Raw genomic sequence first — 135,069 nt, 5'->3', positions numbered from 1 at the left:
AGCCTGCCGCGACCCCCCCAGCCCGGCGCCCATGGACACTACCTGTGCCCGCCTTGTCAAGGAAGTGCAGCTCGGTGTGGAAGCCGGTCAGCTCGGGGTACTTCTCCATGATCACCCGCACGAGGTAATGCAGCAGCGTTTGCTTGCGGTCCGTCGACTTCATCTCCAGGAGCTGGGAGAGAGCAGCGTGAGCCCCGACCCGCAGCCCACCACCCCACCTCACCCCTGCTCAGGGCAGGCTCTGGTGGCCCTCCATCCTCATGGCTGGTTCCGCATCCCTCCATCCCCATGGCTGGTTCCCATCTTCCTCCGTCCCCACAGCTGGTCCTTGCATCCCTCCATCTCTCCATGGCTGGTCTCTGCATCCTCCCAACCCCACGGCTAGTTCTTGTGTATCTCCATCCCTTTAGTTCCTCCCCATGCCTCTCCAACTCTATAGATGGTCTCTTCAGTCCTCCATTCCCACAGCTGATTCCTGTGGGCCTCCATCCCCATGGCTGGTCCCTGCATCCCTACAGCTGCTCCCCATGCCTCTCCAAACCCTACAGATGGTCCCTGCATCCCTCCATCCCTGCAGCTGAATCCCACGTCCCTCCATTCCTACAGCTGGTCCTTGCATCCTTCCATCCCTACAGCAGGTTCCCATGTCCCTCCATCCCTACAGCCGGTCCCCGTGTCCCTCCATCCCCGAGGCTGGTCCCCAGGCAGTGACAGTGCCCCCGTGCACCAGCACACCGGGCAGCCCCGTGCCGACCCTACCGCGTCGAGGCTCTGCAGCCGGAAGCCGTAGGCTGCCCCGCGCTTGCTGCTGTTCATGTAGTTCCCGAAGGCCAGGACGATCTGCAGAGACACAACGGCTCAGGGACACAACCCGGCACGGATGGAACAACCTGGGGGGTTGCACAGTGCCTACACGCACCCTGGCAGCACCCTGCGTGCACCCGTCCCAGCCCGACGTCCCCCCATCAGGGCCACCGCGCCCCAAACTCCTCACCTCGAGGATGTTGCGCAGTTTGCTGGAGGACTTGAGGGACATGGAGGCGGCGATGATGGCGTTGAGTTGCTGTGGGTGGGAGGAGAAGCGTGTGAGTCTCGCTGCAGGATGCCACCCCTTCGCAGCCCCCCCACCCTCAGCCACCCCGTGCCCCCCACAACACCCACCGGCATGAGCAGCTGGGCCGTGTCATTGAAGTTGCCCAGGAAGATCATGACATTCATGCGCTCAGCCAGGCGCGGGATCTTGCTGAAGCGGATCATGAACTGGTCCTCGTCCGAGAGCTCCTCCAGCGGCTGCTGCTCCCGCTCGAACTTCCCGATGAGCGTCCGCTCGTACTCGGTGGGCAGGAAGCGCAGCAGCAGCTCCAGAAAGTCGAGGCTCAGGGCTTGCTGGTCATACCTGCGGGTGGGAAATCCCCAGCGCAGTCAGACCCTGCAGCAGGTCCCTCAGCCCCCCTGTCACCCACGGCTCGTTCCCATCTTCCTTCCATCTCCACAGCTGGTCCCCACATCCCTCCATCTCTCCGTATCTGGTCCCTGCATCCCTCCATCCCCACAGCTCCTCCAACCCCAGCACACCGCACACCATCCCGACCCCTTGGTGTCGCTGGGCTTGCACCCGACCTTCTCTCGACCTTCTCCCGTCAAGGAGGGGACACTCACGTCTCGATGGCTGTGCAGATGTCCTGGATGCTGCGGCCGCCCTTGCGGAGGGTGATGGCCAGGTTCTTGGCTCGGTTGGACTCCATGAGGGTGACCTTGCTGGGAGCCTTCTGCGTGGCCTTCACCTTGAGGGCACTGATGTCCAAGCCAGGGCCCTGTGCCTTGGTCTTGAACTGCTCCTCAAAGTCACTCATGTCCAGCTCCTGTGGGGAGACAGGGCTGAGGGCACGGCGGGGAGGTGACGCAGGACATCTGGGACGAGGATGGGGCCAGAGGACCGAGACAAGGGGGGAGAGGAGTGAGAAGATGAAGATGGAGCAAGGGGATGAGGTCGAGTTGAAGGGATGAGAATGGAGCAAGGGGACAAGGACAGGGACAGGACAAGGGGACAGGGAGGGGGTAAGGAGGGGATGAGGGGACCAGAGGATGAAGATGAGGAAGACAGGGACAGGATGTGAGGATGAGGATGGAGCAAGGGGACAAGGATGGGGTGACAGGAGAAGGATGGCAGATCCCATGTTGTCCCTTTCCATGGCACCAAGGAGCGGCGCCAGCCTCCAGCAGGCACGTGACACCACGGATGGGTGCAAGATGGGCATGGGGGCAACCTCAGCGCGGGTCTGGCATGGACTGGGGCACTGGCCCAGCCAGGCACCCTGTGCCCGGCCCCCCCCCGGACTCCCCCATGTCCTCACCTGCAGCACCTTCTCGTCGTTGAGCTCGGTGAAGACGGTGCCATCGATCTGGCTCGGCTTCAGTGCCACCCAGTTGAAGACAGGCATGCGGAACTTGGTCTGGATCGGCTTCTTCACCTTCACTGCGGGGTGACAGGGAGGGGGGACACGTCACAGGATGCGGGGGGCCCCAAACCCACCCCAGGGTGCCCCCAGCCCTCGCCTGGGGGATGTCCCCACCACCCCTGGGCCACACTCACCTGAACCACCAGCAGTGTGGGGGGCACCCGGCCCGGCTGGGAGCTCCCCACCGAGGGGTGGGGGTGGTGGAGGGGGGGGACAGGGCCCTCCGGCCCCCCCAGGGGCAGGGGGGGGGGTGGTGGGACTTGGGCGCCTGGGAGTGGAGGGGCTGGGGGGGGCCGGCGCCTGCGGGCAGTGGGGGTGCAGGGGGCAGCGGGGGACCGGGCTCAGCCCCCGGCAGCGGAGGCGGGGGTGGAGGGGGGGGGGCCAGGGGTGCGGCGGGTGCTGGTGGGGGAGATGGGGCTGGAGCCGGAGCCAGAGCATCTGCAACAGAAAGAAGACGTGGGTGAGATGGTGGCACAGCAGGGCACGGTGCCACCGCCACGTTCCCTCTGCCACCGAGTGACTTTGTGTCTCTGGGCACATCCCCACACCCCTGCCTCAGTTTCTCTGCCCAGAGACACGCTGCCACCCCTCCTCTGTGCCGGGTGTCCCCACTGGGAAGGGGACAACATGGGCTGCCACCATCCCCCCGCACCCGTGTTACCTGTGCTGGTGGCGGTGCCAGTGACGGTGGCCTCTCCGGTAACCATGGGGGCTGCCGGGGTTTCTATGACAACGGGGACGATTTCGATGGCAACGTCTCCATCGGGCCCACGCAGGATCTGCACCAACCCCTTCTCCTCCAGCTCTGCCAGCCGCCGCTCCAGCGCCAGCCGGTAGCACTCCTGGGGCTGCGGGGCCGGCGGGCTGGGCGGCCGCGGTGGGCTCAGCTGCTCCTGCAGTGGTGATAAGCCCGGCACATCACCGGTGTCCCACTGCACCCCTTAAACCCCGGTCCCCCAGGCACCCATCCCTTCCTCCAGTATCGTAGCACCCATGGGTACTCACCCGCAGCGCCTCCAGCTCCCGCCGCGCCTGGCTCAGCTGCTTCTCCAGCTCCGCTATCTTGGCCATGGAGTCGTTCTCCGCATCCTGCAGCTTCTCTGTCAACTGCAGGGGACAAGGCGACGTCGCTCAGCCCCATCCCCGTCCCTCCCTCGGGGCTTGCGTCAGCAGCTCCTGCCCACGCGCCCACGTCCCACCTGGCTGATGTGCTCCTGCAGCTCCTCCATGTGCTCCAGCACGGCCGTCTTGGTCTCCGAGTCCTCCAGCATGGCCCCCACATCAAAGACGTTGTCCAGGTAGGCTTGGATCTGCACCTGCAGCTTGTCGCTCTCGGTGAGACGGAGGCTCTGCCATGGGACAGCCGGTGGCACCGTCACAGCCGGTGGTACCCCCCCAGCACCCACCCACCTCCGGCATCAGGGCTCAGCACCGGGGCGGTGCAGGATCACCCACCTCCAGGTACTGGTCCAGCCCCAGGTGGGTGAACTCGTACTGCAGGAAGACGCGGAAGTTCATGTTCTCCACCGAGTGCACCACGATGTTGATGAACTGCATGCAGGCCACCTGTGGGACGGGCACAGGCTCAGCGTGGCCACCGGCATGGCACAGTGGCCCGGGAGTCCTTGGGGACACGGTGGCCTGGGAGTCCTTGGGGACACGGTGCCCCAGGGACTGCACAGTGGATCGGTGGCCCTCGGGGACATGGTGCCCCTGGGGAATGCACGGTGGTTTCACAGCCCTGGGGACATGGGGACCTGGGGAAGGACCAGCAGCGGCTCAGCAGCCCTTGGGGACACAGTGCCCTGGGGACAGCATGGTGGCTTAGCAGCCCTTGGGGACATGATGGCCTGGGGAGAGCACGGTGACTCAGAAGCTCTTGGGGACACAATACCCTGGGGACAGCACAACAGCTTGGCAGCCCTTGGGACATGGCACCCCCAGGACAGCATGGTGGCTCGGCCACCCTTGGGGACACAGTGCCCTGGGGACAGCACAGCACCAGCGCCGCCAGCCGCTCACCATGAAGTCGATGTTGCTGTCCTCGTTTCGGAAATACTCCATCAGCTTCTCGAAGCGGTTCTTCTCCCCGCAGACCTGGGGTGGGAGCAGGGGGCTGAGGGTCAGGAGGGCCATGGCCAGGGTGGGCACCCAGGGGGGTGGCAGGGCAGGAGGCACCCACCAGTGATGCCATCCCAACCCTGATGGGTGCTGCCTGGCACCCAGTCTGGCTGGGACGTGGCCCTGGGGACACATGCTGGCATGGGGACACCAAGCCCAACGGCTGGAGCATCCCCCAGCGAGTCACGGGACGGGCATTTTCAGGATGGAGGATGCCCTGATGATGCAGGGCTCTGCCACGCATAGGGAAACCGAGGCACGAACCCAGCCCGAGCACGGGTGTCAATGTGGGGACCGTGCGTCCCTGCTGGGGACTCACCTCCTTGAAGTTGTCGAAGGCGGCCAGGATGATGTCGTGGCCACCTCGGACCAGGCAGACGGCAGCCAGCAGCTCCAGCACCAGTGCCTTGGTCCTGCAGAGACATGGGGCGCGAGGGGGTCGGGGCCACGGGGCGGGCGAGGGGACGGGGGGATTGGGGGACAGGGGACAGGTCCTACCTGGCGTTCTTGTTGTTGAGGCTCAGGGTGATCTCATTGACGCAGGCTGGGTGGTTCATCACCAGGCTGAAGCCAGACTTAGGGGGAAAAGGAGCATTAGTGGGGTCGTGCGTCCTCCTCTCCCCACCTCAGGGATGCTCCAGGACCTTGGGACATCCCCATGCCACGTCCCCACCAGCTATGAGATTGAGTGAGGACATCTCAGAGCAAGGGGATGGAGAATGGGTCCCACCCCAAACCCTGACCCTGAAGACGGCACCGCAGGGGCTGGAGACTTTTGGGGAGCCCCAGGCGGGTCCCCGAGGACGCTGCCCTCTCCCACCTGGTAGTTCATGATGGCGCGGAGACACATGATGCAGACGTGGACGTCGTCCTTCTGGCTGACGAGACGGGAGTTCCTCAGCGCCTTCCTGCTGTGCGAGGGGTTCAGCCTGGGCGGGTGAGAGAGCGGCTGAGCGGGGGCCGGGGGGGTGGCTGGGGGGCGCAGTGCAAGCGGGGGGGGGGGGGGGGCAGCGCATGGGTGGGTGGCAGCAGGGCGGGGGATGACACCAGGGGACCCAGGCGGTTGCGTCCCCACAGGAGAGACCCCCATGTCCATCCCCGTCTACAGGCCCTTGGGGTGGTGGGGTGATGGGGGGTGGGACGGAGGTCGGGTGCCCCTCGTGCGCACAGGTGGTCTCAGAGGCTCACCGGGGTGGGCAGGAGCTGCCGGGTGACCTGGGGCTACTGTCCCCATCGCTGCCCGGGGCGCCGCAGGGGACGTTGGGGTGGACGTGGCGGAGGAGGGTGTGGATGTGCTGGTTCGAGAGGCAGCAGCTGGAGGCGCGTTAGAGCCTGCAGGACAGGAGGGAGAAACGGGGCTCCCGCATCGCCCCTGGGACACCCGGGCTTCGGGACACGGGTGGGGGACAAGGGCTGGGACCCCCTGCGGGTGCCACGTCACTCCTGACCTGTCCCTGGGGCTGGGGGGGACACCCCGGCTCCTCCGGAGCTGCTGGCAGGCGGTGAGGGACCCCTATGGTCCCCAGGGTGCCACATTAAGGCTCCCGGGGTGACCGCGGCGGGGTGTCCCCTGGGACCCCACCGCCCGCCGGGGATGCCCCGCAGGCACCGTCCCCAATGCCGGTGACCGGCAGCGGGGTCTCGCCGGGGCATCCCCGTCACGCCAGCGCCCCGGGCCCATCACCTACCGTCAGCACATCCCCCGGCAGCGTGCAAGAGAAGAGCGGGGTTAGAAGGGGGCTGAGCGGCGCTAAGCAAGAGCCACCGGCTACCGGGACCGGCTATGGGGGAGCGCAGGCCCGTTCTTCCGCCCCAGTTTTAAACCGTGGGGGTGTGATTTGCTCCCCCAAAATCTCAAGCACCTCCAATTTTTGCCTATTCATGGGTTTTACCCAGAGCATCCCACAACGGACTGATCCAGCCCAGTTCCTGGCAGGGTTTATCCCTTGTGCACACACGGGGACACGGCTTTGTCCTCCCCAAACCAGCAACGGGGACCCATCTTTAGGACCAGGCCTGCGTCTCCTTGCCGAGCCCCTTTCCGAGTACGGCGCAGCTGGGGGTGCAGCGAGGCGGAGAGCAGGGGGGGGGACACGGCACGAGGACACGGGGGGACAGTTGGGGAGAGGACCACGCGTTACCTGACGGTGAGGTGCCGCACTTTGGAGGAGCCTTGGGTGGGGGACGAGGAGTTGCTTTTGCTCAGGTCCTCCAGCGACCGCTCCAGGCCCTTGCCCTTGTCGGAGCCTGGGCTGCCGTTCTCGGCGCTCTCCATGTCATACCTGGTGGCCCGTGGGGACACAGGGACGGGTGAGACGTGGCACCCCAATACGGGCAGACACCCCTCTGGGGTCCGCAGGGCTGGGGATGTCGGGGATGCTCCGCTCAACCCCAGCCATGGAGCATCCTTAGCTCCATCACTCCGATGATGGGGAAGAAGCACCCCCAGGGACCCCTCAGCCCCCAAGTCCCAGGGGGAGGCTGATCCCGGCCTTGGGGAAGGGGGACCCAGTGGGGACGTACGTGACGGAGCACTGGGCGAAGGCAAGATACTCCAGCAGCACATCCAGCCCCTTGTTCTCTTCGTTGAGGAACTCCTGGACCCAGCTGGGGGGTGCAGGGGTTAGTGGGCTCCGCCAGCCCTCTTCATCCTCCCTTCCCTCCCCCCCAGACCCCCAGCAGAGCCACCCCCCCGGCCAGAGGTCCCCAGCGAGGGTGGGACACACTGGGGACATGAGCTGGCACCTCTCCGAGGCAGGTGGGTGCCATGGTGATCCCCGCTCCTGATGCCCAGGGGACACAGCCCGAGGGCTCCGCTGCCACCACTGCCACTGCTGGTACCACTGCCACTGCTGCCACCGCTGCCACTACTGCCACCACAACAGGACAGCTCAGCCCTGGGTGGTAGGATCATGGGCACCCATGGTTCAGCACCCACGACACCATGAGGGGCCGGGGCACCCAGGGTGGGGACCAGGATCCATCCTGGCACCCAGGAGGTACCACAGTGGCACCCACCTGGCAGAGCCAAAACGGGGTCCTACAGCACCTATGGCACAGCCAGCTGCTTCAGCACCCCCGTCCTCCCCTCAGAGCGACCCCAGAGGGGCAGGATGAGGCCACCAGCCTCCAGATCCTGCTGTCACCCCCAACAGTCAGAAGCCACCATCACACCAGTCCCTGCCACAGTGATGCCGGGGACAGCAGCAGTGGCCAGGTGACAATGAGGACACCCCCAGGTCCCCCTTCCTTACCCGATGTAGTTGGTCCTCAAGGAAATCTCCAGCTCCCGGAGCACCTGCGTCGACTCCTGCACTCGCCTCTTGAACTGGGGGACGGGGAGAGCCGTTGGCACCATCCCCATGCCCAACCCAGGATGGGGACAAGGGGTGCAAGGGGGAGCCCTCACCTTCCTGCTTACGCCACCTGTGTCCAAGTAGCTCTTCAGCTTCTGGATGTAGGCTGATGGTGGGTTTTTCACCTGGAAACGCTCCTACAAGCCCCAGAGAGAGGCTGAAACCGGGCCACCTGCCTGCGGCACGGGGACATGCCACCGTCCCCGTGGCAGCCACCATGTCCCCGTCCCCACCCTGTGCTGCAGATGGTCGTGCATCAATGTTTAATCAGGTTAATAAGGTGCTGTCTCGCTAGGGGAGATGGATGTTGGCGCTCGGCACATGCCGGGTTGATGCCCGCATTGCGAGCGGTGCTTGGGAACAGGGACGGCACCGGGGACGCCGCGACGCCCGGACCTCACCTGGTCGCAGATGAGCTCCCACTTCTTCTCGTTGTCGTACTGGTTGAGCAGCTTCATCTTGTCTGGGGGCAGGTTCATGGAGTTCTGCGGGGTAATGAGTGTTGGGGTTGGGGGTCACCCCCAAAAACACCCCCTGGGGCTGTAGCACCCCCAGCTTGCCCAGTGCTGGGTGTCCTTGCTCAGTGGTGGGATGATGGGGACATCAGTGGGAGGATGGCGACACCACCATTCCCAGGATGTTAGCATCCCACCAGCCATGGACCCATCAGCAACGTCCCCACCCGGGGGTCCCCGAGGTGGAGGGCAGGGGGAGTTAGCAGGGGACAGGAGGAAAAACTGGACCCATCCATCCACGTCACGAGTGTGCGATGCTCCCGGCCTCAGCCAGCCCAGTCCCCGCAGAGCCTCTAGGGGTGAGGGACGGGGACACAGGCTGGTGACACAGCTGAGGAACCCAGGAGTCTGGGCCCTGCTCGAGGGTGACGGTCACTTCCGAGCCCCCCCCGCCGCCGGCGTGACAAGCCCAGCTGGTGAAATCAGTGTTTCTTTACAGACATGATGTCAGGGCAGGGTCTAGTGTGTCACCACGTCCCTCCGTGCCACCGTTGCACAACCCTGGCCCCCGCCGTGCCCCTGGGGCCGCCCCGGCAGGACGTGACGTGGTTTCCGCTCTCTGAACGGCACGAGGCGGCTGCCGAAACCACTCCGCGCCATCACCGGGGGCTCTGGGAGGCCCCGGGTGCAACTCCTGCCTCTGCGGTGCTCAGGGACACAGCAGGTCCCTGAGGGACACCATGGGGCGACCGGCAGAGCCTTTAATGGGGCACCCACCATGGCCTGGGCCATGCCGGGAGCTCAGCTCGGGTCACGGGTGATTTGTTTTCCCAAAAGACCCATTTCTTGGTGATCCAGCCCCCAGGGAAAAGCAGGAACTGAGGCTGCTGCTGGCCCGGAGAGCCCGGGCAAGCTGGCACGATGGCATGTGGAGGCGTTGCACAGCCCCAAGTCACCCTTAACCTCCAGTTTTGGGGTCCCCTGATGCTGAGGATGGGGATGTGAGGTGCATGCACCCCGGGACACTCACGTCCTTGGGGAAAAGGCATCTCACAGGGCTTTGGTTGCCCACAGACGAGCAGGTCCAAGAGGAGAGGTGCCACGGTGGCGGGCAGGAGCGGAAACCTCACCGCCCACCTCCACCAAGGACCTGTCGAGCTGCTTTCGCAAGAAGCCAAAACCAGGAGATGTGGGTGGAGAGGAGCCGGCGCTCGGCTGGATTTAGCCAGGGGACAGCTTGCACAGAGAGCTGGGCAGGGAGGGTAAAATTAGGCTGCGGGGTCAGAAATAGCCTCGTTGCGAAGCCACGGGGCTGCACCAGAGCTGCTGGGTGGGTCCCGGGACGGGCAAGGTGGCAGCAGCACCTGGATGTCCCCTTTGCTGGGGAGCCCCATCCTTGTGGTCCCCAAGCTGCCATCCTTGGGATGGATGAGACCCTCCAGGAGGGTCAGACCAAGGGACGGGGCTGTGCCAAGAGGGACCACGCACCCAAACACCCCACCCAGGGCTCCAGCAGCACCCGTGGCACCCTCTGTGGGACAATCTGTTGGGTGCCCTCAGCAGAGAGGGGATGGTGGCACCCACCGCGTGGGCCACCTCTTCCAGGGACCATACGTGGGACCTGGAAAAACCAGGACCAAGCGTCACCGGTGGGACAGGACCTCCCGTGGGCTCCCTGCCACGAGGATGCACGCGGGGCACGGGGATGCTGGGGATGTCCCTATGGAGGTGGCTCTGCCACCAAGCCCCGTGGTCCCTTTCTCGCAAGCAGGGCTGGGCTGGGTGGCAGGATGTGGCAGGGCCGGGGTACAAACTGGGTGGTGGCTGCGTCCCGCCGCGGCCCTGGGTGGGCACGTGGTGCCGGGGGTGAGGAAGTGGCTCCGCTGTGGTCCCCGGCATCAGCCGGCAGAACGAAGAAACTGGTTCTCATTTCCTGCCGGGGAGGGCGGGAGCGGTGCTGCGGGAGGTGTGGGGCAGGGCGGGTGATGTGGGTCCGGGTGGGAGATGTGGGGCAGGGCAGCAGTCAAGCACCCTGGAGGTGGCAGAGGAAGGACTTAGTCCTCCTCCTCTTCCTCCTTGGGAGACAAGGATGGAGGGGCCACACGGACTTGCCCCCAGCAGCCACATCCCACCTCCCATCATCCAGCACCCAGCACCCTCCAGCTGGCACTCAGCACCCTCATCCCACCCCGACGTGGGGCTTCCCCATCCTCCCCCCCCCCCGAGCCTGCCAGCAGCATCACAGACCACCGCGTTACTGAACGGATGCCACCAAATGTCCCCCACCAACCCTCCTGGGACACAAGGTGCCACGGAGCCCACGGTGCCATCCCACCCATGCCCAGCGCCAGGATGTGGCCGGCTGGGACTCCCCATCTCAGGGGGGGTTTGCTGCTGGGTTGAGCTGGGCTTAACCCAACACCTAAAACTAAGACTGGGGGGAGGCAAAGCAGCACCTACATCATCTTCCGGTACGAAAAGACCTTTTCATATCGCAGCACCCGCAGCCGCCGGGTCTGCCGCTGGCGGAGGGGGGGGGGACGGGGGACAGAGTTATTTTAGGTGTCAGACACCTTCTTTTTGTTCCGCACGCGAGTGAGCAGAGCCGAGCAGAGCCGGGCTCTGCACCAAACCCCAGTGCAAAAAATTCAAAGCATCCTTTACGGAAGTGTTTGCTCTGCAAAACACCAATGGGCTCGAGTGAAAACCAGGCTGAACCCAGGGAGCATCGTTTCTGGGGCACATGGGGGATGCGCATCCCTGGAGCGGGGATGGAAATCCTCAATGGCATGTGGCACGGGAGAGCATCCCGGTCCGGACATTGGATACCAACCCTGCCCACCACAGGGAAGAGGCCGGAGCAGCCCCGAGATGGTGGTTTAGGGGCTTCCACTGACCAGTGGTCCACGGGAAGGACTAACGTCACCAGGTGCCCCGGCTGGCAGCCGACGGACCACGGCACTCCCGGGATGCTCCATCCCTCCTGGCCACGGAGCGCGATGCTCCCACCCAAGGGGGTTTGGGGCATGCCCAGCCCCGCAGCCCCTGTCCTCCTGTGGTGCCCCCTCCAGTGACCCCAACAGCCACCGGACCCATCCTCCTGTGTCTTCCCGAAGCTCAGCGTCGGGCACCTAGCAGGATCAGGCCCACCCAGGGCTCTCCCAACCCCCAGTGTGCAGCAAGCCAAGCTGGGTGACGCTCCCAGGACTGGCTCATCCCGCCAGGGAGTCCCTGGATCCAGCCGGGTCCCAAACCCACCACGTGCCAGGCAGGGACAAGCCGACGGAGGAGCAGATGGGTCCCTGCCAATGGCCAGATTCTGCTGTGAGGGTGGCGAGGAGCAGCTAAGGGATGGGCGGCCGCTACTGCCTGCTGCTCCCGGCTCTATTTTAAGAACAAGCAGAAGCTGCTCTCGGCACAGGCTGGGGAGATGAGCCTGATCCAGCCACCGCACCCGCGTCCCCGCCGGGTGCCTGCCTGCCCACCCTGCGCCCACGCACGGGGAGATCCCTGTGCCGGGATGCCCCCCTAAGTCAGCCAGGGCCGGATCCAGCCACGTACGGCAGCTCTCAGCTCACAGGCCACTTCCCTTCCTATCCAGGGCACACGTACCCCGTGGGGACACCCCACCGCAGCTCCCGTGGCACCCAGCCGGACCTGGCCACCACGCTGGGGCCAGGCTGGGGACGGATCCAGCAGAAAGCCGAGCATCAGTTTTCTTTCCCAGTTGAGTTGAGGCCGACACCGCAGCCGGGGCTCGCTGGTGACCGGTCCCACCGCTGGGGCCAACAGCACATCTGCAAACATCTGCAAACATCTGCAGTGGTGACGTTTGCCGCTCTCTCCTCTAGGTCCTGGGAGAAGCGGCAGCAAAGCCCCTGCCAGCAAAACCTCCCGGCCGGAGCAGCTCCTGTCACCATCAGCCACCATCCCCAAGGTTCCAGCCAAACCCTCCAAGCTATTTTTGGCTTCACCTCCACCACACCCTCGACTCACAAGTTCATTTATGTATTCCCGATTGCCACCTCTTGATGTGCAAAGGGGAAAAAAATCCCAGCTGCTCCAAGCGGGAGCATTCAAGCATCCCCATCCCAGCAGCAAAGATGCTCCCCTTCCTCCACTCCATCCCAAAAAGCCACCTCGGCACATCCCAAACCACTTGGCGTTCAGACAACTCTCTCGTCGCTCTGCCAAAGCGGCACCTGCCACAGTGCCCTAGCTGGGAAGAAGCCAAATTTTGGGGAAAAAAACTAAATTCCCCATTTCTTGGCACGCGATGGGTTTATCCATCCCTTTCCCAGTGGCAGCTTGGATCCCCTGGGCTCTACCATTGGCTTTTCTGCCAGGCTTTGCCCCACCAGCTCTCCCAGTTTGGGATGTCCAGCCCACATCTGGTCTGCGCCAACACGCTCTCACAGCATCGCCGTCGCCATGGCAACGTGCCGGATCCAGATCATGCCCCACCAAGAGATTCCCAACCCATCACCTCCCGCTCCATCACTGATCTCACGAACTCAGGAGGTGGAAAAATGGAATCCTGAGTCAAGGAACGTGGTTGGTGTGGGCGAGGGCGGAGGGACCCCCCCGTCCCCGTCCCCCCGGGGGTCCCGCTGCCCCCCCTGGCCATGAGAAGGGGGAAGGGAACCTGCGAAAGGAGGAAGCAAGATTGGGACAGCCGATTTCACAAGACGCCCGGTTCCCGTCTGGCCCAAACCCAGCCCCCTGGGTCCCCCCAGCTCCCGGGAAAGGGCTTTCCCTCGGGATGGAGGCGGTGCAGGTGGCGGTGAGGGTCTGGAGCATCGTTTTCCGCTTTTCCGATCGTTTTTTGGCTTAGGATTTCCAACCTGCCGCCACCCAGCCAGGCAGAAAGCACCGTTTCCTGAGGCCTCACAGCAGCAGCGGAAGCACCCCGAGGTCCCCGGCTGCCCGTCCCCTCCTGCCACCGCCGCTGCAGCACCCAGGAGCCATCACAGGCGCTGCCACCCAGCTCAGCCACCCGCCACCCCCCGCACCCATGGCGATGGGCGTCCCACGGCAAAGCCCCCTCCTTGGGGATTTCGGGGGTCCCATGCGGATCCCCGCCTTGCAAAGCCCTTCGCCATCATCCCCCCGCGGCCATGCTGAGCCGGAACTGATGCTGCCGGCTGCAATGCCCATCCCCAAGTCATCCGCCTATAAACCCCATGAGATAAAAAAGCTTCCAAATAATTTGTGCTCGGGGCTGGGATGGTGGATCCCACCGAGCAGATCCCAGTGTGCCGGCAGCCACAGGAGCTTTTGCCCGTGGCCGTTCCCGGCACGGCGTCGGCAAACAGGCTCCATCTCCCACCGGGGGATCAAGGGATTAGGGCAGCGATTTTTTTCACCACTCCCAGCCTGACCCTCCACCACGGAGCATTTTTGGGGAGGGTATGGATACGGGATGGAGCACGCCCCGGCTCCCGTGGTGGGACCGCAGCCGGCCCGGCGCGAAGGTCACGGCCGGCCGGCCCTGCTCAAGGACAGAGGGGAGCGGGTGGGAGCTGATCTCCTGCAGCTCCAAGTGTTTCAAGGAGCTGCCATCCCATCGGAACACGGCTTCAGCATCACCCGCTGCTCACCCCACAGCCGGAGCCAGGGAGGCCGGGAGCAATGCCAGTGGTTTTCCCCAGGGAGAACGGCATCGGGGAGGAGGAGGAGGAGGTGAGCCCGAGCGCTTTGACATCCGCAGCACCGGCTGCCTGCAGCATGCTGCCAGCTCCGGGCCCTGCCGCTGCCGGCTCCCCGCCATGGCGGAGCGTCCCCGCGAGCCGGAGAGCCGGGGTCACCCCAAGAGTTTAGGGCCGGATCCCCCCCCCCACGGGAGCACTGGAGAGGCTGCACCGGCTGTGGGGCATCCCCTGGGCAGGGTCGAGCATCCCCGTGAGTAACGGGGTGGGAGAGGAAAAATTATTAATAATAATCAAAATTAATAATTGAATAATAATCAAGTAAAAGACTAAATATAATAATAATGCGATATTATAATAATAAAAAACAGTAAAAATATAGCAATGATAATGATAACAGTGCTAATAAGAAGCCCGGGCAGGATTTCGGGGCCACCCCCCCGAAGCAGGGGTGCCCCCGCAGCACCCCCCTCCCCAGGGCCCCCCCCCCGACTCACCAGGACGCGGCCGAAGCGCTCCTCCAGCTCGGCGGCGGCGGGCATGGGCTGCCGGGCGGGCGGCGGGGCGGCGGCGGCGCTCGGCGGGGGGACCGGGAGCCGGGTGTCGCGGTTCTCCCGCCCCGCAGCCCCCCCCTCCATGCCCCCGGCCGCGTTGCCCATGGCGGGGGTGCGGGATGGAGCGGCTGGGTCGGGGTCGCGGGCGGGCGGGGGGGTGTTTTTTCCTTCCCCCCCCCCCCCCCTTCTCCGCTGCTGCTCCTCGGCGTTTGCAACTTCTCCGGGGCGTTATTGCGCTGTAAACGCCTCCCCCCCCCCGCCCCGGCGGGCAGGGCTCCGCCGCGCCCCGGCCCCGGCAGCCGAGAGGCGGCCCCGGCACCTGCCGCCCCCCGCCCGCGGCCCCGCCGCCTGGGAGGGGCGACTCGGCTCGGGGTGGTGTGGGGTGGCTTACCTTGCTTGATTTTATTTTCTGATTTACTTTCATAGTAATAGTTTAATTTTTTATTTTATTTTATTTATTTCTTATTTTGTTTATTTTAAAATTTATTATTTCATCTTTTGTTTTAGTTTATTATTTGGTTTATTTTTTTCATTCTATTATTTATTTTATTTTTATTTCAATTTTTATTTTATCATTTTTCCCTTTTTTAGTATTTTATTTTACTTTCTTTTTATCTTATTTATTTATTTTATTTTATTTTAATTTATTTTATTTTATTTACTTTTAATTTTTTTTATTATTTTATCTTACTTTAATTTTTTATCTTATTTATTTTATTTTATTATTTATTTTATTTTATTTACTTTTCAATTTTATTATTTTATTTTATTTTATTATTTATTTTATTTTATTTTATTTTATTTTATTTTATTATTATTTTATTTTATTTTATTTTATTTTAATTTTTTTTTTTTTTTTTTTTTATGGGCAGCTGGGAGCAAGGAGGGCAGCCAGGAGATGTTGAGCTCCCTCCCCTCTTCCCCTCTCTCCCTGCTTCCACCACCACAGGAGGGAGAGCTGAGGCTGAGCAAACTCATCACAACCCTGGGGCAGCCCACCCTGGGCAGGGGACCTCTGGAGTGTGTGACACCGGCTCTGGGGGCTCCCTGGGTGGGGACACACGCCCAGTGCGAGGGCTGGCATGGTGTGGGCAGGGGATGGCCCTGCCAGGAGGGACAGATCCTGACGGCCCAGGATGCTCCTGCTTTGCCGCCGGGGCGGGATAAAGCCGGGCGAGCAGAACCACCTCGCCCAAGGGTGCCACGGGCAGGGGGCACGCAGGGACAGAGCCGGCGTTGGCGTCCATGCTCCCCGCCGACTCTCCCAGGGGAGCTGCAGCACCCATTGCCTTTGGCAGAGCATCCTGCACACACAGCCGGGGATGCGGCAGCCGGTTTCACTCCATCAACACGCAACTCCTGCCTGCTCCCTGCCTGCGCAGAGGAAGGCATCTCCCCATGGCTCCTGCATCAATAACTGTAGCTCTGAACCGCTGCCAGGACACGAAGGACATTATTCTGCTGAGATTTGGCGAGATTTGGCAAGATTCAGCGAGATTTCCTGAGATTTGGCAAGCTTTGCTGAAATTTAAGATTTGAGGAGAGATCTGCTGAGGGACGGGTGGAGAACAGATCCAGATGGGATCCTGGGACCCCCAGGATCCGCCGTGGTCCAGAACCCCTCGTGCAGCCCCAGGGCCAGACGCCAGTGTTACCACGTCCGTCCGGCTCTTGTGGCATCTCCTGTTCGGCAAGACCTGCCGAGGTGTCGGGGCAAGGCGCTCGGCACCGCAGAGACCAGGGGAACATGCCGGACCTGTTCTGCCAACCTCTCCCATCCTCTGCAAACCCCAAATCCCAGCCGGGGGACGCACGACACGAGCAGGCAGCTGCCACCAAAGCAGGCAGCTGCCACTGATTCCTGAGCTGCCCTTGGCATGATGCTGCCTCCTCCCCATCATCTCGGGGGGTTTGGGAGGTTGGAGAGGAGCCGCAGGCAGCTCAGCGGCACCGAAATTGGGGTCACCCACATTTGGGTTCGTTCTGATTTTCCAAAGCTCAATTTTGCAGTTGAAATCTCTTCGTTTCATTAAATATTTCAGCACCTCATTAAATATTTTGCATTTAATTCCCTGATCCTGGTTTTTAAGGGAAGGCAGCGCAACCCTCTGTGGGGATGGGGACGGCCACCCTGACACAGTACCAGAGGTGTGCCCAGGAAGGCAGATGTCACTAGGACCATGTGTGAGGACCAGGGCTTTCACCCAGAGCTGTCCCACACCGGGAACAGGCTCTGCTATGGGGCAGGGGGTCTGTGGGGACCCCAAGGTCTGGATCCCCCCGTGAGCATCCTGCCTGCATGCTGGGGTGAAACCTGAGTGCTGTCAGAGCACCCACATTCATGCTGGCAATACCTTCCTGACCACAGCTGGAAAAGGGTGCAAGGACCTTTCCTGATGGGAAGCACCAGGGCTGAGATCCCAGCTGGGGATGCAGGGTAGGAGTGGCGACCCGCACGCAGGAGACCCGGTGTGGACCAAGCCCGGGGGGAGATGGGTTCTAGGACAGGTCCCAGGCTGCCCAGGCAGGGCCAGGCTTTGATCTCAAAGGTCCCACCAGGTCCCTCCTGACTTGGGGTGGGATGCCCCACGTCAAGCGCAAGTGCGACCAGAGCAGCAGGCCGAGCTGGGCAGGATGGGGCCGACGTGAAGGACAGCTGTGGCTTCGATCCCCAGGAGAAGCAGGGACGAGGCCAATGGTACCATCTCCTGGCCATGGGGAGGGCTGCAACGGTGGGATGAAGGCTGTGAAAGCAGGGTGTGAAATGGGGGCTGTGCACTGGGAAGGACAGGGCTTGTGGGCCCCTTTGCATGGCGAGGTGTTTCACAAGGGGTTAGGGGTCACGCTGATCCCCGTGGGCCTGGTACCGAGCCGCAAAGAGGGAGCCCAGTCCTTTTTTTTGGGCTGCTGGAGGTCGTTGGTGCAGGTTGGACACGGTAGTCCTTGCACCAGCGACACCAGGAGGACAAGGTGGAGGAGCATCCTGCTCGCCCCTCCTCTCAACCTCAGAGACTGAGATGCCTCCAGAGATGGTAGACCAGCCAGAGTGCCTGTGCACATCCCTTGGTTGGGGGTCTTCATGGCTTTTATCTGCTCTTCTCTTGGGCCAGCCCTGCATGACCCACCCTGGGCGTTGTTGAGCTGGTTGTTGAGCTCGTTGTTGAGCTCCTGTGACCATGAAGAGCCTCCTGACCCCCCAGAACCTGGCTAGGACCTCACCATGCCCTTTCGGAAGTGAGGACACCCCGCTTCGCTTGGGGAGCTTTGCTGAGAGACAAGCGCGCCACAACTCAGGTATTACTGAAGTTCCTTCATCACTTACAGCTTCTCTTTTCATTTAACTGCCTTTTCATCCGTTGCTACCAAGTCCTCGTACTCTCGTGTCTTCTCTCCTTTCACCACTTTTCTGGTGTTTGATTTGCGATACGTGAAGGCTTTTATCTGACAATTCAAATGATGTGGTGGCTGTTCGCTCCTTGCTATAATAGTCCTTAAAAAAAAATTCTAGAAATGACGTGTTCAAATAATCGTCTTCAATATGTGCCCGGAGCTAATTTTTTTTTTTTTTTTTTACATTAAGGTTGACTTCAGACTTAGGTTTGTTTTCTTAATTAATTTCAGTTCACTGGAAAACACTCAAGCAGGACATCGTACTGTTCTGGATTTTTCCCCTGAATTTGCAGGTCCACAAAAAAATACTATTTCTTGATGTTAGAGCTACCCAGGCAATATTTCCTCATCCAAATAAGCATTCCTAGACCTGGATTGTGCAGCCCAGAATAAACCCAAGATTATCATGATAACCTGGCAGTGAAGGATTAAGCTCCAGAAGCTTGAGGGTATTTGGACAGCTGACCCCACCTCACATACCTCGAAGGAACTGGACCTAGGGGTACCTGAGATAGCGAGGGAACCATTTCTCAAGGTTCCCCAAGGGCATCGCCCTTCCTTTCTGCCTTGATGGAGGATTTCTGATGATTTGAGGACCTGCTCTGAAGTTGTGTGGCTGAAGTGAAGGTCAACCCAAGAGTCTTTCTTGATGGAAGTATCAAGATCTTAATTCCTTTGCCTCTGAGATGCTGAGATTGGATTTCTATTTTCAGTGCTGCTGAATTTCTCGGTAGCTGTAATAAGTTCCAGGTATAATGCCACTTCTTCATTTAGTCCATTGCTTTCTCAAGCTCACATTTTAACGTGTTAAGCCATGGGAAGCAGTGGAAGGAGAAGAAACTTGTGCCTTCTGTTGGTAAATCAGCTTCTTCTGTAGGTAAATCAGTTTTTACAGTATAAAATACAGGATTGTAGAGAGAAAGCTCATGTCTGGAGTCCTGGGACATGGATTTGCAGGGCTACGAGGAGTTTGGAAAACAGATGAAGATAAACATAGTTCCCGACCAGAAATATTTTGATAATGTCACATGGTAAATAGCTCATCAAGGGATTGATTATATGTAACTTGGTGTTTGCTTATCATCTGCAACTTGAAGGCATTCGGCTGGGTTCCCAAGGGATGCATGTGAGTTCAGAGTCTGTGTAATGAGGAAAACGCGGAATAGATAACGGGTAAAAATTGGGATATGATGTGTGTGAACATCAAGAGAAGACTAGTGGAGGAGAAAGGGATTCCTCAACCTCTCTCTGTTACTCTGGGAAGGGAAAACAAATGCCATGGATAGAATATGGAATATTTTTGTTTATTTGTTTCTAAGGAGTTTCTCCTCCAACTCAGAGCAGTGAATCCACTTCTCCTGCTGAAAACATGGGAGGAACAGGAAGCAGGTGAGCTCTGTCAGGAGATGTCTCACCCAGCCATTGAAGAGCCATGGTTGGACCCTGCGAGAAATCATAGAATCATTTAGGTTGAAAAAGACCTTTAAGATCATCAAGTCCAACTGTAAACCCAGCATTGCCAAGTCCACCACTAAACCATGTCCCTAAGTGCCACATCTACACGTCTTTTCAATACCTCCAGGGATGGTGACTCAACCACTTCCCTGGGCAGCCTGTTCCAGTGCTTGACAACCCTTTCGGTGAAGAAATTTTTCCTAATATCCAATCTAAACCTCCCCTGGTGCAACTTGAGGCCATTTCCTCTCATCCTATCACTTGTTACTTGGGAGAAGAGACCAACACCCACCTCAGTACAACCTCCTTTCAAGTAGTCGTAGAGAGCGGTAAATTCTCCCCTCAGCCTCCTTTTCTCCAGGCTAAACAACCCCAGTTCCCTCAGCTGCTCCTCGTAAGACTTGTTCTCCAGACCCTTCACCAGCTTTGTTGCCCTTTGGACGCGCTCCAGCACCTCCGTGTCTGTCTTGTAGTGAGGGGCCCAAAACTGAACACAGGATTCGAGGTGCAGCCTCACTGGTGCCGAGTACAGGGGGACGATCACTGCCCTAGTCCTGCTGGCCACACTATTGCTGACACAAGTCAGGAAGCTAGTGGCCTTTTTGGCCACCTGGGCACGCTGCCGGCTCATATTCAGCCGGCTGTCGACCAACACCCCCAGCTCCTTTTCTGCCGGGCAGCTTTCCAGCCGCTCTTCCCCAAGCCTGTAGTGTTGCATGGGGCTGTTGTGAGCCAAGCACAGGACCCAGCACTGAGCCTTGTTGAACCTCATACAGTTGACCTCGGCCCATCGATCCAGCCTGTCCAGATCCCTCTGCAGAGCCTTCCTACCCTCAAGCAGATCAACACTCCCACCCAACTTGGGGTTGTCTGCAAACTTACTGAGGGTGCACTCGATCCCCTCCTCCAGATCATTGATAAAGATATTAAACAGAACTGGCCCCAGTACTGAGGCCTGGGGAACACCACTTGTGACCAGCCGCCAACTGGATTTAACTCCATTCACCACAACTCTTTGGGCCTGACCATCCAGCCAGTTTTTTACCCACTGAAGAGTACGCCCATCCAAGCCACGAGCAGCCAGTTTCTCCAGGAGAATGCTGTGTGAAACAGTGTCAAAGGCTTTACTAAAGTCCAGGTAGACAACATCCATAGCCTTTCCCTCACCCACTAAGCGGGTCATCTTGTTACAGAACGACACCAGGTTAGTCAAGCAGGACCTGCCTTTCATAAACCCATGCTGACTGGGCCTGATCACCTGGTTGTCCTGTACGTGCTGTGTGATGGCACTCAAGAAGATCTGCTCCATAACCTTCCCCGGCACAGAGGTCAGGCTGACGGGCCTGTAGCTCCCCAGATCCTTCTTCCAGCCCTTCTTGTAGATGGGCGTCACATTTGCTAACCCCCAGTCAACTGGGACCTCCCCAGTTAGCCAGGACTGCTGATAAATGATTGAAAGTGGCTTGGTGAGCAATTCTACCAGCTCCTTCAGTACCCTTGGGTGGATCCCATCCAGCCCCATAGACTGGTGTGTGTCTAAGCGGTGTAGCAGGTTGCTAACCATTTCTCCTTGGATTACGTGGACTTCATTCTGCTCCCCATCCCTGTCTTCCAGCTCAGGGGGCTGGGTACCCGGAGAACAACTGGTCTTGCTATTAAAGACTGAGGCAAAGGCGGCATTAAGTACCTCAGCCTTTTCCTCATCCTTTGTCACTATGTTTCCCCCCACATCCGATAAAGGATGGCGATTCTCCTTAGCCCTCCTTTTGTTGCTAATGTATTTATAGAAACATTTTTTATTGTCTTTTCTGGCAGTAGCCAGATTAAGTTCTAGTTGGGCTTTGGCCCTTCTAACTTTCTCCCTGCATAACCTCACAACATCCTTGTAGTCCTCCTGAGTTGCCTGCCCCTTCTTCCAAAGGTCATAAACTCTCCTTTTTTCCCTGAGTTCCAGCCAAAGCTCTCTGTTCAGCCAGGCCGGTCTTCTTCCCTGCCAGTTCGTCTTTCGGCACATGGGGACGGCCTGCTCCTGTGCCTCTAAGATTTTCTTCCTGAAGAATGTCCAGCCTTCCTGGACTCCTCTGCCCTTCAGGACTGCCTCCCAAGGGACTCTGTCAACCAGGCCCCTAAACAGGCCAAAGTCTGCCCTGCAGAACTCCAAGGGAGCAGTTCTGCTAACCTACCTCCTTACTTCTCTGCGAATTGAAAATTCTGTCATTTGTGACTGCTGTGCCCAAGATGGCCTCCAACCATCACATCACCCACAAGTCCTTCTCTGTTCCCAAACAACAGGTCCAGCGGGGCACCTTCCCTAGCTGGCTCCCTCACCAACTGTGTCAGGAAGGGCTCTTCCACACACTCCAGGAACTTCCTAGACTGTTTCCTCTCTGCTGTACTGTATTTCCAGCAGACATCTGGTAAGTTGAAGTCCCCCGTGAGAACAAGGGCTAGCAATTGTGAGACTTCTCCCAGCTGCTTGTGGAATATTTCATCTGCCTCTTCATCCCGGTTGGGCTGTCTATAACAGACTCCCACCATGATATCTGCCTTGTTGCCCTTCCCGCTGATTCTTACCCATAAACACTCAACCCTACCATCACCATCATTAACCTCTACGCAATCAAAACACTCCCTAACATACAGGGCTACCCCAGTGCCTCTCCTTCCCTGCCTATCCCTTCTGAAGAGTTTATAGCCATCCATTGCAGCACTCTGGTTGTGCGAGTCATCCCACCATGTTTCCGTGATGGCAACTGTATCATAGTTTTCCTGCTGCACAATGGCTTCCACGTCCTGCTGTTTGCTGCCCATGCTGCGTGCATTGCTGTAGATGCACTTCAGTTGGGCTATTAATCCCACCACTTTTTTGGGGGGAGAAGCCCTAATTCCTATGTGACCGTTCTCAGGCACTTCTGTGGTTTCTAACACATCAGTAACCCTCGTGTCTTTGCTGCCGCATGGATCGCTGTCCCCTACCTCCACTGAGATGGCAGACCGAAGGACCTCGCTAGCACACCATCCCTCAAACATTGGCGTGCCGCCCTCAGGCTTATCTATAGCAAGCCTGGTTTTATCCCTTTCCCCCTTCAAATCTAGTTTAAAGCTCTTTCAATGAGCCCTGCTAACTCCTGTGCAAAGATCCTTTCCCCCCTTTGAGACAGGCGTACCCCGTCTGTCACCAGCAGACCTGGTGTCATGTAGACCAACCCATGATCAAAGAATCCAAAATTCTGCTGGTGACACCAGGCTCGGAGCCAGGCGTTGATCTGCTGGCTCTTCCTGTTTCTTCTCTCATCATCCCCTGCAACTGGAAGGATAGAGGAGAACACTACTTGTGCTCCTGATCCCTTACCAGTCGTCCCAAGGCCCTGAAGTCTCTCTTGATTGCCCTTGGACTTCTTGTTGCAACTTCATTGCTGCCTACTTGAAAAATCAATAACAGATAATAATCTGAGGGCCATACCAGGGTAGGAAGTTTTCTCTTCCCATCTTTAACCCAGGCCCCGGGGAGGCAGCAGACTTCCCTAAGAAGTCGGTCCAGTCTCCATCTTGGGCCTTCTATTCCCTTCAGAAGGGAGGCTCCTAGGACAACGACCCGTCTTTTTTTCTTTACGGGAGCAGTTGTGATGCAGGGTGAGGGCCGACTTAACCTCGGCTCGACTTACTTAACCTCCAAGCTAGATGAACCATCGTCCTTGTTATTGTTCGGTCCCGCTTGCAGAGCCTCATGCACGTTATGCAAGGGCAGCTGGGAAGGTGTGGCAGTCACGGAGGAGCAGAGCTGCAGCGCCGTTCCTGCGCCCACTGCCGCACAACGCCCTGGTCGCCAGCGCTCCCCAGGGCCTTCTTTTATAGGTGGGGGGAGGCTTGGCCGCCATTGCTCCTGGCCCCACCCAGGTCCCGTCAGCCGCTGTGGTGCGAGCTGCAGGCTCCCGGCGGGTCTCTCGGCTCCCCCGGTTCAGGAAACCCCCCTATGCACCGTGCCAGAGCACTCCACGGCCGATCGTGCCGGCACCGGAGCTGCTCGCCTCAGTGACTGACCTACAGCGTGCCGAGCAATTAAAACATCAAGGTGGCCTCACCATCGTTGGGGGGTCCCCAAAAGGGCTCCCCATTCTCCGGCTGGAGGTCTGCGCTGGTTGCTTCCACATTAAGTTTCTTCTTAGGTCGCATCTACTGTTTCCAACAAGGGAAGAGACCACCAAGTCCTGGGCAGAGCATGTTACAACCCTGCCACACCACAGCGGTCTCCTGCTTCCCATGGTCAGATGTACCCAGAAGCAGCCATCAGCCATGGACGTTATTAACAGGAACAGGCTTTTGCCACAAAAATTCAAGTCAGGCCTGGGTGCTGATAAAGCCTTGTCAGCTGGAGAGTCGATGCCACAATAACGGGACAGGAAGGTGACAGCATCCCTCCCCGCTAGCCCAAGACAACAGCAGATAAGAGCCATGAAGTCCCCTAACCAAGGGACCACAGGCACTCTGGTTGGTCTACCATCTCTGGAGAGAGCAGGATGCCAAATCCTGATATGGAAACCTCCTGCTGTGGTGGCCGTCATCTTCCTAAAGGGTTCAGCAAACTATCCAAAAGTAGGTTTGTCATCACCGGTCCAGCAGCAGCTCTGATGGCTGGTGTCCCTTTCATCTGCATCCAGTGAGTGCTCCTGGCCAGAGCTCTCAGATGTGTGTCCCCACCGTGGTTGTAAGAGTGGGTGGATTTGGTTCTGTTTAATAAAACCAGCACTTTCCTCCTACTCCCTGGTGGCCTCACCCAGCAGGGGTGGAGGAAGAGGAGGAGGAGGAAGGGTCGAAGCTGTGCCTCAGCCGTGCGTTATTTGGCATAGCCACACCCTGCCAGCGGGCACAGGGCTGGACCACTCCAACCAGTGCACCTTCACAATCCCTCCGGCTCCAGCATGTGCTGGGGGAGAGCAACCCCCAGCCCAGCTTCAACAGGAGGTGGATTTTCACAGAATCACAGGATGGTTGAGGTTAGAAGGAACCTCTGGAGGTCATCTGGTCCATCCCCCTGCTCCAGCAGGGCCACCTAGAGCAGGTTGCCCAGGACCATGCCTAGACAGCTTTTTAATATCTCCAAGGATGATCACACAACGTCCCTGGGCAACCTGTGCCAGTGCTCCATCACCAGTAAAAAAGCGTTTCCCTGAGGTTCAAATGAAACCTCCTGTGTTTCAGTTGGTGCCCGTGGCCTCTGGTCCTGCCACTGGGCACCACTGAGGAGAGCCTGGCTCCATCCTCTCTGCACCCTCCCTTCAGGTATTTCTATACATTGATGAGATGCCCCCTGAGCCTTCTCTTCTCCAGGCTCAACAGTCCCAGCTCCTTCAGCCTTTCCTTACAGGTGAGGTGCTCCAGTGCCTTCATCGTCCTTCATTGAACTCTCTCCAGTGTGTCCATGTCTCTCTTGTAGTGGGGACCCCAGAACATGACACAGTCCTCCAGGTATGGCCTCACCAGTGCTGAATAAAGGGAAGGATCACTTCCCTCCACCTGCTGGCAATACATTGTCTAATACAGCCCAGGACACCATTCACCTTCTTTGCAGCAAGGGCACATTGCTGGTTCATGGTCAACCTGATGTCCACCAGGACCCCCAGGCCAAGCTGCTTCCCAGCTGGGTGTCCCACAGCACATACTGGTGCCTGGGGATGTTATTCCCCAGCAGCAGGGCTGTGCACTTCTTGTTGAAGGAGAGGGGCTCCCATACCCCGATTTCTGCCCAAGCTGCCTCCTTAGGAGGAGGCTGGAGGTCATGCAGCAGTTTCCGGGCTCCTTCCAGCCCTGCTGGTACCAGAGTTGGCCCAGAAATGGGGAGACCAGAGTCCCCAGGACTCATCCTGGCTCCTCCTGCCTGTGGGCTCAGGACACGATGCCAACCCCCCTCGACGATGAGGGAAGACTCTTCCAAACAAGGGATGCCAAGGGCTTCTGCTAGAGCTGTGCCCACTCAGTCCCTGTCCCCTGGGCCAGCATCTCTCTTGGAGAAGACAAGGGTGGTGGCCCAGGTGGAGGGAGAGCCTGGTGCCAGCTCCCAAAGGGTGGGCACAGCTTGGGCAGCTCCTTCCCACCCCTCCCAGTGATTTTGGGGGGGGAAAAGGAGCAGCACAGGGAGTGCAGAGATCCTCAGTGCTTTATTGGTGACAGCTCAAGCCCAGGCAACCATGCAGACAGGAGCACTGGTTCCTTGCTGGGGACAGCAGGCATGGCTGTCCCCACACCAGCACAGGGACACAGTGGGACCCTAGAGCTCACCCATGGGAGAGGAGCCCTGGGGTCTGGGTCTACCCCAGGCTGGCCAGGTCATCGTGTGAGCTGCTGGAGGAGGTTTCATCCCCATCACTCCCTGCACCTCTCTCACCAGCTGCTCTAGGTGGTCCAGGGCTGGGGTGGCACAGCCACACTGACGCTGCTCTCTGCCTCCTCTGTGGCTGCAGTGCTCCCACCTTCCTCCTCCTCTTGGTCCGTCAGCAGCTCCAGGAAGCTGGGACCTCGTCGGGGCAGAGACATGGAGGCTTGGTCCTCCTCTGTGCTGCAGCCCAGGTCTGCAGGTAGATGGACAGAGGGAACGGTGAGGAGCTGGCTCAGTTCAGCCTCCCTCCTCTGCTGGAGAAACATGTGTGGCACCCGTGGGCCAGGTCCCATGGGGATCAACTCTGGATCCCAGAGATCAGGATCACACACAGATCCCAGCCCTGCGGAGCAGCATGCGCCTGTTCTAAGGCTGCATCAGAGATTGCCCCTCAGGGATGAGGATGGAGAGGACTTTGGGGCACTGAAGCTGGCCCAGAGCAGAAATGCCACAGTGGGGACATGCCCAGGTGTTTGGTGGCAGCAGGGCAGGTTGGAGCAAAGGTGGGGGAAGCTGCCCAGGAGCAGCAGTTGGGGGTGAAGAAGTAGAGAGAAGTGGGTTGGTGGGGTGCGTTGGGGATGATGCTTCAGGGGCCATCACCTTCCTCATCCTGAGCCTCTGATGCTTTCCTCTCCGTGCTCTGGGACAGCAGGGTCAATCTGTTGAGGGCCAGCAGAGCTTTGCCTGTTTTCTGGAGGGAAAAGAAGGAGCACTGAGCCCCGCCATAGCCATCCCCATCCCCACATCCTCATCACCCCCCCAAGGTACCTGCCACTTCCGACGTGTCAGGAACTGTTTGATCCTCTCCTTTGAGAGCGCCTTGGTGCTGCTGGGCTGGGGCTGCTGCAGCCAGGGGTGCAGCAGAGCCCCCGCGCTGGAGAGCCGGCGGCTGGGGGCAGACAGGGCGGTCATGGGGTGGCTTCTCCACCATCAGACCCTCGACTGCTGGTGTGGCCCCATGGAGCATCCCCTCCACCAACCGCATTCAGTGCTTTCCTCTGCCCATCCCCTTGGCACCCCAAAACCCAGCCCAGCACCCCACAGCCACCCCTACATCCTACCGAGGGTCCTTCTGCAGCAGTTGGCTGATGAAGTCCTTGGCTTGCTGGGAGATCTCCGAGAAGGTCTCCTCCTCAAAGTCCCACCGGGCAGCTGTGATGTTGCTCAGTGTCTCCATGTCGTTGTCCCCCTGGAAGGGGGACTCCCCGCTCAGCCTGGAGAGGTGACACGAGGACGTCAGTGACAGCTCAGTCCCCTCCAGCCCGACCTGCTGTTCCCGGGAGGCCACTCACAGGATGTAGCAGATGACACCAACGCTCCACATGTCCGTGGAGAAGCCCACGGGTTCAAAGGCGACCACTTCTGGAGCCATGAACTCAGGGGTGCCGTGCAACACCTTCACGGGGGTGTCTGGAGCTGCAGAGAAGATGCATGGGGCAAGTGTCCAGCTGGGATCTCACCAGGGCAGCCCAGCTGCATGCCAACACATGCCGAGCAGATGAGTCCCTGCGTCCAGGTGGAGCTGCTGCCCTCCAGGACCCATCGCAGTTCTTGGTGCTCTCCTAGAGCATCTCTGGGTGCCAGGCACCCACAGGCACAGGGGTCTTGGGGGTCTCCACCTCGGAGGCAGGGCTGAGGACTTGCAGGTTTCCCCAGAGCATCTTACAGTCACCAGGCAGGGTCCTGATCTGGTGCCACAGGGCTGCCTGTCCCAGAGGTGCAGGCAGGAGGATGCCAAGCTCCCTGCTGACGTGCCTGGCCAGATCAGGTCTCTGTGACTGTGACAGTCCCTGCCCCGGTCCCCCAGGACCCCCATTCTTACTCACCCAGCTTCTGTGCCAAGCCAAAGTCGATGATCTTGAGCCAGTGGCTGCTGGGGCTGACACAGACAATGTTCTCGGGTTTGAGGTCGAGGTGGACGATGGCCTGGCCGTGCATGAACCGCAGCCCCTCCAGGATCTGCCACACGTACTGGGCGCTGCTGGGCTCCGTGTGCTCAAAGTCATCGTCCACAATGCGCTCAAAGAGCTCCCCGCCTGCCACGCTGGGGGAGGACAAGGTGCTGGGAACCCCGCTGGGGTCTACCAGCCCCGAGGAGGAGAAGCCCCACCGGGGAACTCAGACTCAGGGCTCTGGGAGCATCTCACCACCCATACCTCCAGGGTCTGCAGGTTCCCCATCCATCCATCCTACACCCCATGCCAGCACCCCACGGTGCAGGGACCCCTCCCCACCTTCAGTGCTCTCCCTGGCAGAGCCCAGCACTGTCCCCACCACCCTCAGACTTGACTCTGTCCCCCCCCCCCACTCACTACTCCATCACCATCACCAGCTCAGCAGGGCCCTGGAAGGCGGCGAGGCACTGCACGAGGCGTGGGTGATGCAGCAGGTTCATGAGCTCCACCTCGGCCCGAGCCGCCTGCTTCTCTTTAGCCGTCCGTGTCCGGAAATATTTCCCAGCCCGGATTTTGCCAGTGGCTTTTTCCTGCAGCCGGTACACCGTCCCAAATTTTCCCCTGGGACAGAGTGAGGATGAGGATGGAGGAACTATCATCATCACCCTGCATCCCACCCAGGGCCGTGCATGTACAGCCACGGACCATTACCAAGCGGTAGGGATGTGGGTCCCCCACTTACTCTCCCAGCTTCTCCAGCTGCGTGTACACATCTGAAACCTTTTCCTGGCTGTTGACGACCACATCGCAGTATTCAAAGGTCTCCTCGCCTCCTGGGAGGGATGGAGCAGGGTGGTCCATGCACGGATCCCTCATGCTTTGAGGACCAGCTGCCTGCGCTTTGCCCTCCAGTGCTTATTTCTGTGCCCCCCCCCCCCCGCCCGGCTCCATCCAGGTCTGACCACCCTCCCCACGGGGTGCAGATGGGACCTGGAGAGAACATGGGGACAGGGGCTGCTGTCACAGGAGCTCCTGGAGCAGCCCAGCACCCTGCAAAACAGGGTTTGGGGTGAAAGCTGCTTTTAAGATCAAAAATCCAAGCAAAATGGGGCCATTAAACAGGACGGGATGGAGATTGGTGCTGATCAGGGGAGGGGTGGGGAGGTCACACGAGCGCTGGTGTCCCTGTGCAAAGCCTGCGCCTCCCCCGGGACAGACCGGGAGCTCAGCCGTACCTTCTGCCTGGGACATGGTGGTGCCACCAGCTCCTCGCTGGGTGCTGGCTCAGTCAGGATGGGTGCTGGATGAGGCCCTGAGGCTCCTGGCAGCCCTGTGCTGGGGCGGGGGTGCTGAGGCAGGCGATGCCCTCGTGTCCGCTCCGGCTGCTCCCTGAAGCCCCGCACCTTCTCCCTGCCGTCCAAGACCACCAGCATCTCTCCACCTCCGCCTGCACTCCCCATCCTACCCAAGAACTGACATCTTGATGGACCCAACGAGACCCAGCAAGGGGCCAAACCCAATCTTAAAGCAAGGTCCCTTCTTGGATGGGGACAACCTCTCTCCAGTAGTGCCTTAGCCTCAAAGCCGATGTTTTTCTCATGCCCAGTCTTGCATCAGCCAGGAAATCCCCAGGAAAAGCCGCATTTCTAGGGCAAAGGACCTGTTCCCTTACGCACGTCCCATCCACACAAAGGTTGGGAGGACAGGGCGATGACACCCAAGGGTGCTAGGCAGCAGCACCCAAACCACAACCCAAGAGCCACAGCACTGACCTGTCACTGTCCGGTCCTGTCCCAGGCCACCAGCAGGTCCCTGATCCTTCCCAGTCACTGCAGAGCCACCGGGGAGCTGGAGGGGGAAGGAAGGGGCGATGCTGGGGGTCAAGGACCACTGGGATCACACATACGGGGATGTCTCGGTGCTGTCTCCGGGCACAGCCGGGAGCATCCCTCCCGCTCCAATGCTGGGAACGGCCCCCACTCTCCCCTCCCTTTCCTTCCCAGTGAAGCGTTTCCGGACTTGGGGAATAAACAACCACCAGCATCACCACTGAGCCCTCCCCCAAACCGTGCCCAGCACCACAGCCCCAAACCCCCCAGCACCCCATTTGGCACCGAGCAAGGTCACAGGTCTGCAACGCAGGGGTCTCAGCTGGAGCAATCCCAAGGGGAGTCTGCAGAGACCTGACACACCTCATTACAGAGCAGAGAGCTCAATCCTCCCAGCACGTATCCAGACCTCAGAGCCTCTCAGGCTAAATCCACCAGCAGCCCAGCCCTGGCACACCTCCGCCCTCTTCCCCACCCATGGGTGGGTTCCCACAGAGGGGCTGAGCACCCACACCTGCTCCCTTCTTCCCAGCTCCACCTGCAGCCAATATCCCGCCGGAGCCATCGCTCTCCCCGCGAACCCATCCTGGGCTTCGGGTTCAGGGAAGCTGGGATAAAGGTGAATGGGGTGTTGCAAAACTCCTCTGGGCCTCCGAGCCCGGTAGTTTGGAGGAAAAATGGGGTTTTCCAGCCTTTATTCCCCAAAAGTGGGACTGCGCAGCCGCTCTGGCACCCGGTGCGCTGTCATGCCTCAGTTTCCCCTGATTTAAAATGGGAACAACGCCGTGATTTCCTCCCGGAGCTGACTCCAGACCCAGGGACCGGGCAGGAGCACCGTGGGGGAACCCGTCCCCCCCCCCGGAGAGCCCCGTGTCACAGCATCCCCCTGAGCAGAGGGGATGTCACCCTGGTGTTACCTGCTGTCCGAAGCCAGCTCTTGTGGGCGATCTGGGGCTCTGCCAGCACTGGCAGACGCGTCACTGCTGCTGCTCCCACGCTCAGCACAAAGTCCACAGCTGCTGGCAGGGTGTTGGGGACAAGTGTCCCCAGTGCCGGGGTGGTGGCAGGGCCACCGTGGCCTCGCTGCTCGCCCGTCACCGTGACCTTGCCACCGGCAGGGCAGAGCCGTGGGATGGGGGTGCCGTGGCCGGGGGGGTCCCCACCAGCACCCCGTGGGCGAGGGATGCGGTGGACGCTCCCCGCACAGCGATGCCGTCAGCACGCTCGGCTCGACCCCGCTGGGATATCGACTGCCGTGGCCGGGCACGCCGGGGACAGGAGTAGGACACAGCGATGGCCTGGCTGGGGACAGGCAAGCGGGGTGGTGATGGAGGACGGCTGGCCTCATCCTGCCTGCCCCTGCCTGCCTGGCGAGGGGTGATGGGGACCTGGCTGGGCTGATGTCCGGCACCGCCGGCCACAGCTCCTGACCCCGCTTGGCTCCGGGCCCCTCTCCAGGGCAGGATGAGGCCGTGTGGGTGATGCTGGGCTGCTCCCAGCCCAGGGAGAGGCAGGATACGGCCCAGGCGTGCGAGGGATCCCAGCAGCCACTTGAGGTCAGTGTTGGCTTGATGCTTGTCCCGGTGACGAGCAGCAAAAATGAGCAGAAAAAGGCCAGGAGGGGAAAAAAGTTTTTGAGGTCTGGGGGACCTGTGGAGGGGTGGCAGCACCCTCCTGCGTCCCTGCGAGGGGCCGTCCCTGCGAGGACGTGCCGGGATCCAGCGCCTGGTTGGAGAGTGAATCCCTCGGGAGCCACTTCCCACCCCTCTGGATGGAGAATTGCACCCATGGGACAACGCCACACCACCAGCCCGGAGTCCCTGGGGATGCCATGGGGCTCCTGGGTGACCCTGCACAGTGACAGGCCACCGCCCTGGGCACCATCCGGACTCGACTTCTTGCCACCAACAGACATAGATATATTTTTTTCCCGGCATCCAATGAGGATAACGAGCGGCTCGGGACCAAGCACAGGTCTGGGACAACACGGCCGTTCCCAGCTCCATCCCTCCATTGCGCAGCACCAGTAGTTATCCCGCTCCCAGCCTTTAATTCCCACGGGAGCAGAGCCTGGCTCAGCCTCCCCCGAGCCCACGTAAGGACAGCGTTTAATTTTCAAGCTCTAAACCAAATTTCCCCTCGATCTCATCTACTGGAGCATCCCTGGGAGTTTAAGATCAACAGCAGGAAAAGGCGGAAGGATTTTAAGGAGCGAGGGTAAAGGAGCTGGTCCAGGGACGGACGAGCAGATCCATCCATCCTTCGGTATTTTCCAGCCTTCAAAACAAACCTCATTACCGACAGCGCTTCATTTAACGGCCACTGACCCCCGGCCCGTTCTCGCACCTTTGCTTTCGGGTTTGGGAAGGTGGCCCATCCGAAATGGCCAGCGGCGCATTACCTGCCATGGCCATCCTCTTCTCGTGCCTTATAAAATGAATTAATTAATAAAATGAATTAATTAATCATTAGCACTCACGCCCGGGCATCCATGGGTTCCAGCTTGGGTGATCAAGTTGTCCGCATCTGCCTGGAGGAGCACCCGGGCAAAGCCGGGATGGGATTTCCAGGTGACTCCCCCCATCCTGAACCCGCTCATCCTCCCCATGGGGTGCCCCCCCAGCCCCCCTGGTTCACCCCAACCCCCCGTGCAGCCCCCCCAGCCTTTGGGCTGAGTCAGGCCCCCTTTGTGCAGGGCGCTGGGCAGATTTAGCTGCCTCTGCTTTTTTGTAGGCCCTACAATAAACGGTGTTGCCGCAGGGTTCAGCCGGTGGACCTTGACGCTGGGTGACAGCGTGGCTTGGGGGGACAGGGTCACCTTGCTGGGTCCTGGATCTGGGCGTCCGTCTGTCCATGGTCCCATCGTGCCTGAGGGATGGGCTCAATGACCCCGGGGGGGGGGCATGGTCCCCACTCCCCGTCGCCCTGGGGGGGCGTGGTCCTCGCTCCCCATCGTCTGGGGACGCAGCACTCAGTGTGTGTGCTGGGGCCAGGCATGTGGGGACACGGGTGATGTGGCAATATGGAGGACACGGGGACATGGAGGACACAGAGGACTTGGGGGACACAGGGGACATAGGAGCACATGGAGGACATGGGGACATGTGGGACATGGGGGGGACATGGGGACACATGGAGGACATGGGGACATGTGGGACATGGGGGGGACATGGGGACACATGGAGGACATGGGGACATGGGGGACATGGAGGGACATGGGGACACATGGAGGACATGGGGACATGGGAGGACATGGGGACATGTGGGACATGGGGTGTACAGGGGACATGGGGACATGTGGGACATAGGGTGTCTAGGGGACATGGGGACACATGGAGGACATGGGGACATCAGGGGACACCATGGACATGGGGACACAGGCAGGTACTCAGAGGACATGGGGGGGACCAGGGGAACATGTAAGGGACACAGGAGAGGTAGGGGACACTGGGGATGGGGGGGACACGGGAGCCACAAGGGCACACAGGGGCGATGGGGGGCAGATGGAGGGACAAAGAAGACATGGGGGACACAGGGGACATGGGAGGAACATGGGGGACACGGAGGACATGGGGGCACACAGAGGGACACGAGAGACATGGGGACACCAGGGACAGGGGCACGTGGAAGCCACAGGAGACCTGGGAGGGTCTGGGGACACCGGGGGGACACAGAGGCACACACAGGGACATGGGGACACATAAAGGGACACAGGGGATGTGGGGGTCACTCAGGGGACATGGGGCGGACACAGGAGACCTGCTGGGAACCCAGGGACACGTGGGCACACCCAGAGGACATGGGGACACGCAGCGGGGCATGGGGACACGCGGGGACCTGGGGACACGGGGGCCCCAGAGGACAGGGGGACACGCGGGACACGGGGACGCGCGGGGGGGCACGGGGACCCGGCCGAGGTGCCCCGGGGGGCCGGGCCAGGCAGCGGGTGTGCTGCTTGTGGGCGGGGCCGGCTGCGCACGCGCTGTGGGCGGGGCTAAGAGTGGGGGCGGGCACTTGCGAGCGGGGCTTCGGGGTTGGGGCGGGGCCAGGCCGGCTGCACAACGCAGTGGGCGGGGACAGAACCTTGTTCGTCGCGGTGGGCGGGGCCATGCTGGACAGTGGGCGGGGCCAGGCGGTGGCACACGTGGCCGGCTCTGGCGCCCCGCTGCGGTCGGGGCGGGTGGGAGCAGCTTTATACTGGGAGCAGCTTTATACTGGGAGCGCTGGGAGCTGGGGAGAAGGGTTCTGGGGATCTGGGTGCTGGGAGCTGGGCGCTGGGAGTGCTGGGAGCAGGGTGCTGGGAGCGCTGGGTGCTGGGAGAGCTGGGTGCTGGGGGAGCTGGGTGCTGGGGAGCACTGGTACTGGGGAGATGGATGCTGGGAGTGCTGGGACATGGGTGTGGGGTGCTGGGGGAGCTGGGTGCTGGGCGAGCTGGGAGCACTTGGTGCTGGGGAGAAGGGTGCTAGGAGATGGGGAGCTGGGTGCTGGGAGTGCGGGGTGCTGGGAGCACTGGGAGCTGGGGGAGCACTGGGTGCTGGGGGAGCACTGGGTGATGGGGAGATGGGTGCTGGGAGCTGGGAGTGCTGGGATGCTGGGAACTGGGGCGCTGGGTGATGGTTGCTGGGTGCTGGATGCTGGGAGATGGGGAGCTGGGATATGGATGCTGGGAGCTAGGTGCTGAGCACTGGGAGCTGGGGTGTTGGGAGCTGGGTGCTTCAGTGCTGGAGAGCTGGGTGTTGGGTGCTGGGAGCTGGGACCTGGGGTTCTAGGACCTGGGATGCTGGGGAGCTGGGTCCTGGGTGCTGGGCACTGGGTGGCCGTGGCTGTGGGAAGTGGGCGGGAAAGCCGTGCCGGTGCCGGGGATGTTTCACATCAGCTTCGGCTTGAAGAGAGAAATAGAGCAAAGCAAACCGCACAAGGCGACAGCGGGGTTACAGGCTGGGCCTTCGGGTGCCCTGGCGACAGCACCGGGGGATGTGAGGGCACCCAAGGGCTCCCGAGGGCACCCAACAGCAGCGTGCCGGCAGGGCGTGCAGGCTGTCCCCAGGGCAGGGCTGCGTGTCCCGGCCACGCCACCAGCTCCCCGGCCACGGCGCTGCCCACGGCACACGTTTGTCTGCGCCGATGCCGGGAGGGGCAGGTCTGGGAGCTGGGTCTGGCCTTGGGGCCGGGTCTGGGGTTGCGAGGGCTGCTCGCAGACCTCGGTCGCCAGCGTTGGGCTCCCTTCGCTCCCCCCCTGCCCCAGCCGCTAAAGGCTTTGCTCAAACTCAGGCCCGTCCCAACAAGCAGCTCCCTGCCCCATTCAGCCCAGCAGCCGCCCTGCTTCATCCGGGGCAGCGCTATCCCGGGGCTACGGTGTGATAACCCCCCCTCTGACTGCAAATCCAGACCCAAAACTGCTCTGGAAGGAGACACCCCCCCCCCCCCCATGTCACCGGTTTAAATCCAGCCCACGGCACTTCTCCCCTCTGTAAAGCCTGCCCAGAGGCTGGGGGCAAACCCAGAGAGGTCTGCCATCCCGCAGGAGGCCAGTTCTGCAAGATGAGGGTTGTACAAACAACATCCGATGTCCCCAAAATATTCCTGAGAGGTGTGGAAAGGGTCGCAGCACCCAGGCTTTTGGATGCCACGAAGGGTGGGAGGACCCATGGGTGGCAGACTGGGCGATGGCTGCACCCAGACCTGGCTGGTCGTGCTCAGCCAGACACCCCAGGGTGTGGAGGAAGCTAAAACATGGCTGGAAAACACCCAAATACATGGGAAAAAAAATCAATCCGGAGCTATAAAACACAAAAATCTCCAGCACCAGCAGCTCGGGGATCAGCCTGTCCCTGTGCGGGGTTGGCTGCCAAATCCTCTGGCTCCTCCGTGCAGCCTTGAGCCCCCAGCACTGCCGGGACCTTGAACCTGTTCCTCCAGCCCGGGGAAAGTGAAGCAGCTCGGGGACAGGACTGACGGCGCTTTCGTGGTGCCCAGAGCACCCCGGGGAGCAGGACTGCCTCCAGATCCTTACAGCAACCCCACGGGCCAAAAAATAATCGCACATGGCGACCTCTGAGAGCTTCGCCGTCGCTCCTGCCGCTAAATACGCCGTGTACAGAGTGACGGAGGGGCCGGAGCTGGGCGCTGGCTGACTCGGCACACGTGTGTGCGGCTCAGCTGTGCCGGGATGGCTGTGGGCTGAAAGATAAGTTCAACACCCCGGGAGGTGTGGGTTATCAGCACGCCAGGCTGTTCCCCTGCTCCTGCAAACCCCTCTGTGCCCCCGCCTTGCGCTCTGCTTGGGGCAACAGCAGGCAAGGGAAGGGCAGGAGCAGGCAGGGGGGTCCCATGGCACGGACACTCATGACCGAGGGCTGTTGTCGGGCTCTGACCCTCTGAAGGCACAAAAACCCGTGAAATGGGACATGCAGGGAGTCAAACCCCATCTCCACTAGCTGGGGACTGTCATGTCCTTGAGCTGCCGATGTCATAGCTACTGAAACCTCGCTCCCGACACAGAAAACCCCCCAAAAAGGGGGGTCCTCCAGCTTGTAGGGATGGGCCAGCACCGGGAGCACATCCGACCACTCACCGTGAGCTCAGGGTGTGCTGAGGGGGTGCAAAGAGTAACGACTGTGTCTGAGGAGCATCCAGGGGAGCGTGGCTCTGCCTCCCTCCTGTCCCCCCGTGAAGATCCCAACACTTCCCAGACAGGGAGGGGACAGGGACAAAACTCTCTGGAGGCGGGGGGCTGCGCCAGGGCCCCTCCTGCTCCCTGGCACCATGTCAGCCATTGCCACCACTGCTGCCACAGATCGGGGCAAGCCCGGGCCTCTTGCTGGCTGCCAGCCCTGCCTGCACCTCCTGGCACGGCCTGGCGCTGCCTCCCCGGCACAGTGCCCGTTGGGGACGGGGAGAGTCCCAGAGGGGCTGGGGGCACCCGGTCCCATGCCAGGGGTGACACCAGGGAGCTCCCTCCCCAGGATGTGGCACCAACATCACCAGCCTCCTTCACAGCCCCCCACTGTCCCCCGTATCTACAGCAGGGTCGTACTGGGACAGTCAGAGGGAGAGAGGTCAATCCGTCCCCTTCCTCCCCACCCGAATCCCAGGAGTTGGCCCATTTTACACCTCCCCATCCCCTTTTCCATTCAGGAACAGCCAGGCCATTTCCAACACCAACCCTCCAGCCAGAAAACATTCAGTACAACTAACCCCCACTCATTAAAATCATACAACATGGAGTGGGGGGGGAAGTTTGTGATTTTGGGGTTTACCAGCCCAAAAAAGAACCTCTTTATCTTTTCATAACAGCAGAACTTGATTCAAAAAGCTTCAAGCGGCTGCGCAGGCCGATTCCCTCGATCGTTCTTCCCAAAATCACTCAAGGACACAGCCTGGGCCCAGCCTGCCCCACACTTCCCTCCAAGAAAAGAAAAGCCAAGACATCTGCCCTTGTATGAAGAGCCTTTTTTTTTTTGCCTTTGTGCAAAATTTATTGCTTATTTTTGCCTTTTATGTGTCCCGATCTCCAAAATACACATTATTGCCTTACACGCTCGCAGACTGAAAACCCCGTCCGTGACGTCCACAGCTCAGCCATCGAGGCCGCCTGCGAGGAGCGTTACCAGTGCCAGAGGCAAGAACAGAGGTTTTGGGAAAAATCTGAGGGAGACACCTGGAAAAGCTCATCGACCTTGCTCTTTGGGTCGCTCCTCTCCTTGAGATCCAAGATGGAGCCTAGGCTCACCCTGGGAGGAGGAGGAGGCGGCAGAGCTGGAACCGGGCAGAGAGGCAATCTGGGGTGAGAACCGCCACCTCCCGAGTACGCTCAGCTCTCACCGTGCCGGCTGAAGGGGCCACGTTCCCCACGGGGAGAGGCGTCTGCTAATTGCCATCGGTGTCTGCTAATTGCGATCCGTGCCTTGCTAATTGCCATCCGGGACCAGTTCTGAAGGAGAGAGGCATTAAAGAGTTAAGTGCCAGACGGTTGAAGAAGGCCGGGCCTAAAGCCGGGCACTCCCCTGCAAGCCGGGCACCCTCTTTGGAGCTGGGGTACCCCCCTGTGAGCCGGGCACCCCCCCTTGGAGCCGGGGTCCCCCCCTGCGAGCCGGGCCCCTTCCTGGAGCCGGGCCCCCCGGACCTGCGCAGGCCGCTTGAGCAAGGCCTCGGCCCCCTGTGCCACCGCCGGGCCGGGCAGCACCCAGGGCCGGATTTCAGTGCCTCTATCCCGGCCAAAAACCTCCTCCCCGGAGCCCGACGGGCCCTGACCGCCCCACCGAGGCGCTGCCCCCGCCGAGGGGCTCAGGGGAGCCCGGGGAGGGCCCGCAGCGCCCGGTCCCTGCCGCCCGGCAAGGCTCCCGGTCTCATCAGGGCCTGCGGCAGGCGGGAGCAGGCCCCGCCGCGGCGGAGGTCTCCGTACCGGGTCCCCCGCCCCCGCGGCGGCAGCCGGGCCGAGCCGGGGCCGGGGCGCTCGGCAGGGCGGGCCGGGGCGGGGCGCGGGACCGGCCCTCTCAGCCCCGCCCATCGCCATGGCAACGCGCCGCGCCCGGATGCGGCCCTCCCCGGTGGGGGCCCCTGGGCATCATGGGACAGCGAGTCTGCGGCCGCCCTGTGCCCGCCGCCCTGCCGCGGCGGAGGACTACAACCCCCACAAGCCCCCGCGGCGGAGACGCGCCCCCTCCCTTCCTTACGAGTCCCGTTTCCATTGGCTTCGCCAAGCCGTCAAGCAGCGCCACGGCGGCATCTGATTGGCGGAAGGGCGGCAGAGCCGAGGCGCCGGCTATGGCGGCCGAGCGGGCGGTGGGGGAGCGGCGGCCGCCATTTTGTGTGTGTGGAGGCCGGCTCCGGGCCTCGCTGCCCGCCGCGGAGGCGGGGGTGCGCGGCGCGGCGAGGCCGGTGAGCGGCCGGGGACCGGCGGGGGGGCTCCTCCGCGGCGCCGAGCCGGGAGCGCGGGGCGGCCCGGCCGGGCTTCCCTTTCCCGGGGAGCGGAGCACGGGTCTCCCCGCCGGCCCTGAGGTGGGCGGCGGCGGCGCCGCGCCCGCCACCGGCCGCTCCCCCTGTCAGGGCTCCGGGGACGGCGGGAGCCCATCCCCTGCCGGGAGCGCCTCGTCTGGAGCTGGGGGAGGCTCGGACCGGCGTCGGGGCCTCGTCCGGGGGCGCCGCGGCCTCCTCCCGGGGTCTGAGTGCGCGGTGGGGCGGGGGGAGGCCCGGCCCGGCCCGGCCTTCCCCACCTCGGGCTCCGCGGGTTTTCACGTCGTGGCTCTGCTCGCAAGCGGTGCCTCGGCTCCGGCCTCACCTGTAATGCTGGGCGGGGGGGCTGGGAGAGGGTATTTTTCTAGCAAAACCCGCGTTAAACAGTATTTGAACGTTGCTCGACAGCAGCAGCCCGAGCTCCCGGCACGGCTGGTTTCTGACTGACCCCCGGTAGGAGCAAAGTGGGGAGGAACAGCGCAGGTTTATATTGAAAGTGAAATTTGGGTTAGGAAACATGTTTTCTGGAAGGGTGAAAGCTGCTCGTTGTCTGCTGTGCCATCGCACAACACCCTTTTAATACACCGTGTCGGGGAAAAAATAATCCCTCGAATTTAATCCTTTGTTTCACACATTTCAGCCAAACCACAGCCGGATTCCCGGAGGGGGTTCTCCCTGGCCGGATCCAGTGGATCACAGTTAATATGGCCTCCCCTCGCCTGCTGCAGTCTACCGAGGCAGCAATTACCGCTGTGGTGCTTGGAGAGACTTAAAAACAAAAGCGTTTGCCTGTTGCCAGGGCCGAAGGGGTAACTTTTCAAGCTGATAATAAACTGGAGCGAACCTTGTGTTTGAGTTATAAATGCCACTCCTCTGGCTGGTGGAAACGAGGGCTGTGGAAATAACCGAGTGGGGTTTTTTCCTGTGCAAAGTCAAAGAAAGCCTGGTTGTTTGTTTTTTTTTTTTTTTTTAAAAAAAAACCCAGCTAGTTTTTTCTTTAAAAAAAGAAAAAACCAGCTCTTTTTTTAAAAAAAAAAAACAAACCAAAAACAACTCGGTGCCGGGGAGTTTTTGAGCTGACAGCAGCCTCTGCGCTTGGTTCCCTGATGAGCGGTGAGGCTTGGGGCAGCCGGTGAGTCTGGGTTGAGTTCCTGGTTGCATTACAGGCTGAGTTTCTTTAAGCGAGTGACTCGGCCACGTTTTCTTCCCTCTGTGAAAGGCAGATAATGCCGGCTCATCCCCTGGTGTTAACGGGACTTGGTTTAGCTGTAAAACAGTGAGATTTTGGAGGCTTCTGGTATAACTGCGGATTGCACTGTCAAATGTGGACTCTTCCAGTTAAAAACTGGATTATTTTATGCACTTGGTGTTCTTTTTTTGAAGAAGATGCTGTGTTGTTATGACTGCCGACAATTTTTGACTCCCACGTTGCTTTATTAGGTCCTGAACTCCGAAGCTTCATATTTTTATAAATTGCTGCATTATAAAAGCTGGGAGGTTTATCGTCGTGTGTATCTTCGCATGCGCACGACAGCCAAAGATCTAATTTCAAGTTGATTTTGCCAAACTAATCAGGGTTACGCTTCCTTCAAGCCATGTGCCTTGCACCTCCCCGGGTTGCTGGAGGGTTTTTTGTAGGGTGGGAGCGAACACGAAGGACCTGATCCTAACAGCCGGGGTTTGGTGTGTTGCAGATGGACCAAAAGCCGCCAGCGTTTCGGCGATGGCCTCATCGGTGAGCGCTATAAAACCTCTTCCATGTGCGGGGCTCACCGTGCCGCAGATTCTCCTCTTTTTTTTAACAAAATGCCGCTTGCCTTGCGACACAAGAGAATTCACCAGGATATCCCGAACGGCGGTGTAAGTACATCCTCAGAACGTAAAGCTCATGAAATTCAATGCAATTAGTGCAAGTTAAGTCGTAGGCAGGACACCAGTGTTAATTGTCAGCACCGTGGCCCTGCTTTATAAAACCTGGAACATCAAACAGCCGGGTTTAATGGACTTCAGGACCTAATTGCCGTGGCGGTGAGTACCGGCAACCTGCTCCTTCAAACTTCTTCAGACGGTGAGGGAGCCTTCCCTTCAGCCGGGCGTTAAGGGGCAGGATTCGGGTTTCACTTCACACCAACGTTGCGGCATTAACGGGCTGTTAAGATGGACTACTTCCTTTTTTTTATTTGCTTGCAGCCAGCAGTGTTTTCAGGGAACTGGTCTGTCCTTACGCCGCTTCGCCCCTGCGTCAAAGAAGAATGGCCGTAACCGCAGGTGGGATGTTTTAGTCCCCTTTTCTTTTGCGTTAGCGCAGTAATTTCTGCCTCTTGTCGGGACAGAAATGCAGTCCTTTCCTCAGCAAGTGGGAAACCCTTGCGAGGGGAGGAACTTTGAAAGCCCTTTAGCCAAGAGGGTCTCTCTACGCCCCGTGTTTCTGAAGCTGATTGCCACAAAGCCGGCGTCGGTGGTGTCCTCCCGCAGCCGGCGGAGCGGCGGCCGGCCTCTTCCTACTGCTCGGCCCCGCAGTCGGGACGGGCAGGAGCTCCGACAGGCAGATTCCTGCCGCCACGGGCTCTGTGCCGAGGCGCAGCCCGTTCGGGGAGATCGGAGGGGTGCTGCCATGCCAGCGGCGTTCCTGGGCTCACCGGAGGAGCCGGAATAAAGGCCAGTTGGCTCAAACAACCCGGGAAAGACCAAAGTGGTGGCAGCGAGAGAAGGGATGTGCTTCAAAGGTTTGGCAGGCGCGGCTGCCTTGCCCTCCAGGGAGGTACTTGCCCTCAACTAGTTAAGACAGCGCGCTGCCTTCTTGTCAGGAGGGACTAATTGCTGCCCTTTGATACCACATCACAGCCAGCGCTGCGGCACCTTTATCTCTGGCGATCTCTAAGATTTTATTTGTTCCTCTCACACAGTTGAGCTGCAGTTGAGCTCATCTCCTCCGGACCGGCTCCGAGCCTGGCTCCCGAGCTTGCGGGGAGGCTCAGGCAGGCGAGCTCTCCCGTCGGACGGGGAGGCGAAGTGCAGACAAGCTCCCCGTCCGTTACTGATCCACTCGGAGGTTTCAAAGGTCCCCAAATGCCGTCAGTCCGTGCCTGCCAGGAGGTTTGGACGTGGGAGCTGGAATGAGCCTTTGCGAGGAGACGTGCCGTTCTTAAACACCTCCTGAAGTGGGGATCGAGGGGAACCTGGTTTGTAGGAAGACTCATTTTCATTAAAACAGAGCCCGGATTAAAGTAGGAAAAGTTGGTGGAGTCAAAGCAGGTTGGAGAGTTGATCGTTACGGTACTTTTAGGGGCTTTTTTAAAGTTCTATTTGTTAAAGCATTTGCAGAGAAATCAAATGATTTATTCCTAGGAGTTAAATGTAGCAAGTTTGGGGTAAGTAGATGGAGGGCAAGCCCCGTGGGTGCGCTGAACTTGGTAACAGCCATCACCCTGTGACAACCATCGTGCTACGTTTGACTAGTAATATTTCCTTGCATTAACTTTTTCGCATTCACTAGGTGCTAAGAATGACATTTTGTGGTACTCGTGAAGCGTAGCACCCAGCGCCAGAGTCGGTGCCTGCGGTTGTCCTGCCCCAGAAGAAAACGAAAATCACGGGCAGCACGGATACAGAGAGGGAATCGCTCTGTTCGGGGAAAGAAATCGCTGGAAAGGAGCGCCCGGGATGAACGAGGAGGACTCGGGGTTCGGCGCCGCTCTTCCCAGCCAGCGAGATCCTGATTAACTCGTTACCTCTCGCTGTGCCTTGCCGCCGGTCTGGCTCGGGGCCCCGCGGCGGTGCCTCCCTCCGCAGCCGCACCGGGCGCTGGCTCTGCCGGATGATGTCATGGCAGAGGGGAAGGGAGCGCGGGCAGCTACTGGGCTCTTGAGCAAGTAGCCCTCGAATAGTTTCCTTTTTTTCCCTCCCCATCGATGCCAGCGTACGCCCCAGAGCAGATCGCTTTTTGCCAGGCTCGTGTTAAAAATCTAGCGTGATCCTTAAAGCCGAGCCCCTCGGCCGCAGCCGCTTTTAAACCCCCCAATTTCATCCAAACCTGCCCGCTCCCAGCAGAGCGGGGCTGGGGACACCTTCGTCTCCCCCTCCCCGAGATCTCAGCCCCTCCGTTTTTTCATGAACAGCTGGTTTTCCCCTGCTGCAGCCTGGGGGGGGGGGGGTTACCCCAGCTGATCCCCTGGCTCGCCAGGTACAAGTTTCATTAACGCACGCTCCCAGTTTTGAGCCCGATGGCCTTCGATTACACCACAGCACGAGCCAGAGCAGCCTCGGGCCCCTCCATTACTTTGCCCTCTGATTTACCTGTTTTCCCCCCAAAAAGCCCCCCAGACCACGCAGCTGCCTGGAGCTTCTCCTCCTTTCTTCTTCTCCTTCCCCTCTCAGGTACGGCAGCAGGGAAGGAAAAGGTTGAGCCGTCGCGTTCGCCTTCCACCGATCCCTCCTCGTCAGCCATTTCAGAGGCCAAGTGCTGACTACCAAAACTTTTCCCTGGGCTGCTCCAAAACTTTTAAGTTTTTTCCCCTCACTTGTAGCTTAAAGTACGTTTTTAGGCAGTTTTTGCCCAGATTTCAGTTAACTGACCTGGGTTCCTACAGACCTGGGAGGAAACAAGAGTTAAGTTTGAGCAAGCCTTGAGGCAAACAAATATTCTTTAGCTTATTAATAGACAAGAGAGGTGTAAGCAGTGTCCATTAGGCACATGATACTCAGAGCTGTTATCCCTCTGCCAGGTATTTTTAAAACTATTTCAGCTCATTGAGCAGGATGAGAATTGAAAGTAAGTGGGGAAAAAAGAAATACCAAAGGGGGTTAAGTGGGAAACGACAGGTAATTTTAATCAACACCATAGACCAGTTATAACATCATGAAAATAATTCAAAATGTATTCCGCTCGGGAATGCCATTCTGAATATTTTCTAGAAATCACACCAGAACAGTTACAGTTACAAGTAATTAAATTTATTAGACCTCTATAGTTTTTTTTTTTTATAGTCAGTTTTGGCCAATTTACAGCTTTCCTGGGGATCTTTTTTTTTTTTTTTGGTTTAGACACAAAAAAAAAAAAATCATAAACCCAATATCACCAATACATCGACCCCCCCCCCCACCCCATCACAGCCACCCAGAGAAGGGGGGAGGCCTCGGTAGCGCCCGGGCCCCCCGCGCCCCAGCTGCACCCCGGTCCCCTCAAAGAGGGGTCCGCGGCGCCTCCGTGCAGATGCCTGGCCCGAACGTGTGGGTCCCCCCCCCCCTTCCCCCGTCCCCCCCCCCCCCCCCCGTAAAAAGCCCCCCGCGCCCCCCAGTGTCACTCCCCCAGCTTGCAGGGGCCTTTCTCCTGCCGGGGCAGGTCCTTCTCCTTCAGCAGCTGCAGGTTCTCGGCTCGCAACCTGTCCACCTCCAGCTCCAGCTGCCGCACCCGCGCCGTCTCCGCCGTTTCCCCCCCGTGTTTTTTGCTCTCCATCCTCAGCCGGTTGTTCTCCTCCTCCATGCGGGAGAGGCACTTCTCCAGCTCCAGGTACTCCTTCACCAGCTCCTGCTTGCTCATGTTCTGCAGGCTCTCCACATGGTACCGCTCGTAGGTCTCCGAGAAGTCCCTCTGCAGAAACTCGCTGCCGTCCCCCCCCATCCCGTCGCTGCCCCCGTCCTCCTCCGCCGCCTCCTCCAGGAAATCCTCCTCGCTCGTGTCGTCCGACTTGGCGGCCGCCCGCCGCGGGTACAGCCCGGTTTTCAGGTCGGGCTCCTCCTGGTCGTGGTCCTCCATCAGGAACTGCGTGGTGTTGTAGGGAGCCACCGGCTGCCCCTTGGCGAACATCTCGGCGCGCAGCCGGGAGGCGCGGAGGCTCTGCCGCTCGTCGAACTGCTGCTTCTCCTCCCAGCTCAGCTTCGAGTAGGGCTTCCAGCGCCGCTTCTTCTTCGACGGCCGCCGGCGGTGCTTCTTCTTCACCGGCCACTCCTCGGTGCGACCCACCGACGACCGGTACCGCGGGCCCAGGCCGGGACGCGCCGCTCCGCCCGCCGCCGGCCGCCCCTCGGCGCCGCCCGCGCCCTCCGCCGCCGCCTCCTCCGCCCCGGGGGGCGGCAGCCGCCCGGCCTCCCCGTCCGCAGCCGGCGCCTCGCCGCGCTCGGGCTCCGGCTGGGGCTGGGGCTCCGGCTCCGGCCGCGGCTCGGGCTCGCAGCGGGGCTCCGGTTCGCACCGGGGCTCCGGCCCCGGTTCGGCGGGCGCCGCGTCGGCCATGGCGCTCGGCTCCGCTCCCTCGGGGACAGGCGCTACCCGCGCCGCATGGGGCCGCCCCCCGCCCCCGCTCAGGCCGCCCGGGCCATGCCGCGGGGCCGAGGCCCCGGGGGTCACCGCCGCCGGCCGCCGAGGGGTTAACGCCGCCGGGCCCGCCCCCCCGCGCGCATGGCACGCGCCGCCGCCGCCTCCCCCCGCCGCGCCCCCCCCGCGCCGCCACCCGCCGCCGCCGCCGCCTGCTCCCGACTGCCGCTCCCCGCCCGCTCCCCCGCCTTATGTACCCGCGCGCGCCCCGCCCCGCCCCGCGCAGGCGCGCTGCCCGCCCCGCCCCGCGGCACGCCGGGACCCGCAGTGCCCCGCCCCCGCCGCTGCCCCGCCGCGCGCCCGCCGCCGTCGCTACGGCTCCCCGCACGCGGGCGGTGCCGCCCCGCGGCCAATCGGCGGGCGCGGAGGGCGGGCTCGCCCGCTGGGCCCCGCCCCCTGGCCGCGGCGGGAGGGGGGCCGCGATTGGCGGCGCAGGACGTCACTTGCGCGCGGCACCGCCAATCCGGAGGGGAGGGGGCGGGGCCGGGCCGTACCACGCGCGGAGGGGCGACCCCGTGCGAGGGGCCGCGCGCGCCCCGCGACCTTCAGGGCCGCGCCGAGGGCAGCGCCCCCGCCCCCCCGCGGCGAAGCCCGTGGGGCGGCCCGAAAGGAGTCCCCGCACGGCGGAGGGGTCGCCGGGCTGTGTGCTGCGGTCCCCCGCCCCGGCCGCGGCCCGGCCCCAGGCCGGAGGGGCTGTCACGGGCCGGGCGGCCGGGAGGCCCCGGCGGGGGCGGGGGGGGCTGAAGGGGGAGGGGGCGGGCGGAGGAATCCCGGAGCTGCGCTGCGTGTGGCGGCTGCTGCAGCCGCGCGGAGGGAGATGTAAACAAACCTGAGAGGAAAGAAGTCCCTCCTTAAAGGCACCGCGTCCCTATTTTCAGGGGCGGCCCGGAGCTGCCCTCCCGGACGCCTGGGTCCGCCCGCGTCTGCGGGGGGTGGGGGGAGGGGGGGAAGGGCGACCCGGGGCCTGGTCCTGGTCCTGGTCCTGGTCCTGCCACCCCCACAGCGGCGGTGTCCCCCCGCCCCCACCACGGTCCCTGGGGCCCCACGGCCGGGGGCGGGGCTGGGCTATGGGGGAGCCATGGCGGGGGGGGGCAGCCCTGGGGGCCCCACGGCCTTGGGGGGCTATGGGGGATCCGTGGCTGGGGGGGGGGAACATGGCTGGGGGGGCCGTGGGGGACCCACAGCTGGGGAGAGCCATGGGGGGGGCCACCCTGTGGGGGACACGACCCGGGGGCCCGCAGATGGGGTGGGCCAGTCCATGGGGGATCCGTAGCCAAGGGGGTGGGGGACAGTTCACGGGGGGGCTGTGTCACCCGGTGTGGCAGCAGCTCAGGGGGGCCCGGCCCTGCCCAGCCCCCCCACATCGGCTGGACCCCCCCCCCAGCCCGATGGCAGCGGGGCCGCGGCGGGAAGCCCTGGGGGAAGCGGCTGCTGCGGCCCCCAGGGTGGCACCGCCGGGACCCTCGGGGTGGCACCGCCAGGCCCCGGGGCAAGGAGAGGTCCTGGGGGTCCCCAACAGCCGCCCCCCCCCACGGGCTGGAAGCCACCATCCGCCCGTCTGGAAGCGCAGGCAGGCGGGGCGGGCGGTGGGTCCCCTGGGTGCCCTGGTGACAGCCACCGCCACTGGGGCACCTGAAGCGGGGTGGGAGGTGGTGCTGGCAGCGGCCTGCCAGATCCTGCCTGCGCTGGGTGCCGGGAGCTGCCCACACCTGCCCTCCCCGTGGCGGCACTGCCACCCGCCTCACGTGGAGGTGGGGACCCTAAAGATGGGGACAGGAACCGGCGTGGGAGGAGTGGGTGGGATCTGGGGACAGTCCCCCAGCACTGGGGACCTGGCAGCGCCTGGCAGCCACGGCCAGGGCTGGCAGGGCAAGGGACAGGCAGCTGCCACCGTGTCCCTCTGCCCCACTGCGGGGACAGCGGGGTGGCCAGGCCGGAGTGGGGTGGCCCCGGTGACGGCTGTCCCCTCCCCGCGGCAGGGCAGCAGGCAGCCGGGGCTGGACCGAAGAGGCAGCTTTAATTCAGGCAGGTTCGGATGTTCAAGCACTCCATGGAACCGGTCTCTGGGGACGGGGACGGTGGCTGTCCCCCCCCACCCGCCCAGCGCCGGGGCCGCGGTGCCGGCGGGCGGCCGGTCCATCTGTGCGCGGTAGCGAGGGGATCCCCCGGGATCCCGTTTGGGGCGCAGGGGCGATCCCACGCCCCGCTCCCCGTGGACGGCCGGTCCCTTTGCCATCCCGGCGGTGCTGGCGAGACCCTGAGAGTGACGGTGGCAATCAGCGGTGCGCGGTGGCTCCCCCTCCCTCGGGGCTGGGGTCCCGGCCCGCAGGAGACCCCGTGGCTGGGTGAGGCGATTCCCTCGTCGATCCCGTGGCGCTTCCCCGGCTCGTGCTAAGCAGGACGGGGAAGGAGGGGTGGCGGCAGCCCGGCGGGGCTGTCCCGCGCCCCATCTCGGGGCCGGCGGTGATGTGGCGGTGATGCGGCGGTCACCTCTTCCTGCCCTGCCAGCAGCGCAGCAGCCACTGGGTGACGAAGGGCCAGGTGACGAGGAAGAGCAGGGTGTGTGGGGAGACGGTCAGGGGCCACAGGGACGTTGCCTGGCGAGGGGACAGAGAGAGGCAGCATGGGGAAAGGGACAAAGGTGTCACCGGTGTGACCAAACATTCCCCCCAGCCCTCTGCTGAAAGGCAGGCGGCAGTGGGACGCTGTCACAGCCTGGCAGTCCTTGTCACATCCGTCATCCTGTGGAGATCTTGCACCAACACCGTCGTCCCTGGTGCCTGGACACTGGGGATGCGTGCCCAGGGATGTCACCTGCTCCCCAGCTGAGGGACCCTTCCCAGACCTGGCCACCCCCCCCCCCATCTCCAGGCCCCCGTGGGACCGTCGGGCAGCTGGGCCCCTCAGGGCGGGCAGCGTGGGGCGGCAGGGCCCCCACGCAGCACCGCCTCCGCCTCCAACTCACCTGCGGAGCAAGCGGCTGACCAGGGTGGGTCCCAGCTGCGTCCCCCTGCAAGACAGAAGAGGGTTTGGGGTGCAGGCGGGGCTGGGCGTCCCCCTGCCAGCCCCCGCGTCCCCGTCAGAGGCAGGGAACGGGCAGAAGCGAGCCTGCTCAGGGCTCCTGCGAAGGATCCGGACGGCGCAGCCAGGCCGGCACCCCAGGGGCAATTGGAATGACGGGGGCAGTGGCTCCCTGCCTGCACCTCAGCTCCCTGCCTGCACCTTGGCTCCCTGCCTGCACCTCGGGGTGGATCAGAGCAGCACCAGCCTCTGCCCTGCTGGGATGCGTCACCAAACCCTGAGGTCTCTCTGCACCAGGGCCACCCCGGGCTGCCTGTTTGCAGGGCCCGGAGCCAAGCCCTGCTGGCCTGGCCTACACCGGTGCGGGCATCGCGGCCCTGCCAGCCAGCATCAGCATGCGGCAGGTCCCCGCGCAGCACAGCACGTACCTGCGCGGAGGCGAACATCTCCAGCTCGCTCAGGCGCTCCAGCACTCGCCGCATGTCATCCTGCAGGGCTCGGACGATGCCGGCCATGTGGGCATCCAGCTCTGCCGGCAGCCCCTGGGCGAGCTCGGGGGCGCTCCCCGTGTCCTGCTCTCCCCCGGCAAGCCGGAGATCTGCGGGGCACAAAGACGGGCGCTGCTCAGAGGCGGCAGGGCAGGCACGCAGCACACATGGCAGGGCTGCCCGTGGGGACCGGGCAGGGCAGGCTGAGCACTGCCTCGCACTCCCCGAGGACACCCAGGGCTGGCACGGCCCACTGTGTGCACTGGTGCCCAACGGTGAATGATGGATCTCATCAGGTGCCCACACCCCACCACGGACTGCCCGCACGCTGCCGGCTCTGCCTGCACCACAGCTGCTCCAGGCAGAGCTGGGAGCTCCCAGCCCAGCAGCCCACATCCTCCTCCACCAGCCAGCACCAGGCCCATCCCTGGGGACATGGGCCACCATGTCCCCCCAGCACAGTGGTGGTGGCAGTGGGTGACCTCCAGCCCGCCGATGCGTCGGGCACAGCGGTGCACGTGGGTCACCTCGCTTCACCCAGCAAAGGTGGGATCCTGAATGCCAGGCAGGATGCCTTGCCTGCGCGGCTGCCTCTCTGCCAGGCCCTCGGGCTCAGCAAAGGCCCCAAACCAGCGTGGCTGCAGCCTGGATAATCCGTGCTGCGAGAAGGAGACAGGCAGGGGCTCGCTGCCAGGCCCCGCACACGCCGGCACCCCAGGGGACAGCCCAGCCCGGCTTTATCGGCCTCGTTACAAGTTAACTCCCAAGGTCAAGCAGCCTGGGAGGGTTTGCAGAAACGTTAATGGGGGGAAGATAAGGGTGAGACAAGTGGGCTGTGCCCAGGTGAGGCGGCGGCACCACCCCTGCCGTCCCGCGGGTGAGGGCGGCAATGCCACCCTGGAGCAGAAAGGCCCCTGGGATGTGTCTCGGGAGAGCCGCAGAGGTTGGCAGGAGGCTCCTTGTCCCCTCTCCGCAGTGGCACAGCTCGGGGCATGGTTCTCCCCAAACACCGGCAGCAGCGGCGGGTGGCGTTAGGTGAGTGGTACCACAGGAGCAGGGCGTCCCTGGGACCCGCGCCTCCAGAGACGCAGGGCCCAGCTTCGCCCACTCCCCTCCTGGGGAGAGCTCACCGCCCCCAGCGCCCCCCACATCCAAAGGCACCAGGCAAAGATGCTGGCAGCGGGGACCACGGGCAGGAGCTGGGCGCAGGCAGCCGGGGATCCGCACGCCCCGCCCGGCTGCTGGAGAGGAGCCAGCACAGCATCCTCCAAATTCAGGCAATTTAGCACCGTTGTGAGAAACGGGCAACACAGGGGATGTATCCTAGAGCGGTAAAGACACCAAACTGCTTGGGGACCAAGGGTCGAAGAGAGGGGACGCTCGGGACTTCTTGCAGCTACTGAACGACCCACCCCTGGGTGCTGGAGCCAAACTCTGTTCCCTGTTGGTGGTCGCAGCCCTCACCTCTCCGCTCAGCCCCCACACAGCCCCCCGACGTTCGGCCCTGCTTGCCGGGAGGTGGGGAGGTAGCAGCGGGAAGGCACGCAGGAGCCAAACGCTGCACCCACCTCTCTCAGAGCCAAGGGCTGCAAGGCCAGCGCTGCTCCTCCCCTCTAGTCTTCTGCCTTCACCCTGCTCTCCCCGCCCAGCGCCGCGGGGCGTTGGGGGCTCAGGCCCGGCCTGGACGCTGTTCAGGGAGAGACCCAGCGGCTGCCCAGCCTGCGCAAGGGGAGAGAAGAAGGGCCCTGAGACCCCTGCTCCCCTCCCCGGGGGCTGCGGGGGCATGGCAGGTGACGCCAGGGCAGCGGTGGTGTCTCTCCCTCTGCCCTGTGGCGGCATTTTTGGTGGTGGAGGGCACGTGGGGCTGACCGAAGCCGAATCGCACCAGCAACACCAGTCAGTGCCCGGTTTGGGAGGCTACAGAGCTCTAGAACCCCAGAGGGAAGCGAGGTGCCCAGGCTTGAGGTGGCAAAAGAACTCCAGGGAGAAGCCAGGCAGCCACGCAGCTTCCTCCCTGCTGCCCACCCGATCCACTGAGCCTCGCCACAGCGCCTCAAGTGCTTAGCGCTGCCGGTGGCAGCTGAGTTGCCCGGTAGCAGGGAGCAGAGAGCAAGTGGCAGGCGTGCAAGCAGGGTGCCCGCACCAGCCCCGCTTGGGGCTACTGGCCTCGCTCAGCCCCGGCAGTCTATCAGTGCCCCACCGGAGCCACACCGCAGGAATGAGGGGGGCTGTGGGTGGTGTCGGGGCGCACCAAGGGCTCCTCAGCCTCCCCTCGGTGACGAGGACCAGGCTCCAAGAGGGACACAAAGCACAGAGGGGTGCAGCCCGGTGGTCCCGTAGGTTTTGGGAGTCTCACCGGGCTCCCAGGATGGCAGTGCCGTGCAGAGCTGGGGGAGCTGACAATACGGAGAGATCTGCCTGTACGGTGCAGGCAGGGCAGGGCTGGCAGCAGGCAAAGCCTCCACCGTGTTGCGGCAGAACCCCAGCGCTTCCTAGCCCTCCGTTACCTGCTCAGGCTCCATCTGCTCCAGGGTATCGCAGTACACGTCCCCCTCGGAGTCACTGGTCACCTGGCTGCCCTCAAGCACCTCAGCGGCAGGAGCCAGCCCACCTCCTGGAAGGGAAGCACACGGCTCAGCCGCGGGCAGCGCCGGCGGGGCAGAGAGGCATTTCGGCCGTGTCCGGAGGGCAGCAGAAGCTCAGTGCAGCCACAAGGCAACAGGTCCGCAAGAAGGCAGCGTCAGCGTGCACGAGGCGAGGCAGGAGGAGAAGGAGACTGAGGCACAGAGGGGGAAGGAAGCGGCTCTGTTACTACTCCCCGGATCGTGGCCGTGAGTCCAAGGACCGAATTCCCCCTTCTCTTGCCCACGGTGTCGCAGAGCCCTGCTCACAGGCAGGCATGCCCTGACACAGTGCCGTTTTAGGGTGGGTTTCTCTGCCCATGTGCAGCTCCCACCTGGGGAGAGGGCTGCCGCGGCAGCCAGCCAAAACCCCGGCACAGCGGGGAGCCCCTCCAGCGGGATCCACGGCCCCAGCTGCTCTGGCAGGGAGCAGGTACCGTTCGCACAGCGCCAACTGCCACCGGGGTGGCAGCACGCCCTGCCACGCAGGCAGGGACGCTGCCCAGCTCCCCGCATGCTGCCAGCCCAGGCGCACTCAAGGATGGGCACAGCCTGGACGCAGGCGCTCGCTCGGTGACCATATATGCTCCTTGGGGGAGGGCCGGGACGGCGGCAGGAGGAACGCCTCCACGGAGCACCCTACCCAGCCCAGCGCACAGCGAGAGACCCCTCCGGGCCGGGAAGGCCATGCATGCCCTCGAAGGAGGCACACGGTGGTGGGTGGGTGAGTGTGTGAGGGGCTGTACAAGAAAAGCCAGGACGAAGGGGTCAGCCACGGCACAGGCAGGGAGGGCCGGGGCTTGGCACCATGGCTGCCAGTGCCGTGGAAGGGGCAGACTTGGCTTGAGCTGAGGGAGAACATCCCCTCCTGGAACATGGACCTTCCAGGGTGACATTTTCCCAGCCCACGGGGAAACACCCTCGCCTTCTCACTGCGGTTTAGCAGAATCAGGCCCCTTGGCACAGGTAAGGGTAACACAGAGTCAAACCAACACACCCAGGGTTACCCCGGCATCGAGAACGGCGCCGAGAGCTGGACCCATGAAAAGCTCCAGCTCACCGTGACTCAGGCAACGCCTGAAACACCAGCAGGGTTGGACCAGAGGTGCCTGAAGCCAACAGCTCAGCGGGCGGATGGAGGCCCAGCCCCATCACCGGTGCCTCCTCCGCGGGGTCTCTGCCGGGTGCTGGCCATACCAGGGAGACCAACCTGGCATGTGCTCCCCGTTCCACTGCTCCCCAGGCAGGGTGTCTTTGGGGCGCTCCAGAGTCGGGCTGCTCGCTGGGTCGTCCTGGCTGGGGTTGGCCATCCGCTCCTGACTGCCTGCATGGAGGAGAAGGGGCAGAGGAGAATTAAAGCGTTGCGGGTGATCCTTGCAGTGCAGTCAGCGCTGCTTCCCTGCCAGCATGGCTGGGGAACATGTGGATGCGGGGCCACCCTCCTGCCAGGCAGGCCAGCAGCCTCCGGACACGCGCAGAGGCTGGTAGAGACGGAGAGGGGCCGGCTCTGTTTGCCGATGGCCCACGAATCAACACGAACTCAACCGGTCAGCAGGGTCTACCCCGTGCAGACTGTCTCGCTCAGCCGGGGGTCGCAGGGGAGTCCCTGTCCCCAGAGCCCCTGTGGCAGCAGGCAGAGGCATCAGCACTGGCCAAGAGCTGGGTAAACACCGACGGGTGACAGCCACTGTCCCCTGGCAGGGCCCAGGCTGCACCCACGGTAACAAACAGAGCCTAACGCAAGAAGTGTTGGCTGGGGAGAACCTTGTCTGGGCAGCGCACACCGCCATCGCCTGCGAGGGCTTTCAGCAGGCAGCAGCACCCCAGAAAGGGCCCGAGGCAGCTGCGACCCAGGGATCCAGCCCTCCCCACCGCCCCACGGAGCCCACGGGGTTAAGCCCAGCCACGTTTCCAGCAGTCCTCGGGACTTTGCTCCCTGCTCCTGGCCAGGCAGGTATGTAGCAACGCTGCCCTGCCTGCGCCTTGCCTGCACATCTCTGCCCATTCCCAACCTTCCTTCGCCATCACAGCAGACCCACGGCTGTGGGACCCCCCAGGGCCCAGCCCAGGTGACTGAATCCCCTGAGGGGAACAAGGGCAGCCCCGACCCCACACAGGAGTTAGCGCCAGGGCTGCTCTGCTCAGGGACCGCCACCGTTCCCAAATCGCTCCTCAGTCAGTGTGCTGTGACCCACAGGGGTGGGTGGGTGCAGGCAGGGTCCCATCACCTCACACATCACCATGCCAGGACAAGCCTGGCCCCAACACTGGCCCCCCTGTGCCCATGGGGCTGGCAGAGCAGCATCGGGCCTGTGTAATAAGGGCTTAATTGCTGGTTCCTAGTTGCTTCAGAGTCTTGGCCTATGCATACAAGGCGCTGGCGAAAGCACCACTGACTGGAAATCCGTTGGGACCCTAAACCACGCCCAATTTGGGTTCCAAGTGCCACTTTACGGTGTGTTGACTTTGTAAATAAACTAAACCAAACCTGCCCGGACTCCCCCCGCGCAGCACCTCTGCCCCAAAAAGCTCCACAGCCGCTGAGGGCCCCGCGCCTGCCACACTCGGCTCTCACCCACCAGAGCATCTAAAATCACCTTCCTCCTCTAGATTGTCAGTAACAAAAGCTGCAATCGGACAAAATCTGAAGGTGGGTTTGAGAACCTTTAACACAAATGACTCAACAGCTTAAGAAGTTCAGTGATTTAAATCACCGTTTCAGGCACCTTGGGCTCATTTGCTCCACAGACGCTACCAGGTTTAGATTTAAGTGACAGTGTCATTTATAAGTGACACTAGCACAGGATGACATTCCCAAGTGGGTAACAACCAGGAGTTTAGAACCAGCTTTTACCTTCCAGCGAAAAATTAAGCCTATTTGCCTTCTAAAGGGATCCAGCATCAAAATGGAGAACGAAAGCGCCTGGGTACCACAGGAAGGAGCAGCCATCCTGAGGCCAAGCCTTACAGACATGTTTTCAGCATCCTTGTTGGAAGCAGGAGGTGACAGTAGCTGTCAGACACAGGACAGATGCCTGGGGACAGGCAGGGAGCGAGTCTATTTGTCAGCGCTCTTCCAACATTAGCAAAAGCACTGGCAGTTTACACACCCGCTGCGAATATACCCTGAAAGCTCATCTGCTGCTGAGCTAATCTACTGGAGATGCGGCATAGCCAAACCTCCAGACGTGCAGCCGGCAGGTTCACTCTGCAGCAGCCAACACCTTTCTGAACCACCACGTCCAGCCCCTTGCTCCCTTGGATGCTTCTCACAAGTCACATACACCGAGGATTGCCCTGCTCTGGGGGTGGGACAGGTCCCCAGCCACCTCCCAGCATGAGGCAGCAGCCACAGGCATGGAAAGGGCTGGGAAGGACTCTTTTCTAGCACAAGGTGGTCTCAGTAATCCCGTTTCTCAACTCCAGCTTCTCCACATCCACTCTGCTGCAAAAACTGGCCGGCCTATCCAGATGTTTACATCAGATGATCCGGACTCCCTGTACACAGCCTGCCCTGCCCGGAGGTGGGCCAGCGCCAAGAGAAAGCACAGCCTCCATGCTGCAACACTCCATGGGAGCTGATCCCCTGCTCTACCGTGTACAGGGCTTTGGGCCAAGGGGCATTTGGAAGCCAAATCTCAAGTTCTCGCCCCAAAGTTTTGCAGAGAGAAAGCCCAGACTGAAGAGACACCTGCGTCACTTGAAGAGACACTTGTTTGGTGGTGCCCAAACAAGCACCTCAGCAGCAGCTGCACCACAGCAGGGGAGTCAGATGGGACCCCTCAGGGAGCAGCAGAAGGATGTGCCCTGGGGAAGAGCGGAGCCCAGAGGTGATGGCCGTACTGGTGCAGAAGCAAGCAGGGAACAGCAGGAGTGATGTGCCAGGAGAGAAGAGTGTGGCACAGAGATGAGGGATGCACTGGGCACAAGCGGGGTGCAGCAGCTCCCACTCACCCCCTTCCTCTTGAAGAAAGCCTCGGGGGGCCGGGGCATGTCGTGGATCACCTCATAGAGTGGCTCGAAGTACCCAAACATCTCCTCCGTCGTCTCATCCATGGGCACCGTGTCAATGACCTGGGGAGGGACGCAGCTTGTGACGGGCACCACCGAGCAGCAGACCCCAGCTGCTCTCCCCCTCCCCGTTACCTTTTGGGCCACCTTCTTCATCTCAGCCACATAAGCCGCCATCGCCTCCTCCTTGGACATCCTCCCCAGGCTGTGCCAGGCATCCCTGCGGGCGACAGCGGCCGTGAGGTGGGGAGGAGGGGGGTGAACCGGACCCGAAGTGGGCCACCCTCCCACCCGCACCCGGGAGCCTTACCACTTGTACCGGCCGATGGGGTCCCAGAAGCCGGGCCTCGGGCCTTGGCAGCGCCCCGCTGTCGCCTGCTTGTAGTAGCTGTAGAAACGCAGCATCTCCTCATAGGAGGGCCGGTACGAACCTGCGACGCGACACAGCCTCAGCGGAGCCGGGAACGGGGCCGGGGCGCTGCGGCCGCGGCGGCGGCGGCGGCGGCCGCGGCCGCGGCGGCGGCGGCGGCGGCCGCGGCCGCAGCGCCCCGGCCCCGCTCCCGGCCCCTACTCACCGCTCCGGGGCAGCCCTTGGATAACCTGAACGGCGGCGCGGAACTGCGCCCCGCAACCCGCCTCCTCCATGGCACCGGCACCGGCCCCGACACCGACGCCGACAGCAGCCCCGCTGCGCCTCTCTCTCCGTGAGGGGAGAGCGCGGCGACCAATCAGCGCCCGCCTTCCAGCGGCCCCTCCGCGCCGCGCCCAATCAGCCCTCCGCTTCCGAAACGGGCCGCACTGCCCCTTTCCCGCCCCTTCGCTCCCGGCGCGGCGCAGCCAGTGGGTGAGGCGCTGCGCGCGCGCCCCCTGCTGGAGGGATGGAGCGCGCGCCGCGGCCCGCGGGAGCGAGGGGCGGTCCCACCGCGGCGCCCCCTTGCGGGCTGCGGGCGGAGCTGCAGCGCGGCGGGGACCCGGCACGGGGCGGGCGGGGCGGCGGGGCAGGGAGCCCGGGCACCGGGACAGGGCACCGGGACAGGGCAGCGGGACAGGGCAGCGGGGCAGGGAGCCCGGGCACCGGGACAGGGCAGCGGGACGGGGCAGCGGGGCAGGGAGCCCGGGCACCGGGACAGGGCAGCGGGACGGGGCAGCGGGGCAGGGAGCCCGGGCACCGGGACAGGGCACCGGGACGGGGCAGCGGGGCAGGGAGCCCGGGCACCGGGACAGGGCACCGGGACGGGGCAGCGGGACAGTGAGCCCGTGCACCGGGACAGGGCACCGGGACAGGGAGCCCGGGCACCGGGACAGGGCAGCAGGACAGTGAGCCCGGGCACCGGGACAGGGCACCGGGACGGGGCAGCGGGACAGGGAGCCCGTGCACCGGGACAGGGCACCGGGACAGGGAGCCCGGGCACCGGGACAGGGCAGCAGGACAGTGAGCCCGGGCACCGGGACAGGGCACCGGGACGGGGCAGCGGGGCAGGGAGCCCGTGCACCGGGACAGGGCACCGGGACAGGGCACCGGGACAGGGAGCCCGGGCACCGGGACAGGGCAGCGGGACAGGGCAGCAGGGCGGTGAGCCCATGCACCGGGACAGGGCAGCGGGGCAGTGAGCCCGGGCACCGGGACAGGGCACCGGGACAGGGAGCCCAGGCACCGGGACAGGGCAGCGGGACAGGGCAGCAGGACAGGGCAGCAGGACAGTGAGCCCGGGCACCGGGACAGGGCACCAGGACAGGGCACCAGGACAGTGCACCGGGACAGTGAGCCCGTGCACTGGGATAGGGCACCAGGACAGGGCACCGGGACAGTGAGCCTGTGCACCGGGACAGGGCAGCGGGACAGGGCACTGGGACAGTGAGCCCATGCACCGGGACAGGGCACCGGACAGTGCTCCAGTGCACAGGGACAGTGCAATGGGACAGTGCATAGGGATAGTGCTCCAGTGCACTGGGATAGTGAACCTGTGCACTGGGCAGTGCTCAGGGACAGTGCACCAGTACGCAGGGACAGTGAACCGGGACAGCGCACTGGGACAGTGCTCCAGTGCACCAGGACAGTGCACCAGTGCACCAGCATAGTGAACCTGTGCACCAGAGCAGTGCACAAGGACAGTGCAATGGGACAGTGCACTGGGCAGTGCACCAGGACAGTGCTCCAGTGCAGTGAGACAGTGAACCTGTGCACCAGGATAGTGCTCCAGGGCAATGCACCTGGACAGTGCACAGGGACAGTGCCCCAGTGCACTGGGATAGTTCTTCAGTGCACCGAGCCAGTGCACCAGGATAGTGCACAGGGGAAATGCACCGGGACAGTGCACAGGGACAGCGCACAGGTATAGAGCAGAGGGACAGTGCACCAGTGCACCAGGATAGTGCACTGGGATAGTGCTCCAGTGCAGCGGGTCAGTGCAGCAAGACAGTGCACCAGTGTACCAGGACAGCGAACCTGTGCACTGGGCAGGGCTCCGGGACAGTGCAATGGGACAGTGCTCCAGTGCACGGGAACAGTGCACAGGAACAGCGCACAGGAACAATGCAACAGGACAGTGCTCTGGTGCAGTGCACCAAGACAGTGCCCCAGTGCTCTGGGACATTGCACCAGGGCACGGGGCCATACACAGGGACAGTGCACTGGGACAGCACACGGGGACGTTGCACTGGTCCACCTGGGCTGTGCAGCAGGACAATGCAGCCAGGCAGTGCCCTAGACAGTGCAGCAATACTGTGAGGTGATGCAGTGGGGCAGCAGGGTTGTGCCCTGGGGCAATGGGGCAGGGCAAAGCTCTGGGGCACTGGGATAATCATCCACGATACTGGGGCCACGCATGGGGACACTGGGGCCATACACCGTGATATCAGGACAATGCACTAGGGCAATGCACCAGGCGTGGGGACAATGCGCTGGGGCCACGTACCGAGGGCACCAGGGGAATGCACTGGGGGACTGGGACATTGCATTGGGACACTGCGCTGGGGCACGGAGACATTGCACTGGGACAGCGGGACATTGCACTGGGACAATGTCACCAGGGCACTGGGCAGGGGCATGGTCCCATTACATGGGGCAGGGGACAGCTGGGTCTAGCAGAGCAATTGATTACTGTTAATTATTATCAAACTTTATTAATTATGACAGTAAGGAAGGGGCAGAATTTGGGGTCCCTGAGCCCCCGAGGTGATGCTCCTTCACCCTCTGCTCTGAGGGCTTTCCTTGAAGGCAGGGTGCTGTGGGGACACAGGTGACGTGGGAACATGGGTGACCTGGAGGCAGAAGGTGCCCTGGGGACCTGGGATGTTATGGGGTTCCCTGGGGACCGCCGGGATCCGGCCCTCGCCCAGGGCTGGGTGCTGGGAGGGGGATGCAAAGCAGCTTTCAGCAGCCCCGTGCCATGCTTCATCATTGCCCCACGCTCTGGTTTTCCTACATTTTGGGGAATTTCCCTTAATCCCACCTCCAAGTCCCAAATCCAAGGGGGAGGACACCCCCTTCCCAACCCCCCTAATTCCCATCCCATGTCCCCTGGGGAAACATTTCCTCTATAAATTCAAGATCCAGCAAAAAAAAAGCAGCAAAGCTTTTTAAACCTCCTGCCATTTCCAAGCTCTGACTCAGGATTTCTGCTCGGGGACGGCGCGGCGGGGCCTCGCTGGCTCTGACTCACTGCAAAAACCAACCCCGAATCCCGAGCGGTGATTCACGGGGACACGTGCTGTGCTATAAGCGGCCGGGAATGTGAGTTGCTGCTTTCCATGGGGCTCCTTCCAAATCACTCGCGGGCGGTAGAAAATAGCAATGCCGCGGGAGAGGGGGAATCACAACCAGGATTTATTTTTGCTGTGGATTTTGCAGCAAGAGGTGTTTATCCCGGTCGTTTCACTGGGTCGATGCATCTGTTGCTGAATTCCTGGCAATGCAATTCCCATGGGAGGAAGAGGACTCGGAGCAGAGCCCAGTTATGGGGTTGCAAGTGCATTTTTGGGATGGCTGCGGCTGCTTTCCCTAAGGGTTTTCGGCAAAGCAAGATACATTTTGCGTAAATAAATTCAATATATTTTGCAGCTCCTGGGGTGGTAAAAGCCTCGACCCAAACAGGAGTGGGCATTGCTGGGCCGTCCCTGTGAAAAGTCCCTGTGTCCCCATGTCCCCAAAGGATACAGAGACGGCTGTACCCCCTCCAAACATAGCCGAGGGGCTGCCCAGATGTGGCCCCAGCTGTCCAGATGTTGCATGGGTTGCCCAGGTCTTGAACTGCAGCACCTAGATACCACCCCAGGCTGCTCAGATCTTGCCCAGGCTGCCCAGATGTTGCCCTGCATGTACAGATGTTGCTCCGGGATAACCAGATTGTCCCAGGGATGCCCAGATGTTGCTCTGGGCATCCAGATGTTGCCCCAGGATAGTCATATATCACCCAGGATGCCCTGATGTTGCCCTAGGATGCCCAGATGCTGCCCTGCATGTAGAGATGTTGCTCCAGGATAACCAGAGATCACCCAGGATGCCCAGATGTTGCCCCAGAGTGCCCAGCTGTTGCTCCGGTATAGTCAGATATCACCTAGGATGCCCAGATGTTGCCCTGGATGTACAGATGTTGCTCCAGGATACACAGATATCACCCAGGATGCCCAGATGTTTCCCTGCATGTACAGATGTTGCTCTATGAGAACCAGAGATCACACAGGATGACCAGATGTTGGCCTGGGTGTCCAGATGTCACCCAGGATGCTCAGATGTCACCCCAGGGTGCCCAGATTTTATCCCAGGATACTCAGATATCACTCAGGGTGTCCAGATGTTGCCATGGGTGCCTTGATGTTGCCCTGCATGTAGAGAAGTTGCTCCAGGATAACCAGAGATCACCCAGGATGCCCAGATGTTGCCCCAGGCTGCCCTGCCATCACCCCTGGGTGCCCAACTGTCCCACCCAGGCTCTGGCAGCTGTTGGCAGTGCCACTGTCACCCCAGGCCTGGGGGAAGTCACTGCCCACGGTCGTGGTTTTCTCTGCCTGTCCTGTGGCTCCTGGTCCCCACAGCCCGGCCAGGCCTGGGGTGACCTCTCCATCCCCCCGGGCACTGCAGAGTTTTGCAAGAAGCCATGTTGGGCGGTGGAAAATAACCCCCTGTTGCAAGGACACGGCTTGAAATCAAAGCCCGGCTCTGCCTCTGCTCCGTCACCCATCACCGTGGCCGGGCTGCGGGGTCGGGGACCCCAGGGTTGGGGACAGGGGGTCTTCTCTTGCGGACAGCCATCCCTCCCTGCCTCACCTGCCTGCAGCAAGCGGTGGCTGTGGGAAAGGTGGGGATGTGTAAAAATGCAGGGAATTGGGGTAAAATCATGCACATGCTTGCACGGGCACGGGCATGTGCGCAGGTCCAGCTGCACAGGTGGGTTTACGGCTGCACAGATGTGTGTGCGTGCAGCTGTACAGCCACACGTGTACATGGCTGCGCACACGCATGCCTGCACCTGTGTGTGTCTGCACACACGTACATGCATGCATACATGTGTACATGGCTGCATACACACATGCACACAGGCATGTGTGCCTGCACACGCATGCATGCATATGCATGTACGTGGCTGCACGCACATGTGCACACATGCATGTGTGCCTGCATACACACACATACATATGTGTGTACATGGTTGCACACACACGCACACAGATGTATGTGTACCTGCACACACACACGCACACATGCATGTGTGCCTGTACACACAGACATATGCGCACACATGTACACAGCTATGCGCACACATCTGCATGCACATGTGCATGTGTGCACATGGCTGCACGCACACACACACACGTGGATGTACACACACACGTGCACAGGCGCACACACATGTGTGGGGCTCTGGGACTGGGCACTAACTGGGGACATCACCCTCCTCTCTGCACGGTTCACGCTGCTGCCGGTCCCCGGGTCCTGCTGCTGTCCCACCGGTGGGGACGGTCACCTGGGGGTCCTGGCAGCTGCCTGCGGCCCCTCAGCCCTGTCCCTAGAGTGGGGACGCAGCGGGCACGACAGGACTGGGTCCCCTGGTGTGATGGCAGAGGGAGTCCCATGGGTCCTCGCTGTCCTCAGGCTGGTGGAGGGGGTCCCCTGGGTCCCCACCGGCGGTACCGAGGTGGCACCGGCAGCAGGGAGCCGTGCCCCTCGGGCAGAGCACGGTCCCCCGGCGGAGATCGGGGTGTCCCCTGGGCCGGTCCTCGGTGCAGGCAGGCGGACCCCCGGGGGGAGGTGGGGACCTCCGGGCCCTTCCGGGGCGGACCGGTCCTTCAGCTAATACCCAGTGCAGAGCGGGACCCCCCCCGTGCCGTTCCCCCGTGCAGAACAACTCCCCGGGTGCACACCGGGACCCCGGCCCGTTCCCGGTGCAGAACGACCCCCGGTGCAGTTCTCATCCCCGGTGCACACTCTTCCCGGTGCAAGTCTGACTCCCGGTGCCTTCCCACCCCGGTACAGACCGGACCCCGGTGCAGACCCATCCCGGTGCAGACCGGACCCCGGTGCAGACCGGACCCCGGTGCAGACCCATCCCGGTGCAGACCACCACCGGCAGCCACCGCTCGGCCCGGGCCGGCACAAACGGTTAACACCGCCGGGGCTGAAATGTGGCTCCTCCCGGTACCTCCCCGCGCCCGGCCCCGGTCCCGGCGGGGCCGCCCAGCCCCAGCCCAGCCCCAGCCCCGTCCTCCGCCGCCGCCCAGCCCGGCTGCACCGGCCGGGGGCACCGCCAACACCGGGAGCACCGGGGGACCGGGATCACCAGGAGTACCGGGGGTACCGGGCGCACTGGGAGCACCAGGAGTACCGGGAGCACCGGGGGTACCGGGGCACCGGCCCCGCACAATGATCTGCGGCAGGAAGGCTCGTCCCGCCGCCGAGCAGCCCCGCTCCCCGTCGGACGGCTCCGGTGGCCCCCGCCGGCCCGGCAGAGCCTTGAAGAAAATGGGTGAGTCCCGGGGCCGGTCCCGCCGGGGGGGGACGGGGGACCCGACGGGGCGGGTAGCGGGGGACCGGGCAAAAACTCCGGGGGGCTGTGCCAGCGGGGGTCCCGGGAGGGATGTCCGTGGCTGGGAGGGTCCCCGAAGTGGATGGGGACCCCCGTGGCAGGGATGGGTCCCCGTGGCTGGGAGGGGTCCCCAAGAGAGCCAGGGTCCCCATGCAGGAAACTGTCCCCATGGCTGGGTGAGGTCCTCACCGTGGGGAGGGGTCCCCATGGCCACGAGGGTCCCCATGCCAAGGAGTGTCCCCAAAGCGGATGTGGTCCCCCATAGCAGGGATGGGTCCCCATGGCCAGGAGGGTCCCCATGGCAAGGAGTGTCCCTGAGGTGGATGGGGTCCCCCACAGCAGGGAGGGGTCCCTGTGGCTGGGAGGGGTCCCCAAGGTAGCCCCAGAATAGCTATGTATTGCCCCAGATGTTGGGGGGCAGCAGGGTCAGGGTTCGGCCACATCTCAGGTGACAGGAGCCCTCCCGCTCGAGGTGTTTATTGTCCCCAAGGCTCAGCCTCAGCTTGCTGGGATCCTCACCTAATACCCTGCCTCAGTTTCCCCACACAACGCTGCTGCCCGCAGCACTGTTGGCTCAGGGCCCCGCTGACCCCATAGCAGCTCGAGGCAGAGCTGCCCGTGAGGCACAGGCAGGAGGAGCGGGTGCCCGGGAAGGTCAGGGTGCGCCTGCCGGGGCGGCCGGGCCCAATCCTGCGTGGGAGCAGTGGGCAGGGCAGGGGCTGGCCCTGTGCCGCAGAGGGAGGGCTTGGCTCCCACTCCTGCGCTGGCCCGTGCGTGGCTTTGGGCGTGCGGCCGTGTGCCCGGAGCTGCACGGCTCGGTGCGGCTGTGTATCTGCTGCAGCTCTGTGTGTCCCTGTGTCCCTGTGTCTGTGTGTCCCTGTGTCCATGCATCCATGGGTCTGTGCACCCATATGCTTGTGCATCTGTGTATCCACGTGCCCATGTGTCTGTGTGTCCTTGCATCAGCGCATCCATGCATCCATCTATCCATGCATCCATCTGTCCCTGCATCTCTGTGTCCATGCATCCATGTATCCATACATCTCTGCATGTGTACATCCATGTGTCTGTGTGTCCATGCATCGGTGCATCCGTATGTCCATGCATCCATCTGTCCTTGCATCCATGCATCTATGCATCCATACAGCCCTGTTTCCCCATGTCCATGCATCCATGTGCCTGTGTGGTGGTGCATCCATATGTCCATGCACCTATATGTGTCCAAGTGTCCATGCATCCATATGCTTGTGCATCCATGTGCCCATGTGTCCGTGTGTCCTTGCATCACTGCATCCGTGCATCCATGTATCCATACATCCCTGCATCTGTATATCCATGCATCCATGTGTCCGTGTATCAGTGCATCCCTACGCCCATGTGGTCATACACTTGTGCACCTGTGACCCCATGTGCTCGTGTGTCCGCGCATCTGCATGTCTGTCCATCTGTATGCCCATGTATCCATGCGTCCATGCATCTGTGCATCCATATACTTGTGCATCCGTGTGTCCGTGTGTCTGTGTGTCCGTACCTGCCCTCTGAAGGTGCCCTCAATCCTGCACTGTGGGCAGGATGTGACCCCGCGGGAGGTGGTGGCAGCTGGTGGCCGCATCCCCAAGGCCATGGCTGGCTCGCGATGTCCCTGCTCGGCCCCAAACCTGCTGCTTCCCAGCCCAGGAGCAGCGTCTCCGGCCGAAGCGGGGACACGGGCACTGGGACTGTTCTTAAGGAGTGGTTGCCAAAACAAAACAGGGAGGAAGTTACTGCTCCGTGGAGAATAGACGGAAAAGTCCTGGCCCTGCTGTGAGCCCAGGCGTGGGCCCGCGGGTCCCCCGAGGCCACCCCGTCATCGTTGCCGGCCTGACCTCCGCTGCCAGCACCGTCCTGGCGCTCCCCACACAGGATTTGGGCGGCTTTGCTGGGATTTAGCAGCTGGGCTCTGCTGTGTCAGCAGGGCTCTGCCACCGCGCTGCTGCGCCCTGTCCCCCCGGCCGACTGCACGGTGCCCCACAGAGGCCCGATGGCAATGGCTTGTCCTGTCTGTCCTCTCCTGTCTGCCCTGTCCCATCCCACCCCATCCTGTCTGTCCCGTCCCATCCCATCCCATCCCATCCCATCCCATCCCATCCCATCCCATCCCATCTGTCCTGCCCCATCATGTCCCATCCTGTCCCATCCCATCCCGTCCCATCTCATCCTGTCCTGTCTGTCCTGTCCCATCACGTTTGTCCCATCCCATCCCATCCCATCCCATCCCATCCCATCCCATCCCATCTGTCCTGTCCCATCCCGTCCTGTCCTGTCTGCTCTGTCCCATCCCATCCCATCCCATCCCATCCCATCCCATCCCATCCCATCCCATCCCATCCCATCTGTCCTGTCCCATCCTGTCTGTCCCATCATGTCCCATCCTGCCCTGTCTGCCCTGTCCTGTCCTGTCCTGTGATATCCCATCCCGTCCTGTCCCATCCTGTCATGTTTGTCCCGCCCACTCCGTCCCATCCCATCCTGTCTGCCCCACCCTGTCCTGTCGCATCCTACCTGTCCCATCTTGTCCTGTCATGTCCTGTCTGTACTGTCACATGGTGTCATATATGTCCCATCTCAGCCCATCCCATCACCCTCTCCTGTCCATCCCATCCCGTCCTGTCCCATCCCTCCATCCTGTTCCATGCTGTGCTGTGCCATCCTGTCCCATTGTGTCTGTCCCATCCCATCCCACCCCATCCCATCCCATCCCATCCCATCCTGTCCCATTGCATCATGTCTGTCCCGTCCCAGCTGTCCCATGCTGTCCTGTCTGTCCCATGCCATCCCACGCTGTCCCATGCCATGCCATCCCATCCCATGCCATGCCACGGGATGTGTGGAGGTGTACACACGCAGATGTGCATACAGATGTGCACTGAGCCCCCCCACTCCCACCCAGTACCCTCAGGACACCCTTAGAGCCTCCAGTACCTCCCAGTGCCCCCCAGTACCCCCCCAGTAGCTGCGCAGGGTGCCCACGGGCTGGTCTCCCGCAGGCCTGACGGAGGACGAGGACATCCAGCGGATGCTGCGGGGCTCCCTGCTCCGGAAGATCAAGTCCCGGGGGGGCCCCCGGGAGCGGCTCTTCCGTCTGCAGGAGGACGGGGCGACCGTCTGCTTCGAGGGGCGCTTCGGGCGCGCTCGCTCCCAGCAGAGCTGTGAGTGCCGGCGCTGGGGACCGTCCCCCGGGGGCTCGGGGACCCTGGACCACATCCTGCACAGCCTCAAGCTGCAGGGAGGGGTTGGGACCTGGGCAGCGCCCCAAACCTGCCCATGGGGACCTGGGCATGAGCCAGGACCCAAACCCCCACCCAGGACCTAGACCCCCACCCAGACACCCACCTGGGACCCAGACCCCACCCCAGGAACCAGATCCCAACCCAGGACCTAGCCCACAACCTGGGACCCGGAACCCTACCCAGAAACCGGACCCCAACCTGAGACCCAGACCCCCAGCCAGGACCCCTACCCAGAACCCGGACCCCACCCCAGGACCTGGACCCCCACCCAGGACCCAGACCCCAGCCCAGGACCCAGATCCTCACCTGGACCCCCACCCAGGACCCAGACCCCAATCCAGGACACAGACCCCGCCTGGACCCCCGCCTGGGACCCGGACCCCCACCCAGGACCCCCGCCTGGGACCCGGACCCCCACCCAGGACCCAGATCCCAACCCAGGACCTGGACCCTAATCTGGGACCCAGACCCAAACCCCAGCCCAGCACGCAGACCTCCACCCAGGACCCAGACCCCAATCCGGGACCTGCACCCCCAGTCTGGGAACCAGACCCTGACCCGAGATGTGCACCCCAGTCCAGAACACGGACCCCCACCCAGGATCCAGACACCAACTCACTGCACCCAGTGCCTCCCAGTGCTTCCCAGTGCACCCAGTGCCTCCCAGTGCACCCCAGGCCAAGCCCCCAGAGCCCACACCCTTCCCCATCCCCCTTGGGACCAGCACGAGGTCCCGTCTCCATGCCAGCCAGACTCTGTCCCCGCTCCCCGGCATCACCCGTCTCTTTCCACCCTCTCATCTGGGATGGGTGCCCAGAGCTGGCACCGCTGCAAGACAGCTCCATCCCCCACCGGCGTCCCCGTCCCCATCCCCGCAGGGGACAGCGGCCACGGCTCCTGTCTCGCCTGGGATTAGTGGGTTAAGCCCGGCTGCGGCATCAACAGGAGCTGAGCCCCGGTCCCCTGGGGTGCCCCTGGGGACATGTAGGGTGTCCATCAGCAGCCAGGATGTCTTGCAGGATGCTCATGGGTAGGGGAAATGCCGAGGGACCACCTCCATCCCCGGGGTGGCCCCATCGCCGCGCGTGTCCCTGCAGTCTCGGTGATGCACATCGAGGGGGTGCGTGAGGGACACCAGTCGGAAGGTCTACGCAAGTACGGTGCCGCCTTCCCCGAGCGGCACTGCTTCACCCTCGTCTTCAAGGGCAAGCGCAAGAACCTTGACCTGGCTGCCCGGGGCGAGGAGGATGCCCGCCACTGGGTGCAAGGGCTCACCAAGCTGATGGGGCGGCTGCAAGCCATGAGTCAACCAGAGAAGCTCGACCAATATCCTTTGTCAGAGCTATGGGGGCTTGGGGACAGGTTGGGGACGGCCGTGGGGGTGACGCCGGGTGGTTTCCTTACCCTGGCGTAGCTGGATCCACGGGGTCCTGCAGCGAGCAGACAGGAACAAGGACAACAAGATGTCCTTCCGGGAGGTGAAGAGCATGCTGAGGATGATCAACATCGACATGGATGATGTCTACGCCTACAAGCTCTTCAAGGTACCCGTCCTGTGCTCCATCACCCGCTGTCCCCCGCTGCTGTCACCGGGAGGGAATGCTGGCTCCTTCTCTGCCTTCCCAAGCGCAGAGAACTCTCCAACTCGTCACACTCAAAGCCACCCACCATCACCAATGTTTGGGTCCACCACCAATGGTTGGGTCCCATCATGAGCAGGCGCTCATGATGGGGTGGGGTGAGCTGTCCCCCCCCTGCCCCCAGCTCTGTGGGTCCCCAAGGTGTGACATTTTCCCCCCATGGGGTGCTGTCCCCATGGGCATCTCCCAAGGTCCCTTTCCACATGGGGAAACCGAGGCATGGCCCTCTGCTCTGCTCTGCTCCATCCCAGACTGGAGGGTCAGAGGGCTATGGCTGGGGGCACAGAGGGGACATGCCCCCACACCCCCCTAGGCACAACCCATCCCCGAGCCCTCATGGCAGTAGCTGAGCCCCCCCAAACTCATCACACACGCTGCCAACCCCCAAGGGACAGGCAGGACGAGGCAGGGGGTGGCCGTACCCCCTCCCTACGGGCAGGGGATGGTCCTCAAGGTCGGGCTGCGGTCCCATCAGGAGTGCGACCGCTCGGGCGACGAGCGGCTGGAGGGCCGGGAGCTGGAGGAGTTTTGCCGACGGCTGCTGCGGCGGCCAGAGCTGGAGGAGCTTTTCGGGCGTTACTCGGGTGAGGACCGTGTCCTGTCGGCCGAGGAGCTGCGGGATTTCCTACGGGACCAGGGCGAGGACGCCAGCCTGCGCCAGGCCCGTGCCATCATCCGCGCCTACGAGCTCAATGAGAAGGGTAGGGCTGAGGATGGCCAGCTCGGTTCATGAGTGGTGGTGGGATGGTGGGATGGGCACTGCCAGAGCCAAGGGAGGCCAAGGGAGGCGTGGGGATGGGGCTCTGCTTGGCGGTGTCACCCCCCAAGCTGGTATGGGGTCCTCTAAGGCTTGGGTGAGTGTCCCCGTGTCCCTTCCCCAGGGTGGCACCGGGTGTCAGCAGTCCAACACGTGGCCTTGCTGGTCCCTGGTGGATGTGGCACTGTGGGGACAGGGGACGTGAAGGTGGAGATGGTCAGCAGGTGGACCTCCCTGTCTCCTGGGTGATGCAATGCCAGCCCGAGCATGAATGTGACACTGCTGGGGGACCTCCATGTCCCTCGGGTCCCACCATGTCAGATCCAGGGTGAACATAGCACTAGGAGGACAGGGGACACCATGGTGGGGATGAAGGACCTCCTTGTCTCTTGGGTATCACAGTAGTACCCCTAGGGTAGATGTGGCACTAGCAGGATGGGGGACATCAGGGTGGAGGTGGGACACAAAGGGGACCTCCACATCCCCTGGGTGCCACAGTGCCAGGTCTGGGGTGAACATGGCACTATGAGGACAGAGGATGTCAGGGTGGGGACAAGGAACCTCCACATCTCATGGGTGCCACCATGCCAGGTCCAGGGTGAATGTGGCACTAGCAGGATGAGCGACAACAGGATGGAGATGGGACACTCAAGGGAACTTACATGTCCCCTGGGTGCCACAGTGCCAGGTCTGGGGTGAACATGGCACTGCTGGGAGACAGGGGACATCCAGGTGGGGACAGTCCCCGGGGTGCCACCCTGCCAGCAGCATGCCAGCCCTCTGTGACATCCCGCCGCTGTGTCCCGCAGCCAGGCAGCAGGACCTGATGATGCTGGACGGCTTCATGATGTACCTCCTCTCGGCCGCTGGTGACATCCTCAACCAGGAGCACACCAAGGTGCACCAGGACATGAGCCAGCCCCTGTGCCACTACTTCATCTCCTCCTCCCACAACACCTACCTGACCCGCAACCAGATCGGTGGCACCAGCAGCACCGAAGCCTATGTCAGGTGGGTGCCCCTGGTCAGATGCTCCATCAGATGCTCACCGATGGGTGCCAGGGTGGCACAGGGACTCATCCGGTGACGGTGCGGTGGCAGGGCACTGATGGCGGGATGCCGTTGTGTGGAGCTGGACTGCTGGGAGGGCTCCGATGGGGAACCTGTCGTCTACCATGGCCACACGCTCACCTCCAAAATCCTTTTCCGCGATGTCATTGAGAGCATCCGTGACTACGCCTTCAAGGTGAGCCAGGTGCCGACAGCCCTGAGATGGGTGCTGGGTGCTAGGTGCCGGGTGCTGAGCACTGCCCGTCCCCTTCCCCAGCAATCACCCTACCCCGTCATCCTGTCCCTGGAGAACCACTGTGGGCTGGAGCAGCAGGCCACCATGGCCCGGCACATGAAGGCCATCCTGGGGGACATGCTGCTGATGCAGCCGCTGGAGGGGCAGGACCCCCACAACCTCCCGTCCCCGGAGGTAAGGCCACCCGCCCACCCACCACGGTGTCCCCATGTCCCCTCCGAGCCCTGAGCTCGGCCCTTCCTCCCGCAGCAGCTGAAGGGGAAGGTCCTGGTGAAGGGCAAGAAGCTGCCAGAGTCATGGCACGAGCCCCAGGGTGTCACCTCCCTTCTGGACCCTGAGGAGGAGGAAGAGGAGGAGGAGGAAGAGGAAGAGGAGGAGAAGCTGCAGGAGAGAAGCAGCCGGCGGGTAAGGGGCTCTCCCAGGCCTATGGTGCCGGGGGATCACAGCATCCTGGTGGTGTTGGGGGACCATGGCGTCCTGGTGGTCCTGGAGGACCACAGCATCCCGGGGGTGTTGGGGGACGATGGCATCCTGGTCTGGAGGACCATGGCATCCCGGCAGTGCCACGGGACCACTGTGTCCCAGCAGTGCTGGGGCCCGGGGCGGGTGAGCACTGCCAGCATCCCCCGATGCAGCCCTGCTCTCTCCTCTTCCAGTCGCTGCAGTCGCTGCAGGAGATCAAACCTCTGCAGGTGGGTTGTGTGACGGAGCTGAGTGGGCTGACGGGTCGGGTGCCATGGGTGCGGCGAACGGCTGTCACTGCCCGGCAGAGGGGACTGAGCTTGGGGACTCCTCGGCTGTGCCTCCGTCTTCCCCTGTTGGGCTGGGTGCTCCATTTCTGGGGTCTCCATTGCCTTGGGAACTTCATGACCTTGGGTCTCCATCACTTTGGGGTCTCCATCACCTCCAGAGTGACCCCTCAGGGTCTCCATTGCCTTGGGGGTTGTTCTCCATTGCCTCAGTTCTCCATCACCTCAAGTTCTCCATCATCTTGGGTTGTCCATCACTTCAGGGTCTCCATCGCCTTGGGGTCTCTTACATCTTTGGTTCTCCGTCACCTTGGGTTCTCCATGACCTCAGGGTCACAGCCTGCTTGGATTCTCCATCCTCTCAGGGTCCATCAGGTTCTCCATCGCTTTGGGGTCTCCGTCACCTTGGGGTCTCCATTGCCTCAGGTTCTCCATCCCTTTGGGGGTCTCCATGGCCTTGGGGGTCTCGGTGCTCAACACTAGCAGGGTAGTGAGGTCTGTAGACCCTCAGGCAGGCAGGTGGCCACCAGAACCAGGGTGGCCCTGACACCACGGTGGCTCCCTCAGGCCAAGGACGCATCACAGGTGGCCCCGGAGCTGTCGGCCGTGGTGGTGTACTGCCAGGCTGTCCCCTTCCCCGGCCTGGCCCACGCCCTGCGCCACCCCCGGCCCTGCGAGATGTCCTCCTTCAGCGAGAGGAAGGCTCGGAAGCTCATCAAGGAGGCGGGTGAGGGTGACGGGATGGGGATGGGCATGGGGACAGAGTGGCTCCATGCTCCAGGATGGGGCTGATACAGATGGGCTCTGTCACTGGGGTAGCTCCATGGGTGATGGTCGGGGACACATTGGCCCTGGCCGGGCTGCTCTGGTCTGGTGGGTCTGGGGTCTGGTGTCAGGGTCCAGGGCCTGGGTCTGGGGCCAGAGGCCAGGGTGAGGGTCACGGGTCCAGGAGCAGGGCCTGGTGTAAGGGTCTGGTGTCAGGGTTTGGGATGTGGCATCTGGGTCCAGGGTCAGGTCTGGGGTTTGGAGCTGGGATTAAGATCTGGGTCAGGGTCCAGGGACTGAGGTCTGGGGTCAAGGTCTGGGGTTTGGGGTTTCAGTTCAGGGTCTGAGGTCCAGGGTCAGGATCTGGGGTCAGGGTCCGGGATTTGGGGTTTGGGTTCGGAGTCTGGGGTCCAGGGTCAGAGGTCAGGCTCTGGGGTCTAGGGTCAGGGTCTGGGATCCAGGGTCAAGGTCCAGGGTCAGGGGTCTAAAGTCAAGGTCTGGGATCAGGATCCAGGGTCAGGGTCCAGGGTCCAGGGTCCAGGGCTGGCATTAAGATCTGGGTGAGCATCCAGGATCCGAGGTCTGGGGTCAGGGTCTGGGGTCAGGGGTCCAAGGTCAAGGTCCAGGATCAAGCTCCAGTGTTGGGGACTGAATCCCAGGGTCCGGTTTCGGGGTCTGGGTCATGTTTCGGGCTCTGGACCTTCCCAGCCAGGCAGGGTCTGTCCATGCCCCAGGCACACGGGTGCAGGCAGGACACCGGTGCCCACTGGCAGGACCCCATGCCAGCCCCAGGGGTGTGCAGGGCACCCATGGGTGCAGCGGCCCCACTGAGCCGTCCCCCCCCCTCAGGCCCGGCGCTGGTCCGGTATAACGCCCGGCAGCTCAGCCGCGTCTACCCGCTGGGGCTGAAGATGAACTCCTCCAACTACAACCCCCAGGAGATGTGGAACGCCGGCTGCCAACTGGGTGAGACCCCACGGCTCCTGGGGGACACCCCATGACTGGCACCCCCCCTTTGGAGCCGTCACCCACCCTGACACCCCGTCCCCCTGTCCCCACAGTGGCCCTCAACTTCCAGACGCCGGGCTACGAGATGGACCTGAACGCCGGGCGCTTCCTGGGCAACGGGTGCTGTGGCTACGTGCTGAAGCCCCCCTGCCTGCGCAGCCCCCCGGAGAGGGGCGCCGCCGCCTGGCACTGCACGTCAGGGTGAGGGCATCCCGCTCCCCCCAGCCCCACGCCCGGGTGGGTGGCACCTGCGTCCCTGCTAGGTCACACCCGTGACATTCCCATGCCTGGCCAGGTGCCACCTGCATCCCTTTTCCCAGGTGCCACCAACCCCACACCCAACCAGGTGCCACCCGTGTCCCTTCCGGGTGTCGCCAACCCCACCTCCAGCCAGGTGCCACCCATGCTCCTTCTGGGTGACGCCAACCCCACCTCCAGCCAGGTGCCACCCATGCTCCTTCTGGGTGACGCCAACCCCACCTCCAGCCAGGTGCCACCCATGCCCCTTCTGGGTGACGTCAACCCCATGTCCAGCCAGGTGCCACTTGCACACCTTCTCCTGGGTGCCACCAACCCCACACCCACCTGGGTGCCACCAACCTCTCTTCTCCTGGGGACGCTGACCCTGTCCTCACATCTGTTTGGGTACCACCCATGTCCCTACTCCTGGGGGACACCGACCCCATCCCCATGCCTGGCCAAGTGCCACCCACGTCCCTTCTCCTGGGGCCCGCCACCCCGCGGTGCCCCGTGCCGCTGGCCCCCAGCACCCTCTGCCCCCAGGTGATCACGGCGCAGCAGCTGCCCAAGCTGAACAGGGAGAAGGGGAGCTCCATCGTGGACCCCTTCGTGCGGGTGGAGATCCACGGCGTCCCGGCCGACTGCAGCAAGCAGCAGACGCACCACAAGCTCAACAACGGTGAGCGCCCGCCAGGCCACCACAGCCCAGCCACCGGTCCCTCGGGACACCCCAGGGCACCTAGTCCCCAGGGTACCCCAGGACTCAGAGGCACCCCAGGGCACCCAATCCCCGGGGACACCCCAGGGCACCCTGATCCCCGAGGCACCTCAGGGCACCCGGTCCCCAGGGGCACCCCAGGGCACCTGGTCCCTGGGGACACCCCAGAGCACCCTGATCCCGGGGGCACCCCAGGGCACCCTGATCCCCGAGGCACCTCAGGGCACCCAGTCCCCAGGGGCACCCCAGGGCACCCTGATCCCCAGGGGGTGGCAGAACCCTCAGGCACCCAACACCCTGGGTACCCGCTGTCCCCTGCACCCCAGCTGCCACCCCCAGTTCAGCTGGTGCCCAGGACATCCCAGTCCCCCCAGTGCACCCCAGTCCTGCAGTGCCCCGCCCCAGCACAGCCTGATCCCCACAGTGGCAGGGCCCCAGCATGTTCCAGTCCTCCCCAGTGCTGCTCCCTCCAGCCCAAGCCCAGTATGACCCCTGTTCCCCCAGTATACCCCATCCCAGCCCCACTATGACCCCATTCCCTCAGTATAGCCCATCACGGCACCAGTATGACCCCCATTCCCCCAGTATAACCCATCATGGTCTCAGTATGACCCCCATTCCCCAGTATAGCCCAGTCTGGCCCCAGTATCATCCCCAATCCCCCAGTATACCCCAGCCCGGCCCCAGTATGACCCCCATTCCCCCAGTACAACCCAGCCTGGCCCCAATATGACCCCCTTTCCTCCAGTATACGCCATCATGGCCCCAGTATGACCCCCATTCCCCCAGTACAACCCAGCCTGGCCCCAATATGACCCCCTTTCCTCCAGTATACCCCATCATGGCCTCAGTATGACCCCCATTCCCCAGTATAGCCCAGTCTGGCCCCAGCATCATCCCCATTCCCCCGGTCTGCCCCAGTCCCCACATACCCCAGTGCAGGATGGCACCTAAGCCGGGGCAGGGGTGAGCACAGCGGAGGGTCGAGCCGGTCCCCATGCCCAGGGTGGTGGGTGGCCCCAGTGGCCCCGGTGGCCATGGTGGCAGTGCCCACCCCCCGTCCCGGTGCTGTAGGCTTCAACCCACGCTGGGAGGAGACGCTGAGCTTCCAGCTGCAGGCACCCGAGCTGGCCCTGGTACGCTTCGTGGTGGAGGACTACGACAGCACCTCCTGCAACGACTTCGTGGGGCAGTTCACCCTGCCCCTGGCCAGCATGCGGGAAGGTGGGTGGGTGCCCCCCCCCCAGCTACCCCCCGGGGACGGGGACGGTCCCCTGCCACCCGCTCAGCTCCCATCTCTGTCCCCAGGGTATCGTCACATCCATCTGCTCTCCAAGGACGGGGCGTCCCTGTCCCCCGCCACGCTCTTCGTGCACGTTCGATGCAAGAGCCTGTGAGGTCCCCGGGGGAGGGACATCGTGTCCCCGTGCGGGGGACAACATGCTCCTCCATGGGGTGGGCACCCTCCTGCGCCAGAGACGCCCTGCTCCCTGTGCAGGGACAGCCTGGGGCCACCGCTCACCTGGCCACAGTGACAGCAGGGCTGGTCGGGGGACCCGAGGGGGTAGGGGACCCCCTCCATGTCCCGTAGTGCCACCCCATCTGCTGGCCCGTGTGCCCCGCTCCTCCCCTCCCTGGCTGTGACCCCGAGGGGACAGAGACGCTGTGACAACCAGGATGGGGTGGTCGGGCCATCGGAAGCTCAGCACAGCCCCGGGGGGGGTGAGATGGGTGACAGCAACCCCTGAACGTCACCACCCCGGCCATGCTTGATCCCAGCCCCGCCTTGGGCTGCAAGGACAGTGCCACCACCATGAGGTCCCCAAGGGGACCCTGCCACCATGTGCCCCATCGCGCCCACCTGCTTGGCTGGGGGCCGCGTTCCCAACCCCTGCTCCAGCACCGGCGACGGTCACAGATTTACACCCTGGTGTCAAGCCAGTCGAATAAAGGTTTTATTTTAACAGAGCCTGTCCCGGCGTCCCTGTCACCTCCTGGGGCCCGTTGGGGGCGGGGGGGAGAGGCTGGCGGGGGGGGGGGATAAGGGCTGAGCCCACCCCCAAATGCAGCACTGCCCCGGGGAGCTGCCAAGCACCGATGGGGGCCGGGGGGGGAAGCTCGTTGGAGCAGCCCTCAAAACTGCTGCGGGGACAGGGGGAGGGTCCCGCCAGACACCCCCCCACCCGCACCCAGCCTCCCCCAGCCCAGGACACTGGGGACACAGGAGGGGACACAGAGGTACTTGCATAGGTGACACGGGACCCCGAGCACGGGGGATGTGATGGTGCTGCCGGGGGGGACATGATGGGCTCCTGGTCCCCCACCCAGGCCCTGCAGGTCCAGGCCAGGGTGGGCAAAGGCCCTCGGGGTCCGTGGTGTGCCACGGGGCACGACGGGGGCACAGAGGGACCGGGAGGCGTGGGAGTGCATAGATGGGGTCTTGGCCTTGGTGTGCAGCTTTGGAAACCTTTGGCTGGGAGGGCAGGAGCATCTCAGAGCAATTCACGGACACGGTTCATGTCACGGCAGGAAGCGTCAGGCTGCCCGGGCGCTCGTTTCCCGAGATATCTTGATGGGATAAACGTTTTCCATGAAAGAAAACATTTCCTTTACCTCGGAGGTTCCCATAGCACAAGATGACGAGCCTGGTGGAAGAGGCAACTGGGCTGGCTGGAGAGGCTGAAGGCCCGGGGCGATGCCGACGGCGTGTCGCAGGGCAGTCGCTTGCACGTGTATCCGTATTTCCACGCTTCCAGAGCAAAGCAGCTGAGCAGAGAGCCCCGAGGTGCGGCAGCGGCGATGGATCATCCCCCTGATGCCCGCAGCCCCGGCGTCACGAGGGGTGGCGGAGAGGAACGACCCTGAGGAGTCCAAGCAGAGCGGGGTGTGCCGGACGAGCTCCGGAGGCAGCGAGGAGCCGAGTCCCCCCGTATCTTCGGGCGTTGCTGCTCCTCGGTTCAGCACTTGCCCCGTTCAGCAGAGAGGGTTCGAGTCTCCGAGGCTGGGGAGGAGAAGGGACAAGGCATCGCTTGCACAAATAGCCCTTAGAAAGAAATTTCGATGTGCTCCCGAGCCCACGGGGAGGGACAGTGCCATCCTCCCGCTCCAGGCACCCGCGGGAAGGACCGAGTTTAACGGAGGAGGGAGCAAACCGGGGGAAAACAGCTGAGCAGGGGACAGAGCCCAAAACACCCTCCAGGCAGGCAGGAGGGCTCGGCAGCCTGGCCACCGCATCCTGGTGCTTCACCACGCCGGCGCTGAGCCATTTGGCACAGCAAACATCTACCTCCGTTGGCGCCGTCGAGAAAAGTCACGGTCCAGCGACCTGGAGGTGGCCTTCAGCAGATGAATGCAACTCATGTCAGTTTGGAACAGGAAAGATTTAAAATATATATAATATATACTTTTATTATTCACCCGTTAACTCCATTATATGCCAATCATGAGCTAGTTTCAGCAGTTACATTCCCTTGATCACGTCTTTACGAGGATGCAATTAAATCAAAACAAAGGAGACCGCTGACGCCAGCGGGGGAGCGGTGGCCGGCGCTGCGGGACGCGGTCAGTGAATCCAGGCGGTGGGCAGCTGCGCGGCTGGTTTGGTTCCACCTCTCCCGGCGCGGGTCCGGCTTCGGCAGAAAGGGCGAGGGCAGCACCTCCGCCGGGCTCGGCTCCTCCGCGCTCTCCTGGCAAGGGCTCGCTTACTGCAACACTAGTCCGACCTGGGGGAATCAACGGAGACAGCAGGTCAAGATGTGCCCGAGCATCAGAGCGAGCTCCGGGCAGACGCAGCTTGCAAGCCCTCACTGTGCTGGCCGGGAGGGCTCAGCACCATCTGCGTGGGTTTTCCCACTGGTTTTGGGATATTTGGGAGCAGGGAGAGCTCCGGGCATGCGGCCGAATAGGGGCACGGACCCTGCTCAGCTCCGATCTGGGGAGGTGACTGATGTTTGGGGTGTGACAAGCCCGGGCAGTCTGCAAGACAGCCTTGATTTAGGAGCCAAGGTTGTTTCTAAGCTAATAACAACAGATTTGGGAGAACCTGCTTCCCGAGAGCCTGGTACCGGGACAGGCCCCTCGGCAGGCAGCCGGCACTGCTGGGTGCTCTCCGGCCGCTGCATGACCGGACATGCTGGTGGCTGGTCCCGGGCTCCAACCCTCTGGAGTCACGGGCAGCCCCACTGCAGGGTACAGCCGGAGAGCAGCTCCCAGCACCAGGCTCTCCAACCCACCAGCTCTCCCAGTGAGGAAAGGGATTGCTGAAACCTCCCAGGAACCTCCTGGAGCTTTCTGAAAGGCTCACCGGCAGGGCAAGGCTGGTTTAAGGCGTGTGGACTTGTACCCGCAGAGACAGACCTGGCTTCACACGCTCTGTGAAGGGAGCCAAAGCCCCGTTACTGCCGTTAAGGCATTAATTAGCTGTTGTGACACAGCGCAGGCAGGCTGCAGCGCTGCGCAGCCGAGCAGCCTCTGGTTCTCAAGCACCATCCTCTCCAAGGTGGCTGTGGACCGGACAGATGCTGAACCACATCTTCAGGGTGGAGATACAGCAGTAACTGGGTGCTGCCTAAAAATGGCCCAGGGCAGGCAGTCAGGGTGTCTACAGCCGCAGCGCTTGGAGCAGGTGGGTGGGGAGCGAGCTGCTGGCCGTGGGGACAAGGTGACACCCCTGCGATCCCGTGGCTCAGCCCCTCCGCACACGCTACAAGTGACCGTGCTGGCAGAGCTCCCCATCGTCATGGGGTCCTACTCAACAGCGACCCAACGGCTCTCAAGCTCGTCTGTTCTCTCTAGAGGGGTTGTTGCTCGTCTCGCCCCATCACGACAGACTGACACACAGGCTACAGGGCTGCGCGGTGACACCCGGGTCCTGTGTGGGCTCACAGGGCACAGCAACCACCTCCCAGGTGACTGTCACAACCACCGGTGTCACATCTGTCACCCTGCAGCCCTCTGCCTGTCTCCTCTCTGTACCTGGCCTCCTTCCACAGAGGGAAGAGGTCATCCATGCAGATGTGCGTGAGGTTAAGGACTCTGAACCTGCACTAGTCCAAGAGTAAAATGAGCCTGGGGGGACAAGCGGTGAGTGCTTTTCCCCACGGACACCCTCTGTGCAAGCACAGCGGGGAGAGCACAGAGGAGCCGTCACTGGATTCACCCCTTACTGCGTGTAACACTGCACCAGACAGCGGCTGGCCTGGGAACGCCGAGCCGCGTGTGATGGCAAACTCATCTCCCTGGGGGCTGCGGGGCCAAGACCCCTTCCCGTGCACTGGCCGGGCTGGAAGACCCCGCACCGCACGGCACTGACCTTCTCTGGTGCCATGCTGGGACACTTCCAATTGTACAGGTAATACTGCAGGTTCCCGTCCCCGATCCCAAACTTCAGCTTCTCCAGGAAGGTTTTGTTTTCCATGAGATCCAGTGCATTGAAGACGTCGAATCCTTTCTGCACGGGCAAGACACGAAGCCATCAGATCCTCCTGCTTACATGCTGAGGAATTCCTCCCATCCGTGAGCTGCCTGCTCCCTCTCCTGCCCAGCTTTGCACCCCCAGAAGAAGGGGCCGAGGCCACCAGGGAAGAACTTAGCATCGGCGTACCCACCCTCAATTCAAGTGCTACGGACATATGGCAATATCGTTTGCTGTAAGAAATGAGTAGACACCCTGAGCTCAGCTCAATGCTAGCTGGAAGGTTCAGGCTCCCCCTGCGTCCCTCTCCTGGGCGGCAGATCCTTTAGGATTTGGGTTTGTACAGCCCTGGGTACAAGCCCTGCCCCATGGCCGGCCCTCCCCACAAACCCAAGGGCAGCCAGGTGAGCGGTGAGCTGCCCGGTGCCCGGTGAGCTGCCCGGTGGTGCCGCCCCGGCCCTGCCATCACTCACCGACTTGGCGAGTATGAGAGCATCACTCATGAGGTCGATGAGAGGCGTCTTGGTGTGAACGTTGTAGAAGGAGTAAGCAGCTTTCAGGCTCTTGTGAGTCGGGTGGTTCATGATGGTGGAGGGCAGCGTGTAGAAGCTCAGGAAGTCTGTCACCTCCCCTGGGGCGCTCTGGAAGGCAGAAGTGACACCGCAATACATCAGAGCCAGGATAAAGCCCGGCCGGAGCCTTAGAGGGGCTTTGCCAGTCTGAGTGATGTGTGGGCTCCCTGCGAGGAGACTCGGTGCAGCGCAGGATGGAGAGGCACCATCCACCAGCAGCTCAAACCTCCCACCCTGGCATAGCATCTCACTGCCTGGGGCAGCAACCTCCCCGATCGCTCCCACAGCTTGCTTCCAGTGGAGGCAGAAGTCCTGGAAAACCCCCCGTCTTGCTCCTGCCCCCTCACCTCTACCACAAATGTGTCGATGATGTTCTCCTGAGGTAAGAACCAGTGCTCCACCTCGTCTCGGCTCATGACGGGCGTCAGGTGGAACTGCTTCAGGTACTCGGTCAAGAGCTTGTGCACCGCGGAGATATCTCTGTGCTCCATTGGCCGCAAGCCGGGAGTCTTGGGAGTCTACAGAAAGCGGGACAAATCATTTGCGTTGCTTGCACGGTGGCTTTTATCACCCAAGGGCTCTCCGACAAGCGGCACGGAGATGCTCTCTGCTTAGATCAGCCCATTTTCAGTCCCACAACCCAGCACTCTCCCCCCCAGCCCTGCTTGCCCAGCAGAAGAATGGATGCAATCGGCCGTGACACTGATGGCAAAGACCACAGGGAAGCACAGCGGGTCCCAGAGCCCCACGTGCCAGGTCAAGTCCCGCTGGAAGTGGCCTCCTACCCACTAACGACACAAGATCTCTGCTTCCCTCCAGGTCTCTGCTCCCACTCACAGCAGGGACAGGCTGGGAGACGTGCCCCAGGCACCGCAAGGAACTGCCTGACGTTATTTCCAGTTGGACTCAATTTCTAATCTAGGGTTGGGACCGCTCAGCAAAGCCCAGGTCAAGCAGCACAGACTGCTTCTGGGTCTGGGTTTCTGCGCAAAAATCGGTAGCTACAAAACAGCAGCTGGTGCCTTTGCTGCGGCGGGAGGCAGGAGACAGGAGCCATGTGCTGCCCAGCGCTAAAACAGAGCTCTCCAACCGAAACGAGCAGCTCTGACCGACAGAAGGAAGCCAACAAGGTCGGGGAAGGTGGTGGCAATTTTAATGCTTGCTTTGTTTTTTCTCCCATATCCAGCTGGGGAACTTCTCCAGCAGGACAACTGCAGTGACAGAACCGATCAGTTTGACTGAAGAATGAGGGACTAACCCAATTCAAGGTCACTCCAAGGCTGTGTTTGGACAGATGAAGGCTGTCATATCTGCGTTCTCATTTTACCAGGAGGACAGGATATGACTCACCATGAAACAAAAGCTCACAGGGTCCTCTAGCTGCAAGAATTTGCCCTTAAAATGCAGGTACCCAGGCAAAAGTAAAGATTAAATAAAGCGCAACGGCTTGACAGAGTCATTTACTACATGAAACAAACCCCAGCTCTCCAGGCAGAGGACTCGACCTCGGCCGAGATGTTTGTGTCTCCAGTTCCCAGCCTCGCCCCTTGCTCAGCGAGGAGCAATTCATGAGCTCTGCCTCCGCGGCTCACAGCCCCGGCTGGCACCCACCTCGGGCAACCGGTAAAGCTTCATGGTACGTTGCATAGTCATGTTCCTGCTCAGGTGGGAAAATTTGACCTCAATGAGTTTCCGAGGATTCAGGGACCGGTGCCAGTACCTGCAGAAACACAGTCGCGGTGGGAGACTTGTTCTTGGGCAGCGGGACGGCCGCACGGGCACGAGGTTCTCGTAGCTGCCATGAGAGGGCAAGCGAGAACATCACGCTGGCTCGCAAAGAGGCCAGCAGCTCCCGCAGAGAAAAACAAGGGCGGCCTGGAGCGCTTCTGCTGCAGAAAGTTTCCTGTCTTGTGATACATGAGCAGCTTAAGCAAAGCTACTGGACTTAATCCTGGAAGGATGGTGTGGGGAGGAGAAACCTGGGCTGGAATTGATCTCTCCTGTCCCAGAGAATCCCGCACACGATACATGCCACAGAGGGGATCTCGGCAAGGGAAGGTCTGCAGACAGAAATCTCTTTGGAGAACCATAGACACTCACCTGCAAGTCCCCACAGGCTTTGGCAGCACCACTCCTGCAGTGTAAACAGCCTGAAAGATCCCCTCCAGATGAACCCGCCGTGTGATCTCACGGATCAGAACTGGAGCCACCCGTTTCGAGCGCAACTTTTTGTGGACGCACAGGAAGTTTATCTCTACCATCTTCTTCTCTCTTGGGAAAGAAACAATGCAGAGCATGAGACCCGACTGTCCTAACCTGGGAGGATCAGTCCAACGCCCTGGGCAATTTACCTCCAGCCCCTTCAAGAGAAAGAGGTGTCAAACCCTCAGGGAAGGCCAAGGGGCAAAGGCTGGGTTTGGAGAACTCTCCCTTAAGCTGCTACCCAAGGTTTTCCCAGGGAAAATGGTCTCCATCCAGCCCTGGAGGCTTTCTGTAAGCCAGAGCTCTAAGCTGACCTCACTTGTTGAGGAAAACAGCCTTCATGGCTGCTAACTAGATGATGTCCTGGCACAGAACTTCACTGCCCACCTTCAATATCCCCCACCTTCTCCTCCAAGGAGCAAAGCATCTCCACGGCTGAACGGCGTAGGTCTGGCTCGGTTGGTTGGGGAGGACAACGTAGCCAGACCTCCTCAGCGCTCCCAGGAAGCCCCACATGCCATCAAGGGGCACGATGAGAAATGCAGCCGAGCAGTACTCACGTGTCATAGATGTGGATAGTGGCTGGAATCGCGCTGATAAATCCAACCAGCTTCTTGCTGGAGACAACTCTGACTCCACAGTGCCACTGGGGCAACCAGCCCGGAGGACGCAGTGCCCTGGAGAAGAGACACACTTCAGAAGTCACGTCCCATCAAAGGTCCCCAGTGTACCTGCTCCTGCCTCCCCACCCTGTCCTGGGATGCCCTGTGTCCTGCTCCAGGCTGCCCAACGCAGCTGTGGGTTTGCAGGCAGGAGGATGAGAAGGTGCCAGTGATGTGACAAGGCAGGACTGCTGGGATGCAGGGCAATTCCTGCACTCTGTGGCCAAGGCAAGTTCTCACCAGCGACACAGGAGGAAATCCACGTTCCTCGATTCATGAACGCCCTGAGGAAAACAGCAGCTCCGCTGCAACAGGTCTCCATGTGTTATTGCTGGCAACATTACTTGGCAGCCACCTTCATCCTACAGCTCCAGGGCACTGAGAAGCTCCTCAGCTACCGGGATTTTTTACAAACACTCCAGGGATCAAACCAAAGAGGAAAAAAAATCCGGTTTTAGGCTCCCATATCTCAAAGAAGCCAGAGGCAGGCAGGGCTGGGCGAGAGACCCCTCTCGCAGTGTACCTGGGACACTGCACACGGTGACAGATGGGGAAGGGAGATTTCGGAAAGAAGTGAGACAGGATAAGCAAAGGCAGCTGCAGCGCTGTCACCGGGATCAGACCTGCCAGCATCCAACACCCTCTGCTCCGCGGCTGTGGTGCCACTCACCACAGCAGGAACTCTGGAGAGTAATCGAACCGGAACATGTTGTCGTCGTCCTCCACGTAGTTCTCGTTCAGAAGCGTGTACAGCTCTTTCAGCTAAAGCAGGAGAGACCAAGCAGGTCAAGAGTTATTCAGCCATCACGCGCCCCAGCTGCCCTGAGACGGGACTGGGAAGACTTTTTGTGTGGCCACAGCAATGGGTGCCACATGCAGCCATGTCCCTGCTACCGGCACCATCCCCCTGCTCCGGGCTCCTGAACCGGTGCTGCTGCAGAGCCGGGTAAGCAGCAGGACACACAGATAAGTCCCATTACCCTCGGGTCAACTCCCAGGGAGGTGGGTCACAGTCTGGAGGGTCTTCCTGAGGGAAAACTCCTGGCTTCAGACATCCTTATGCTTAACAAGCATGTGGAGAAGTCCCCGTTCATCCCCATGAAGGGCCAACACGGGATGGGTGAGAGGTAACTGCACGGGGGGGAAGTCAGACCCATCTAACTCCAAGGAGACGGTGTGGCCACTGAGCTGGAGAGTTGCCTGGTGTGGTGAAGGACATGTTCCCATCCTGAAAACCATCTTTGGCAGTCCAAGCATGGAACTGCTGATGGTGCAACGGAGACGCCCACTCAACACGTGTGTGCCGAGCTGCCTGTACTCACCACGCCTCTATCCCCAAGGTCCAGGGCATCCCAGGTGAAGCCTTGGGGCAAGGTGTATGGCTCCTGACGGATATTGTCTTTGTCTGGCTCAACAGGACCGTGGGTGTTCACCACTTCTCCTGTAAGAGAGAGCAGGGAGCCATGCAGATGCTCTCTGCTGTTTGAGGCCAAGTCTCCACGACACCTCGATCTGGGACCAACATGGCCCACTTCCCCAGACGGTCTGCGCTGGCGCGGGCAGCCAGGGATCGCCATTTCACCCACCCGGTTTGGGACATGCCACGCGTCCGACGCGACACAGGGGCACAGAACCAAACCTCCTCTTTCAGGGGCAATGGTGGAGCCCATCGGGCAGCAGAGAGGAGGCGACCAAACTGATCAGAGCTTCAGAGCTACGTCCTCCCGGTCCACGCGTGATGCCTTACCCTTCCCCATCCCCACAATCCCAACCTCGGCCAGCACTTTCCCATGAGCCGCTCCATCGGATGGTGGCTCTCTCCCTGCCAGCTCTGGCTCCTGCAATTTAGCAAGCGTCAGGGTTTCCTTCCCACTGCGCTTAAAGAAGAGCTGCAGTGAACAAGACAACTTTTGTTCAAAAAACACTGACTCCTAAAGCCCCTGATTCAGCCAAGAGATGTCGGTTCAAGCACTGGCTTTCTCGGGGATGTCAACACAGTGGCATCACTTGAGTGCTGCCAAGAGAAGCAAGCCACGCTAATTAGGAATTCCCTTAAAAAGGGATTGAAAAGGTTTCCAGGCAATGGGGAGGTGAAGAAAAGCCCAGAGCAAGAATTGCCCCCATCACACCCACCCAGGGCAGCTTCCAGAAACGCTCACCCCTGGCCGTCCTCTCTGGTTTGAGCAGGTGCTGAACCGCTCTGAAATCCGGCCCCAAAAATCCCACAGCACTTTTGTTACCCGACCCTAAATAGCCTCGTGTACGTAACGCTGTGTGCCAGAGCGTGCTCCTGAGCAAGGGCCACGAGAGACGCTGGGACCCAGCGAATGGCCGGCAGCCAGAGCACAGCCAGCAATTTGGTGTACTGAGGAGCGGGCCGGTTTGTGCCTCTCCTTCCCCAGAAGACACCTTCCACCCTTCCTCCAGGGTTTACCCAAGCAGAAATGATGTCTGCCATGTCCAAGATCCTCTGGGAAAAAGGGAAAATATAAGATCAGGCTTTGCTGTCTCACATAACCCCGTGCCATCTCACTATGATCTTCCCAGCACAAAGCTGAGACCATCGCTCCCAGCAAACAGTCTTTGAGACCAAACAAAGCCTCAGACTGGTGCTGACAACATGAAAAGGGAATCAAACACGGTGTTTGCAGCAAGAGGGGTCGGACACAACCCCATGAAGGATATTACTGAAGAGCAGCCAATCTGAAGCCATGACAAGCTTCAGGTAAATCTAGAAACTATGGGCTTGGACTCATTCTCTAGTTCTCCTGAGCTCTGTATGGATTTTGCTGGGGGATGCAGGGGACGGAGAGCCTAAGCAAAGCAATCCCAGGCACCCTGGGAGCGCTGCAGGTTTGCTCCAACTAGCTCAGGAACAAGCGCCTTCCAGCCACGCAGCTCTGCAGCAGCGCGCCCCTCTTCCTTTCACAATCTGCTCAGCTGTCAAGCGCCGCTGCCACGCTGAGAAACGCCTCTCATTACCGACAGCAGATCGCTTTTGATGCAGGCTGACAGCATCAAGAGCAAACTGGAGGAAGGGCTGGAGCAAGGACTAGAGCTGGGAAGCACAGCCGGGCTGTTTGCAGGGGGAAGAGGGGATGACAAGATAGGCGTCCCCATCTTTAGACGGGTATGGCGGCTTGGGGGTGCAGATGCTCGCAAGGTTTGTGCCTCCCCTCTCCTGGCTCTCCTAGCTCAGCCCCAGCACCCGCCCGTGCCAGAGGCTGACAGGAGCCCAGCAAATCAACGATGTGGCAGCTCAGCACACGGACCTGCTTCCTTGAGCGGCTCCCATCACTGGCTGGCCCCATCTCACCCCAAGTTACCTTCCCCACCAAGGACTCCTTGCTGGGAAGCTTCAACCCCCAGAAAGGGGAGAGCTGGTTAGCTCCAAGTCCCCTAGGACTTGGGAAGAGGAAGGCTGGCAACACCCCGCACAAAACTTGGGCACAGACAGCTGGGGAGACCCAATTCAAGGGCTAAAGACTGAGATTAAGGGACGCCTAAACACAGGAGGCATCAAATCCGATGTCTGAAACGGCTCCTCGTCCCTCTCAACGCCCCCAGCCACCTGCACAGCTCTCCGGCAGCAGGGCTGGCTGCTCCGTCCATGATGCTGAACGGTGGACAAGCGTCACTGACGCCTTTGAAGCCCAGACAGAACAGCAGTGAGGGGCCATCCAGGGACTCGCTTGCTGGCCAGAGACCAACTTCTTTGGGCTTCTCTGAGGGCTTCTTTGAGCAGCCTGGGGACCACCAGGCTTCTCCCAAGGAGCACGAAATGGCAAGGGCCTGTACATACCTAGCTTGGGCACCGGCTGCGTGTCCCAGAACTGGTAGCTCCTCTTGCTGGCTTCCTCCATGGTTTTGGCAGGGCCCTGACCTACAGAGAAGAGCTCGATGGCTTTTTGAATCTCCTGGATCCTCTCAGCGGGTAAAGAGTTCACCTGAGGGCAGAAAAGGAGGGTGGAAAGACAAAATGAGTAAGCTGAGCCACCAGGTCTGTATTTCAGCTCCTCATTAGGGGAACCTGGAGCTGACCCTGCCTCAGGACACTGCCAGGAAGGGGAGAGGGGGCAGGAGACTCCCTTCCCAACCTAGATCCTCTCGTAACCCTCTACAAGATGGATGAACCCTTTTACCAGCCACCTGCCACACCTAGACCTGGTTTCTAGGCACTCCTGGGTCAAAGGGGATGGATGAACTGCCTTGAAATGCTTTAAGCTTCAGTCAAGAGGGTGCTGCAAGCCCCAAGAGCAAACCTTCCTGCCTCACCTTGGCTAACACCCACGCAGAGACACCCTGAGTCAACCCACACCCAGCGTTTGGGCTTTCTGCAGTGCCTTTTCTCTCTCACTGCTTCAGCCTCCTCTATCGAAGCTGGATCCATATTTGCAAACTGCAGCTTCCAGAGGAGTCCCTGGGCACCACGGACCAGGACAAGGCAGAGAGGCTGAGTCACGATGAAGGACATTTTCATCCTCCTCCTCCTCCCCAGGCAGACCTTGGCAGGGTGGGCAGCTCTGCGCTGAATTCACAACCCCAGCTCCTCCCTGATTCCCGGTGAAGTTAGTTTGAAACACTCAAAGCCCCAGTTTAATGCTCTGCACAGTCAGAAGGACAAAATACTAGAAATATTTGGATGGGAACTGGGCATCGGACAGCAAACAGCCTCTGCTGATGTGCAGATCTGTGTGTGTGTCCCCCGCCACAGGACCAGAGGGGACAAGAGGGGTGACTGCCAGCGCTGGGAGGGACAAGCCTTGCATGTCCCATGCTGCTTCACGAAGCACCGGCTGCTAGTCAGGATCGGGCAAAGTCAAGAGGGGTAAGACAGACCCTGCTCTGACCTGGCTGCTGTTCTTATGTTAATCAAGCAAAAAATCAACAACATCAGATGTCGCCCAAGAATAGGAAAATGCTTTCGTTGTGCTGGCTGTGGGCAGGAGAGGAAGCTGGCAGGTGGCAGCGTGGCGGTTCCCTGCCTGCGACAAGGCAGCTGGTGTCTGGAAAGAATAACTCAGAGGCGCCAGCCTGACCCTTTCACCGCAGCACAGGAACTGGCTGGGATATCCAGCCAAGGACCGCATTTACCCTGGAGTGCTCCGCAAACACCTTCCGCAACAACGGGAATTCCCACGCATGGAGCCAGGCTGGGAAATTACTCTAAACCTTAAGTTTTTTGAGCAGCCAAGTGCCTAAAACCAGGACTGGGAGACTCTTTCCTTGCCCTAAGCTACATCAGAGAGGTTCAGGACGGGGCTGGCTGTTGTGCGGGGCCGCGACTCCGGGAAGGGGTTGCTCACCTTCACCGGCTGATCCTGAGCCGGGTCGGGCTGATCTCCTCCTTTCTCTTTCTTCCGTTTGGGTTTCTTTTTCTTCTTTTTGGCTCCGCTGTCATTTGCTGGACTCAAGCCGCTAGGGAACAAAAGAAACATCATTGGAGCCTTGGGGTTTTCTTTTGGAGAACATTTATAGGGTTTCTGAAGCGCTCTCAAGAAAATACAATCCTTGCTCTGAGTCCAAGTCTCCAGGAGGGGAAATACAAAGTGCACAGGGGGTCCAGCCACGTGTCCTCTCCCTGGCATCCCCCCCAGCGGCAAGCTCCCAAAAGGGGACCAGCGCCAACATCTCCCACCCTGCAGGTTTGCTCAGCAGTGGGGAGTGAGCCCCGCACCGCAGGTGACCGCCTTTGCCATCACATCACCCTGCTTGGTCCCACATGCCCAAATCCACCCCACGGAGCGGCGGTGATGCCCAGCTTAGGGTTTTTCCGCCTCTCTCAGCTCAAGGATGGACGTGGGAGCAGCAAACGCTGGTCCAGCCTTGCAGATAAGGCACCGCAGCAGGTCCAGGCACCACCGAGGGGCTGGTGGCCAAGGACACTGCGCCAACTGTCACCCCACCTGCAGAGGTGATGATCTAGGGAGATGGGTGGCTGTTATACTGGAAAATTATTATATTGTTATGCTGCAGCTGGAAAATAGAGACCAAGCAGCAAATCTCTTTGGGAGCACAGGGTGGGAAGCGCCTGCGCCAGGGCATCGCTCCTCCTTCCAGGGATGCGGGGCAGCCCCGGATATCCAGATGATGATCACCCCAAAGCAGCCACAGGCGTGAAGCCCTGCACCGAGCCCGGCCTCACTGACGGGCAAGTCCGGGCCAGCGACCTGACGCCAAAACACGGGAGAGGTGCCTGCTCCTGGCATGGCACATGTGATCTCACCCCTGCGTGAGATACCCCGATGCAGGACAGGCGACATTACAGCTGGGGCACCGCAAGCCAAGAGCCTCCCTCCCAACGGTCCCCAAAACGGTCTCCAAGAGGGTCATGGCTCAGGTGGAAATTCAAGCCCAGAGACGGCTGGAGCAGGACCAAGTGGAGGGACGAGAGGGGAAGAGGGGGGGACACCAGGCCAGGGTGCTTTACCAGTGGTCGACACGCACAAGGGATCTTCTGCAAAGCAAGTCGGGGGACAGCGTGCATGCCACCAGTGTCGCTCAGCTCTGCCCCGTCCCTGTCAGTGCTGCCAAGTTGGTTTTGCAGTAAAACCACAGCATCTTTCCTCTTCTGTTTTCATTGCGGACGATAACTCGCATCCGGCTCGACGGGGAGAGGACAGAGCCGTGGAGAGTCCCGGGTGGGAGCTGCTCTTTGCATCAAGCGGCACAGCCGCAGCACACAGAACCGCAAGGCCCACCACTGGCGGGCACCATCGCCTACACCAGAGCGGGTCTCGCTGGAAACCGGTACAAGCTCTGCGGGACTGGGCCTGCCCCAGGGACCCCCCGCCAGCCCAGATGCTGTGGGATGTGTCCCTGCCCTCCTGTGCCCGGGGACCTCGTCCTCTTCTTTCCCCAAATCTCAGCTCGGGGATCCAAGCCAGTATATGTTTTACTCTACAATATAGAGGCGGCTCCTTCCTTGCACCCCCAAAACGATTGCTGCTTTCACAGCAGGGACAACCGCACAGCTCTGATCTGCCCAGAGGCAGACAGTGAACCGAAGGCACCGGCCAGCCTGGAAACCCCCCCCGAGTGCTGCTTACTCCTGGACCGGCTTAATGTCTTTACCAAACACAAGATAGTGGTGAAGAGGGTGGAGCAGGGAAAGAAGAAACATGCTGGAAAATATGTTGGAGCAGCATCCAACTATTTATTTCAGCAAGGCCAGGAAAAGGAGAGAGCCAGGAGGGGAATAAGGTTTAAAAAAATCCCTGGGCTGAGCAGCAAGTGAGTTTTGAAACCAGGGAAAAGTGGATAGAGACATTTTTTTTTGAGGGATGAAGCCGGGAGCGGTGGGTGTGGAGATGCCTGCAGACGGTGAGGCCGCTGACACTCGCGGCACAGAAACCCGATGTGACGGGCAGCCGTCGTCCTGCGGAGCAGAGACATCTGGTTTGCAGGACACAGAGCAGCTGAGCTGGGGAAGGCTTTCCTCCGGACAAAACCTGAACAGCAGCAGAGACTCTGCAGATGGCATTTGCTGGGGAAAAAGATTCCCGTCTATCAGTAGAGCCCCATGTGAAATACTGGGAAACAACAAGCATTTGCTCACCGGCACAGGGAACGAGCAGTTGCACGGGGCGAGCTGCTCCACAAAAGGGGGCTGGATGAGAAGCCCTCCTCTTCTCCAGAAGTGCTTTAAGCACTCGCAGCGGAGCAGAGAGAGGAGTAGCTGTGAAGCCGCAGCTCTGTGGGGATCAGCATCCCGCTGCGCTGCTGAACCATCCCTGGGGGGCACATCTCGCCTTTCCTCCCACCGCCGGGAAAGGGCTTTGCCTCCACCCGGGGAGACGCGAGCTCTGACATGACAGCAAAAGTAATTACGGCAAAGCGGTGCTGACACCGCTATTGATTTTAGTGACAAATGTGTGATGGGTTTTTTAACTCCTTGCAGAGGAGCACGGGCGAGACCTGGCAGATCCCCGACCAGCCGAGACGGCCACACTGAGGTCCTGGGATGAGCCAAACCATCCACCGTGGAGCTGCAATAAACACATCCAACTGATTTCTTACCAATTTTAACACCACAAATTGACGGCACGAGGCAGGTTTGTGAGCACATCCAAGGGCAGATGCCGGAAGCCACCCATTCCAAAGGAGATGGATGCATTTTCCCAGGTCATCTCCATGTCAGGATGCTGCAGGTGTCAGATGCGACAAACAAAATCCTCCCAGCCCCTGCGTATTCAGTCGGCATTGCTTTGCTTCATAAATCAGAGCTGCCAACTCCCAGCTTGCTACTAATGAGTTCAGCCCAACCAATATCACTTCACCCCCACACCAGGATCGCAGGTAAAAGCGCTGAGAAAAATCCTCCCTGATTTATGAGCCAAGCCGTCGTGACCTGGAAGAAATCAGGGTGGCATAAGGTGGGCTGAAGTTTTGCATTCCCAGGTGCCGTGGTGCGGGGAAGGGCCCCGCTCCAGCCGGGAGATGAAAACCAACCCAGCAGAGGAATGGCCAACATGTAGGAAAATGCTGGAAAACCCGAAGGTCCAACTCGCTACACCTAGGGAGGCAACAATTATAGGTATTTTCTATTTTAAAGTCCATTTAGGAAAGCAAATATCTTCTTCTTTATGCTCCAGTGTAGCTGCAGCCCCTCGGACGCTCCCCAAATTAACAGCAATGTCCCACCAGTGTCCTGGGACGAGCCACCACCGTCCAAAACCTCAGCTACCGCAGCTGATGCGACCCATGAAGCTGCGAGGGCTGAAGCTGGTTTCACCCCCCAGGAAGGGTTAATTGCCAGGCCAGCTCCTGTCTGACAGCCCACGGCCTTCCCGGCTGCACTTACAGCTTTTTTCCTCCCCTATCTCCTTTCCAGCCCGAGCTGCTCTGAGAGATAAAGCGGGTGGAGAAGGGCACGTTGGCTGCGCTATGCGAAACGTCTTTCGATTACCCGCGGGATCACAACGGTCTGTTTTCTGACTAAGGAAAACACTTTTCCCTTCTCCCAGGAAGGGCATCGCGTCCCTCATGGCCATTACCTATCGCTGCAACCCCCCTTCCCCGCCACCAGACAGCTCCTCGAGTTTGAGGGAAAGGAGACGGCGCTAACCACTGCACAGAAAATAATATCCATAACCTGAGCAATCTCGAAAATAGACTTTTGGAAGCACCTAAATAAACCGGCTGGGCTTGTTCAAGGGAAGACACGCTCAGACTGACTGTCCTCTACCAGCTCAGCCTCTCTGGAGGCTGGAAAACACCGGACACATCCAGTAACAAACTGGTGCTCAGCACCCACTTATCTATCAGCTGGATCCATGCGCGCTCCCGCTGTATTCCCAGATCCAAGAGCTTTATTTTTGCAAGGTGAGGGAGGAAACCACAAGGGAGGACAACTCCAGCTGTGGCCGGCTCCCTGCGGCTCCCTCAGCTCCCGAAGCCAGTGGGAAGCTCTGGGTCAGCACGGGGGGATTTCGATGGCAGGGGCAGGGTGTTATTTCCCGTAGCGTACACACTGCGGCGATCAAAAAGCCATCTTTTGCTACACAAATCGAAACACTGCGCTCGGGCTCACAGACCATCTCACACCTAAGGCAGCAAACAGTACCAAATGCTGCTGGTTCTTCCTCAAAACCCAACTGGAAACACAGATTCGGACAAGGGCTTGTGCAGTTTGCAATTCCTCCACCTCACAGCCTTGTTTCCTAGTCTGAAAGGTGTCAGATGAGAAATAGTAGATCCCTGCTCCGTATTTAGGTGCTGGAAAATCTTTCTGCCAAACCTGGGGCTAATCGGGCGCGGTACGTAGGCTGTAATCTCATTAGGGGCCGAAGCGAGGAGGGAGACTCTGCAGATGGCAGAGCACAGGTCCCGAAGCAGAGCATGCCATCACTGTGCTCCATATAATACCTAAAACTAAATTCTGCATGTTAGAGCATGGCAGTTGTCCCAGGAACATCCTCTCGCGGTGTAAGTGCAGGCAGGGATTGCCAAACCAGGCAGCTGCCCGCTGTCCCACAAAGAAAAGCCCCTTTCCTTTCCCCACACCCCATCCAGCAACAACCCAGTTCGTGCTGCAGGACCGTCCCTGAACTTTTCCCAACCAAAACCACTTCCCCAGGTGGTTTTGCCAACAACAGACACATTTCACGGGGCTGGGACACTCGAATCCTTGGTCTCACCGCTGCCGCTCTCTGCCTGTGAACCGACAAACCCCACCGGGCTCGCAGCAGCTCCGGGGAGCAGAGCCCGTGCCGGTGTACCTGCCTTTCCAGTGTCTTTTATCTACAATGGGAATAAACCCTCCACAGACACCGGAGACACGACAGAAGCCCTCTCCACACAAAGGAAATCACGACAGATAGAAAAGTGGGATTTTTTTCTTTTTCTTTGGGAAATCAACTTGGACAGCCGCAGGGGAGAGCAGTGCAGCCGCTTCCCAGCGCTGACACGGGACCGAGGCGGAGGAAAGTCAATTCCTCTTTCCTGTCCTTAAAAGGAAAGGAAGTATTGCTCTCGCTAAGCAATATTTTTATGTTTTAAATCTCAGAGCCAAGATCCAGTGACTCTTAACATGAAGTGGACAGAGGCAGGACTCCAAGCATTGCTCTGCAAACCCCAGCAGCTCAAGGCACTTCCCCTGCCCCATGTTTGGGGACAGCATTCAGCAGGGGTGACCAGAAACACTCCCACATCCCAGTGTAACACGACGGTATGAAATCAACGGAACCGATGTGCATCAAGAAAGAAACCCACCACCTTTCCTGCCACTTGGTCTTTTCTCTCCTATGTGGATACCCCATGAGGTTTGGGGGGGGGACAGGAGATTTGCCAGAGAGCTCCAAAGCCTCCCTGGCTTGCATTCATTATCGCTGTGCCCGTCAGTCACGCTTTCAACGTTATTTCCCAAGCGATCCAAACTCTCGAAGTGTATTTGTTACTGGACATTTCCCAGGCTGCCCGGTTAGCTTGCTGCACTTCAACGCTCGCCCTAGTCGGGGCAGGTAACTGCATTTTAACTCCTCAGGGTTGCAGGAGGTGCGATGCCCGTGCTAGAATACAAAGAGGGCTCAAGAACACACCTTTTCCTGGCAAAGGGCAGGCTGAACCGCCGGGCTGGGAAATAACGGTGATTAAGCACCGTGTCTCCTCTCTGCTTGGCTCTGGTTTCCACAAACCTAATCACGTCAGAGGGAAAGAAAAGAAAAATCTCCCCAAGCACGGCTAAACCTATTAAACTGAGACACGATGCCACACCCAGGAGGCAAATAAAATATAAACGGGCATCTATGCTGTCATAAAAAAGGCCTCTGTGATATTTCTTGTGTGACCTTTTATTCACTTCGGTTACTGGACAGGTGGGATTGCCTACAGAAATCTGCCAATGGAGGGAGAAGAGCTCTTCGAGCTGACGCTCTCCGCGTCGCAGGGCTGGAAAAGCAGCTGCTGGGACACTGGGCGAGCGGGAAGAGGAGCCCGGTGAGGCTCAGGTGCGTGAAGCATGAGGCGCGAAACCTCTGGAAACACGCAATGTGGCATAAGCCACACGTCGACGTGCCCTGCTGCATGCAAAGCCAGCAGGAACGAGGACAAAGCCTCTCCTGCAAACCACAGGCATGGCGAGGTAGCTCTGCGCCTTATTAATTAAGGCGGTGAGTAATGCCGGTACTACGTTAGGGATTTTAGATCTTTCCTACCTAGATGAGGACCTGCCTCGCCATGTGCGCTCACTCCCAGCCTCATTGTTGCTATTTCACCAATTCATACCTCTGGAGGCCGTGCTCCTCAAACCACAAGACGACGTCGGCTGAGCTTTGCAAAACCCCGGGCTGTGTTTCGGATAACAACAGGGCAGGTGTGCAGAAGCCTGGGCTTATTCCAGGGCACAGGGACAGCTGTGGGAGGCCACTGGCTCCGGGGAGCAGGACAACATGCCCAACCATGCCACCACCCTGGGTGCCACCGCGCTGCCGGAGATGCTGGGAGGGGGACGGGGCTTGTGCTGGAGAACAGAAGGAATGTGGGGAGACACACCCTAACGCAAGGACAAGAAGAGCTGCGAATTGGGCTCATTTCTGCCAAAAAAAGGCACTCGTGGCCCCTTTCTGCCTGCCCCGCAAGCACCGCGCAGGCCGTTACCCATCTACGCCACGGACGGGCCCGACCCTGCTTCGCTTCGGGACACGCTCCCACAGCAAGCGTGAATGGGAGCCAGCGGGCCCCTCCCCTTCGCCAGACAGACGGGCGGCGCGACCAATCGCAGCGCGGGATGCTGCCTGGCGGCCAATCAGCGCGCCCGCGGGGCGGGGCGCCGCTCACTTCCCGGCTGCTGCCCTCCTCAATGGGCCCGGCCGCCGCCGCGGCGGGCGGCCCCGGCCGCCGCTCACCCCCGGTTGGAGCCGTGCTCCGCCTCGTTCTCGCAGTCGCTGCAGTGCTCGTGGTCGTTCTCCTCCGCCGACGGCCGCGGAGGCCTCGCCGGTGGCCGCCTCACTGCTGTCTCACTGTCGTCCGCCATCTTGAAACGGGGCCTCGGCGCCTGCCGCACCCCCGTAACAAAGCGCGCCGCGATTGGGCGGGGGCCGCGGGGCATGCCGGGACCGGTAGTCTGCGCGGGCATGCGGGTGCCGGGCTGCGCCCGGGCCGGGACTGCGGTTCCCGTCGGCCTTTGGGGGCGTCCCGGGGCGGAGCTCCGGGGCGGCAGGGCTCTCGCACACCGGGGCAGCCGTGCGAGGCCACCCGCCGTGGCGGAGAGCCGCGGCCCGTCCCCTCCGTCGCCCGTCCCCCTCCGAGGCCGCGGTGTCCGCGCGCCCCCTCCCCGCTTCCTGCCCGAGGGGGCGGGCCGAGCTCAATGAGGGCGGTGTCGATTGGCTGGGAGAGGGACCCCTCTTCGCACTAGCCAATAGGAGCGCGGGACACTGCGCCGCGCGTGAAGCCGGGCAGAGGGTGAGTGGGTGAGGGCGGCGTGAGGGGACCTGCTCCGGCCCTCGCACCCCGCGGGCGGCGGCCAGAGCCGGTGTGGTGCGGGCGGCCCCTCCGCTCCCCGGCCGGCCCCGCGGCCCTCCCTCCCTCGCTCGGGGCGGCCCAGCCTGACCCGCCCGGCCTGACCTCCCCCAGCCGTGTCACAGGCCCCGGGCAGGAGCCGCGGCGGTGCCCCGGGCTTGGGGAGGCCGCGGGGGTGGCCACGGCCCGGGGCCGGGCTCGGGACCACCGGGCAAGCGCCGTTTTGCAGTCAGGACCCTGTCCGGTGAAAACTGTCAGCCCCTGGGCCTCGATTCGGTACCAGCCGCAAGGCCCGGGGGGTGGTTCATGGTGGCAGTTGTGGTGGCGGCTTTTTCCCCACCGCGGTAACGATGTATGTTATGATTTTTCCTTTCAGTTGCAGCCTCCTCAAGCCAAACACCAGGTCTGTCCATGCGCCAGGCCCCAGTCAGAGCCGAGGACGGGAGCAGGAGGAGGGCTGGGTGTAGCATGGTGCTGGAGGATGCCTTTCAGCTCTGTCCTCAGCCCTGTGGCGTGCCGGATGGATGGCTTGAGGCGAGCGACTTGTGCTGTGCTCCAAAACCAGAGGAGTCGAGACACGGGGAAAATTTGGGCACCTCAGTCTTGAAAAGCTGCTTCCTTGGGGCTCTGGGTTACATCTCCCAGGGCACCATTCCTCTACAGCAGGAATAATTCGCCAAGTTTTCCAGTCTGACTAGCCTCTGTGGCTCACATTTCGGCTTTCCCCACGTTTGATTTAGTTGATGCAGGCCAAATACCCCCAAAAATGGTGTATTTTGGGGAAAACCGGTTCTGGCTCCTGCCTGTAACATCTGCAGGAACGGGCTGGACTCTCTACCCTTGTGTACAGTTCAAACCCAAGCTTGTTAAATATTTATACCTCGTACCGTGGATCTTATATCTTTACAGGCGCCGTGACAGCACAAGTGTTTTCAAACCCCATTTGGCCATGATTTCTAGACTAACCCTTCCAAGTGCTCTTTAACCCCTGCAGTAATTCTCACAGCAAGCCGCCTGCCTGCGGAGGTATGTAACGGAGGGACAGAAATAGCAGGTTTTCTTGGGACCAAGTCCCAGCTGAGGCTGGAGGCCAGAGTGTCAGGGTTACTGCAGTTAAAACCCTGTATTTACATGGGCAGGAGAGTTTTTTATGTGTATTTTTGAAAAACATGCGAGCGGAGCCTCCACGCCTGCAAGGCAGCGCACCGAAGGCCTGATTCTCCTTGTGCAGCGTTAGCCCTTGCAGGCTGTTGGAAAGGGCGTATAAAATCCTGCCAGGGAGGGCAGGATTTTAATCTGCTGTGATAAATAGAGAAACAGCCCCTCTGTCGCGCCGAGCCCACCGTAACGCCAGGAAAGGCTCCCCATGGGGACCGGGTACTCACTTAGCAACAGAGGTTGGGATTTCCGTAAGCCTCCCGCAAAGCACTGGTGTTTATTATAAGTGCCCTTTCTGATTCCCTCTGAATTCCCCCTTGTTGCTTGAGTTAACCCCATCTGTTCGCTTGGTGTCTTGGAAGGGAAAAGAGCATGTGGTGCTGCTGCGGGCTGGTCTCGGCTCTCAGCAGCCACGAAGTGAAGTCGCTCTGCGACGCCGCTGGCGGGTGCTGCTGGCTTTTGCTCTAACTCCTGGTTCCTCCCTCAGCTGAATTGCCTCCAGCTGCCGCAGGACTTATCCACCCCCTCCTCCCTCCTGGATTGTGGGTCTCGGTCCTGTTTGTAGGACCAAGTTATGACAAAAGTATCTCTTTTTTTTTTTTTTTCTAGCAAAAAGGAAGCAGCGCTCTGTTTTCACCCATCTTCAGCTGCCCTGCAGGCCCCTGTTCCTAGCTGCCGCCCTTGGGTGCGAAGCAGCGTGGTCCCCATTTGTGGGGGACGGTGTGGGCAGTAGGTACCTGGTTCCTGTATGGGCAGAGTTTTTTGGGGGCTGGTGGCCGCGGTGTCTGGAGGGAGGTGTGACACCAGAACCAGGTTAGGCAGAGCGATGGGTACTAAGATAGTTGGGTTTTGGGGTACGTGGCTCACTGGCAGAGGCGGCGGGAGGTGGGTCTCCCTTCCTCTGGGCAAGAGGAAGCTGAGGGCTGTCTACCAGCAACCAGGAGCCATCGCTCCTGCCCAAAGGTGATGAAGCCAGTTTCTTCTCAGATGCGAGGAGCAACAGCCACAAGCTGGGGCTTGGGACGTTCAGGCTCCTCGCCCGCGAGGGTGGCGTCACCCTCGACAAGGCGACAGCAAAGTCGGGGCCTCTGTCCTTGGGGATTTGCAGGACTCGGCTGCACAAAGCCCTGAATGCCCTTGGCTGGGACTGGTGTTGGTCCTTGGGGGCTGGAGAGGGGACGCTGGGGTCTGTTCCCAGCCTGCTGTGGCTGTTGCCTTTTTGGGGATGCAGATACCACCTTGCTTACAGGAGTCCCTGCTCCTGTCCAAAGCTGCTTCTGTGTCGCTGAGCCTTTTGGTTTTGAAAGGGCGCAAGCGGGATTTAGAGGGCTGCAGGGCTTGGATTGAGTGGGGAGAGATCTCAGCACAGAAACTGAGCAAAGTCATCTGTTTGGGGTTGGCCGCGGGGGTTACTGGTGCCCTCCCAGCCTCACGGCCATTGGCAAGCACAGACTCTGCGTTTAGTGCCATGTTTGCAAGCCAACAGACACAAGTTTGCTGCTCAGAGCCATGATTTTTTGTGTCCCTTGGGCTGCCGATGACTGTGCTGGCTTCCAGGTAGCTTGGGGATGCAATTTACTTACTGGCTTGTGTGCTTTGCGTCCCGATTATGTCAGAGGTAGCTTATCTTCTCTTACACCCCGGCTGTAGAAATCAAGCAGGTCTCTCCCTCTCAGTCCTCGTGTTTCTCAGTCCGGGCTGAGACGTTGTCTGAATTCTTCCCCTTTGCCACTGATCCTGGGTCACCCTGGACAACCCTACCAAAAATTTCCTCTGATTTAGGGTGCTGTGGGTGAGACTGTGGCTTGATGGGTGCAGATGCTAAGGGGGAACGAGCTGTGTGGAGCTGCAGGTAAAGCAGCTGGAGGAACTTAGGGCTGGCTCAGGTTGCACATCCAGAGTTAGCAGGGTCCAGGGAAACCTCTTTTAACCCAACGCTCTTCTTCAGCCTGTAAAACAGGGGTACCCAGCTGAGAGGGGTGCCAAAATTGTGCTAAAGTCTCGGTGACGCCCTGAGAACGTATGAAAATGAGCTTTGAATGAAGTTGCCTGTTTGGGATAAATATTTGATGTGCACAGCATGAACAAAACAGCCCTGTCCTGGCGTGTTTTCAAGCTCTTTTCTTTCCATTTCAGAGCACAATGTTCCTAGTCGGACTCTCGGGTGGAATCGCGTCGGGGAAGAGCACGGTGGTGGCCGTACTCCGGGAACTGGGCTGTGCCGTGATTGATGCCGATGTTATTGCCAGAGAGGGTGAGTTTTGCATAGTTGATCTTTCTCCCTGAGGTTCCCCTGACAACTAGGATTGATGCGGGGAAGCGCAGACGGCAGAGGGTGCTCTGGGTACATTAGATAAGTGTTTCCCTCCCATTCCCCCCGTCGATGAGGCTGCGTGGAGCAGCTGTCTCGGGGGGCATTGGAACTAGGATATATTTTTAATTAAAGAAAAAAAAAAAAAGAGATCTTGTCCTAATAACAAACACCAAGGGGAGATCTTGCCCTGAGTTTCCCTCTCCTGGAGTTCAATGCTTCCCGGCTTTGAAAGCCAACTCCGGGCAAAATAAATGCGGTTCTCTGTAAAGCGGGTTCCCTCGGCTGATCTGATGTCCCCTGTAAGCCCCAGGACACCCATCCCGTAACTCGGTTACGTTAGGTGGGATCAGTAACACACTGAAAGAGAATTTCCCTCTGTGCTGGATGTTGCTTGGTTGTAAATACTGAGAGATTGGTCCACAAAATTACTTGTGCCTTAATGCGCTCAGAAAAAAAGAGGCTCCAAATATCCCAGATCAGAGGGAATTCGGTCTGTGCTTCTGCACGGCACACCTGCCTCTCGCTGCTCTGGAAATGTGCTTTCCTGGCTACAGAAGAGACCCAGAAATCCAGATCTGTTGCCTCAGCAGGGCTGGAGCAGACCCTGCTCTCCCCGATTACCTGCGCGATGCCGGGTGGGATGTTAATCCCTCCGTACCACCAGGATAACGAGGAGAGCAGCGCTCGCTCCAGGAAGGGCTGCTGATTTTGTATGCGGAAGGTTTCAGGTCTGCAGCTGAGCGGTGGTGCAGGCGGTGTCATTTTGAAGTGCCTGCGCTTTTCTATTTGGTGAAGAACTTACCGTGTAGCCACTCAAAGCTGTGATGCTCTTAACTTTTTATTGCACTGTAATTCCCCTCGAGGTGTGGAAAATTTGCTGGAGGTGCTAAAAGCCCTCAGAGACTATAGGAAAACACTACAGATACTCAGTGTCGGTTTTCTACCAATCACTTCATTTTTCTCCAATTCCTTTTTTATGTGTGTTTATTTACTATATGGATTTCACCCATCCTAAAACTGCCTTAATGTGAAATTCCACGGGAGAAAGAAATTGGTCTTAAAGACTTTTATTAGGTTGGCCTGAGGTTACAACCTGTGGCAATGTTCCTGGATTTTGGAGAGAAAATTATATACAGTCTGTCATTCTCTGTGGTTAGCCGCAGCTTGATCTTAATTATGGGTTTTTTACTGCATCCTTTTTGTTGGTGATTTTTTGGTGGCTTTAAAATTATACGCTCGTGTAACATCAGAGTCCCTGCCAATACCTATTGGGAATTGATCTCTTAGAAGGTTTCTGTGTTCATTCTCGTGAAGAATTTGGTGACTGAGGTGAAAGACAGTAAAAAACCTTGGTAGCAGCCAGAGCCAACTTGTAGCAGCCAGGCTGTATTCACCTAGCGCTGAATTTTTCAGCTAAAATAAACCTGATGCTGGTCCTGGTCCCTTTAGGATCTCCCTGCCCGACTCCTCGCCCTGCAGGCGGTGGGAATTGGCTCAGTCCCGTTCCTGGTTCCTGCCTGTGCCTTGGCTGGTAGCCGTCAGCGAGTCCTCCCGCCCGCCCTGCTGACTTCTAACCCCAAGCAGCAGCACGCACGAGGGAGGGTTGTGGCGCTGAATTAATGTTTGCAGGATGCTTCGATCTCTCGGGTGTCAGCCCTCAAAGGGACCTTGGGCTGAGAGGGTTTTTTGCAGACGCTTTCCTGTAGCACCGATGCCAGGTGTCTGCCGGGCTGCAGCGCTGAGCCGCGCCGGTCTCGGTTCAGCATGTGCTGGCAGGCAGATGTGCTGCCCGCCGAGGAGAATAAGCTCGGTTATTTAATGAACAAAATTCATTTGAGGCCGATAGCTGATGCAAACACCGACTGTGCTGTAGAACTGGCTCTAACCTCCGGCTGTTTAATGTTATCAGTGGTGCAGCCCCATTTCAAGGCCTATCGGCAGATAGTGCATTACTTTGGCACCGAGATCCTCTTGGAGAATGGAGAGATAAATCGTGAGGCTCTAGGAAACATTATCTTCTCTCAGCCGGAGAAACGGCAGCTGCTGAACTCCATCACCCACCCAGAGATCCAGAAGGAGATGCTGAAGCAGATCTTGAAGTACTTTGTGCTAGGTAAGAGGCCGTGTCCCAGCACACCGGGACTCCTGCTCAGGCAGGAGCTGTCCCTGCTTGCTCTGCCTTTGGTTTTAAAGTGGGGAGAGGGACGGGGAAGGAGACAGGGAACTGATGTTGAGTGACGGCCTTTGTGCTCTGCCACCAGTGGCCTTTCGCGTCGGCGTTTGGAGGATTCATTCCTGCCTTTCACTGCTGCCCTTCACCACCTTCTTCTTCTATGGTTTAAAGTACATCTGTAGGGCCTGAGAAAAGCATTGTGAGGCCTCTTCTGAGATTACTTGCTGGATAATGTCATACCTTCCGAAAAAGTCAAATATTCTTCCCCGCCCCCAACCTCCTCGGGCTTCAGTGAAAGCTGCGGAGCCCTTTTAGTCTCGATAACGTGAGAAATGGGCTGACGGCTGTGGTTTCCAAAGTCCCGCTTTTTCCCCTGATAAATATAACAAATACAGCTGTCAAACTTGGTCTAATCAAATGCCAGATAAGATCACCAGCTGTTTTGGAAGTCTCCGTGTAGACAGAAGGATGTCTTAATAGAGTCAGTCTGGTTTCGCGGTGCTTATCAAAGCTGAGCCCTGTGACAGCTGAATAGGCCGGTGCCGGGGCACTGTGGGGGCCGTGCTCTGCTGCAGGGCGAGGAGGAGGAGGAGAAAGCGCAAAGGAAGCAACAGGCAGGAAAGCCGGGAGCCAGAGATGGAGTCCTGAACCCGGGGCTGTGAGCTTGGGAGGCGGATGCTGTCCTGCCCCTCGGCGAGAGCGCCGTGTCTTCAGCAGGCTGCTTTGTCCTCATTAGTCAGGTTTTAATGATTTGGGATAGCTGGATGTTGTCTCTAAGGATTGCTGTGTAAGGAAAGCTCTTATCGATCAAACTGTAGGGCAGCAAGAAGTCTCTCTGGGTGGAGATGCTGGTAAAATGGTGGCTTGTTGGATGATGATGTCTTTGTCAAGGCTTTTATTGCCGTGGCCAGATCGGTTAGGGGGTTTGGGTTATAAAGAGGGGACACCAGCAAAACTGGAGGTGTCCCCGCGACTGGGGGACACACGGGGGAGCGAGGTCCTGACTTACAGCTTTCCCCTACCCTCGCCCGCTCCCCCAGGCTCAGCAGGGCGTACCCCCACGTCCCCAAACGCTGCCGTCTGCCTCAGGGTTGGCGCTTGCGAAGGGCAGAGGCACGTGGAGAACCTGGGGTGGGCTGCAGGGTCCAGGAGGACGGCGGCCGGTGGTTACGAGCTCTCCTCTGCCGGCTGCTCCGTGTGGTGACGGTGGTTTTAAACCAAACTTGGCCAGGTTTGGTGAGGTTTCAGGCCCTGGGGCTGTGCCTGGAGGCACCCCTGCATTTCAGTGTCACAGCTGTGAGAGGTCCACAAGGATTTCCTTGGAAAAATGGAACTGTTTAGCCAAAGCTTTCCATAAAGGGAAGAAAACTGAGCTGGGAAACATCGGCTCAAATGACCGCAGCCTGGTGAAGTCTTGGGCAAGTGAAAGAGAGGAGAGCAAATTCTGCTGTGGGCACTGCTTCCCTGGAGAGGCCAGCAACGACAGCATGACTGCTGCTCTCGCCAGCCAGGCACAGGCACTTTCATTTGAGCTTCTTGTTTCAGCTCCTCATTATATTTCTGCAGCTTCACCTTTGGTCTGAGATCATCCAGGTTAGGGTTTTTTGTTGGGGTTTTTTGTTGGGTTTTTTTTTCCTCTGGAAACTTGGAACGAAACCATTTCCTCCCTCCGAGAGGGAGGAGGGCAAACAGGCTCTGCTCTCCTCTCAGCTGTAATCGCGGAGCTGTAGAGCTCTCCCTCTTGCTTTGCTGGAGCAGCTGTGGCCGTGGTGTGCGTGCAGCACGAGGGATTTGGAAATCCACGTAACACTGTTCCTTTTTGGGGGGGGGGTGTTGTCATTTCTGCAGGCTACCGCTACGTGATCCTCGACATCCCTCTACTCTTCGAGACCAACAGATTGACCAAGTTTATGAAATACACGGTCTTGGTTTACTGGTAAGTGCCACATGAACCATGAGGACCGGGATGCTTCCACCTCTCTTAGAGGCTGGAAGGGACCGTCACGTCCCTCCCGCTCTGATGAGGATTTAGCCGCAGCCCTGGTGCGAAGCCTATCGGTAACGCCGCCTCCTCTGGAGGTGTGAGAAGCGACACCTTCCTTTGTCCTAGTGTACAAGGAGCTTCTTACTGAGGTTTTGCCGAAGCCTGGCACCATTGTACAGGGGAAATCACTGTCTTTGGGCCTTCCACAACCTGTGCTCCATTGGCCGGGGCAGGGTTTGGGGCACTGCCCTGGTGTTACGGGCCGTGGGAATGCCAAAAACACGCAGCGGGGTCAGCCTGGGCAGCGCTGCCGGGGTGGCTCTGCTGATCCGAGTGCAGCATGCCTGCGCTGGATCTCAAATCGAGCGGGGCACATCTCTCCCCTCTGCTTTATCCCGGCTATTCCCCCTCGTGCCGAGGAAGGCAGGCAAACCCCCTCTTCCCTCTCGCACCCCCATCTCAGCACCGTTCTCCCATCCCGGCAGTGACCCGCCGACGCAGCTCTCTCGGCTGATGAAGAGGAATGGGCTGTCCCAGGCGGAGGCAGAAGCTCGCATCGCCTCCCAGTTGCCGCTGGACGAGAAGCGCAAATTAGCGAGTCATGTCATTGACAACTCCGGGGACTGGGAGAGCACGCGCCGGCAGGTCCTGAGGCTGCACGCCTGCCTGGAGGATTCCCTGGATTTCCTCTGGGCACGGCTGGCGGTGGGCACGGTTGTAGCCGGGCTTGGAGGGCTGGTGTACCTCCTCCTCCGGCATTTCATCTCTTAATTCACCTTTTCTTTTTGTCATGGAAGAGGCCTGAATTTCCAGGTTTGAAAAGGGCAGTGAAAGGCCACCTCTTTTAATGAGCTTTGCCAGCTGAATGCAGACAGTGGGATGAGGCGTCTCCTTGCAGACTTTCCAAGGTGAACGTAGGGGTTTGGTTTTTTTTTTCTGGCACCAGCTCCCCTCTCCTTTCTTCCTGCTCAGGTTCTTACCCACCAGCTGTGCCTGTGGGATGGGACCGCTCCCCTTGCGTGGCTGCGGCCCGTGGAGGGGACGAGGCCCTTGTTGTCCCCCTGTGGGTCTGTACGGTGGGACTTTAGGCACTTTAACGTCTTCCAAGACAATCTCTTCACTGGGGGAGTGGGTGGCCTCTCAGATCCTGTTTCTGCTAGCAGGTGTCCTCAGGTTGATCCCCTCCTAGCTCACACCCCCGGCTAATTGGAATTTAGACATGGGATTTCCCCTTCTTTCATGCTGATTTAATGGAAACGTGTTAAATCTGCCTGGGGGGGGACAGGCAGCACCTCATTTCACATGGGTTAGGTGTTCAGCTGGCTGCTTGCCCTCCCTCCTGCCCTCTCTTTCTGCGATCATCACTTGTGGGTCACCCTTGGCTTTGGGTCTGAGGGTCTGATACGTCTCCAGAGCAGGCTGAGACCTAGGACCTGCCTCGTTGAAACTCATTTACTGCTGTTTGAGTTTTCCTTCGACGGCAGTTTCCCCGTGGGAGAGCACAAGTCGGGGTGAAGCGGGTGCTAGCTCTTCACGTTTGTTTTAATAAAGTGCTGAACAGCAGCTGGCTCCCCGCGGCTCTGCAACCTGCGGGCTGCGAGCGCTGCTCTTTCCTGCCCGGCTCCCAGGTTGTTCCTATGCCGGGGCACGGCTGCGCTCTGTAAAGTTCACCACACGCAAGCAGAGCTGACGAGCGCGCTCGTGCTTTTTCCCCAGTACACGTCCCTGAACCGGTCCCAGGGAGCTTCTCAGAGCGTCGGCCCCTGCTGTGAGCTTCCTTGCGGGGACCATGACTTTGTGTCGGCTCTGGGCACCCCACGGTGTGGGTCTGGCTTCCCGGGATGTGATCTGGGACTCGCTGTCATTTTCTGTGGTCAGTGCTTTCCCCCCGGGGCAGCCCTGTCCTGCTGCCACCCCCTTGTCCCAGTGTTCTGAGAAAGGGGGATGTTGCCAGCCCCTGCCCACCTCCTGCCTGCACACAGTGGTCCCCGGGGTCCTCCAGGATGCTTGGGCTCCGACCCACCTTCCCACCCTCCTGCCTGGGCTTGTCAGCCCAGCAGGCAGGGACACAGCAGAGCGAGGCAGCGTCCTCGCTGTCCCCAGTGCCAGCCTTTGGGCACAGGGACCTTTCCCAGGGTGTCACAGCCCTGCCCAGCCAGCACGTGCCCCTTTTTGGGGCCGGGCACCCTTCCCACTCCCTCCACCCTCCTCTGAGCCCAGCCGTGCACCCAGGGGTCCCATGTCTCCCTCGCCTGGGGAAATCCGGTGGTCCTTGTGCAGCTACAACCACAGGAGAGCATCCCTGAGCTGGGGTACCCCAGCTTTTCAGGCAGTGCTGGGGGGAGCTGTATGCAAGCGATAACCCTCCGCCGGTGCCCTCCCCTGCTTTTTAATGCTCCCTTAATTGCGGTGGTGATGCCGGGAGTCCCTCGCAGCCAGCCATAAATCAGGGCTGGAGCAGGACGGTCTCAGCCGGAGATAAGCTCTGATTGCCTTCCTCCCTCCCGGCTCGCCGCCTCCACGATAAATGGGGCTGCGATGAGGCCGGGGGGGGGGAAGGAGAAAGCGAGACGGGCACCGTAATCGCATTTGGCGCTTCGCTCCTGCCCTGCTGATGTTTGCCAGCCGCTAACGAGTTTAGCCGGGCTGAGGGAGCAAGCGATTTCAGGGGGACGGCAAGGCGCAGGGCTCCCCTCGGTGCCAGCCGGGGCTGGTGTGGCCTTGGGGTGCCTGGTTTGGGGGTGCCTGGTGCCCTGGGCTGAGCTGGGGGTCGAGCCCCCTGTGTGGGCTGCGTGCCCAGGCATTGGCACCCGCCGGGGAAGGGCTCCTGAGCCTGGTGCTCGGCCACAGAGTCCCTCCCATGGGTGCTGATGTCCCTCCCATGGGTGCCATGGGGTACCCAGCCATGGCAGCTGCTCCAGCGTCGCCCTGGCACCCACAGACTTGCCCAGGTCCCGCTCCCGGCTGCCCCCCAGCCGAACCCCCTTGGGGACAAGCTGGCAGGACACCCTGCATCCACGGCGGTGGCTGCATGGCTCAGCCTGCAGCCGTCCCCCACTGGTGACAGATGGCTCCACTCCACGGGCTGCTGGGTGGCATCGACAGCTCAGTCGATGGCCGTGGAGGGGGCCTGAAGGGCAGCACTTCTCCAGCCGGGGGGGGGGGACACACCCTGGCTGAGCCCCCTGCGCTCGTGACACAGATGCTGCCCCTCTGAGCTGCCTCCACGTGGGTTCCTGTGGCCCGCGGGTGCTGGCGGAGGCCCGCGGGTGCCACGCCACATCCCCCAGCGCCGACACATCCCCCCGGCCCCGCGCGCTGAGGCCGCCCCAGCTCGCCGCGCCTCCCGCCATCGATCGGGCAGCGTCTGGAGCAGCCGCTCGCCGCGGCCCATCCGTCTCCTCTCACCCAGGGCTGTTTGAGCAGGGAGCCCGGCCCCGCGCCACGCGCAAGCCAAATATTTAACTGCTGCAAATTGGCAGCTGGATCAATTACGCTGCGGCTGTTGGGGGCTCGTGACAGACGGCCGTCCCTCCCGCTGCACCCCCTCCTTGGTGCACCCCCTTCCCTGGAGCACCCCTTCCTTAGAGCACCCCTTTCCCGCTGCACCCCCTCCCCAGCACCCATCACGGGGCACCCACCAGGCAGGTGGGGGGGGGTGTGCAGATGTCCTGGAGCTGGTAGGTCACCCCCACAGGGCTGTAGGGACAGGGTGACATCCCCCAGTGGGGACTGTCCCCATGCGTGGGCTGGGTGAGGGCCCCAACACCCACGAGGGAGGGACCCCCGGGGGGTCAGGTCGGGAGGCCGGAGTGTGGTGTCGCTGTATGGCACTGGTGTCACCAGTGTCACTGCATGGCCCCCAGTGTCACAGGTGTCCCTGTCACTGCGTGGCCCCTGGAGTGTGGCACGGTGTCACCGTCACTGCATGGTCCCTAGGGTATGGCACAGTGTCGCTGTCACTGCATGCCCCCATGCCGGTGTCACAGGTGTTACCATCTCTGCATGGTCCCTGGAGTGTGGCACGGCGTCACTGTCACTACACAGCCCCCGGGCCGTCACACAGTGTCACCGTGGCTGCACAGTCCCACTCGTGTCACACAGTGCTGCTGCGCAGCCCTGCAGTATTGCACAGCGTCACTGTTGCTCCCTGGGGTGTCACATGGTGTCACTGTCACCGCGCAGTGCACAGGGTGTCACTGTCACTGCGGGGCCACCGGGTGCCACACAGTGTGACTGCAGCTCCCGTGGGTTGTCACACAGAGTCACTGTCAATGCCTGGTGCATGGGATGTCACATAGTGCTATGTCACTGCATGGCCCACGGGGTGTCACCCAGTGTCACCGTCACTGCTGTCCCGCAGTGTATCACCCAGTGTCGCTGTCACTGCATGGCCCACGGGGTGTCACCCAGTGTAACTGTCACTGCATGGCCTGGGGTGTCACACACCATCACTGCGCAGGATGCTCCCCGCTGCCACCCCCTGCACATCCCCTGGGCTGTCACCCGGTGTTGCTGCGCACCCCCCCAGCTGCATCACACCCCATCCCCACCGGCCGTGGGGCACCCTGGGGACAGCACAGCAGGTCCCAGCAGCCCAAGTCCCCCCTAATCCCAACCCCACGTCCCCCTGGGGGGACACGTCCCTGAGTCCGTCCCCTCTGCCCACCCGGCCCCGCGGCCGGATCTTGCTGCCAGGCGAGCAGCCATTTCCCATCACTCACCAGCCAGCCCCATCAGCCGGCCTCTAATTAAGTAGCGGTGTTGGCAGCCCTTAATTGCCGCGCGGCAGGAGGGTGGCGGGCCCCGCCGTGTCTGTAATGAGAGGCAGTGTGACGGGGACAGGGACGGGGGGGACGTGCCACCCCCACCTTGACCCCCCCGCCTGCAGCTGGGTTCCCCCCATTGGGCAAGGGACAGTGGCCAGCGTTGGGCTGGGACGTGCTGGCATGTCCCTGTCCCCGGGGCCAGGGCTAACCCAGCTGGCCAGCTAGCCAATCAGCCCACCGCCAGCCAGCCAGTAAGCCCCCTCGGTCAACTGGCCAGTCACCAGCCAACTGGTCAACTGGCCAGCCAGCCAGCCAGCCTGTTGCTCAACTGGCCAGCCAACCAGCCTGGTGGCCAACCAGCCTGTTGGTCAGCTGGACAGCCAACCAGCCAGCTAGCCAAACAGCCTGTTGCTCAACTGGCCAGCCAACCAGCCTGGTGGCCATACAGCCTGTTGGTCAACTGGCCAGCCAGCCAACCAGCCATCTAGCCAGCCAGCCAGCCAGGCAATCAACCAGCCAGCTAGCCAGCTGGCCAACTGACTAGTCAGCCAGCCAACCCACCACCTAGCCATTTACCAACCAGCCAACCAGCTAGTTGGCCAACCAGCTAGCCCGCTGCCAGCTAGCCAATCAGCTACCAACCACCCAGCCAGACAACTGACCAGCTAGCTAGCCAACTAGCCAACCAGCCATCTAGTTGGCCTTCAAGCCAACCAGGCAGTCGGCCAACCAGCCAGCCAAGCAGCTGACCAGTCATCTACCTGCCAGCTAGCCAACCAGCCATCTAGCCGTGTGGCTAGCCAGGCAGCCAACTGGCCAACTCTCTAGCCAAGTGTGCAACCAGCCAACGAGCCATCCATGTGTCCAACCATCCAGCTAGCCATCTGGCCACCAGCCATCCACCCAAAGAGCCAGCCAGCCAGTGGTCAGGCAGCCAGCCAGGAGCACCGTCTGCCCACGTCCAGCCAGGTGCTGGGACCTGCCTTGCCCTCACCTCCGTCCTGCAGCCCTGTCCCCGCGTGTGCCTCATCCCCTGGGCTGTGTGTTGAGTGGGGACACCTCTGTGCATCTGCGCCTGCGCCGGTCACCTCCCTGCTGTCCCGCTGAGCCCTGACACACTCATCACAGCAAGCGGGGCACTGGCCACCTCCCCGCCCATCCCTGGCCAGAGGCACCTCCAGCCCCGGGGTTTTTGAGCCCGTTTCCTCCCCAGCCTGGCACCGAGAGGCGAGTGTTGGCTCCTGCCGGGATCATCTCCACCTCGGGATGGGTCCGTGAGGCCTTCCCTTGCTCCCGTGTTGATCAATGCTGGCGCTGCGTCTCCCTGCGCATCCACAGCCTGGAAAACCCTTCATTAATTCCTCCTTTTAATAATCTCTGCCTCCCAATGAGGCGGTCGTGGTGTCCTTTCTCAGGGATGGAGGTGACACAGGGATAGAGGTTGCATGGCTGGGGTGGCGGGTGTCCTCCCTCGAGACCAGGGGACAGCCTGGACAGGAGGTCCCAGCCTGGTCCTCCTGGGGGTGGCTGGCTGGCTGAATGAATGTGTGGATGGATGCACGGACACGTGGGGAGGGAGGGATGGATGGATGGATCTGTGGATACACAGATGCATGGACACACTTGTGGATGAATGCATGGATGGAAGGATGCAGGGACACAGGATGGATGTGTGGATGAATCTGTGGACAAATGGATGCATGGACACACGTGTGGATGAATTCATGGATGGATAGATGCGTGGATGCAAGGACACATGGGTGGGTGGGTGGATGGATGGATGGATGGATGCCACCAAGGCAGTGGGAACCAGCAGAGGAAGCCCCAGGCCATCTTCCCAGCTCTGCCCCAGCCTGTGCAGCCCAGGCTCCCATCGCCCCAGGGTGTCCTGCCCGCCCCGGCCGGCGGGCCAAGGGCGCAGCCCTGCCCTCACTGCCCACAGCTGAGTGTCCCCCTCCCACGGCCCCTCTCGGGCCCCATCCTGGGGACACAGCGTGATTTTAGGAGACAGCACCCAAAATCATCGGGGACAGCTTGCAAACGCCAGCTCCTTCCCCAAGCTCATCAGTGTGGGCCGACATCGAGGTCGTTCGTTATTTCTGGCTCCGAGTCCTAATTACTGCTGAGCCATTGGCGCTGCCTGCCCAGGCTAACCCACGGCTGCGGGGCCGGGCGGTGGGTGCCACGCGGGCACAGTGTCCGTGTCTCCCCCGGCATGGTCCTACGGGCAGCATCTGCAGCTCAGCTGCGGCGGCAGCAGCTCCTGCTCTGCCACAGCGCCAGGAGGGGAAACCGAGGCACGGCACAGCGCCGACCCCCACGAAAGCCCCTGTCCTGACCCAGCCGCCCTCACCGTTCCCCAAATCCTCCTTAATGAGCTCCCCAGTGAGCGGTGGGGGGGTGGGGGGGATGCAGCCACCCCCCAGGCCAAACCTGCACCCCCGGAGCATCGATCGGGGCCCCCCCCGGCTGCTGGCGTCCCCTCGGCGTCGCCCACCCACCTCCCCGCGTCATGCTGCCAAAGCAAACAGCCGTGGGCTCGGCCGCGCATCGATTCTGCGAGAGCTGCTGTTTGCTTAACCTTTGCAGAGGAACGGCAGCGGCTGGCGTCGAGCGGAGCCGCCGCCGCAGCTGCCGCCGCAACAACTGCAGCCACCGCTGCCACCGCAACCACCGCAGCCGCTGCTGCCACTGCTACCACTGTCACCGCTGCTGCCACTGCCGCCACTGCTGTCACCTCCTGGCTTTGTCCCTTTTCCTCCTCCTGCACTCCCAAACGTGGCCCTTTGGAGGTTTGCCGATCAGTTGTCTGTCCCCAGGCCGATGGAGCCAGCTCGGGGGGCTGCGCTGCACCCCCTCCCCGTGCAGGGGTTGGGGACAGGGACAGGGAGCACCCCGGGGTCTCCAGCCAGGGTCACCTGGGGTGTTGTCCCCATCCATAGGGTGCTGCTGCCCCAGGGTGGCGTTGAAGCTGTCTCAGCTCTGCAACCAGGCTGTAGGGACACGGCCTGGGGGCGTGGGGGACTGGGGTGGTGGCCATGCCATGGGGACAGGGTAGCCCAGGGTGGTGAGGTGGTCTGGAGTGGTGGCCATGCCATAGGGACACAGTGGACTGTGGCAGTGAGGTGGCCTGGGTCTGGGACATGATGGCTTGCCAGGGTGAGGTGGCCTGGGGTGGCGGCCATGCCATGCAGACAAGGTGACCCAGGCTGGTGAGGTGGCCTGAGGTGGTGGCCATACCGTGGGGACACAATGGCCTGTGGCAATGAGGTGACCTGGGGCTGTGGCCCCGCCACGAGGACACAGTGGCCAGGACCAGGGATGTCCCCTGACCCTCCAGGTGAGACGAGTGCCCTGATGCAACCAGGGTGTGCCTGTGTCCCCACCACGGCCACCCTGTCCCACGCAGAGCCCCCTGCCCACCTGGCCACCGCGGCACCGCGCCGGCGGGTGACTCACGCAGCCTGTGACCTCAGCGAGGCGTATTTTTAGGCGCTCGTTAAAAAAGAGAGATAACGGGGGGGGGGGGGGGGGGGGGGGGGGGGGGGGGGGGGGGGGGGGGGGGGGGGGGGGGCGGGAACGACAACGGTGGAAAAAAGAACCAGGGAAGGAGCTGGTGACATGACAGTGACAGCTTGGGGACACACACGGGGCTGGCAGCACTCCCACCCCAAAATACTCTGCCCCCCCAAGCCTCGTTAAGCCCCCAGGAATAATTGCCTCCTTAAAGCCGACTAATTGATTTTTGCATGCTGATTAAATTAAAGCCTCTGCGGGAGCTGGGGGGGGACGCGGGGGTGATCGACGGGCTGCCAAGTGTCGCCTTGGTCCCCCCCTCTTTTTGTTGGGGGGCTGGGGTCTCTCTCCCGTGTGTCCCCTGAGGTTTGGGGACACTGCAGGGACGTGGCACTGGAGGGGGACGCACCCCAAGGGTGGGGTTTTTTGGGGGAGAACGATGACCCCATGGACCCCATAGGTGCCACCGGGGTTGATGCCACAACGGTGTTGTCACCTGGGGCCACCAAACCGCTGCGGCAGGCGGCACTGGGAGCAGCCCCGGGGCTGCTCTACGCCTGCGTGTCCTCCCCCCCCGTCCCCACTGCGTGTTCCCCCCCGGCCCCGGCCCCGCGTCCTTCGCTCACCCCCGGCGCTGGCGGCGGCTGTCACTTGCCATCGCGTCCTGCTGTCCCCGCCAAGGCTGATGGAGATGGCAGGCGACGGAGCGGGCGCAGCCGCGTGTCCCCGTGTCATGAGCCCGCCGGTGCTCAGCCCCCCGGGGACGGCTCTTTCGTGTGGCCGTCACCCCTTAGCGTGGCCCGGCCATCCCCGTGGTGGCACCTGTGGGTGCCCTGTTGTCACCGTGGCCTTTGCCACCAGCAGTGGCATCCCACCCCGTGACCCCACGGTTGATCGGGATGGGTGCTCCTGGGTGGTGGGTGCTTGGCCACACGGGTGTCGCCTGGGCTGTCCCAAAGTGTGGGTCCCCTCAGAGCCCGGCCCCTGTGGGAGGAGAAACTGAGGCAGGGAGGAGGGAAGGGCCCTGGGGATGCTCTGGGGACCGTTCCCCGCGGGTTTGCCCCCGTGGGGACACAGGTGACGGGTCCCAGGCGTGTGCCCAGCTCCGGGGAGGTGGCCGCCAGCTCCCGGGCACGGAGGTGACGGAGCTCCAGCCCCCGCGGGGACGTGGCCGCCGGGTGCTCGGGGACGGAGGTGGCGTCGCCTGGGACCCGTGGGGACAGGGCGTGGCTCGCGGTGACCACGCGGGGACGGTCCACGCGGGGGGGCACGGGGCCAGGGAGGGAGTCCCCAGCAGCGGGGGCGTCTAGGGGGGCAGCCGGGGCCGGCGGGACCGGGGTCCCACGGAGAAACCGGGGGTCACGGGTGGGGCGGGCGGCACCGGGGGGGGGGGGGGGGGGGGAAGCTGCAGGGATGGGCGTGGCAGAGGCGGGGGCGTGGCAGAAGGGGGCGTGCCTCCCCGCCCCGTGCGATGCGTGGGCGTGCCCAGGGGCGGGACTAGGCGTGGCGGTGGGCGTGCCTAGGGCAGGAGTGGGCGCGGCCGTGGGCGTGGCCTGGGCGGGCGGGCGTGGCCTGGGCGGGCGCGGGGCGCACCGGAGCCAGCGGAGCGCAGCGGAGCGGCCACTGCCGCCGCCACCCCCGAGCCCCCCCCCCGCCGCCGCCGCCGCCCTGCTCCCCCCCACCGGCACCATTCCCACCCCCGGGCGACAGCGCGCCCCGGCCGGGCGCCGGCTCAGCCTGGGCCGGAAAACTTTGCTGGCGGCCGCGGCGGGGGTGGTGATGGTGCTGGTGCTGGTGGTGCTCATCCCGGTGCTGGTGAGCTCCGCCGGTACCGACGGCCGGTACGAGATGCTGGGGACCTGCCGTATGGTTTGCGAGCCCTACGGCCCCGCCGCCGCCGCCCCCCCGCCGCAACCGGCCGAACGCGGCCCCCTCCCGCCGCCCTCCACCCTGGTGCAAGGTCCCCAAGGCAAAACGGGGCGACCGGGGAAACCGGGACCACCGGGACCACCGGGAGAACCGGGACCGCCGGGACCGGCGGGGGCGCGGGGTGAAGCGGGACGACCGGGACCCCCGGGATTACCGGGACCGGGGGCTACGGGTGCGGTGAGCGCGGCTACCTATAGCACGGTGCCGCGCGTCGCCTTCTACGCCGGCCTCAAGAACCCCCACGAGGGCTACGAGGTCCTCAAGTTCGACGACGTGGTCACCAACCTGGGCAACAGCTACGACGCCGCCTCCGGCAAGTTCACCTGCGCCATCCCCGGCACCTACTTCTTCACCTACCACGTCCTCATGCGCGGCGGCGACGGCACCAGCATGTGGGCCGACCTCTGCAAGAACGGTCAGGTAAGGGCTGGCCGTCCCGGCTACCAGCCCCACCGCGGGGACGGGAGCTATCGCTGCCCCGCAAGCACCGGAGAAGGGCTCTGGGTGCTTCCTCAGGGTGCCACATCCTTTTCCCAGCCCCAGGGATGCACCTCCAGGGTGCTCCATCCTTCTCCTGGCCCCAGAGATGAACCCTCAGGGTGCCACATCCTTCTCCTGGTGCTGATGACGGGGTCTGGGTGCTTCCCCAGGGTGCCTCATCCTTTTCCTGTCCCGAGGGATGCATCCCCAGGGTGCCACATCCTTCTCCCAGTGGCAATGATGGGCTCTGGGTGTGCCCCTGGGGTGTCACATCCTTTTCCCGGCCGTGGAGATACACCCCTGGGGTGCCCTGTCCTTCTCCTCGCCCCAGAGATGCACCCCCGGGGTGCTCCATCCTTCTCCCAGTGGTGATGATGGGCTCTGGGTGCACCCCCGGGGTGCCCCATCCTTTTCCTGTCCCCAGGGATGTCCCCCCAGGATGCTCTGTCCCTCTCCCAGTGGCAATGATGAGCTCTGGGTGCATCCCCAGGGCACCACATCCTTCTCCCGGCCACGGAGATGCAGCTCTGGGGTGCCCTGTCCTGCTCCCAGCTCCAGAGCTGCATCCTCGGGGTGCCCCATCCTTCTCCTGGTGACAATGATGGGCTCTGGGTGCGTCCCCAGGGAGCCCCATCCTTCTCCCATCCCTGGAGATGCTCCCCCAGGTGCCCCGTCCCTCTCCCAGTGCTGGGGACACAGTCTGCCACCGTAGCTGTGCTGACCTGATGTGTCGCCAAGGATCCCCTCAGTCCTTTCCTTGGCCCCGGAGACATGCCCTGCCGTGCCTTTGGGGTGCCTTGGGGTGTCCCCACTGTGTCCCCAGCGTGCCCTGCCCTCCCCAGCCATGCCAGCATCCCTGCTGGGACTCCCCAGGGGGGACAGGGCTCCTCCGCAGGGGACAGCGTCTGCGGTGGCCTGGAGGGGAGGCAGCGCCTGCCCCGCTCTTGGGGTGCTGCACCCCCAGTCTGGAGCCGGCTCTGCTGCCGCTGTGTTAGGAGAGGCGTCCCTATCCCCGGCCGGGCTGCATGGGGACACCATGGTGGGGGGGACACCCTGAGGCTGGCTCCATCCCTGTCCCCCACCCCGCTCTGGCATCCCTTCCTGGACCCCATCCATCCAAAAATCCTCCCAATCCCGAGACACAGCCTCTCCATCCCCACGGTTTTCGGGTGATGCCCAAAACGCTGCCCCTTTCCCACGCCGTGTCCCCCCCCACGGCCACGACTCGAGGCACAAGCCGTGGCCGCGACCCCCGAAATGTCACCGGAGCTCAATTCCCTTGGGTGTCACCGCAGCCGGCATCCTCGCTGGCATTCATCCTGCTCTGCTCCCTCTTCCCATCATTTTCTCCCGGCACCAAGCCCTGCGGTGCATCCCCGTCCCAAGGATGGATGACACCAAATTAACCCAAAACTCAGTTATCAACCCAAAAAAAAGCTGGGGGTGGGGGGAAGTGGAGCCGTGGCATGGCCACCGTGCTTCACCCCTTGGCTCCGAAAACCTCCGAGCCGGGAGCGCAGCGGGGGCAGGAGCTGCTCGCCTTTTTTTCTCCATCCAAACAGTTTAAATTTTCTTTTATTGGTTTTTTTTTTTTTGTCTCCCCCTTGCTCCAGCCCCAAATTTTGGGGCTCCTGGTGATGCTTGGCACTGCTGGCTCTTTCTCCCAAGCAGGATCCCTGTAACTCCGGACTGAGCATCCCCAAAAAACCACTTCACCCCCTTTTTCCTCCCCCAGAATATTTTTGGGGACCCCCCAAACCTTCCCGCCTCCTCCCACCCCCCGCCGAGCTCCGACCCCCCCCCCCCAGCTCGGTGGGGATCAACGCACCCGGGTGCTACTGGATGAATTTCCAGAAGCTACGGAGCCCCTCGTCGAGAGGAACCGCGCTCGGTCGGGCGCGCGATGCAGCTTAATTAACCGGTTGTTAATTACTAACGAGGTATCGCCGCTCCAATATTTATAAAGAAGCGGCTCGGGAGGCAGGGGAGTGCTTCGGTGGGCTGGCACCGGCGGGAGAGTTTAAAAAAGGTACCCCAGAAATGCCCCAAATAATTAAAAAATGGGCTTAATTAGGGTTTTGTTGCCAAAAATACCCCATCCCCAGCAAGGCTGGGGGGTCCGGGGGTGCCAGGGGGCGTTCCCGGCGGATAAGGGTCGATCTCAGCATCCTCCGAGGGAATTATAACTTGGGGGGGCCCCCTCTGACCCCCCACTTTCCTCTGGGTGCTGCCAGTTTGGGGCACAGCCCGTCACCCCTGCGTCGGGGCTGGAGTTAATGAGAGCCAGGGGAGCCCCGGCGCTGGGAGGGAGCTGCTCCTGGTGGTTAATTAGCATTAATTATTCTTATTTGTATTAGCCCGTAGAGGAGGCGAGCGGGGCAGCGAGATGGGGGGGAGATGCTGGATGGACAGATGGGGGGGGGGGCACAGTTTGGGGCCAGGCGGTTTTGGGGTCCCTGTGGCAGGGGACCCCGTGGCAGGGCAAAGGCCAAAGGGGTATGCGGCCGTGCCACGGCTTGGGGACAGCCCGGGGGGGTCCCTGTGGGTGGGGGCCTGGGACGGTCCCCAGGGGACCCTGTCTGTGGGGACACAGGGATGCACTTGAGGGGTCCTCGGGGGGCACCCGCCGCTGTGCCTGGGGGTCGGGGGGGGCACCCGCTGCTGCACCCAAGGGTCCTGGGGGGGCACCTGCTGCCATGCCCAGAGGGGTCTTGGGGGGGTACCCACTGCTGTGCTCAGGGGTGCTGGGGGGGCACCCACCGCTTCATCCAGGAGTCCTGGGGGGCACCCGCTGCTGCACCTGGGGGTGCTGGGGGGCACCTGCCATCGTGCCTGGGGTCCTTGGGGGGGCACCCACTGCTGCGCCTGGGGGTGCTGGGGGGCACCTGCCACCATGTCTGGAGGTCCCGGGGGGGGCACCCGTCGCTGTGCCAAAGGATCCCGGGGGGGCACCCGTCGCTGTGCCTGGAGGTCCTGGGGCAGCACCCACTCTCATGCCCAGGGGGTCCTAGGGGGCACCTGCTGTCAGGCCCAGGAGTCCTGGGGGGCACCCACTGCTGCATCCAGGGGTCTGGGGGGGCACGTGCTGCCATGCCTTGGGGGTCCTGGGCTGTGGTGGCCGGGACACGTGGGACACATCGTGTCCCCGAGGTGTCAAGAGTCACCACGAGCGGCTCAGCCTAGACATGGGAGCGCCCCGCTGCCCCCCATCCGCCTGACAGCCCCGGGCCCTTGGGCACAGCCGGCCACATCGGGGACCGTCCCCATCCCACAGTGTCCCCAGGTCTGGTGACACCACCCCAGCGGTGTCACTGGGGTCAGTGACAGCGGCTGCAGCAGAGCCAGCTGCCGGGGCTGGGGGCTGTGTCCCCCCCACGGTTCCCACCTCCGGGGTCTGCGCCTGGCAGTGGCATGGGGAAACTGAGGCACAGAGCAGGATGAGGGGGACAAGGCTGTCGCTGGGGGGGACGTGGTGGCAGCCCCCACCTCCTCTGCCACCGCGGTGCCGGGAGCGGCTCAGCCCGGCCCTGGTGCTGCCATTTATCTTCCCTGGTTAGCGTGAAGGGCTGGCGGGCGCGTGGTGACGAGGCGGCTCCTTTACGAGGGAAGACAGCTCTGGCTGCGGCGGGGGGGACGGGGAACGGGGGGGGGATGGGGGGGGGACACAGGGCACGACACAATGGCGGCAGAGCCTGGGGCGAAATGGCTTTTCCTGGTTCTCCTTCCCTCCTGCTTCTTCCCCCCCTCCTCTTCCTCAGCACGACCCCAGGCGAGGCAGCATTCCTCGGAGACTGGGGCGCTGTGACCGACTGAGATTCACCGTGTCCCCACACCGGGGATGGGGACCCTCATGGTGGCGAGGTAGACAGAGGGTGACTTTTAACAAGGTGACAGCGTTGGTGACGGCATGAGGGATATAGCTCCATGGGTGAGAGCAAGCCCTATGGGACCACCTGCTGGGCCATCAGTAGGTTCCAGAGTTAACAGTGTCTGACCATGCCATCGCAGGTTGCCTGTGGGCTCAGGGAGATGCAGCTGCATTCCCGAGGAGGAGAGGACCCCTGTCCTGGGGGGCAAAGGACAGGAATCCATGGGGACACCCCTCGTTCCCCTGCTGGCTCTGGGACCCCACAGCCGCTTGGCGGTGCCTCCCCGCTTGGCGTGAGCCAATTAAGAGCCCATTCTCGTCAGTTGTAATTAGGAACATCTTCTCCCGGGTGCATCGCTTTTGCATTTCACTTGGGATTTTATCTACCGGCTTGTCACTGTCACCCAGCGCCGCGCGATCTCCCTGCAAGGCACCGGCGTAGATTTGATATTATACCCAAATAATTCTGCAGCGGCAGCGGGCTCCAGCCACGGAGCTGCTTTGCCAGGCGGTTACGGCACCTCCAGCTCTGCCGGCACCTCCCGGCCTTGTCCTCCGACACCGAGGAAATATTTATTGGGGGGAGCATCCCACCCCGCAGCGGGTTGGGATCCCGGTGAGCAGCGAGGCTTGTTTTTGGGGGATTTGAGCTCAGCCAGCTCAGCCCTCGCCACACGCTCGTGGTCCCCATGAAGCTCGTGGGAAGATGTGCGGGGACGCGCCAGGTTCATCAAGCTGGTTCGGGGCTGGGCTGGGAGACGGGGTCCTGTGTGCGAGCCGTGGTCCTGCATCTGAATTGGGAGCTGGGGTCCCGTGTCTGAGCTGGGGTCCCGTGTCTGAGCCATGGTCCTGCACCCGAATTGGGACCTGAGGTCCTGTGTCCGAGATGCGGTCTCACATCTTAATCTGGAGCCGGGGTCCTGTGTCTGAGCCGTGGTCCTGCATCCAAATCCGGAGCTGAGGTCCCATGTCTGAGCCGTGGTCCTGTATCCGAATCTGGAGCCAGGGTGCCGTGTCTGAGCCATGGTCCTGCATCCGAACCCAGAGCTGGGGTCCCATCTCAAAGCTGGGGTCCCACATGCGAATCTGGAGATGGGGTCCTGTGTCTGAGCTGTGGTCCCGTGTCTGAATCTGGAGCCGTGGTTCCGTGTCTGAGCTGTGGTCCGGCATCCGAATCGGGAGACTCCCATGTCTGAGCTGTCATCACGCATCTGAATCCAGAGATGGGGTCCCCTGTCTGAGCCGTGGTTCTGCATCCGAATCCGGAGCTGTGGTCCCACATCTGAGCTGTGGTCCCACATCTGAGCCTGCCGGGTCAGGGAGAGGCTCTGGGTGATGCTCAGAGAAGCCACCTCCATCCGGGACCCATTCACCCATGGGTGGGGATCCAGGGCACCCCACGCTACCCCAGAGCTGGCGGGCGGTCTCCCTGGCTGCGGGTGAGCTGGGACCCTGGGCGTCCCACGGGATCCAAGGGCTGAGCCGTCCCCTGAGCTGGGTAACATGGGTGTCCCCTGCGCAGGTGCGGGCCAGCGCCATCGCGCAGGACGCCGACCAGAACTACGACTACGCCAGCAACAGCGTCATCCTGCACCTGGACGCGGGGGATGAGGTCTTCATCAAGCTGGACGGGGGCAAAGCCCACGGTGGCAACAACAACAAGTACAGCACCTTCTCTGGCTTCATCATCTACTCGGACTGAGCCTGGACCCACGGCATCGCCCCACAGCCCTCCAGCCCCACGGCATCCCCCTGCTGCTGTCCAGCCCCACAGCATCCCCGCGCGGCCAGCCAGCTAGCCCCACGGCACCCCCCCCCGATATCCTCGAGTGACCACCCAGCCCCACAGCATCTCTCTGCCGTGGTTTGACTCCCTGCTGCTGTCCAGCCCCACGGCATCCCCCCACTGCTGTCCAGCCCCATAGCCTCCCCTTGCTGCTGTCCAGCCCCACGGCATCCCCCCACAGTGGTCCAGGCCATCTATGGTGCCCCAAACCCCCCCTTTCCCGTTAGCTTACCCTACGGCTGCTAATTCAGGGCTGGGGGGCTGCAGGGGGCTGGGGGCCGGCAAGAGGCTGGGGGATCCCCCTGCACTGCCCCACTGCACCCCCGTCCCCTGGTTGCGCACCCCGCTTGGCCCCATGGCGCCCCGCTCTCCGCTGCCTCCCCACACCCGGGGCGATGCCAGGGGCCGGGGGCTCCCCGCCGGCGTGTATATATGTACAGGACGCGCAGATGTCTATACGGGTGCCCCCCCCTGCCAGCCCCGTGCTGGGGGGCTGCGCTGCGGTGGGGGGGAGAGGCCTTGCTGCCCGACCCCGCGGCGACTCCATGGTAAAGCAGAGCTGTGACCTCTCCCCGTCTGCTGTCTGTGTCCCCGCGTGGGGCAGAGCCAATGTCACCCATCCCGGGGCCGGGGTCCTCCTGCCACCCCCCCCCCGTTCCAACCGACCCCTCTTGGCCTCCCGAGTCGGCCCAGCCAGGGGGTGCCGGGAGCGGCTCCCCTGTCCCCAAGCGCTGGTGTCCCCTCTGCCACCACCAGTGGGGACAACGAGGGTGCCACCACCACCGTGTCCCGGTCTCCAGAGCCCGGGTGGCCCCATGGGGGGTGGCCCCAGGGACATGGCGTCCCCACTGCAAGGGGGGGGACGACACACACGGTCAGGCCACGCAGAGCCATGGGGACCCTCCGGCACGCGCACCCGTCACCGCTGCCTCGGCGCGGGCGGGACGTGGCCCAATTAGAGGTGACAGCGGGTGCCCAGGGCCACCGGCCGCCTCCTGAGTGGCTGCGGTGGGGTCAGAGGACAGGAGCCATTGGGGACGTGTGTCCCCCGCCCCAGGGACCTGGCGGGTCCCCAGTGCTCGTTTCTCAGCGCTAATTAACGGGGACGAGGCGGGGGCCGGGCAGCGGGGGCTCGTTAGGGCCAGGGCTGTCAGCTCTGAGCTGTGAGGAGAAGGCCGCCATTAAGGCCCCCTGGGCCCTTGGCTGGGCTCTCTCCGCTGGACAGCGCTTGGGTCGCCACTTGTCCCCGCCTCAGGGGGCCGCCCCGGCCCGGTAGCCACGGCAAGGATGGGGATGGGGCAGGGGGGAAAGATGGCGGTCAGCCCAGGGCACGGCGGGACTACAACTCCCATGGGGCTCCGCGCGGGGCGGGTGGGGCACGTGGCGCGGAGGAGCCAATGGGAGGGGAGGCGGGAGGAGCGGCCAATCAGGAAGGAGGGCGGGGCCTCCCGCAACGTTTGAAAGCGGAGCGGCGGAAGTGGCGGGTGAGGGGCGTTAGGGACGAGGAAAGGAAAGGAGGGCCCGGGATGGGGGTACGGGGGCCCGGGATGGGGGTACAGGGGCCCGGAGGAGTAGATAGGGTTGGGCAGCCTCTATAGGGGCTGGGGAGTGGTATAGTGTTCGGGAGGAGGCTGTATGGGGGTCCGGGGGTGGTAGGAAGGGTCCTGAGCGGGGCGGAATAGGGGCCTGAAGGGGGAGTGTGGCTGTGGGGGGGGCTATAGGGGCCTGAAGGGGAGGGGTCGGGCTGTGAGGGGGGCTATGGGGGCCGGGGAGGGGGCAGGGCTGTGGGAGGGGGCTATGGGGGCCCGAAGGGGGGGTAGAGCTGTGAGAGGAGCTATAGGGGCCCGAAGGGGGATATATGGTCATTGGGAAGGCTGTGGGGGGTTATGAGGACAGCTATAGGGGCACCGGTGGGGGTTAGGGCAGGGATGGGGTGGGAGCAGGGCCTGAGGTGGGGGTGCAAGGCCTTGCCCAGCCTCGGGCTCCCCCTCCACCGCTTCACCTCCCGGCTGACCCGTTCCCCCCCCCCCCCCCATAGTGCGTGACGCCCCCGGGACGTTCGAGCCCAGAGTCGTGTCCTCCAGCCAGCACCGTGCCCCCACCCCAGCTCCCCGCCATCCCCATGGCGCTGGGCCCCCCGCCTGAGGAGGGCACCGTGGCCGTCATGGTGCGCGTGCGGCCCCCCACCCCCTGCGAGCGAGAGCGGACTGTGCACCCCGTTCTGCATGTCGTCGACCAGCACGTTCTCGTCTTCGACCCTGAGGAGCCCAGCGGCCCCCCCGGCAGTGTGCTGCCCACCCGTGGGCCCAAGCACCCGGGCAAGGACCTGAAGTTCGTCTTCGACCGGGTTTTTGGGGAGGGGGCCACACAGGAGGAGGTGTTCCAGCACACCACCCGTGAGGTGTTGGACAGCGTCCTCAATGGCTACAACTGCTCTGGTAAGACCCGGCAAATGCCTTCGATCCTTGCAGGAGCTCCTGCCCCATCCGCTCCCAGGCTGGGTGGGCTCAGCGGAGGCATGGATTTATTTTGGAAGCCCCTAAGCAGTTGGGGAGATGGGGGGACACAACAGCAACACGAAAACATGTAGTCTTAAACTTGGTGGTGGTACCAAGCTGGGGCGATTGCAAGTGTGATCAGGACAGAGATGATCCTGACATGGAAATGTTGTCTAATCTCGGCAGGTAAATGAGGGGAAGCAAAACATGAAGTGCTTTTATAGAATCACAGAATGGTTTGGGTTGGAAGGGACCTTTAAAGATCATCCAGTCCAACCCCCTGCCATGGGCAGGGACATCCATCCCTAGATCAGGTCGCTCAAAGCCCCGTCCAACCTGGCCTTGAACACTGCCAGGGATGGGGCATCCACAACCTCTCTGGGCAACCTGTGCCAGTGTCCCACCACCCTCATCGTAAAACATTTCTTCCTTATGTCCAATCTAAACCTGCCCTTTGTCAGTTTAAAACTGTTGTCCCTTGTCCTGTCGCTACAGGCCTTGGTAAAACGTGTCTCTCCGTCTTTCTTGTTAGCCCCCTTTAAATGCTGGAAGGCCACAGTAAGGTCTCCCCAGAGCCTTCTCTTCTCCAGGCTGAACAACCCCAGCTCTCTCAGCCTCTCTCCACAGCAGAGCTGTTCCAGGCCTCGGACCATTTCCGTGGCCTCCTCTGGACCCGCTCCAACAGGTCCATGTCTGTCTTGTGCTGGGGACCCCAGAGCTGGATGCAGTGCTCCAGGGGGGATAGGGTTTGTGGAGCAGGCAGGGAGAGACCTGGAAAAGCAGGCGAGCAAGAATGGTGCAGAGATTAACACAGACGAGTGCAAAGTCTTGCAATTACGGTGGGATGACACAGGAGCCCAGTGCAGGCTGGGGTCTGTGCGGCTGGGGAGGTGCCTCGCTGGGAGCGACCTGGGGGTCTTGGTGGACAAATGACCTGAATGGGAGTCAGCAGTGCACCGTGGCAGCAGCAAAGGCACGCTGGATCTGGGGCTGCCCCCACAGGGGCATTTCTAGCTCAGATAGAGATGTGATCATCCCACCCAGGGCTGCATCCAGCTCTGGTCCCCACAAGTCAAGAAGAACACGCACAGAGTGGAGAGTTTCCAAAGGAGGGCCACGGAGATGATCTGAGGGCTGGAGAGCCTGCCCTAGGAGGAAAGACTGAAGGAGTTGGGTCTCCTCTCACGGGAGAAGAGAAGACTCGGGGGGAACCTCATCAGTTTTTGAGTACTTAAAGGGCAGCTACAGAGAGGATGGAGGCTCTGGTCACAAGGAGAAGACAAGGGGCAACAGGTACATGTTGCACCAGGAGAGGTTTCGTCTCAGTATAAGACAGACATGTTTTTACGGTGAGAACATTCACTGGAGCGACCTCCCGGGGACGCAGCGGAGTCCACACGGCTGGAGGTGTTCAAGATGCCACTGGACAGGGTGTGAGATGATCTCATCCGGGCTCCCTTTCCCATGAAAGCTTGGACCAGATGATCTCTCCAGGTCCCTCGCAGCCTGGCCTGTTCTGTGGTTCTGCGATACTGGGGGCCGCGACAGTGCTTGGCACTCTAGGAGATGTGATGTAGAGGATGGAGGTGCGCGTTGGGGTAGAAAATGAGGCTGGGCAGGCACTTTCCAGGCATTTCGAGGGACGAGGGTCGCTTGCTCTCCACTCTCCTGGGGCAGGAAGGATGGGAAGAAATCGGGTGGATCCGTGGCGCAAAGAGCACCTTGATTTTGCCATCCCTTCCCAGCCTGAATCGCCGTGATGGGCAGAGCTTTGGGAGGATGCTGAGTTTCGGAGCGGGATCTGGGGTGAAGCAGATACATCTTGGGGTGCTTTGGGGGTTGCCGTGCCCCTCACGAGCGTCTTCCAGGCTGGCAGCTCTGTAAAGCCGGGTCTGAAAGCTCCTCGCTGGGTCTGAAAGCTCCTCGCCTGTCGCCGCAGACCCCCGTGCCGTTTGCGGGCTGTCAGCAGACAAGCGGCTTAACGAGCACATCACTTCCGCAAGGCAGGCACCGAGCGGGAGACGACCGCTCTCCTGTCTAATCATGCGCCAGGCCGGGCGCTGGGACCGGAGGATGCTATTCCTGGCTCTCCGGCGTGCTCTGCGAGCCGCTGAAGGCTGCCTCTGTCACCGTGCCCACCTGGCAGGCACATCTCGTGTCTCTATCTGCATAAAATAACCCCAGGATCCTCAAATGAGAGAGTCGTGAAGCACTGAGTGTTGCTAATGGGGAGAAGGGCTGAGGCTCTCTAGATTAGCGTGTCCTGCTCTGATGGCGATGCTTCAGAGAGGGTGTTGAAAGATGGGGGTGAAAAATGAGATGAATTACAAGGTCTGGAAGAAGAAACACCTTCTGGTGAGAGACGGGGGAACGGGGCTGCTCGGCTTGTTAAAGGGAAGGTTCAGGGGTGACTTGAGCATCTAAGCAGGTGATGGTTTGGGGACTCGTTCTGTCTGTCTGCTAAATTAGAGAGGCTGAAAAGAGGAAAAAAATTGCGCTGAAGGATAGCACGGATAGCGCGGCTACCGCAGAGGGTAATTAGCTTTGCCTCGTCTCTGCAAAGCCTGCGAGTGACCTCCGCCGCGGGGGTTCCTGTGGGAAACTCTTCTCTCCGGCAAGGAGCGGACGTTACGCCGCTCCTGTTAATTAGTGATTGTTTCAACCATCCACCCTTTCTCCTCCCAGTGTTTGCCTATGGTGCAACGGGAGCAGGAAAAACTTACACCATGCTGGGCTCGGAGAAAAGCCCCGGCATCATGTACCTCACCATGGTGGAGCTGTACAAGAGGATCGAGGCCAGAAGGGAGGAGAAGAGCTGCGAGGTCCTAGTCTCCTACCAGGAGGTACGTTGCTGCCGAGCCGTGTCCCCTTCTGCCTCCGAGTCACTCTCGCTAAGATTTGGGGTTGATCCGGACCCTGTAGTGCCACACTCGGGGTACCTGCTGCGCTGCCAGCTGTGCCCGGTGTCCCCAGGGCAGCCCTAGAGCCCCACGGGAAGCAGGCTCACCCACCCAGTTCGGTGAACTGGTGCTGCTGGTTTCTCCCATCTGGAGTCGAGGGATTTTCTTTTCCTTGCCGTGGTCCACGTAGCAATGAGGGCTTCCTGGCTGAAAGGGCTTCAGAGGAGCGGTGGTGCAGCGACGTGCCAGTAAAGCCCTCCAGAGCTGTCCTCTGCATTTAGAGCACCGTCAGCAGCTCTCGAGGTCCCGGAGGTGGTGGTGGGGGGGGGACACCAGGTTGTGCGTGACCCTGGGGTACGAAGCTCCTCTCCCTGCTCGCTGCCGGGGAACCAAACCTCAGCCTTACGTCGAGCTCCCTGCTCCAGGTGTACAACGAACAGATTCACGACCTGCTGGAGCCCAAGGGCCCTCTGGCCATCCGGGAGGATCCCGAGAAAGGAGTCGTGGTCCAGGGTCTCTCCTTCCATCAGGTGGGTATCAAAATGGACACAGGGTCTGGGCAACGCTGCGCCTACCCCAGTTCTGAAAGCAAATGCTGGGGGACACGGCGGGGGTGTGAAGACACGGGGGTGCCATCTGCGCGGCTCCTGGCCGGCAGCAAACGTGACCCTGACCTGAAACAAGCCCCACAGAGCCGCAGGATGCCTCAGCCTAAGTCGCCGTGGCTGCTCGGGGTCGGGTTGTCTCAGTACCTGCGTACGGGGTGCACTGATGCCTGCCTTCTGCCTGTTCTCTCCCAGCCCGCGTCGGCAGAGCAGCTCCTGGAGATGTTGGCCAACGGCAACAAGAACCGGACGCAGCATCCCACCGATGCCAACGCCACCTCTTCCCGCTCGCATGCCATCTTCCAGGTGAGGGCTCGTGGTTGCGGTATCGCTTGGGATTTATGCTGAAAAGGGGGCTAGGGAGCAAGCCCATGCCAGGACCGGCATCCTGGGGTTCCTGCCACTGCTCCTGGTGTGCCACAGGGAAAATTGGAATGGTTGTGGCCCTGAAAAGAGAGGTGCGGGGCTGGGCAGGCCACCAGCCAGCGCTGCAGCAGGACAGCACGTACTGGTGATGCTGGTGGCCACGTCTCCCGGACAGCCCCATACTCCCAGCTTAGTGTTACATCTCCCAAGGGCTGAAATTTCACTTTGTGCTTTTGATTCTTGTCGACTTAGCGTGTGGGAGCCGTACCTAAAACCTGACCCAGAGCAAAGGGGGCCGATGATCGCTGGCTCGTGCTTGTGCCTCCCCCAGGTGCTGCAGGCAGGCTGTCTCGTCCATCGTGTCCCCCTCGGCACCGAGCCGGGAATTACACTCCCCTGGGGCTCTGTAAATTTGCTCCTTGGTTTCTCGGTGCTCTCCTACGCAAACCTGCCAGTTGATTTCAATTCCAGCCAGGCCCTTCCCCGAATTAGCAGGGCCGTCACGGCTGCGTGGGGAGACAGAGGGGTCTGACTGTAATTTCAGTCTGAACCTGGTGCCTTGCCCGTTGCTGCTTGCAGGAGGGAAGTCCAGGTGTCTGGATGCTTTCCCAGCCGGCTTCCCAGCTGGGCTTGTCGGTGGGTGCTGGATTCCTGCCTGCCGCGAATCCATTAGCTGTGCTGGAAATCTGCCCTTCCCGCTGCCAGCTCTGCCTCCCGGCAGGCAAGCCACGATCTGATGAGGATGCAGGACCGGTTACCGGCCTCCAACATCTCCAAGGCACCTCCAGTCCATGCAGGAGTTGCTCTTGGGGGGCTGAGGGTGTTATAGGGTGGTGGGGGAAGCGTTTGCTTCTCCTGGGAGATCTTTAGGGATGCAGAAGGGGAAGTTACGGAGCAGTGCTGCCAGGTGAGTCTTGGTGGCTGTGTCCCTCCTCGCCCGCACCAGCCGGGAACCGGGCTCAGCACCGAAAGCCCTGGCTGGGTGCTGCCCCGGGGGCACTGCGAGGCTGTGTCTGGGGGCTTGCAGCCCCCATTGGCATCTGAGTTTTTTGGCAAAATCCATGGTCAGGGCTGGGGCTGCCACCGTGAGTGAGCGCTTTCCGGGTTGCACCGGGGCTCTGGGTTGGCATGTTGCTGTTTGGGGACCCAACCAGCCGTACCCTGCCCGCTCACCGAGCGCAGGAGATGCTGATTGTTTTCCGTAGCTCTGTCACTTCCTGTGAGATCCCTTCCGTGGCTTTGCTACTCGTGTCATCACCGAGTTTTTGGCTTGTCTTCTCGGCGTGCCAGGCTGCTCTCTTCCTCCTGCCCGATCTCACAGCTTGCATGATCCCCTTTGCCATCCACTTATAAACATCGAAACCTTGCCCCGCTTGTGATGCTGCCTCCAACCAGCAACGCCATGTGCCTTGCTGAGCTGCAACCTCACCGATCTCTGTCCTCACAGATCTGTGTGAAGCAGCAGGACCGCGTTGACGGCCTCACTCGGGATCTGCAAGTGGCCAAGATGAGCTTGATCGACCTGGCAGGCTCGGAGCGAGCTTCGGTCACCAACACCAAGGGAGAGCGGCTCCGGGAGGGCGCCAACATCAACCGCTCGCTGCTGGCCCTCATCAATGTCATCAATGCGTTGGCTGATGCAAAGGTAACGCTGTTCCTTGCCGAATTGGCACGTTCCAGTCCCGCTGCGCTCTGGCTCTCTGGGGCGGGTAAATGTCAGTGGTGTCAAGCGACGGCCTAGCCGGTGCGGTGAGGACAGCAGCCTGGGCTGGGCTCTGCGAGGTGCCGTGGGATGAGCGTGGCCGTCCCCTTGCGACGCAGGATTCGGAGCTGAGCGCCCAAGGGCCAAAAGCTGAGCAGACCCTTGATCTCTTGGTACAGAGCAAGAAAACCCACATCCCGTACCGGGACAGCAAGCTCACGCGCTTGCTGAAGGACTCCATCGGTGGCAACTGCCGCACCATCATGATTGCTGCTGTGAGTCCCTCCGTGCTGGCCTACGAGGACACCTACAACACGCTCAAGTACGCCAACCGGGCCAAGGAGATCAAGCTGTCGGTGAGCATCTCGTGTTGTGGCAGTGATCTGCCATGTGTTTGGGAGCTGCTGGGAATGGGTGGGAAGGAGCCTGGTGCATGGTGGGGTAGATTAGTGGGTGTCTCCCTTATCCAGCTTGAGTTTTCCAGCCCTGGGGATGCCGCTGTGGGCAGAAAGCAGCTGGTGAAGCTGCAGATAACCGTGTGCCTGGTCTTCTGCTAAAGCTCCTCCAGCCCAGAGCCCAAAAAGTCTTGTGACTGCGGCAGCAGGCCCCCGAGCACAGATCACGTCCACTGCAGCCACCCCGGGGCTCCCTGGGGACCCTGGAAGAGGCTGAGTAGCTGCGCTGCTCCAGCGTCGGGAGAGGGGTACGTGCTGCCCCAGTGCTTCTTTAACCTATCCCTTGTCCCTGTCTCTGCAGCTGAAGAGCAACGTGCTCAGCTTTGACTGCCACGTTAGTAAATACGCCGTGATCTGCGAGCAGCTGAAAGCGGAGGTGAGATGCTGGCGGGGAAGGGAGGGCTCTGTCTTTTAGCTGGGGTTTGCTTGGGATGCGGACCTCTGAGCTCCCAGGGTTGTGAAACCGTCTGAGCAACAGATGAAAACCGTCTGAGCAACAGCTGATCCTTCCTCGCAGGTGGCAGATCTGCGGGCGAAGCTCCGTGCCTATGAGTGTGCTGCCAGGGAGGCAAAGAACCAGGTGCCAGGGCCGCTGGCTCCCCTCAGCTCGAGCCCGGTGGGCCTGCTCAGGTGAGGCTGGTGGGGAGGAGGGACAGAGCTTGGTGTGACCTCCTGGTGTCCCCGTGCCAAGGAGTCTGCAGGGTTTTAGTGATGGTCAGAGCCCGGCTGTCCGTCAGAAAGCAGATGAGCTGCTCCGCTGGTGTGCACCGTCCTCTCGACTGTGCTTGGGTGTAGTTACAAGCCTGATGGACCACAGCGTGCAAAGCTGGGCTGCAAAGGCCAAATCTTCTTCTGTTTGATCCATCCCAAAACTTCTTAGACAACGTGACGGTTTCCCCAGAGGGTCTTCTCTGGCTCAGTGGCTTCTTCTCTGGCTGCTGTAGGTTGGAGGAAGCTGTCCCGAAGACATGCTTGGCCCTGGATGATCAGAGGGAGAGTAATGGAGAGCAGCAGGAGCTGGAAGCTGGATGGCCAGTTCAGCTGCAGCTGGAATCGGAGGAGGAGGTGAGAGAAGGCGTGGGCAGTGTGGGAGGGCTTTGCGTGATGAGTGGGACCCGGTGGGGGGTTCAGATACCCTCCTGGGGTACACTGGGCACGCTGGGAGAGGGCAGGAACTCAGCTGGTCCACAGGGTCCTGGCTGAGCGTGTGCTGGGCTGTGGATCGCTAAGCAAAACCCCTGAACTTCCCAGCTAACAGGGAGTTTGGGGACCAAACTCAACTCAAATATGGGCTCATCCTGGGCTTTTGGGTGATTGCTCCAGGCTCCAGAGGAAATGCCTCCCAGCAGCCCCAGAGCAGCCCACCAGACACGTGTCCAGCTGGAACCGAAGAAACCAAGCCACCTACGGGGGTTGTCCAGCAGCCAGACGCAGACGTGAGTGTCCTCGTGCCGTCCCCATGTGCCCCTTCCTCTTGTTTGCCTGTGGAGGATGTTGCACGTAGCCATCCTAAGGATGGTCTAGATGGATGTGGGACCAGGTCTTTGCTTGCAGATGACTGCCTGCCCTCTAAAATAAGGGATTTGGCTCCCGGGGATCTAATGCCATGGGATAATCTTTCCTGGAAATGCCAGCAATGAAGGTTTCCAGGCACAGCAACTGTGCGAGCCTTAAGTGTGTGTTGTTAATCCTGAAATTACCTCCGCGAAGTCTTGCCTCCTGCGTCGGCTCCCCCAGCTCCTGCCCTGGCAGGGCTCCCGTGGCACCATCTGCTGATGTCTCTGCCCCAAGCATCTTGGCAGAACGAACCTCTTTAGAAAGGTCTCTTGAGGGAGGCTGGCCTTGACGTGTGCCTGGATCTCTGTCTGCCTCTAGCTGAGCTAACGAGTGCCTGAAGCCCGGCAAAAAGTCTGTGGATGCCGTTTGGTCCCTTGTAACCAACAGGTGAAGACACAACTCACCGCTCTGGTTCTTCAGTAAGAGATTTACAGCTTGGGTATCTCACAGCTTCAAAGTTTGCCTCTCTTCCCCCAAAACTCTGCTAACAGGCTCTGCCCCACCCAAGGAGGTGTCTCAGAGGTGATGCTGGTGGTGCTGACCCTCTGTTACTGGTGACACTGGCTCAAGCTCACCTGCTAACTGGTTCTTGGGTCTGTCTCTCTCTGTCCCAGGCTTATAGCTACCATCCTGAGTGTTGCCCGAAAGCAGTATTCTCTCTTGAAGGATGCCAAGCTCCTTACTCCTGACATGGTCTCTGAATTTGCGGAGCTGGAGCGCCTGGTCCATCGGGAGGCTGGTGTAAGCCTGGAGCAAGCCACGTCTCCGAACAGACCCACAGAGGTCAGCGGGGCCGCCCCAGCCCAGGGGATGCAGCAGGGCTGTGACGGTGAGGATTTGGATTTGGATTTGGGACAGTCGGTGCTGTCCCCTCTCCTTTGTCTTGGTGTGCGCTGGAGGAGCCGGTGGTGGGGGACGACAGCTCCCAGCTATGGGCACAGGGCAGGGACGTGAGTTTCTCCTGACGTGGTGCCCAGCGGGTTACGCCGAGAGCGGCTCCAGCCTCGCTTTGTGGAGTGATTCAGGCTAGCCAGCATCTCCGGCAGCCCGGGGCACGGCAGGAGCCGTGAGCAGCCCTCGTCTCCGGGGAGCTCGGCATGCGTGTGCAAGTCAGCTTAAACATGAGTGATATTTCTGCTCCAGGAGACCAAAGCAGCAGTTCTCATCCTAATTTTTTCTCATCTTGTTTACTCCTCTGTGGTACATTTGCCCAAGTCAGCCCGGCTGCAGCCTCCCACCTGGCAGCCTGCGTCTGACCAGGGCTGAGCTCTTCCTCCTCATCCTCAGTGCCAACACACAAACCCGACAGCGAAGCTGTGGGCTCGCAGACCCTGTTTTCCGGGGACAGACCAGGCGCTGCCGTGGGGCACTTGCTTCGGGACCAGTCTGATGCCTTTAGGCTGGCAAGGCGCAGGATTATTTGTGCTGGCTCGTTTCCTCTGGATTTAACGCAATTTGATGGAAACACCCGCTGGCAAACGGCTGCTGTAGGGCTTGCTGGGCAGATCTCCGCTGAGCTGTGACGGGGGACAGAGGGGGATGCCCCAGGGTTTGGGGGTGCCTGGGAGCTGCAGCCAGGGAGGTGACTCTGTTTCTTCTCTGCTCCTTTAGCAGAGGCGTCTGTCGCCGTGCCCAGTGCCCCTGTGACGAGCGCTGCCCTGCAATGCTTGCAGCAGCTCGCTCCGCTCTCCAGTCCCACGCCGATGGCTCCCAACCCGATTAAGAAGAGGAGGAGGTCTGAGATGAACAGCGCTTCCCAGTCGGGAACTCCTCGCAGCCTCAAAATGCGGATGAAACGCCAGCGGAGATGTGGGAAAGAAGCAGAGACTCCCAGGGCGGCGCAGAGCCCAGGCACCCCGTGTCTCAAAGCAGCAGCCCAGGCACCCCCTGTCTCCCCAGTGCCATCGTGTTGCACCCCCAAAATCTGCCCGCTGACGGTCACCAAAAACCGCGTGCCCCTGGTGATGTCGGCTGCCCAAAACTGCTGCACCCTGCCTGCCCTGCCCGTCCACGACCTGAACGTGACTTTCGAGATCTGCAAGGACAGCGGTTCACCCGGCGCGGCCAAGCCAGCTGCCTTCAGCCTGCCTGAACTCTCCGTCTGGGAGAACGTCCAGGGCCTCCTAAACAAGCCGGGCGGCCCCTTTGTGCCCAAGTAAGTGCTGCCCTGGCTGGCTTACCTGTGTTTTTGGGGATTCCCCCTCCATGGTCTTGCTGTCCAGGTGAATCCTTTGTGGATCACTGCAGCTCTGCTGAGAGGGGAGACCGGGCAGAAGACACTCGGCCTGCTCTGCCGGGCAGCCAGCGGGCTGAGCTCGTGTGTGAATTGCTTGCAAAGATATAAAAAGCTTTCTAAGAAAATCTATTTCTCCTTCTCCTTTTCCCTTTGGACACGGAGGAGCATGCTCCCACGTGCTGGTTGGGAAGCAAGTGGGGCATCGCTTCTCCTCCCAGAGAGGTTGGAGCGAGGGTCGGGACTGCACGGTGTGGGGTTTTTTTGTGTTTTGTTTTTTTTTTTTTAATTGCTGGTGCTTCAGAGAGGCTCTGGCTTTTACAGAGCTGCATGAATTTGTGTGAGCATCCAAAAATGGAGATCAGCATGCCCTTGGTAATGCAGGACACCCCTAGGTCTCCCTGTCTCCTCCTGTAGCTCTAGGAAATAGTTCCTATAGAGGGTAACTGGGGAAACTGAGGTACAGGGGAACAGCCTGACCACCTTAGGGAGCAGCAGTACCTGGGCAGCTGCCACCTCCTGCCTGGATCTCCTGAGGATTTATCCCTGTTTGAATCATTTTCCCTTACAAAACCAGGCAGGTTTCCTGTGACTTCTGTTCCCTGCAGGTGGATGGCGTTGGCCCGGTTGCCTCCCAGCCTCCTGAGAGCGGGCGGTCAGGATCCGGCCCTGGCACTAACCCTCTTTTCCTTGGCTGCAGAGCCTGCGTCCCGGTGTTTGCCATGAGGGGTTCCTCCATCCCCAAGCCCTCCTCGGTCTCCAAAGCATCTGCGCAGAAGCGGAGGCGAGTGGAGAGGTGAGACAGCCGCTGGCACCCCATGTCCCAGAGCACTCTGTGCAGGCAGCAAGGGCTGGCAGCTCCTGCCTGTGCTCCCCTCGGGGGCTCGAGCCCCCATCCCTGCCTGCGTCGGCTCCACCTCGCCTGTGACACCTGGGGACGATGGGGGCTCTCCACCCCGAGCCTCGGGGGTTTAAAATGGCCCCTTTCTCTCTCACAGCACCGCTTCCCCCTCCCTGGGTGGGCTCCAGAGCCGCGTCGTCCAACTCCCAAGCAGCAGGCAGAGATCTGCGCAGCCCTCCCGCATCCCAGGTGAGCCCTGCGCCCCTCTGCACCCGGCCAGGCGCCGGGGGAACCCCGCTCCTCCTAGCACGGTGGACTGCGGGAGTGATCCCTGCCTCGGGGCAGGCAGCAAACTGGTGCTGTGCCAGCCCCGTTCCAGTTTGGGGAGGGGAAAATAGCTGGGGATTGGGACGTTTGGTGCTGGTGGAAGATGCTGTTTGGGGTTTGCTGCTTCCTGGCTGCAGCCGTAGCCTCAGGGAGGGGCGGTGGGTGCTTGGAGAGGGGTAGGAAGGAGGATCTCTGTCAGGAGGGGACCTGGGTTTGCTGCTTTTGCCCAGGAGCTGCCTCATCCGCTTCTCTCTTCTTTCCATCCTCAGAACATCCTTCGGGCGCTCTCGCCTGGAAGGGCAGCAAGAGGACCACCAAAGAGCTCGCGGCACTCGGCAGCGCCCCCCCTGCTCCCACCCCCCAGCCAATGAAGCTCTTATGCTGATAGCTCCACCATCCGGGATCCCTCCCAACATCCAAACCCAGGTGCCAAACTTGTCCTTTCTCTGGGAGCCCTATCCTGTCCTTCCCGCAGCCCCACAACGATCCCCTCAAGCCCTTCTTCTACCCCTGAAGTCACCCCCAGCCGCCTCCTGCCTGGGGTCCCGGCTGCGTCCCCCGTTGCGTGTTACCCCCCCTTAGCGTAGCCCTGTGTGTTTTTGCAGCAGATGGATTATTGCTGTTCCCTCTCAGCCCCTCTCTAATCCGCGCCGGGGTGTCGAGTGCTAACAGATGGGTGATGCTAAGAAATAACACGCGCTTTTAATAAATCCTTTCGTTTCAAACCAGAGGGGCGAGGGGAGATGCGCGGCTGTTTCTTCTCGCCTCCCCCTCGCACGGGGAGCTGGGGTTGGGTGGTGGCTCCCGGCTGAGCGGGCCTGGAAAAGGCCCTTGCTCCTGGGGGTGGGCTCCGTCATGGCTTCCCCCTATCTCCCATCACCATGGGGGCCCCCTGGGTGCCTTCTGCCCCCTTTGCTGTGCCTGTGGGGGTCTGGGCCACTTTCTCAGTGTCCCAGAGTGCAGGCAAGGGCCGGTGGAGGCTGCCTGCCCTCCCGGCTCCTGCTGCTTTGCGTAGCGATGGGGGAAAAGTGTTTCTGTGCTGTTTCCTCCCTGCTAAAACCCTGTTGCTGCCGCCCCTGTCTCCTTGTCCCCCAGGATCCTCGCTCCAGCTGCCTGCAGAACCCCAGTCCTGGGGCAGAGAGCTCTGAGCATCCCTACCCAGGGACCATCCCTGTCCCCTGACATCCCCATGACCCCCTTTCCTGCCATGCCAGGGCACATCTGGGCACTGACACATCTGGCTGCCTGCACCAGCTCCTCATAGTCATCCTCGGAGGTGACCAAGCATGGCAGGAGCAGGACAGGGAGGGTGGACCCAGCTCTGGGCGTGCTGCTGTCCCACGGGGACCGGGGTCACCGGCTCCTCCTGCCCTACTTTCCTGCCTGGCAGCAGCAGATCTCGCCTTTGTCTTCTCAGAGGCTGGAAGCTTCTAATTAAAACTTCCAGCCCACTCCCAGTTCGTTTGTCTCATTAAGAGGGGGCCGGGGAGGAGGAGGGGGGAGAGCCCAGATCTGCCTCCCCGCAGCCGCCGGGAGTGACAGCTTTCTGTGCTTTGATCCCGGCTGCGTAGGAGCTGGGAGAAAATAAATCTCTGGGGAGCGGCGCGGGGGCTTGTGCAGGACCCCGAAGCCCCCGCGCCCCCGCTCTGTCCCCCTCGTGAGGGCTGTGCACCCCAGGGGACTTCAGAAAGTCTATAAGGATGGAGGTGCCCTGTCACCATGGGCTGTCACACAGCATGTGTCCCCAGGGATGTCGCTGTTCTGGCAGGCCGGGGATGCCAAGCGTCACGTATGGGGTACGTAGGTGCCCCAAACCAGGCATTTCTGTGGGCAAACCCCCTGCCCATCGCTGGTGACACTGGCCCAGGACAGCCGGGGGGACGTGGGGCTGGCTGGGGGCAAGGAGCTTCTGGGGATTGAAGGGGGATGTGGCAGCAAGAGCTTGTCGCTGAGCACTGCCCCAGTGCCATCAGTCCCACCAGTATGACCCCCCCGTGGCTCTGGGTCCCCACAGATTGCACCCGTGGGGCTACTGCGATTGCCACAACGCTCCCTGACCAGCTGCTCTCAGCGGCCCAGCGATGGTGGCCGTGGTCCAGCGGGGCCTGGCCGTGTGTCCCTGTCCTCAAGCGGGCAGGGAGCCTTTCCTGGCCATCGGCTGCCATCTAGCTGCCAGCCGGTGAGACCTGTCCCCGTCCCTGTCCCCGCAGCGTCCCCACCAGCACCCCAGGGACCACCCCCATCCCCCAGCTTCATCCCAGCCGCCTCTCAGGGCACCCACCCTGATGCCACTACGTGTCCCTTATGTCCCGGTGTTCCCAGAACACCCCTGTCCCCTGCCCGGGCTGTCCCCAAGGCCTGGCTATGCCCCAGTTTGTGGCCAGGACGCCGTGGCTCGGAGGGGACGGGGCTGGCGGTGGTCCTGCGCCCATCGCCGCCGCCCCTGGATCCGTCCCCCTGTGTTTCCCGGCAGCGCAGTGCCCCGGCACAAAGGCACCCCACGGCTGCGCCGGGCAGCGCCAGCTCCGGCCCCGCACAAAGCTCCTTTCAGCTGCCCGGGGAAAGCCCCTGGCACCTGGCCCCTGCCTGCGGATGGGTCCTGGCCCTCAGTCCCCCCCCCCCGCCCCCGCCATGGGCCAAGGGGGGGCAAAGGACCCCCCCAAACTTGGTGCACATGTGACCGGTGACATGGCCATGCACACACAGCTGTGGCAGGATCAGGCCCCCTCCCGGAGCTGGGAAGGGGACCCGGCGTCCTGAGCCCCAGCCAGGCTCCAGCAGTGACCAGCCAGCGCTTTTACAGACCCACTGGGGTGGAAAGGACTTTGGAGGCTTCAGCCACTTAATTAGCAGCCTGCCTTAATTAGCAGCCTGCCCGCGCTGCCAGACTGCCTGCAAAGTGCCTCGGCCCGCTGGGGAGACGGGGCTTTAGTGGCTGGTGCTGAGCTGCTTGTGCCGGGGCTTGTCCCGCGGGGATGTGACACGGGGAGCATGGGTGCATGTGCACGTGTGTGTGCGTGTGCACATGTGTGTGTGAGTGCACGCGTGTGTGTAGTAGGATGGCCGTGCATGTTGTGTATACGTGGAAGGGTAGATAGGCATGTGTAGCTCCGTGTGTGTGCACATGTGTTCAGGGAAAGCAGCATGTGTGTGCATATCTGTGCACACTGTGTGTGCACACATGTGCAAAGACATACACACGCAAAGGTAGGCATGCGTGTGTGCGTTGCATGTGGGATGTGTGTGCACACGGGCATGGAAGGATGGACATGCATGTGCGTGTGCATGTAGACCTGGGTAGACGTGTGCGCATCTCTGTAGGTGCACGTGTGCATGCATGTGCATGGGTGCATATGGATGTGCACGTGCATACGAGTGGATGTGTAC

General features: G+C 61.4%; 9 protein-coding genes across 13 annotated transcripts in view; 4 read left to right on the top strand and 5 right to left on the bottom strand.

Annotated features, from left to right (window-relative positions):
* FMNL1 (formin like 1) overlaps positions 1 to 14,698 on the bottom strand; it is a 17,071-nt gene extending 2,373 nt beyond the window's left edge. The window contains 23 exon segments of the mRNA XM_050911721.1: positions 43 to 172; positions 760 to 840; positions 995 to 1,063; positions 1,162 to 1,396; positions 1,660 to 1,862; positions 2,355 to 2,476; positions 2,594 to 2,677; positions 2,680 to 2,757; positions 2,760 to 2,897; positions 3,127 to 3,352; positions 3,465 to 3,566; positions 3,659 to 3,808; positions 3,915 to 4,025; positions 4,482 to 4,556; positions 4,900 to 4,993; positions 5,079 to 5,155; positions 5,401 to 5,509; positions 6,722 to 6,862; positions 7,104 to 7,187; positions 7,835 to 7,908; positions 7,990 to 8,073; positions 8,338 to 8,421; positions 14,537 to 14,698. Coding sequence (XP_050767678.1) covers positions 43 to 172; positions 760 to 840; positions 995 to 1,063; positions 1,162 to 1,396; positions 1,660 to 1,862; positions 2,355 to 2,476; positions 2,594 to 2,677; positions 2,680 to 2,757; positions 2,760 to 2,897; positions 3,127 to 3,352; positions 3,465 to 3,566; positions 3,659 to 3,808; positions 3,915 to 4,025; positions 4,482 to 4,556; positions 4,900 to 4,993; positions 5,079 to 5,155; positions 5,401 to 5,509; positions 6,722 to 6,862; positions 7,104 to 7,187; positions 7,835 to 7,908; positions 7,990 to 8,073; positions 8,338 to 8,421; positions 14,537 to 14,698 — 2,713 coding nt within the window.
* A 10,891-nt stretch (positions 14,699 to 25,589) lies between these two features.
* On the bottom strand, positions 25,590 to 29,550 carry LOC127026559 (myosin light chain kinase, smooth muscle-like). The gene is made up of 10 exons (XM_050911867.1): positions 29,479 to 29,550; positions 28,942 to 29,116; positions 28,449 to 28,539; positions 28,124 to 28,327; positions 27,638 to 27,855; positions 27,104 to 27,227; positions 26,873 to 27,025; positions 26,580 to 26,700; positions 26,412 to 26,502; positions 25,590 to 26,004 (listed from the first exon to the last, which is right to left on the bottom strand). Exons 2-10 carry the CDS (start codon positions 28,955 to 28,957, stop codon positions 25,829 to 25,831), a joined length of 1,194 nt encoding a protein of 397 aa, XP_050767824.1. The 5' UTR covers positions 28,958 to 29,116; positions 29,479 to 29,550; the 3' UTR covers positions 25,590 to 25,828.
* Positions 29,551 to 43,778: 14,228 nt separating this feature from the next.
* HEXIM1 (HEXIM P-TEFb complex subunit 1) lies at positions 43,779 to 44,805 on the bottom strand. Its single transcript, XM_050911829.1, has one exon. It carries the CDS (start codon positions 44,717 to 44,719, stop codon positions 43,790 to 43,792), a length of 930 nt encoding a protein of 309 aa, XP_050767786.1. The 5' UTR covers positions 44,720 to 44,805; the 3' UTR covers positions 43,779 to 43,789.
* A 2,002-nt stretch (positions 44,806 to 46,807) lies between these two features.
* On the bottom strand, positions 46,808 to 55,586 carry ACBD4 (acyl-CoA binding domain containing 4). The gene is made up of 11 exons (XM_050911830.1): positions 55,517 to 55,586; positions 55,252 to 55,372; positions 55,077 to 55,161; positions 54,885 to 55,004; positions 54,153 to 54,195; positions 52,141 to 52,212; positions 50,817 to 50,923; positions 49,878 to 50,028; positions 48,250 to 48,419; positions 47,766 to 47,810; positions 46,808 to 47,397 (listed from the first exon to the last, which is right to left on the bottom strand). Exons 1-11 carry the CDS (start codon positions 55,584 to 55,586, stop codon positions 47,287 to 47,289), a joined length of 1,095 nt encoding a protein of 364 aa, XP_050767787.1. The 3' UTR covers positions 46,808 to 47,286.
* Positions 55,587 to 61,560: 5,974 nt separating this feature from the next.
* On the top strand, positions 61,561 to 73,960 carry PLCD3 (phospholipase C delta 3). The gene is given in 21 exon segments (XM_050911797.1): positions 61,561 to 61,643; positions 61,645 to 61,697; positions 61,700 to 61,742; positions 61,744 to 61,792; positions 61,795 to 61,903; positions 64,990 to 65,151; positions 66,330 to 66,558; positions 66,647 to 66,776; positions 67,348 to 67,573; positions 68,439 to 68,640; positions 68,731 to 68,875; positions 68,957 to 69,109; positions 69,185 to 69,340; positions 69,592 to 69,627; positions 70,252 to 70,411; positions 71,299 to 71,415; positions 71,511 to 71,612; positions 71,615 to 71,658; positions 72,241 to 72,376; positions 73,490 to 73,639; positions 73,724 to 73,960. Coding segments are annotated over 21 exon segments (2,574 nt in total). The 3' UTR covers positions 73,813 to 73,960.
* A 649-nt stretch (positions 73,961 to 74,609) lies between these two features.
* On the bottom strand, positions 74,610 to 93,794 carry NMT1 (N-myristoyltransferase 1). Its single transcript, XM_050911678.1, has 12 exons — positions 93,609 to 93,794; positions 86,571 to 86,682; positions 85,067 to 85,211; positions 82,587 to 82,705; positions 81,935 to 82,026; positions 81,163 to 81,279; positions 80,501 to 80,671; positions 80,012 to 80,120; positions 78,748 to 78,918; positions 78,302 to 78,469; positions 77,727 to 77,864; positions 74,610 to 76,137 (listed from the first exon to the last, which is right to left on the bottom strand). Exons 1-12 carry the CDS (start codon positions 93,734 to 93,736, stop codon positions 76,117 to 76,119), a joined length of 1,491 nt encoding a protein of 496 aa, XP_050767635.1. The 5' UTR covers positions 93,737 to 93,794; the 3' UTR covers positions 74,610 to 76,116.
* A 294-nt stretch (positions 93,795 to 94,088) lies between these two features.
* Positions 94,089 to 103,413, top strand: DCAKD (dephospho-CoA kinase domain containing). 4 transcript variants are annotated; one of them, XM_050911787.1, is made up of 6 exons: positions 94,120 to 94,164; positions 95,989 to 96,112; positions 97,516 to 97,633; positions 99,603 to 99,806; positions 101,715 to 101,802; positions 102,336 to 103,413. In XM_050911787.1, the coding sequence occupies exons 3-6, from the start codon at positions 97,522 to 97,524 to the stop codon at positions 102,619 to 102,621; spliced, it is 690 nt and encodes a 229-aa protein (XP_050767744.1). In that variant the 5' UTR covers positions 94,120 to 94,164; positions 95,989 to 96,112; positions 97,516 to 97,521; the 3' UTR covers positions 102,622 to 103,413. The 4 variants fall into 4 exon arrangements, with proteins under 4 accessions (XP_050767745.1, XP_050767744.1, XP_050767743.1 ...); XM_050911786.1 differs by lacking the exon at positions 94,120 to 94,164 and adding an exon at positions 94,502 to 95,247 and having other exon boundaries at positions 95,989 to 96,108; XM_050911785.1 differs by lacking the exon at positions 94,120 to 94,164 and adding an exon at positions 94,502 to 95,247.
* Positions 103,414 to 111,914: 8,501 nt separating this feature from the next.
* On the top strand, positions 111,915 to 118,444 carry C1QL1 (complement C1q like 1). Its single transcript, XM_050911879.1, has 2 exons — positions 111,915 to 112,484; positions 117,935 to 118,444. Exons 1-2 carry the CDS (start codon positions 111,915 to 111,917, stop codon positions 118,112 to 118,114), a joined length of 750 nt encoding a protein of 249 aa, XP_050767836.1. The 3' UTR covers positions 118,115 to 118,444.
* Positions 118,445 to 120,249: 1,805 nt separating this feature from the next.
* KIF18B (kinesin family member 18B) lies at positions 120,250 to 132,837 on the top strand. 2 transcript variants are annotated; one of them, XM_050911791.1, is made up of 16 exons: positions 120,250 to 120,636; positions 123,382 to 123,539; positions 124,022 to 124,126; positions 124,397 to 124,507; positions 126,015 to 126,212; positions 126,449 to 126,625; positions 127,026 to 127,100; positions 127,242 to 127,354; positions 127,669 to 127,789; positions 128,048 to 128,160; positions 128,896 to 129,110; positions 129,893 to 130,436; positions 131,215 to 131,310; positions 131,513 to 131,604; positions 131,952 to 132,108; positions 132,778 to 132,837. In XM_050911791.1, the coding sequence occupies exons 1-15, from the start codon at positions 120,321 to 120,323 to the stop codon at positions 132,065 to 132,067; spliced, it is 2,550 nt and encodes an 849-aa protein (XP_050767748.1). In that variant the 5' UTR covers positions 120,250 to 120,320; the 3' UTR covers positions 132,068 to 132,108; positions 132,778 to 132,837. The 2 variants fall into 2 exon arrangements, with proteins under 2 accessions (XP_050767748.1, XP_050767747.1); XM_050911790.1 differs by lacking the exon at positions 132,778 to 132,837 and having other exon boundaries at positions 131,952 to 132,412.
* Positions 132,838 to 135,069: the final 2,232 nt, after the last annotated feature.

Source organism: Gymnogyps californianus, chromosome 28, assembly GCF_018139145.2.
Source record: "Gymnogyps californianus isolate 813 chromosome 28, ASM1813914v2, whole genome shotgun sequence".
Lineage (NCBI taxonomy): Eukaryota > Metazoa > Chordata > Aves > Accipitriformes > Cathartidae > Gymnogyps > Gymnogyps californianus.
Note: the sequence above shows the minus strand (reverse complement) of the source record. Positions and strands in the feature narration are given on the sequence as shown.

What these genes read in the sequence shown, in the direction of transcription:
- LOC127026559 (XM_050911867.1), bottom strand. An exon ending in CTGGTGATGGTGATGGAGTA is followed by an intron (nt 27,856 to 28,123) that starts GTGAGTGGGGGG and finishes GTCCTCCCCCAG; the next exon opens with CGTGGCAGGCGGGGAGCTCT. An exon ending in CTGCTGCAGAAGGACCCTCG is followed by an intron (nt 26,701 to 26,872) that starts GTAGGATGTAGG and finishes GTCTGCCCCCAG; the next exon opens with CCGCCGGCTCTCCAGCGCGG.
- HEXIM1 (XM_050911829.1), bottom strand. Translation starts at nt 44,719, where the DNA reads ATGGCCGACGCGGCGCCCGCCGAACCGGGGCCGGAGCCCCGGTGCGAA.
- ACBD4 (XM_050911830.1), bottom strand. Translation starts at nt 55,586, where the DNA reads ATGGAGGAGGCGGGTTGCGGGGCGCAGTTCCGCGCCGCCGTTCAGGTT. An exon ending in CCCATCGGCCGGTACAAGTG is followed by an intron (nt 55,162 to 55,251) that starts GTAAGGCTCCCG and finishes TGTCGCCCGCAG; the next exon opens with GGATGCCTGGCACAGCCTGG. An exon ending in GTCAGCCGCTTGCTCCGCAG is followed by an intron (nt 47,398 to 47,765) that starts GTGAGTTGGAGG and finishes TCCCCTCGCCAG; the next exon opens with GCAACGTCCCTGTGGCCCCT.
- NMT1 (XM_050911678.1), bottom strand. Translation starts at nt 93,736, where the DNA reads ATGGCGGACGACAGTGAGACAGCAGTGAGGCGGCCACCGGCGAGGCCT. An exon ending in ACCTTGGGGATAGAGGCGTG is followed by an intron (nt 82,027 to 82,586) that starts GTGAGTACAGGC and finishes CTCCTGCTTTAG; the next exon opens with CTGAAAGAGCTGTACACGCT. An exon ending in TCGACACATTTGTGGTAGAG is followed by an intron (nt 78,470 to 78,747) that starts GTGAGGGGGCAG and finishes TCTGCCTTCCAG; the next exon opens with AGCGCCCCAGGGGAGGTGAC.
- DCAKD (XM_050911788.1), top strand. Translation starts at nt 97,522, where the DNA reads ATGTTCCTAGTCGGACTCTCGGGTGGAATCGCGTCGGGGAAGAGCACG. An exon ending in CGATGTTATTGCCAGAGAGG is followed by an intron (nt 97,634 to 99,602) that starts GTGAGTTTTGCA and finishes TAATGTTATCAG; the next exon opens with TGGTGCAGCCCCATTTCAAG. An exon ending in TACACGGTCTTGGTTTACTG is followed by an intron (nt 101,803 to 102,335) that starts GTAAGTGCCACA and finishes CCATCCCGGCAG; the next exon opens with TGACCCGCCGACGCAGCTCT.
- C1QL1 (XM_050911879.1), top strand. Translation starts at nt 111,915, where the DNA reads ATGGTGCTGGTGCTGGTGGTGCTCATCCCGGTGCTGGTGAGCTCCGCC. An exon ending in ACCTCTGCAAGAACGGTCAG is followed by an intron (nt 112,485 to 117,934) that starts GTAAGGGCTGGC and finishes TCCCCTGCGCAG; the next exon opens with GTGCGGGCCAGCGCCATCGC.
- KIF18B (XM_050911791.1), top strand. Translation starts at nt 120,321, where the DNA reads ATGGCGCTGGGCCCCCCGCCTGAGGAGGGCACCGTGGCCGTCATGGTG. An exon ending in AGCTGGAATCGGAGGAGGAG is followed by an intron (nt 127,790 to 128,047) that starts GTGAGAGAAGGC and finishes TGATTGCTCCAG; the next exon opens with GCTCCAGAGGAAATGCCTCC. An exon ending in GATGCAGCAGGGCTGTGACG is followed by an intron (nt 129,111 to 129,892) that starts GTGAGGATTTGG and finishes CTGCTCCTTTAG; the next exon opens with CAGAGGCGTCTGTCGCCGTG.